The sequence below is a fragment of the Aphelocoma coerulescens genome, chromosome 17 (genome assembly GCF_041296385.1).
Source record: "Aphelocoma coerulescens isolate FSJ_1873_10779 chromosome 17, UR_Acoe_1.0, whole genome shotgun sequence".
Lineage (NCBI taxonomy): Eukaryota > Metazoa > Chordata > Aves > Passeriformes > Corvidae > Aphelocoma > Aphelocoma coerulescens.
Genome location: NC_091030.1, coordinates 1,433,235 through 1,545,752, shown reverse-complemented (window position 1 = coordinate 1,545,752; position 112,518 = coordinate 1,433,235). Strand labels below are relative to the sequence as shown.

General features: G+C 52.4%; 5 protein-coding genes across 10 annotated transcripts; 1 reads left to right on the top strand and 4 right to left on the bottom strand.

Moving 5' to 3' along the window:
* Positions 1 to 289: 289 nt before the first annotated feature.
* TOR4A (torsin family 4 member A) lies at positions 290 to 7,526 on the bottom strand. The gene is made up of 2 exons (XM_069031931.1): positions 7,066 to 7,526; positions 290 to 3,245 (listed from the first exon to the last, which is right to left on the bottom strand). Exon 2 carries the CDS (start codon positions 3,204 to 3,206, stop codon positions 1,506 to 1,508), a length of 1,701 nt encoding a protein of 566 aa, XP_068888032.1. The 5' UTR covers positions 3,207 to 3,245; positions 7,066 to 7,526; the 3' UTR covers positions 290 to 1,505.
* A 6,642-nt stretch (positions 7,527 to 14,168) lies between these two features.
* On the bottom strand, positions 14,169 to 23,589 carry ANAPC2 (anaphase promoting complex subunit 2). Its single transcript, XM_069032119.1, has 13 exons — positions 23,490 to 23,589; positions 22,148 to 22,770; positions 21,402 to 21,534; positions 19,093 to 19,267; positions 18,856 to 18,975; positions 18,290 to 18,407; positions 18,027 to 18,208; positions 17,735 to 17,876; positions 16,925 to 17,000; positions 16,144 to 16,347; positions 15,859 to 15,988; positions 15,360 to 15,595; positions 14,169 to 14,642 (listed from the first exon to the last, which is right to left on the bottom strand). The coding sequence occupies exons 1-13, from the start codon at positions 23,553 to 23,555 to the stop codon at positions 14,430 to 14,432; spliced, it is 2,418 nt and encodes an 805-aa protein (XP_068888220.1). The 5' UTR covers positions 23,556 to 23,589; the 3' UTR covers positions 14,169 to 14,429.
* Positions 23,540 to 27,220, top strand: LOC138119869 (microtubule nucleation factor SSNA1-like). Its single transcript, XM_069032120.1, has 3 exons — positions 23,540 to 23,647; positions 23,845 to 24,044; positions 26,113 to 27,220. Exons 1-3 carry the CDS (start codon positions 23,596 to 23,598, stop codon positions 26,233 to 26,235), a joined length of 375 nt encoding a protein of 124 aa, XP_068888221.1. The 5' UTR covers positions 23,540 to 23,595; the 3' UTR covers positions 26,236 to 27,220.
* Positions 27,221 to 27,314: 94 nt separating this feature from the next.
* TPRN (taperin) lies at positions 27,315 to 45,462 on the bottom strand. 2 transcript variants are annotated; one of them, XM_069032117.1, is made up of 4 exons: positions 43,328 to 45,462; positions 29,943 to 30,123; positions 29,597 to 29,724; positions 27,315 to 28,739 (listed from the first exon to the last, which is right to left on the bottom strand). In XM_069032117.1, exons 1-4 carry the CDS (start codon positions 45,452 to 45,454, stop codon positions 28,677 to 28,679), a joined length of 2,499 nt encoding a protein of 832 aa, XP_068888218.1. In that variant the 5' UTR covers positions 45,455 to 45,462; the 3' UTR covers positions 27,315 to 28,676. The 2 variants fall into 2 exon arrangements, with proteins under 2 accessions (XP_068888218.1, XP_068888219.1); XM_069032118.1 differs by having other exon boundaries at positions 29,597 to 29,721.
* Positions 45,463 to 53,611: 8,149 nt separating this feature from the next.
* Positions 53,612 to 97,500, bottom strand: NSMF (NMDA receptor synaptonuclear signaling and neuronal migration factor). Of its 5 annotated transcripts, XM_069031459.1 has the most exons (15): positions 97,304 to 97,500; positions 88,720 to 88,781; positions 76,697 to 77,173; positions 73,817 to 73,892; positions 71,505 to 71,573; positions 67,602 to 67,654; positions 65,626 to 65,715; positions 63,906 to 64,027; positions 62,958 to 63,041; positions 61,939 to 61,972; positions 61,345 to 61,415; positions 60,245 to 60,324; positions 58,567 to 58,669; positions 58,112 to 58,187; positions 53,612 to 56,326 (listed from the first exon to the last, which is right to left on the bottom strand). In XM_069031459.1, exons 1-15 carry the CDS (start codon positions 97,408 to 97,410, stop codon positions 56,229 to 56,231), a joined length of 1,602 nt encoding a protein of 533 aa, XP_068887560.1. In that variant the 5' UTR covers positions 97,411 to 97,500; the 3' UTR covers positions 53,612 to 56,228. The 5 variants fall into 5 exon arrangements, with proteins under 5 accessions (XP_068887560.1, XP_068887562.1, XP_068887561.1 ...); XM_069031461.1 differs by lacking the exon at positions 65,626 to 65,715; XM_069031460.1 differs by lacking the exon at positions 71,505 to 71,573 and having other exon boundaries at positions 97,304 to 97,499.
* Between the last annotated feature and the right edge of the window lie 15,018 nt (positions 97,501 to 112,518).

Genomic DNA, 112,518 nt, shown 5'->3' with positions numbered 1-112,518 from the left:
CGTCGGTTTTTGAGGACACTTGAATTTAGGAAGTGGCTTAGATGGAGGAGCTGGGCAGCACCCAGCTTCTGGCACTGCTGTGCTGTGGGGGTTGGGATTGGGCTGACCAGGGGCACACCTGGAGCTGCTGCACCCACACTGCATCGAGGTGCTCTGCAAAAAACTCACCACAAAGCTGCAGCCCTGCTCCCAACCTGAGCCACTGGGAAGCAAAGGCATGGCAGTGCAGCCACATGGCTCCAGAAGGGAAATTTGGGAGGAAATCCACATTTCAGTCAAATGAAAGAGATGCACTTTGAATTATTTTTATTGGGGATAGTTGGGGTTTATTCCTCACAACAGCTCTGGAAGCAGGAGTTTGTGACAGTCTTTGAAGACCAACAATTAGAAAGAGGTGAATCAAACCCCCAGTGCCAACATCCACGGGGTTTCTTGTCTGGGAATTCACAGCAAGCTGCAGAAACCTTGTACAAAACCACAACCTGAGAAAACAATGTCATAAATACCTGCTCAGTTTTGCTCAAAACATGGCTGTGTGCTCTTCCCGAGCTGCTCCCAGGCCACATCTCACCTGGGACTCAACGGCAAAGAGCCTCTTCTTGGCCTCTCAGGACTGGGAACAAGCCCAGGATTCCCACTCCATCAGCCCAAACTGTCTTTTCCAGTGAGTATTGCTTAATATCCATCAGTTGCTGCTTTGGGCTTTCTAGATAATGGCTGACCACGGTGACGTGTCCCCAGAGGCAAAAAGCAGAAGAGCTCTGAGGATGAGGTGTCACCACCAGACGTGAAACGATCCAGAGGTTACTTCTGCACCATCTGGCACAGCTGAGCAGTCTCTGAGGCGAGCCCAAACACACCTGCAGGCAGAAATCTCACTGCAGGTGCCAAAGGTGAGCTCAGGGATGAGCTCAGAAGAGCAGCAGCTCAGGAACAGGTCCAGAAAATGTTCTCCAGAGGATGTGGTCACGTAGGAGCTGGGGAAGGCAGTGCTCTGAGTGCCTGCATGTTTGTGAGGGCAGGAGGCACAAATTATCCCAGTGCCAGGTGTCCAGCCCTGCCTCTGCTCTGCTCACACCAGCCAGGACCAAGAACAGCAAAGAGCTGTGAGCCTGGAGGGAGTGAGAACGAGGTGACAGATTCTGCAGGGGCAGGGACCCAGGGACTGCTTCATCCTATTGATATCCTGCAGCTTTTGATGCCACCTCACAACTCCTCAATGACCAGAATCCCAAATGAGAATGTGACGAACAAAGCATCTTGCAATTATTGGGAGGCAGCTCAGGCTTCCTCGCCCTTCCTTTTCCACAGAACATCAGGGAAAAGCAAAGTCTCTGGAGAAGAGAGACCACGTTGCCCAGGCTGCCAGCCCTCTGCCTGGACCAGGGCAGAGCCAGTGCAGGGCTGAGAAAGGACACCTTGGGCACAGCCTGCTGTAACACACTCCTCATGAGCACAGAACTCTGCAAATCCCGAGAGCAGGGCTTGGTCTCTGCGGTAAATCCCTACAGGAGGTTGACTTTGGCCACAACCTGCTTGCAGCCCATCCTGGAGTACTGCTTGTCTCCTGTAGTGTAGTAACTGAGCTGATTTGCCAAATTCTCAATGTGCTTCTGGTCGGGGTAGAGCCCTTCCCTCCTCATCTGCTCCAGGAAGCAGTTTATGACATGAGACTTCTCCAGAAGGACAAAGGGGATGATGTCTGCAGCCTTCCACAGAGGGTGGACACTGATCAGGACTGGCTGGATGATGCTCAGCAGCTCTTCAGCTCCCCGCTGCTGCTGCAGGAGCTCAGTGGATGCATTCTGGATAACAAACTTTGTGATTTCAGCACCTCCCAGGTTGCTTATTAAAATGTAGATGGCATTGAGGAACTCGTTGGTTTGATTGGGTTCAAAGAATCGGCTGAGAGTGTCCAGCAGGACGGGGGACATGAGCTCAACCTCATCCAGAATAAACACTGGGGTCTTCTCCTCTATTTCAGCTCTGGTAACCATGTCAGAAATCTTCTTAGACAGATCTATTTCACAGGTCAGGGGAGCCACCCCGCTGGGGCAGTGGTGCATCACAAAGTACTGGAGCACAAAGTCATTGTCCATGACAGAGCGAAAATGTTTGGCCAGCACCCAGCCAACGTGGCTCTTCCCAACCCCTGTGGGGCCATTCAGAGAGATCACCAGAGGCTTGTTGTGGATGTGGGTAGCCAGATAGTCTTTCAGTAATTCCACAATGCTTTCCACAGCAACCTTCTGCCCAAATACTTCCCGGTGCATGGTTTTCTCCAAACCATCGAGGTCGTACTTTTGGAGGTTATCATCCAGGTTCTCTATGGCATTGAGAATCTGGAAGAAGATAATGGCAATGAGCAAGAGGAGGCAGCGCTTTGCTTTGCTTTTCTCCTCTGCTGGGAGGTATTTTTTTGTTTTATCCGGGTAGAGGACCATCCTGGATTTCCTCCGGCTCTTTTTCCGCCTGCACTTTTTCACGGAGTAATGCTCCACAGACGTGTCGAAGGTGAAGTACTGGGAGCTCTCAAAGCCAGACTGATTAAAGAAGGACATGGAAGGGCTGTATAGGGAAGTTCTGTTCAGGGACAGCTGCCTTTGGAGCAGCCTGGTGTGGACAAACTCCGCAGACTTTTCCCGAGGGAGCTCTAAATGCAGGCGGCTTTTCTTCAGCCCCTGGTAGCGCCGGCGCAGGCGGACGATGGCCCGCAGGGGAGAGGAAATAGATGTTATTTTCTTGGAAGCAGCAGGGATTACAGCATCTGGCACTTCCTCCACGTCACTCTCAGAGCAAGACGCCTCTTCTTTTGTGTCACAGGGCATTTCCCCTTCCCCATCGCTGTCAGTGATGGGAATCTCCTCTTCCCCGTCACTGCCAGTGCCAGGAATTTCCCCTTCCCCGTCACTGCCAGTTCCAGGAATTTCCCCTTCCCCGTCACTGCCAGTTCCAGGAATCGCCCCTTTCCCATCTCTGACAGTGCCCAGCGTCTCTCCTTCCACACTGCCCTCAGTGAAGACAATTCCTGGGTCACAAGGAGCCTCTTCTTCTGTGCTGGTCTCAGCACAGGGCACCTCTCCTGCGTCCTTCTCTGCTCCAGATGTGCCTCCTATGGGATTGCTCTCCACGCAGGGCATCTCCACTCCCAGATCCCTGAGGACGCCTTTTCCATCCACCTCAGAGCAGGGCAACTCTTCCTCCATCTTGTCTGGTTCTTACAGCCCATTCACATCATCTTCTCTCTAAAAAGGAAAGGAGTGATGTAAAATCAATTTTCCTAACATCAGGAATTGATTGATAGCAGTGGAATTAGACAAGTATCCCCCTTTCTAATGGGCAGAAAGCTGCAGCAATCAGCAATGGCAAAGTGGCAGAGACTTTCAGACCTAAACTGACTTTCTGGAAGATGAGCCAGATGTGCAAAACTACAGGTGAAATTCAGTGTAAATTAATGTAAATTGATTTTATAACACAAACCCAACCCTACCCTCAGATGCAGAAGGGAAGGTCAGAGCTGGCTGGGGCCAAAGCCAGAGGCTCTGCTGTGAGCAGGAGGCAGGACAGCAGGACAGACTGACCTGTGGTCTGAACCAGAGCTGCCCAGTCGTCTTTCCCTACACCTGCTAAATTTAAGGAAGACACAAAGCCCCACCTCTGGGCCAGCACATGCACACAGGCACGTACACACCCTGTGGGAACAGTCCCTCATCCACCCACGGACACCTCTGGGGCTGTGGGTGGGCATAACTTGCTGTAGGTTCCATCCTGGCTGTGGTGGCATCTCCTGGGGGAGGATTTTCCTGCCTGTGCCTGGCAGAGAGGCGAGATGAGAGCTGTCCCTGGATGGGAAGGGCTCAGAGGGGCTGCAGAGAACCAGTGTGGCTGTGCCTGAGCCTGCCATGGCTGTGGGGAGAGGAGCAGGGCAGCCCCACAGCACCCCAACCCTGCCCCTCCCAAGTCCTTCCCTGCCCTGTGTGCCCACTCACACCCCGGGACATGTGGGAGGGACACAGGGGCTGCCACATGAGACCCTGGAGCTGCACAGGAGAGCTCAGGGACGTGGTCATCCTGGGATAACCACCTGAACTGACAACCTCAGCTGGCAAACAAGGAAAGGGAGAGGCCAGAGGGATGTGACAGAGGCACAGACCCAGCAGGGAAGCCCCTGGGAGAACGCAGCTCTGCAGGGTCGGATGCAGCCCCATGACCACCTCCACGTGCTGCCCTGACCCTGCCTGGCACAAGGCTGGTGGTGGCAGAAGCTGTGCCACGGTGGGAGGGCGTTTTTCCGACACCTCTGGGCTGCAGCAGTGCTGACACAAGGCACAGTTGCTGCTGTGACACTGCCAGCCCCAGAGCAGGGAGCCGGCACGGGCAGCGTGAGGAAAAGCTGCTTTCATCAGCCGTCCTTAAAAAACCAACACCGGGTCTTGCCAAAAGCACCACGACTCTGGAGAGAACAAGGAGGTCTGGAAGTTTGTTATTAACTCGCTCCAGCTCAGCAGGAAGTCAGCAACCTGCACGAAGTCACACTCTGGACAAGGTTTTACTTCCCCTGCCACCGAGCCCGAGGGCACCCCGGGGGCTGTGCAGAGCCACAGGCACTGGGAAATGCTCCCTCTGCCTCCTCGCTTCACCCCACGCCCTCCCTGGCTCCTCTGAAACGCAAAGCTTCACTCCCACTCCGTGCACGAGTCAATTTCGGGACCGTGTGCGGGCAGCCAGGTGAGGCCAGTCCTCATCGCTGGACCTGCCACTGCTGTGCAGCAATTAACCCCGAGTGCTAATTGCTGACTAATTCCTGACCCTGTGCAGGGTTTGGTGTGCAAAGGCAAAACCAGCCAGACGAGATCTGACAAGGATGCCCTGAGGCCTCCAGGAAGGAGGGCTGGATGCCACCATCACTGGGATGCCACCCAAAGGATGCCACTGGGAGCCCTGGGCTGTCCCACGCCACCCTGGAGTCACACCCTTGCTCCTCTCCATCCTGCATTGCCTTGCTCACATGGTGCTGCAGGTCCCCAAAGGGACAACTGTCCCCAAAGCCACTGGGGAGCAGCCCCTGCAGCCCAGACCAGCATGGACCCCAGGGAGCAGGGACACCACAGAGCTCAGCCAGGGATGAGAAAGCCCTGCAGGCACTGACACACATCCCACAAACCCAGGGGGAAGTTTTCTCAGCCCCAAGCCCTTGCAGGTGAAGAGGGGGTTGGTTAAATGCCAGGGGAGAGGCTATGGAAATTTACAGGAAAAGTTTTAGAGAAGAGAAGGCTCACAGAATCATGGAATAGTTATGGCTGGATGGAACCTTCAAAGACCATCTCGTTCCAAACCCCTGCCACAGGCAGGGACACCTTCCACTAGACCAGGTTCCTCCAAGCCCCATCCATCCTGGCCTGGAATGTTTCCAGGGATGGGGCAGCCACTCTGGGCAACCCCTGCCAGGGCCTCACCACCCTCATTCTAAGAAACTTCCTTATATCTATCTAAAGCCACTCTCTTTTAGTTTAAAACCACCACCCCTTGTCCTGTCATAACAGGACCTGCTACAAATTTTGTCTCTCTTTTTCAACAGGCTCCCTTCAAGGACTGGGAGGCTGCTCCTGGCAGGGAAATGAGACACCCCAAACACTCCCCACGGACGCTGCCAGCCACAGCCAGGAGCTGCTCCAGCTGAAGCATGAAGGGATTTGGCTGCTCACAGCCCAGAGCCAGCTCTCCCACTGCCATGTACACACAGAAAGCCCAAAGGCCCTACAAGACCCATGGGGAATGGTGAGAACTGAGTGCTCACCAGCTGGGAGATGTTCAAGATCCTCTTTCCCAAAAGCCCAGCAGCATATCCACCCCACTGGTGTGAGATGCCCAACCCTCCAGATGAGCCGAGCAAGGCAGGGTGGAAAGACAAAACCCCATCCTGAGCAAGGACTCTGTCCAGTCATGAATACAACAACCTTGTTAATGCCATGACTCAGTCCCTAATACCTGCTGGGATTTACATAGGACTGGAAGCTTCTAAGAGCAGCCCCTGCACACTCAGTGAAGGGTCGGGGCCGGGCAGGAGGCTGTGCCAGCCTGCAAGGATGCAGTCTCGGCAGCTTATTTTAATATTTGGTGAGAACGACAGCAAAGAGAACCCGGGAATTCGGTCTGCAGCATCCCAGTGCTCGTGTAAACACTGCTGATCTCTGTTCTGTGCCAAGCCTGGACACCGCTGGAAAACTTGCACTTGGAAACACGCCTGGGAAGCCTCCAGCTCTCCTGCTGTAGCCCTTGCAGTGTTTGCATTCGTGCTCCCTGCTGCTCCAAAACAACGTTTCCACAACAGAGGAGCCTGTGTGGGCAGCCGGAGGCAGCCTGGGAGAGGGGACCGGGACGGGGACAGCCCCCGGGCAGGCGGCAAAAGCCCCTGGTGGCAGGAAAGGCCAGCAGAGAACCGTGTCCCTGGTTAAAGTAACCCGGCTGAGGAGGCTGCACCCCAACCTCAGCCTCTCTGGATGAGCAAACCTGCTGGGAAAAGGGAACAGCTGGGAAATCCCAAAGATCGATATCCCCCTCCACCCCCAGCTGGAAGCCAAACCCTCCATCGAAAAGGGAGCATTCCCACGGGGAAGGTGGAACGAAGCAGCCCCCTGCAGATAAAGGGCTCAGTGGCTGGGAGGAGAGATCCGGAAAGGCGGCAGGGGCCAGCACGGCCCCGGCATCCCGAACCGCAGCTGCCCGGGGGCCCGGTCCGGGAGCGAGCCGAGCAGCGCGGTTTGACTGCGGGCCGGAGCCCGGCGGGGCAGGCGCCCACGGCCCCCGGACACGGCGCAGGGTGACAGGGGTGACAGCCAGCCCCAAAGCCAAGCCCGAAGGGGAGGACAGCAAGCGGAGGGGAAGAGCCTGAAGCATCCCAAACCATCGGGAGCAGGAGCATCCCTGCAAAACCGAGGCGGCTTTTGGTGGAGAGGAGCGAGTGGGGACTGGCGGGAGGCGGTGGCAGGGATGGAGCTGGAAGTAGCCGAGGGGTGCCCTGGTGAGCCCTGAGGGGTGGGGAGCAGGACGGGGAGGCGATGTTACCCGCGGTGTCCCCTGGGGCCGGTCACCGGCGCTTCCCTCCGCCCGCCGAGCGCAGCCTCCGGCCTCGGACGGGGCCGGCAGCTCCTCTGTCGCCGCTCTCATCCGTATAGAAACCGGCCCCGGAGAGGAAATGGTGAGGAGGAGTGGCCCTGGGCGGCACTTCCTTCTCCCCGTGCCATGGGATGGCCGCTGCCGGCCGGTTCCCTGTCCCCCTGCTGCCCAGAGCCCTCCCCGGCCGCTGCCGTCACGGCCGGGACGGGGCAGCGGGGTGAGCTCATCACCCCGACACCCCCGAGAGCCCCGGCAAAACATCCCCACCCTCCGGGGTGTCATTCATTAGTCATTAGCCCGGAACCCATCACCCTAAAGGTCAAAGAGGTGACGCTGCCGAGAGAGGTTAATTGGGGCTGACGCGGTGCTTGGGTGCTCCCCCTTGCCAGCAGGGGAAACAGGGAGAAAATAGAGGGAATCCGGGGGAAACAGTGAGTCCATGAAAAATAATGAGTCTGGAAAAAAACAGCAACTCCAGAGTAGTTGGTTTGTCTGTCCCTGGGCAGGTCCTGACTGCGGCCGCTCCTGGCTCCTCTGTCCCCAGCCCTCCCGGAGCTCCTCGGCAGCTCTGTCCCTGCAGCACGGGGACACAGGGACACAGGGACACGGGGACAGCCAGGGCCGGGCTGCACGGCGGCCGTGGGACCAGGTTCTGGTGTGGGCACAAAAACTCCCCGGGGGAAAACCACTACACCCGTTCCGAGCAGGAAGCAGTGGGGGCTTTCCACACGCAGCAGTGCAAAAGTTCATCGCGGAGGCTCCTCCTCAGCTGCACTCACCTTTCCATCAGCCCTGATGAACGCCCTGGCACGTCCGACCTCTCACCTGCACTCGCACAACCTGGCCAAGGTTTTTTCCCCCAAAACAAGCCCGTTTGGTAAAGGCAGAGCAGCCCGAAGTGATCTCTTGCTGCTATTTCAAGCTCCTATTTTTTGACAGCCCTCAGCCAGAACCTGCGCCCTGTGAGCCCAGCTGCACTGCACCGAAAATTAGGGGGGGGGAACCCCAAATTTGGGGTGTTTAGGTGCATGCATCACAGTGCAGATCCCACCCCGGCTGTGATGCACACAAATCCCCCCCACTTGAGGGGAGGGGATTTTCTGAGCAAATCTCCACAGCCTGGACCCACAAAGTCTCCCCAGCCCCGTGCCAGGCAGCTGGAAGTGTCTGTGCTGTGGCCAGCGGGATTTGCCTAACAAATCCTTGCAAATGTGTGGAGCTGGCACTCAGCAGCTGGAAACTGCCCTCGGGGTCGGGAAGCCAGGCAGGGCTGACCCAGAGCACAGATCCCATCCAGAGGAGCTTGGCAGGCGTTTTGGCAACAGCCATGAAGAGCGATGCTCTTCTGGCTAATTTGGGTTTTTGAGAAGGAAGAGCTTCCCCCAAGCAGTGTGGTTGGTAACCATTAAAAAAAAAACCAAAACAGTGTCCTCCAAAACTCTGAACGATGCAACATCAGAGAAGCAAGAAGCTGCCACCCCCCTCGAGGGCTCACCAGCCCAGGCAAAAACTGTTTTGCTGTAACTGGGAAGGAGTTTGAGCCATTCCAGCACCCCGTGGGGACAGCTGGGGGTGAGGGGGGGACAGGAAACCTCCAGAACACAGCAGGAAACCCAGGGAGGGTGGAAGATGCACAGCCTGCCCTGGAAATGGGGATTCTAAACCCCTCCCGAGATGGGGACAGAGAGTGCTGCCAGAGCAGAGAGTGACGAGCTCCTGGTGACAGTGGGGACGTGGGACTGACCTGCCTGGGACCCCCAGGGTGCTGGTGGAGCTGGATGGCACATGGGGATGAGGATCTGGAGGGGCAGCTTGGCCACTGCCAGCCATGAGGTGGCCATGCAGGTGACAAGGTGATGCAGGGCTGGGACACTGTCCTGGTGTCGATGCCAACTCCAAAATCACAGGTTCAGTCTGGAGTGGCCACCAAAAAATCCTGGGGAGAAGCTGGGGAGGGCAGGGACATCGATGGCACCAGGAGGTGTCAGTTCCATGCAGGGACAAGGACAGGATGATGGAAAACCTGCTCACGTTCCTGGCCAAAATATCTCCTTGAGCTGCCCCTGGCCCTGGTGTGAGGGCTGAGTCCCCCCCACGGGGCTGTGGGGACCTCCAGCACCCCAAGTTGGAGGGGACAAGCTGCTGTGTGCCCTGGGGAGGGGACACACTGGGGGGGACATGCAGGCATGGAGGTCATTTTGGGGGGGGGTTGTTTTTCATGGGGGGCACTGCCATGGGGTGGGGGCTGCGTGGGGCAGTGCCATGCGGGGGCTGCCTGCAGGTGAGGGGTGTGTGGGCTGTGAGCATGGGGGGCTGTGCCTTGGGGGGCACAGGGGGGGCACATGCAGGGCAGGGCAGTGGGCAGGGCAGTGCATGGGGGGCCATGTGGGAGCAAATTGGGGCCACCAGCCCTGTCCCCCAGGGCCTTGGGGCCACCAGCCCTGTCCCCCGTGTCCCTGCGGGTGCCGAGGCCGGGTCCCCCTGGCTGGGCCCCGCGGGGAGGAAACAGGCACCGGGCCAGGATGGGGACGAGCGGTGCCACAGCCCTTCCTGCAGCCACGGATGCAAATCCTGCACAAACAGCCTCTCCCACACGGAGAGAGGGCAGAGAACATGCCAGGGAGAGGGGGATGGTGAACCTGAGCCAAGATTTTGGTACCAGCCTCTGACCGGTTTGGGCACCCCTGGGTTTGGTACCCACCAGGAGGCATTGCCAGAGCTCAGGTGGCACCAACTTATGTGACAATTTTAGGGTTTTCCTTCAATTTTTTTGCATGTTGCCTCTTTAGCCAGAACATTTCTAGGGCTGAGGAGCAGCAGCTGCATCCCAGACATGGGCAAACTCCCTCTGAGCACCCTGGGAAACCAGAATTAGGTGAATGAACCACCCATGGTCCCTTTGGGGAAGCTGTGGGGTGCTCAGAGCCCAGAATGGGTCCAGTGTTACCCCCAGCAGCTCCAGGGTGGAGTGTACCATACCTGCAGCACTGGCCTTGCCCAGAGAAACTCTGCAAAAACAGAGGAGAACTGGTAAAAAACAAAGTAAAAGCAGCTGAAGAGGTCACAGGCTTGGAGCCAGAGGGAAATGGATGCAGAGATCAGAAATAGGGCCCATGGATGTAAAGGCTGCAGCAGGCAGGGAGCCCTGACACTAAAAGCGAGAGGCCGCAAGTGGAGAAGGGGAAGTGGGGCCGGGGTGGGGACACAGAAACCCCTGAGGAGCCCCATGGGCCCTGACCTTGGAGCCAGCCCCTTCTGCAACCCCAGAAAGGGAAGAGTAAAAGAATATCATAAAATAATCTGATCCGTGGCGGGCAGGTCCCACACAGGGGGTCAGCAGCCCCTGGCAGGGGTGCAGAATCCAGCCCTGCAGGGTCATTCCCAGACCCAAAGATCTTTATTCCAAGTATGGATTTGCCCTTTTGCAGTGTGACCCCCTGGCTCCACGGCCACATCAGCTCTGGACTGGGCTGGTGGGTGGATTTTTTCCTTTTTACATCACTCACCTTGTGTTGATCTGCCCTGAATTGCTGCTGAAGCTCGCTGGAGTCCCCCTGAACCATCAGCTCTCCTGAATCGTAAACCCAGTGTAAATTCCCTGGATGCATTCCTGGGGCCATCAAGCCAGACCCCTTGCTCTTCCTAATCTCACTCTTAGCAAAACTTTCCAGCCTCTGGGAGCAGCTTTAACACATCCTAAATAACCCAAACAGTTTATCCCTGGCTGGGGAATGTCCCCCGCAGGGACACCGCATCCTGCCTGGGTTATCATGACCCTTCCAAACAGTTTATAAATAGACCAAGGTAAATGAGGGGAGTGCTCTGTGTCAGAGGATTTTTCTCTCATTTCTTGTTTTGAAGCCATTCAAGGGGTGCTGGGTCAGGTGATCGCTCCTAAAACCCAAGTTAAATCTGCTGCTTCTTTCTCCTCCAGCTGAGCTCCATCCCCACCTCGCTAAAATGGTAAGAAAGAGGTAAAATCCAAGAAAAAATGGGTTTGGCAGGTTCAGCCCCTCACTTGTAGGGCCAAAGGGAAGGTCATGGCCATGCCACAAGGCACCATCCAGGCCCAGCACCAGGCAGTGGGAGAGGGCAGGGACCAGCACTGCTGCACCTGGGAAGTTGTGGCTCACACTACTTTAGAAAACAGAAGGGGAAAAAAAATGGAAAATTGGGAAATAATATGGAAAATATGGAGTGCAGTGGGTGCCTGCAGCACTCCTCCTGTCACCAACAGTGTCCCACCACCAGCATCCCCCAGTGCCATCGGTATCACCTCATGTCACAAGTGGTGACTGGAGAAAATCCCTGTAACACCTTCCCCAGTGTCCACAGCACGGTTTGTATCATCCACCAAGGACTCTGTGAAACACCTCCAAAGAACTGCAGCCACACCCAAGCACCCAAGGAGCGTCCAAGGCCAGGCTGCACAGGGCTCAGAGCACCCTGGGACAGTGGGAGGTGTCCCTGCCCATGGCAGGGGGTGGAACTGGATAAGCTTTAAGGTCCTTTCCAACCCAAACCATTCTGTGAGTCTATGGTTCTGTGATTTTATGTGCATTTTTGAGCTATAAATATGTTTTTCTTTCTTTCCCCTGGAGTGGGAGTGATTTGCAAAGGCGGCAGCCCTGGGACAGGGGCTGCCTTGGCCAGCAGACACAGCTCCAGCCTGAAGCAACGCTGCTGCACAGCAAATGGCACAGGGAACAGCACAAAGCCTTTTTTTCCCCCAGCTTCCTCTGTTCACTCTGAAAAAAATTACATTTCCAGCTTGTTTCAATTAACTTTTAAGACTCTTCTATTCCATGAAAGCTGAAGCACTCATTAAACCAGAGTTTTTCCTGTTGTAACACTTTGGAACAACCACACCACAGCCCAGCTGGTGGCTCTGGCTCCTCCACTTCGGGACCTCCCGTGGGCAGAGAGGTGACTCCAGGTCCCCTCAGTGGTGGCATTGCTCATCCTCTGGCTCAGGATGGACAAACTCATCACACCCCATGGGTCCAGCCCTTGGGGCAGCATGAGGGAGCTGGGAAAAGTCAGGATGGGAATGATGCTCATCCCGTGCCCTTCCAGGGCACAGCCATGGCTTTGGGAAGGGCTGGAAGTGCCCCTCATCTCAACCCAGAGTCTGGGAATGCTGTTGGGATGGGGCACAGGACACGCCCAGTGCCTCACAGCCCCTGCACTGGGGGTCAGGAAGCACCACAGAGCCATAAATGCACCTGCACAACACGTAAATAAATCAATATTTTTGCATCCATAAGCAAAGCAGACGCAGCCAAGGCCCTGAGTCACCCCGGGTTGTGTTCCTTGTCCCAGCAGTGGCTCTGTGATGACCAAGGACAGCCCTGCTGCCAGCTCTGCTCCGAACTGGAAGCTGCTTTGATCTCCCCACATCAAAAGGAGCCTTTTCCCCACCCTGTCGCGGCCGCAGCACACCCGGACACTCCTTGGGACACTCCGTGGGATGGGGCTGGCAGACACTGACCCCACTGACCTCCACTGCCAGCCCTGGCACATCCTTCCACGTGCTCAGTGTTCTTCCACAAGAAAATAAAATATAATACAAAAGAAAGAAAAAATAGGAAAGAGAGGAGAAAGAAGAGAGAGGAGAGAGAGGAGAGAGAGGAGAGAGAGGAGAGAGAGGAGAGAGAGGAGAGAGGGGAGAGAGGGGAGAGAGGAGAGAGAAAAGAGAGAAAAGAGAGAAAAGAGAGAAAAGAGAGAAAAGAGAGAAAAGAGAGAAAAGAGAGAAAAGAGAGAAAAGAGAGAAAGAAAGGGAAAGGCTCCTCGGGCACTCAGGCACATGTCACATGTCCATCCTCTCTCCCTGCTGCTGCCATTGTGGATTTGCTGCCCTTTGGGTTTTTTGGCTTCACCTGGAGTAATCACAGACTGGGTTTTTTTCAGTTATTACCAGATCCTCTTCAGCACAAGGAACCTTCACACCAGAACACACCAGGTTCCCAGTGCCACACCCCTCCCAGCCTGGAGCAAAGTGCCCCAGGGGGATCAAGAAATTTTGTCTTTACCCACAGAGGAAAACACCAAGGAAGAGAGAACTGCTGCACTCTGCTGCCTGCAGCTGCAGGAAGGATACCACAGAGCCTTGTGGGCTTTAGGTGCTGAAAAACAAGGTTCAGTGTTAAATAGGGGGTGATTTCTATGTTCCACAGCTCTCTCACACACCTGGATGCAAGGTCAGGCTCACAGCTGCTCCCGTGTTTTACCTCTGGCTCTTCAGTATCTCAACTCCAGCTGCCACAGCACTCACAGGCTGGGACTGAAGATTCAGCAGAGGAGGGGAAAGACTCCTTGGGCTGTGGAGACTCATGGTTTGCTTCACAGAAAATAATAGTAATAAACAGATTTTCCCAGCATACTCCTGCTGATGAGCAAAACCCACGTGGAAAGCAGGACTGAGGGAGCCTGAACACCATGGAGTAGAGATGGGATCCAACCCTGAAACTGCTCCATAGCTGGGTGGGGGGCACAGTGTTCAACCAGGAGCTCTGTGATTATCCCACCCAATTTCCTCGAGTGGTGGCACCAACTCTGAAGCTCCCCAGGACGTCCCCAAGGGCAGCCCCGTGGTGCTGGGACACAGACAGGTACCTGTGCCAGGGCAAAGCAATCCCACCAGGGCCTGGACAATCCACTGGATCTTTTCCAGGATTAACCAGCTTGCCCTGAAGGACTACTGCATCTCATCCATCTAAAGCATTTTTCATCCCACAACAAAATTATTCCACACAATTTAAGAGTCCCAAACAAGGGCACCCTGGAGTTGTTCCCTCCCTGTCTGAGACAGCACCAAGCCTTGTTTTTGGGCAGGGTCTCACTCATCACATCCAGCTGCAAGACACTGCTTTAGCCACACACAGAGCCCCAGACAACAGCTGGAGCCAACAGCCCCCTCCCAAAACCTCCTGGGGCTGCACATGGAGACCAAGGCAAGGGGGACGGTGCCCAGCAGACTGGGGAGTTTCCTGCCTGCCCTTCCAGTGTGGGGAGGTGCCAAGAGGAAAGAAAAGAGTTGGCATCATTGGAAAAAGGAGCCTGCTGTTATTTATTAACCAGGGAGGTGGGCCCAGGCACTCAGGTAGGGGAGGGAGGAATGAGGGGAGCAGATCCAGACGTTGTGGGGTGCTGCTGAGCTGCCTCTGTGTGGAAAGCGACACCCGCTTGGGGAAGGGGGCACAGCAAACCCCCAGGGCAGAGAACCCCCCCGCAGGACACTGAGAGCTGGTGGCACTCTGGAGCAGAGCTGAGGCACAGGCAGGGATGCCCAGGGGGGCAGGGACACTGCCAGGTTAGTTGCAGTTCTTGGGCAGGCGATAGACCCCCCCGGAGTAGATGAGCTGCTGGTCCCGGACCTTCTTCTGGAGGAATCCCTGCAGCTCCTGGATATCGATCTCAGTGACCACAGGGCCGGTCATCACAAACATCTTGAGCATGCTGTGAATCCTCTCCAGGGACAGGCTCTCCAGGTTGGTCAGCATGGCCTGGATGTACGTCCAGAACAGCTGCAGAAGGACACAGGCAACAGTGAATCACTGACACTACAGCATAAAGCAAATACCCCTTACCCCAAAAACAAAGCAGGGATGCAGCTGGCAGTAAGTTCTGCTCTCTCAGCCATGAGCATGGGCTCTTTAAACAGGGCAGATCCAAGAACAGTAGCAGAGTGTTGGGACACACAGACAGTGGGATCTGACGTGCAGCACACGCATGACCCTCCGTGGATGAACACCAGTATGGCAAGGCTGTGTTGCACAACACACACACACAACGTGACTCACAGGCAGGAAAGACACTGGAAATGTCCAGGAACCACAACAGAGAGAAGGCAGAGATCCAGCTGTTAGTGCTGGGTAAGCCTTTTGGGCAGCCAGAAGTGCCAAAAAGTGTTGCTCGGGTGCATCCAAACAAGTTATGACTATTTCCAAATATGAAATCATGTCTCAGACTTTTTTTTTCTTTTTTTTAACTGAAAAAAAACCAATTTGGAGATTCCCAAATGGTTCCCTGACTCAGCAGCTGGGCACTTGTCTGCAGGGAAGGCTGTGACCCAGCACTAAGAGATTAACCAAGAGATACCCACTTCAAAACCCAAATGTTTGTGCTGGACTCAGCCACTTGCAGTGGAAAATGTGAATCCGAAGCGCAAAGCGAATCCATCATCTTGATCAGATTCCCCAACCCAAAATACAGGATGTTTGCATCATCGTGGGGACAGGTACCTGCAGCTCCTCCTCCTTCTGGTCAGCCTGTGAGGCCATGGCAGAGTCCCCCTCCTCGTCACTGTCAATCAGAACAACCTTCTCCACCTGGTCCTTCTGCTCCTCCTCAATGACGGTGAAGGTGCCCTCGGGCTCTTCCCGCAGGACTCCCTGCTGCAGCCACAGCGTCATCTTCCTCTTCAGCGATGTCACGGGCACCTTGAGCACTTCACTCAGCTCTGTCAGTGTCCAGGTACCTGCAGAGACCACGGAGATCAGAGAGGAGAGGCCCCAGCACGCCAGGATTTGGTAGGAAGCTGGGGACGGCAGGAGAGGCACTGCCAGGAACAAGCAGATGGGTCAGAGCTGTGGCCCTGCGGGGTGCTGGAGACCCTGTGGAAGATCCAAACCCACACACCAGGTCTTGGTCCTCCTGCCAGAGCTCTCAGAGCCTCCAGCCACCCCAGGAACGTGGCTTTCCCACCCAAGGAAGCACAGACAGGGGTTCCATAGCACTCACTCTTGGTCTGGAAGTGCAGGATGATGGCGGCGTGCACAGGAGACACGGACAGGGACAGCGTGCGGTCAGCCAGCTCCACGTCCAGGCTCACCAGCCCCAGGTGGTACTTCCAGTTCAGGGTCCTCATGGCCTGGAAAAAGGGGGAAGCAGCTGATCTCCCAGCAGGAACCACTGAGTGCTGGGTTATTGCAAACCCCATTGGAAGAGCGTGGGCAGAGCAGCAGCTAAATCCAGGGGACTGGATAAAGCATACAGCTTTCATTAGGAGGGTTAAAGTGGCCTCACCTTTAATTTCTCATACTTCTTGGAATATGCTTCCATGGCTTCCTTGACCTGCTCCGGAAGCTCCAGCTTCTCCTCTTTGAGTGGTGGCCAGAACTCACTGGACAGGATAACAGCCACGAGGCTGAAGGGAGGCCTCTCCTCCTCCGGGAGCTTCTCCTCCTCATCCCGAATGTTGGCGTTGATGCGCCGCGAGTCGGCCATGTCCTGGAACAGGCAGAGCAGGCTGAGGGGGCTCCTTCCCATCAGGGTCACTGCTAACCCTTAGTGAAGAAAAAGCTTAAACAAGGTGAACAGCGTTGTCTGCAAACGATGATGGGGACACTGGAAAGGACAGGATCGTGTGTGGCTACTTGAAAGTCTGCTACATACTCAGAAAAATTTGTGGGATATTAGAGGAAGGGGTTACAGCTCAACCCTGCCTTCACTGGAGGCCCTCCACACCTGTGTTCTTCCTAGAGTGCTCCAAAAGAACCAAACTCCAGAGTCCCAACCCCAGAGGAGCTGGAGTAGCCCAGCTCTTCAACGCCAGGGTACTGCAGGAAGGGCAGGAGGGACAGCAGCACCACAGCAACCATTCCCCAGAGCTGATAATCCAACCCACAGGGCTTAAAAACAGACATGATTTAAATGCACTTCTGCCTGTCACAAATCAGCCCCTCACTGGCATTCTGGGACCCCCACTTTCCTAAAAGACCCTTTTTGGGTCACTCCTCAAGTCCTTCCCCTTCCCCAATGGGCTCAAACACCCAGGATTTGGATTTAAAAAATAAAAGCAAGTTACTTTCAACATGACTTCACAGTAGTGCATCTGAGCTTCCCCAAACCTCAGCTTCAGCAGCTCCACGTTGCGGATTTCCCTGGAAAGAGACACAGCAGGTCAGACACAGGGCCCTCAGATGGACCAGCCTGGCTTGGCCTCCACCCCTCACCACACAGCCAAAAAAAGGGGAGTCCCTGGCACAAGGGTGCTCTTCCTAGGAAGCCTGGCAAGGCACAGTCTGCCCAGGATGGCTCCTGGTATCCAAGTGAGGAACAGCCACCTCCTCTAGGCCAGCAGCTTTTTGAAGACAGAAACCCAGAATGGTTCAGGCTGGAAGGGACCACTGGATCTCATCCAGTCCCACCTCCCTGCTCAAGCAGGGTCCTCTGGAGCAGTCACTCAGAGTTGTGTCCAGATGGGTTTGGAATACATCCAGGGAAGGAGACCCCACAGCCTCTCTGGGCTCCTGTTCCAGTACTCAGTCGCCTCACAGCAGAGAAGTTCTTCCTCATGGTCAAGTGGAACTTTCTGTGTTTCAGAAACACAGATCTTCCCATCCCTTCCATTTGGGGGGGGCATCACAACATGTGGGATGGAGCTAAGAGGGTGTCAGTGCCTCCAGCTTCCTGCATGCTGCCCTATCAGCACAAGCAAAGGGCAGGACTGAGCATGGAATTCTAGAGGCAGACTCAAAGCTGCAAAGTAAACGGCCAAAGGCACTCCTGGCTCCACAAACAGCTGTTGACAGGACTGAGTCCAAAGGTTCTACCCTTCAGACAGCAGACAGGAGAAAACTCAGGTGATTTTGCCACAGAAGCCCTGGGGCCTCACCTCTCAGCACTGTAGTTGAACTGGTGCAGCAGGCGGTCGGCCAGCAGCGTGCGGTACTCATTGATGAACAGGTCCTTGCTGCCGTAGATGCTCACCAGGAGGCTGATGATGTCTGAGGAGCGGCGCTTGGAGCTCGATTTCCCTGGTGGAATCCAGCAGACAACAGTGTGAGAGTAACAGGGACCTGCTCCAGCCCAGCCCAGCTCCAGAGAACCAGCAAATGAGCTACTCAAGGCTGCAGCCCACCAGGGAAACCAGCCGGCTGCCACGACTGCTGGGCTTGGCATCTCACCTGGATCTGCATCAACTGGGTCAGGAACCCAGTCCCCTGGCTCTGAGATGTCATCATCACTCTCCTGGCCATTCTCCAGGGTCACTGGGTCAGCTTTGGAGAGCTCATTTGCCAGGTCACCCGAGCCCTCAGCATCCCCCGTGAGACCGGCCACGATCTGCCGCACCGTGTCCTCCCGAGTCCTGCCAGTGGCAACCAAAACAGAGGAAGTGAAGGAAGGGGAGGGAAAGGGGATGTGTCAGGCTGCCCCCCACACCTCCTACCTCAGGTACTTCCTGATGGGCTCACAGGCAACCTCCAGGATAACCATGGAAGGGTCCAGCTCCCGCAGGGCCTTGATGGCCGAGATATACAGAGTGATGATGTCGGAGGTGTTGACTCCTACAGGAGAGGAGCAGAGGAAGTCAGAGTCCTGCAGCACAGACTGATGGCTTGGATAGAAGGGGTTTGGATGGTCCAAGCCCTCTGTTCTATCTGTGGTGTCAGAGGAGGAGGGCTTGCTGCCCTACTGCCCCAGGCAATGGGGCAGAGCAGATCCGTGTGCCTGAGAAACCAGTTCTGAGCACAAACAGATGCTCAGAGCTGAGCCCTGACAGTGCAAAGAGGCCTTTGCCCACCTGGACCAAAGCTAAACTTTGTGCTCCTGACCATAGTGTAAAAATGAGGCCAAAAGGGGCCGGGATACCATCAGCTGCTGCTGCCATGCCCACTGGAACATGAAGAATGTGTGACAGGCACGGTGACTGGCCTCACTCTTCAAACAGGAAACCAGACCAGCTCCCAGTAGATCCCCACTCATGCCCAGGCTCCTCACAGTGTCAGGACCCACCAGGGTGCAGAAGTCTCATTTCCAGAGCACTTTTCAGGGAGCTGAGCAGCTGCTGCCTCTGGTTAGTCCTTTCCAGGCAGAACTTGAGGTCCTCTACAGCAGGCTTCGACTCTGGGAAATCTGCAAACCAAGCAGTGATCAGGAGCAGTGCCAGGCTCTGAGGGGAGGCAGGGGCAGGCAGTGTGGCACATCAGAGAGATCTCTCATCCACCCAGTGCCAGCCCAAGGGTGAAGCACCTCGGATGATGCTGAAGAGCTCCTCGATGCGCATGCTGGCGTAGATGCGGTAGAAGAACCTCTGGACGTGGCAGCGCCAGCGTTTCAGGGTGCTGCTGGCTTCTGCAGAGGACTGTGCCGAGGGGCCATCCTGCAGGAACACCCTGCTGAGCCACCCAATCACCTTCTCTATCCACTGCACAAGAGAGGGAGACACAGATGTGGTGAACACAGAGCTGGATACACTACCATGTCCCAACCCACTCTAGGCAGCCACCACAGCTGGCAGAAAGGGGCAGCTGGACCAGGACAGCATCACTCCCAGCTGCTCTCCACATGTGCCCCAGCCTGGGTTATAGCTGGGGAAAGCCCAGCTGAAAGAATGGGAACTTTAACTAAAGATACAGGATATGGACTGTGCAGCTGGGTGTGAGAAGATAAGGGGTGACCACGGACTGTGCGCAGGCGCTGGGATCCAAAAAGGACAGGGTTTACTCCAAAACTTGCAGCCTATTCCGTTCTTGCAGAGTTTCATCCCATTCTATACTTGTAGAACTATCCCATTCATAAGAAAATGGGCAAACTGGCCATTACACAATCCTTGGCCCAAGATGTCTGTGGTTCCTGAAATCAGTGAAAAGCAAACAAGGCATCTCAAAGAGTCACAGATACCCAACCCAACTCAGACACTTAAAACCCAAAAACCAGCCTAGTCACTGAATTATAAAATAAAAACCTGAACAGAGAGCATCAGAAGGTTATTTTTTTTTATATTTGAGCTTTAGTGGGAAACGTGTAATTGACAAATTTCAAACGTACTCAATTACAATATCCAGGTGTTTAAAATAAATGCCTTTTCCTCCCCATCAATTAGCAAATATATGCTAGTTCCTGGGACAGTATTTGAGTACCAACATACTATGAGATGTTCTACTACTACTATATTAATATATTTTTGATAGATTCTGACAGCCTAAAACAAAAATTCTAAGTCAAGGTTTGGTTTGCTATGTTTATTTTTAATTATCTACTCAACTGAGGAAACACTGAAGAAATGCACAAGTTTTGCCAGGACAAACCTGAGTACTACAAACACCTGGGCAAAACCATGGAGAAGCTGATAAAGAATTCCCTTAAAGGACAAAAGGACAGGACTATAATTGATGCAAAGCAACACAGTTCTAAGGAATTATTATCAAACCAACCCATTCTTCCCCCTGAGTTTATCTTCCCTGAGTGCTGCTGTTACAGCCTGATTGTGACCTGACACTCCAGGCAGCTGCTGCTGTGTCTACAAAGAGGCTTTGCCCTCAGTACCTGTAATTTTCAGTGAGTTGTTTCTCAGACTTCTCTGTTTTACCTTTAGATTGCCAGGCCTGCACTTTTTTTCCCCCCCTTAAAATTATCTCTTCCTAATTCTGACATGTTCCAATATTCTGTGGCCAAACAAGAGGTGGAAGCAAGGGCAGCATCTGATGAGCAGAATGCAGTTGTGTTTTCTGTGGTGGCCTTAAAATATCCTTAAACAATCTCCAGGTCATCCAAAAGCAGTTCACATGAGGTGCAGTAAAGAAAGTGTTGCACAACAACTAAAAGGAAGTAAACACAAAAAGATTCCTGATATTTGCAGGCAACAAAAACAGCTGGCATGGCAAAGAGTGAGGGATCCAGGGTGTCTGGCTTGCATGGGAACCTGGCTGCAGGCCTGGTTCTCCAGCACAGGCAAAGGCAAGGTCATGGTCAAGGAACACAGAGCTCAGGATTGTGTCCTGGAAGAGCCATGACCTGGAGAATAATTTTATTTTAAAGTCATGGTGGGTAAACAGCTCAACACAAACTTAGTTTAAGTTGCAGCAAAACAACTGAGCAGCTGCAAAGAAAGATTTTCATTCTCTGTGTGGCTATGGGTGAGATTAATACCAGAGTATCCTCTCTCATCCTCGCTTCCTATTTTACAGGGGAATTGAAAAGGGGACTGAAAACAGCCACAGAAATTCTAATTATGGGCTCACCTACACAGAAGGAGGGTCCTCTGCAGGCTGGGTGGCACTTGTGGTTTGTAAACTGGAACCACAGAAATTCCCTCATTACTACAGACATCACAAGGTGAAATGGGACAGTCGTCATGCACAGGTCAGAGCAAACCTTCCCCTCCAGCACCAGCCAAAACGGGGAGTTTTAACCACCTCTCCCACCAGGGGTGGTGAAGTCATAGCCCTGGACCAGGTGTTTCAAGTTGGAATTGCTTTTAGCCCGCACTGCTAAAAACCAACAACAGCTGCACATCTCCCAAGGAGGATGGACTCTCACTGCCCCCAGGCCTGCCTTACCTCCTGGAACTCGTTGAGGAAGGAGTGCTCGTACTCGCCCCGGCAGCGCTGCTCCATCCTCTCCTCGATCATCCTGTGCAAGATGGTGGTGACGGCGTCGGCGCTCACCCTCTCCAGCAAATTCAGCCGGCGGCTGCGGGCACAGGGACACCGTCAGGAGATAGGGAAGCAAAGGCACCAGCAAATCAAGAAAATCTTATACCTGAAGGCACCACCCTCCCTGTACATTCTACAGAGGCAGGCCCAGCTCAGTCCACATGCTCTGACAGCTCACACAGATGCACTACATATGTAACAAACACATGACACTACTGCTATCTCATCTTCCTTGCAGAGATTGTTTATAGCCATCAAAAGCTTTTCCATTTGGAGGAGTCTCATAGAATCATAGAATGGTTTGGGTTGAGAGAGATCTTAAAGATTATCGAGCCCAAACCCCTGCCATGGGCAGGGACACCTCCCACTGGTTTGCTTCTTTGTGGTCAGAGGCCTCAGAGCAAGAGTAGGATAGGGTTATGGTTATTCTCACATCCAGGGAGAGGAACTTTCTGTCTAAAGATCTGCTCTTGTCCAACCACCAGTTGAAAGCAGAAAGCCCGTGTTGAGTTCTCTACCCAGAACCATGACACAGCCTGACCTCACACAACTGCTCCTGTTCTCAGGGATCAGTAAAACCTGCTGCTGCTGCTCCCCATGCAGACCCTCCCTTGTTCCAAGTGACAGCCACCACCCCGTGAGATACCTACAGAATGTCATTGAGCTGCTGGAACTGCTCCATGGCTTCAGGGCACCAGCACTGCTCCCTCTTGCTGCTGCAGCCTGCACAGAGTGGGCCCTCTCCTCCGCCCTCCTCTGGGTCACTCTCCTGCTCGGTCTCACTCATGCTGCTCTCACACTCATTCATTCCATCTTCTCCTTTCTTCCACTGCCGCATGTATATCCTGAACGTGCGGCTATAGAACTGCTGGATCATCTCCTGGAAGGATTTGGTCGTGGAGAAGAAGAGGATAGCTTTGAACATGGTGTACACCTTCTCCTGTAGTGTCTGAGCACCTGTCCCCAGGAGCAGGCCTGCCTTGGTCCACTGCTCCAGGAGCTCCAGGCTGTTCAGGTAGGGCTCCAGGCGGCACTTGAGCAGACTGAACGCATCCAGGAGCAGCGCAGCGCACTGGGGCTCCTCGGCCGTGTTCTCATACTGGCTGATGCAGTTCCAGAACTCGGGGGCTATATTCGCCTGCAGGTCAGTCTGCAGAACCTCGATGAACCACTCCTCCACGATGGAGTGCAAGTCGTAGCACTGCAGCACGTCCAGGGCTGCCCGGAGCTCGGCATCCTGCAGCGGCCCCGCAGCCTCGGGCCTCGGGGCTGCCTGGAAAGCGGAGGGGACGCGAGTTAAGCACTTGACGGAGCACACAGGAACTCGGCTGTCAAACTGCACCGGTGGGATGCTGCTCCTCTACGGCGACCTGCCGGGGTCTCAGCCCACCGCTGGAAGCCCAGCGCACGCCTCCCAGGGCTACACCCGCACACAGCATTGCTGTCCCTGCTGGTGGCCGCTGCAGGACACAGGTGCTGGCGGGAATGCTGCGAGCCACCCTTGGGTGCCTGAAACGCCGGGCTCTGGGGCAAAACCCTTCCTTGGCCAACGCCAGCCCCCTCGGACACACTGAGAGCAGAGCCACAGCACGGCCGGAGAAGCTGTGGCCGTTTGGTCTCGCTCTTGGTTGGGGTGATGAGGAGAGACGCCTGAGGGCTGGAGCTGCGGCCCTTCCCTGACAGCCCCCAGCAGACACCGCCCCCCGCACACCCAGGAGCCCCTTCCCCTCCTCCCCGGCAGCCCCGGCCGTTCCTCCCCCAGCCCCGGCCGTTGCCTCCCGGCCGTTCTTCCCCCAGCTCCGGCCGTTCCTCCCCCAGCCCCGGCAGTTCCCACCCGCCCCGCGGACCCAGCGCCGGAGAGGCCCGGCCGAGGAGGAGCTGAGGCCGGAGCATCCCGGGGGCGGCGGGTCGGGTCGGGTCGGGTCGGGTCGGACCTGCCCCGGGCCCGGCGGAGCGCAGTGACCCGTGAGGGCCCGCGCCGTCCCCTCTCACCAGCCCCAGCGCGGCGGGCGGCACCAGCGCGGTGCTGAGCGTGTGCCAGGCGGCCGAGAGCTCCATTCGGGCCGCAGGAAGGGGCGGAGCGGCGCCAGCCGCGGCGATGAGCGGCACCGAGGCCGCGCTGCGGGGGCACCACGCGGCGCTGCGGGAGGGTGAGCGGGGCCAGAGGGCGAGCGGGGCCGGGAGCGGGGCCGGGCAGGGTGAGCGGGGCCAGAGGGCGAGCGGCGCCGGGCAGGGTGAGCGGGGCCAGAGGGCGAGCGGCGCCGGGAGCGGGGCCGGGCAGGGTGAGCGGGGCCGGGAGCGGGGCCGGGCAGGGTGAGCGGGCCCGTCTGACGGTGCCGCCCCGCAGGGCTGGCGGAGCTCCGCGCCCGACGGGAGGAGCTGAGCGGGCGGATCCGGGCCGAGGAGGCGGAGCGGGACCGGCTGCAGGCGCGGATTGCGGCGCTCTCCCGGCGCTTGTTCGACACCAGCGAGAGCCTTGTGGGGCTCCGGTCCACCCGAGCCCACATCGACCGCACCATCGCCGAGATGGACTCGGCCTCCGGGCAGGTACTGACAGCGAGCAGCGCTGAGGGCGCTCGGTGTGTTCAGCCTGGAGGAAAGGAGGGGGGAGCGCAGTGTGCATCTTCCTCGTGAGGGGAGGAGGAGGGACGGCAGCGATCGCTGCTGTCTGTGATCAGGGACAGGGCCCGTAGGAATCACGGAATCAGAATATCCTGAAGTGGACAAGGACCATCCAGTGCAACCCCTGGCCCTGCACAGACCCCCCAACAGCCCCACCCTGGGCATCCCTGGCAGCGCTGTCCAAACGCTCCTGGAGCTCTGGCAGCCTCGGGGCCGTGCCCATTCCCTGGGGAGCCTGGGCAGTGCCCAGCACCCTCTGGGGGAAGAACCTTTCCCTGATATCCAGTCTAATGGTGTGTCAGGGAAGGTTTAGGATATATATATACATATATGTGAACTCAGGGTCTGTATTTACCTGAAGGTTGGTTGGGAGCCCCTCGATGAACTACCACTTCTCCCTGGGTTGTAGCACTGCAGCCAAAACAACTTCCCAGGCCTGAGATGCAGCGCTGGCACACACACACACTCCATCACGAGAGGGTTGGGTTGGGGTTTGTTTTGGTGCTGCTTGGTCTTGGGCAAAGTTTATTGTCAAAATATATCAAAAATGGCTTTTGGAACAGACCCCTAAAAATGACCATCTCACACCCATAGTTTGGGGGAAAGGAGGAAACCAGAGACGTGACACTGACCCAAAATGGCACTAATTCATGCAGGTAACAACGGTGCTGATAGAGCTGTTGGCCTGCCACTCTTCCTGCCCAACATTAATGTAGTTTCTTTCATCTTTAATGCACTAATGTCATTAAAAGAGTCAAATTGTTGGGGCACAAAGGGGTGGGAAGGAGGCAAACAGCACAAGGGCACAAGGGCTGGCAGTGTCATTTTGGTTCCTAGGACAGCTCTAACCTTTTCACCTTCCCTGTGTGTGTTACTGCCAAGCTCTCCCAAAGTCAGTACTTTCCCCTGACAATCACTTTTCAGATGAGGCTGGAGCTGTTTCCTCGACCTCCTTCAAGACCTGATAGTTTGAAGTGAAGGGGAAAACTCACATAAAAATTTTAAAAGCTTAAAAACTATGTTCTAAGGTACACAAACAAACAGCCCCTTTGAAAGAAACCTTACCTGAGATCCAAGCCACACTCCCAGCCTACAGATGAATTCCTGTTTATTGAAATGAACTGACACTCACAGGAGGTAGAAAGAGGTGGTGAGGAGGAGATGCTGATGTCCTACAGACACAAACCAGTAACAAAGTTCCTTTCCTTGGGATGTACATCCCTAATTTGTGATCACTCCTTGCCTTCTGCCAGCCCCCACAGGATTTCACCTTCCTCCAGCACCTCGTCCTGTGGGGCACTTCCCTCAGCTCCTCTCTGATCACTTGGTGATTTCCACAAACTCACAGGAAGAGATATTATTTTTGGGACTATAACCATCACATTTGGTTACAATTGTCCACTGTGTTAAAATTTTTAACTGGTGAGATGGACAGGCAGCAAGGTCTCCTAAATATGTTGTTGCCTAGAGCATAGTAAGCAGGGATGTTAGATTATGTACACACTGAGCTAAAAATAGGGGAAAATTAATAACAGATTTAGTCTGACATAAGGTCAGTGTAGATTTGAGTTAGTCTTGAAGCCAGAAACCCAAAATGTGCAGTTTTAACAGTGGAAGAGAGCTGAAACTGGGTCAGCTGAGCACAATTTAATAGTGATCTAAAAAACCCAGGCACCGAATCTCCCTTAAAAAAAACCCCACCCAACCAACCAAAAAACACCAAACCAACCAAACCCCCCCCCCCCCATCTGCTTCAGGAAGTTCTCTGCCTCGTGCTCCAAGGCAGATAAATTGCTTAAGGCCTTTCATATTCAGAATATGAACACAAACCAGGGAAATTGTCCCACAGATATTCCCACAGTGAGGATGATACATCACCAGGAATTAGAGGCTGGAGAACCCCTCTTGCTGCAAAGCAGATCAGCTGAATTGGAAGGGAACTCATAAGAGAAACAGTTTATGTAAAAATAAGCTATTTTTATTTCTTTCCCAGATACTGGCCAATTCTCAGACATTGCTAGATGTCCTGAAGGAGGAAATGGGGGATCTTGGTAGAGCCATTGAGCCACAAAGCACTTCATTAGGACAAAGGGTACGTCAACAAAAGCATTGCTAAACTTGTTCTTCAGCCTGGAAAGTCCTGTTGGCCAGGGAGAGCTGCTGTTGTGGTACAAGGATGCCACATTTAATAAAAGCCTTTGTCTTGCAGAAGTAAATTTTCCTTTCAGATGTGCTTTGTTATTAGTCAGAGATCCACTAAAGCTGATCCTTGAGTGCTACAAATCAGGGTAAGCATTTACAAAAAAAAAACCCCTTCATTCTGAGCACAGTGATCCTGAAGCACATCCCAGGAGGTGACTGACCAGCTGATGCTCCTGCCCTCAGGACAGCACTCACCCTGCTCTGCCTGGAGGGAGCTCGAGTACCTGGACAGGGATTAGAGCACAAAGCTGGGAAGTGCAAAGGAGTGCTCAGTGAGGTGTGAATCACAGCTCCAAAGGTGGAGCAGGATCACTGGGGAACGGGCAGAGAGTCAGCAGCACACTCTGCACTCCTACACCCCCAGCGTCCTGCCCACAAGGCTGCAGGCACAGAATTAACTCACAGGAGTACCAAAGCAGTGTTGGAGCTGCAGGACAGTGTTGGCTTTAGCATTCTTCATGGATCCATAGTAGAACTAAGCCAGGACTAGTTGAGACACCTTGTCCCTAACTTGAGTTGACAGCAGCTTTGCTTTCCCACCTGCAGTTTTGCTAGAAACAGAGCTGCCATAAACTGACCTGGGCTTTTCCACAGGGAAAGATGCTCACTGGGACCTTTTCTGCTAGAAAAGCTGTGCTGAAAACTCACCCCTTAAATCTAGCAGTCACCAGCAGTCTCACATTTTCCCTCATTCTACCCCAGTCTCAGCACCTTATCGTGAAGTATTTCATTAATGGGAGAAGCCTTAACACATGGAATTCCACGGTCCTTGTGCCATGTCCCAGGCAGATACATCCTGCTCCTGGCAAGTCACACAGGCAGCAGATCTCAAATTAGCTTGGAATGGTCAAGGAAGTGCCAAGTGTTTCTTTGTGGCCCCCCAGCCAACATCTAACAAACTACTGAGTAGCTCATCTTTTTTCTTTGTTTGTTTTTTTCCATTATTTTTCCAAAAGTATTTAGGCACCCAGGGCAGGAGGGAACAGCTACAAGTAGGTAATGTCCTAACATTTAATCCTGTGTTTTTCAGCAGAACGACCTTCCCCTGCTGCTACAACACGCACCAAACCAAGTGCAAGGTATGCAGAGCATTTTCAGTTCACAGACCAATGTCACTTGAGCAGACATTCAGCATCTGTATGTAATAGACAAACCAAAACCCATCAAATTTAATCAAAGATACCAGCCTGTTTCTTTGGATCACACCCCACACCAGGCTACCATTCACTCCATAAAGCCCAAAGAGGCTGGATCTGTTCCCACCACATCTCTTTTAATCCCAAAGTACAAATCACATTAGCAGCACTGCTCCATCTGTTCCAGAGTGCAATTTTGACCCTGAGTTTACAGTAGTAGAAAACTTGAATGGAAGATTCTAGCAGATTCCTTTGCATAATTGGCTGCATTAAACAATTACAATAGAACTATAAAAATCCTAGAAAAAACAAAAAAAACCCACATTCCTTGTTCAAGTTCTGCAGAAGAAAGGAGTGAAACTGCCCTCCTGTGCTTTGATTAGAGGAGCAGAGTGAGCATGGCTTGAAGGAAGCAACCAAGGGAGATAAATCAGATCTGGAACAAAGCAACAAGAAGAACTGGCAAACTGGAGCACAAGCAGGAATTCCCAGAGACTGGATGCCAGAGTTTGGAAGGACAGACCAGAGCTATGGCCAATGTTTGGGAATCTTCAAGAAGCTCGAGACAGTCTGGACACTTCTCTACTGATTGGTGCAAAAATAACACCTAAAGCTAAAGGCATTCATTGCTCTTCCCATCCCTCCCTCAGGGTGTTCAGTGAATTCCACAAGCACAGAACTGGCACATAAATTCCACGTTTCAGTGACACCAGAGCCAGAAACATGCCAAGGACAAACCATGAACCTTCAGTGGTTTTCCAAACTGACACCCAATGTGTCAAATCACAGCCATGCTGTGAACCCACCTAACTGCCCAGTGCTCCCACTCCAGAGCCATCCTCCACTGGGGAGAAGGGTTACAAAAGCTCTCCAGACCCTGCACAGTGCCTAGACTCAGATAAGCACTGAGAAAAATCACCATCCATCCCGGGATTCCAGATGTCCTTCCCACACTTGCCTAACCAGCAGCTCATCTTGAACAAGGAATATGCAAGGCCACAGGCAGAATAAATCATACGCCTTGAAAGCAGTAATTCGGTCCCAAAATCCAGTGCAAATATTCTCCGAGGATGCCCGAGAGCATCTGCTCCGCCCTTGGCAGCAGGATCCGGGGACAGCCGCGGTGTGGGGCGCTTTCGGTGGCGGTTCCCGTGTGGACACGGCGGCTGCACTGCCCTGTCCTGCCCAGCAGCCGCTGCTGCAGCACCGCGGAGCAGCCTCAGAAATAGAGCGCGGGCTCGCTGCTGAAATCCGAGAGGCCGCCCTTCTCCGCCGGGGTGAGCTGTGGGCAGAGCACAGGAACCCAGAGCACAGTCAGAGCCGGGCCAAAGGAGCACCCTCACCCCTTGGCTGGCGCCTTGGCACCTTGCCCGGGCTAACCGGGTGTGTTTAGTTAGTCCCCCCTCCAAACGTGCCTTGGAGTACCATAAAGTCCTGCAATAGTTTGGGTTGGAAGGGGCCTTAAAACCCATCTTGTTCTATCCCCCTGCCATGGGACACCTTCCACTATCCCAGGTTGCTTGCTCCAAGCCGTGTCCAAGCTGGCCTTGGACACTTCCAGGGATCCAGGGGCAGCCACCCTGTGCCAAGGATTCACCACCATTGCAGGGAACAATTTCCTCCCAATATCTAATCTAAATCTCTTCTCTTTTAGTTTAAAAACATTTCCCTTTGTCCTATTACCTGGCCATGTAAAAAAAAAACAAAACAGACAAAACCCAAAAAAATTAATCTCCCTCTTTTTCATAAGCCCCTAGAAGGGGCTCTGAGCTCTCCCTGGAGCCTTCTCTTCTCCAGGTGAACACCCCCAGCTCTCCCAGCCCGGCCCCAGAGCAGAGGGGCTCCAGCACTCAGAGCATCTCTATGGCCTCCTCTGGACTTGTTCCAACAGATCCACATCTTTCCTGTGCTGAGCACAGAGTGTGCCACCTGCCTTGAGTCTCCTTCACACAGCCAGGGAGGTGCAGGTGTGTTAGTGGCAGTGGGACAGTGTGTTGGTCCCTTTGGGAGCAGTGACACAGCTCCTGGGTAGGAACACAAGCACAGGTGTGCAGGGAAAGGCACATCCCATCCCATCAACTGCCCAGAACAACCCCCACCCCAAAAGGGAGCACAAGACTTGCTTATTTATAGCCTCACCATGACTTGGTTCCCATGGGAATCAGCTTCCTTTGAGAGGGGTCCCTCTGCAGCAGGACCCTCATACTTCTGCTCCTGCCACTCGCTGAACTTCACGGAGTGCTTTGGGGTGTAGCTGGATAAATCTGCTGAAAGGAGAAAGATGAGATAAATATTCCTCACCACCCCAAAAAGAAGTGGGACCAGGATCCCAGCAGGGACAGCCTGGAAACTGCCCATCTGCAGCTCCCTGTTCACCTCCATTAGAGCTTCCCCCCATGTGGAGCCCCTTAAGGGTCTGTAGGAAACATGGACAGTGTCAGACACTACCAGAAACCCCACAGTGCCAACACAGCACCTCACTCACCTGAGTTAGGTGTACTGGGATGCAAAGTGCTGTTTGGGCGTGGAACATAAAAGGTACGAGATTTTTCCTCCTCTGTTTCGGAAACGTGTCCTTCCTCTTCCTCATCCTCTTCTGCCAGGGAGCTCTCTGAGGGGTACTCAAACATCGTCTGCAAACTTGTCTCGTTGAAAGAGATCTTCATCTGGACAACAGCCAAAGAGAATTATCAGAGAGAAGCACAAGAACCTGCTGATCCCCACGCTGGCTCTGGCACAGGCCACTGCACATGCCAGGCTGCCCCTGGTTTGAAGCAGCCACTGCAGATCCCCCCATCCCTCCCCAAGTGCCTGGGTGGATCTCTTGCCACACTGAGGGAAACCCCAAAGGCAGAGCCAAATGGATGGGATGGAGGCAGGAGGCTCCAGGGGTCTGGAGTCCCTCTGGCTTTGTGCCCTCTGCCATCCCCTCTGATGGGTGGGAATCTTGGCTACTGATGCCCAGTAACCAGGAGGAGCTGCCACCACATCTCTCATGGGAGAGACAAGCAGGAAAACATCCACATGTTGGAAACATGACATTGCTAATTCCTGGCAACTCCTCTGTGTGTCCAAGCTCCATAAAACAGAAACATCCATGATCAGGACTCCAGTCTTGGAAGGACATTCTAGCAAAGAGCTATTTAAACTACATAAAACAGGGCTTAAAACCAGAAGTGAGAAGAAGGAAGCAGCTAAAGGAGAGATGGTAACAGCTGGTAGCAGACAGGGAAAATACTGGACAAGGGGGAGACCTTAAAGGTTCTGGTTTGAAATCAATAGTATTGTCACTAATGGCCTTTCCACGGGCACTGGGAGACTGAGAAATGAAAGTGACTCAAACATGACTTCATTAAGGGCAAACCAAAATTTTATGGTCATGAAGAAAACTGGAGAGCAAAAACACTAGAAATTGAATGGTGTTTAAGAGCAACCCTTGCACTAAGAGAAGTTCATCACCTGTGAATAACTGGGGAAGAAAATTTGGGATTGACTATAGGACTGTAATCATTAGGATGCTGCTTAAATAAACCACGAATAAAACAAGGCAGTTCTGCTGGAAACAGGGACTGCCTGGCTCTCTCCTCCCTGTAACACCCAGCAAGGTGGTGGAAGTACCTCCAGATGTGCTGTTCCAAGCTGAAAAGAAAAGCTGAGAGCAGGGTTTGTTCCCCTGCAGCCCTGCCTGCCCTAATCATTATCTACCGTTGTGCTCCAGGGATCTGGTTACACATCACCTCAACTGGTGCAGAGGAGATTCACTGGCAAAAACTTCACACGGCAAAGTGAAGGTGGAGAAAAAGCATAACAGCCCTTTGTAAGTACTCCAGAAAACAACCACCAAGGAGCAGAGAACTGCTGATGCCAGCACACAGCAGACAAACGAGGAGGAGAAGCTTGCCAGGAGTAAGTTCATGCCAGAAGTAGGGAAGTATTTAGCCAACACAGATCAAGGTTCAGGAGCAGCTGTCTAAAAGGGTGTTGTGATCCCTTTACTTCTAAACACAATTAAAATTCAGCTAATAGGGTTATAAACAGAATGGAAAGGACATGGCAGCTTGTGACAGGTGGCAGGAGCCTGATGGTTCTCATCTCTCCAGATGCCGTGTAATGACTGGCCAGGAGCAAGTGCAGCACATTTATCCTCTATTTTCATCATACAGAAAACCCCCCACAGGCTGGGAAGCGGCACCTGGCCCCAAGCACCCCTCCTCACCATGGTGCTGCCCAGGTGCACCCATTCCCTGTCACAGCAGTGGTGGGAGCACCGGAGTGACGCTTTTGGGGGCTGCCAAAGTCAAGTCCAAGTGTCCCCAAGGGCCAGAGCAGCCAGCAGGTCACTGTGCCACCTGTGCTGATCACAGACAGGAGCCCTGGAGGGATCGGAGCAGGACAGGGAGTATTTCACCACTGCTTTTCAGCAAAGCAGTGAGGAGAGCTTAGCTCAAATCTGGGTAACAGAGGGAACAGCTGCAGCTCCTCCACACTGCAAACCCCCAGCTGGAGCTCTGTGCTGCTCTGCCCCAGGGAAGGATGGACCTTGGACACAGGCTGGCTCCCTTCCCCTGCTCCCAGGAGAAGGCAGGATGGAAGCTGCATAGAGGGAACCAGCTGCCTTTCCCCATTCCCTGCCCCAGCCCTGGCCAGAGCCACTCTGAGTCCCCAGATGACACACAGGGAGAAGAGTGATTCTGTTTCAGACAAAAGGGGTTGGAATAAAATGGTCCTGAAGCTTAGAGCATCCCAGTTGCTGCTCCCTGCATTTCCCATCCCTGCTGCTGACCTAGATGCTCCCTGATCCGAGCCAGGCTGTCACTACTCACAATGTGGTGTCTGTCCTGTGGGGATGAGCCACGCTGCCAGGCACCAAGGCCACGAGGGGTGGAGGTGCCCAGGACTCCTGGAAGCTCAGGAGCTATCCCAGAAGCAGAAACTGCACACAGGCCACTTACCAGTGCTGCCAATGGCACTGAAGGGCAAGGAGGACTCGGCTAAACATGGAAAACAAAGGAGACAGGAGAGATATGCCTTGGGGTTTAGTTAAGCTTGGGAGATGGAACTAAATGTTCCTGTTCAGTGCTGTCTGGAGGAAATCTCTAAGAAAAATGACTTTGAGTCCAGTTTGGACCAAAGGTGCATGCAGTGCTAGAGGAGAAAACAGCCTCAGCAGGGAGCAAAACCAAAGAGCAGAATGGAGCAGAAACTGCTTAGAGACACCCACATCCCACACAGAGCCCAGGGGCAACGCCAACAGCCCAAACTCAACAGCTCCCACACCCAATTCAAGCAGGTGGCCATGCTGGAGCCCTTCACACAGGGCAACCAGTCAGCCCCTGGCACCCAGGGCACAGCTGGGGCCAAGTTAGCCTGCAAGGCTCACACAGGCACTTGTGCTCAGGGGCACCACGGCACAAGTTTCCTCAAACCACACTGACCTGCCCCAGGGCAGATCCCACCCCCTGCTCCCAGAGCCTGCAGCAGGCAGAGTCCCACAGCTGCTGAATAAAGCCCCGGGCACACCCAGGCAGAGCAAACACGAGGCACAAGCAGGCACTGGCACAGGAGGGACCTTGGGGCACTCAGTCAGCCCTGCCTGTGGGGAGAGAGCCCCAAGCCCCAAAATCTGCTGTGGCAGCACCTGAGCTCCCTTCTCTGCATATGACGGTTTCAGGGAAGCACAAAGCAGCTCTGCTTGACCCAACAGTACAGGGAGGGAAAGAATTCAGGCAAAACCAGGGGACACATGGGGCAGAGAAATGCTCTGAGCAGCTACAGAGCACAACTAAGTGCTGTGTGTGAGGAACACAGGCAGCTTCAGTCCCAGGAACCAGTGAAAAAGGAAAACCAAGAGCCCAGTCATGGCACAGACAACAGGTTTGCACAGCCAGCAGTGCCTTGCCAGACCACAGAGACTTTTATGGGAACACAAAAGGCAACAGGGGCCATTTCTTTAGAAGAAAAGCATGTCCCAGCAGAGCCAAGCTCCCTGGAGCCCGGCCAGAGGCCTCTGCTCAGCCCTGCTTCCCCTGTTTCTGCCCCAGCAGCAGCTGCCAGTTGTGGCAAGGAAGAATTTTGCACCCTTCAGCTGTGGATGTTTGCAGGGATTTGTCACTCTTTGCTCAGCTGGAGGCTTCACCCACAGCTGTGTCACAAACCCTGCGTCCAACCCAAACCCACACATACATATATATATATATATATATATATATATATATATATATATATATATATATAAATACTCTGCCTAGCAATCAGACACATTGGAAAGAGTAAAGCAGGCTTTTCAGGGAATATCATGCTGTTCAACTGATAGGTTCTTGTTGCCATAGCAAAAATCATTTATTTATTTGCTAGGATTTGAACACTAATGAGTAATAGAATATCCAGGAAAGAGAAGCCAGGGTAAACATTGCCCAACAAAGCATAAATCTGAGCAGTCATGCAGAGCTCACTTAGAAAAGGGAAGTCAACCTTGTTTCAGGCTGTCAGGACTCAGGCTGCATCCAGACCAGCCACCAAAGAGCCCTCACATAAAGAGATTTATTAAAAACAAAAAGAACCAATTTATAGAACCCAACCTACAACGTAAGCAGTGACAGTCAGCAGCCACCTCACCTCCAAAAAGGAGGTGGGAAAGTCTGCAAGGCAGTTCTAATGACAGAGCAAGACCCGATGGCTTCTCACACAGGAGAGACCTCTCTGGAAGTCTCCGGGGGTTAATCTGCATCCTCAGCTTTAGAAGCAATCTCCTTACTTTGGCTTTTCTCCACCCATTATCACATTTGCTGCTTGGCTGATGAGCCAGAGCCAAAGCCAAAGTAGGGTGTTTACACCTTTTAAACTGAAACCTCTTTGGCAATCCAAATCCTCACCTTGTAACAGTCAGGAAAAAAATAATTGTTCTAGGCATTAAAGGAATAAAATCATCCTGTAACTATATTCCAGCAGAGAGAGTCCGAGTCAGCATTTGATCCCCATCACAGCAGTCCAGAACAGGGGGGGCTGAGAAGGACTGAGCCCATCTCCCTTCCCTATGAGTGGTTCCCATCTCCCAAACCCAGGACTCCTGCAGGAGTTGCCATCCCTGCTCTGTCCTTGGAGGAGCAGGATGGGATGGCAAGTGGTGAAGCACAAGCTGGGCTCCATCCCTGCCCTGCTGCCATCCCACAGCACCTCCAGCATGTCCCAACCCACCAAGTGCCTCACCAGATCCAAACAGCTGAGCAGCACCAGGGATCAAGACATGTTCTCTTCAGGTACTAATTCTCCTCTAATCATCCTCTGTCCTCACTAATTCCCAAAAAACAGGGACTGCACTGACTCCCCAGAACATGCTGGGGCTGCCAGGTGCTGCTGGGTGTGATGTAAAGCAGCTTTTCACACCTGGTCCATCACAGGATCACAGAATATCCCGAGCAGGAAGGGACCCACAAGGATCACCAGTCCCTGGCCCTGCCCAGACCCCCCAACAGCCCCACCCTGGGCATCCCTGGCAGCGCTGTCCAAACGCTCCTGGAGCTCTGGCAGCCTCGGGGCCGTGCCCATTCCCTGGGGAGCCTGGGCAGTGCCCAGCACCCTCTGGGGGAAGAGCCTTTCCCTGCTCTCAGCCTGAGCCTGTCCTGGCCCAGCTCCAGCTGCTCCCTGGGTGCTGTCCCTGGTCACCACAGACAAGAGATCAGGTCTGCCCCTCTTCTTCCCCTCACAAGGAAGTTGCCTCCCCTCTCAGCAGCACAGAAGGGTTTGGCTGGTATCTGCAGGAAGGGTGGACAATCCAGCATGAACACAAAGCAAGGGTCAACATCTCTGAGAGATCAAGCACACACAAAACGAGTGTTCTGAAGAACCTTGTGCTCCTGTGCCACCTCACACTGAGGCCCATTTGCTGCTGCACTGGTTGTCTAAAGATTGGGTCAAGGAGATGAAAGCACAAGACATCACACCTGACACCTGAAACTACAGCCAGCTGGGAGTGTCAGCCAGCCTGTGCACACAGAGCATCCCAGGGAGGGCTGCAAGCAGCCCCCGAGCTGGGCAGAAAAGCTGCTCCAGCTCCAAACCCATGGGGTTGGTGGATGGAGGCTCAGACCTGTATAAAGAGAAGGGTCTAACACAGAACAACCTCCCAGCTGCCATGGAGTGAGAGGGAAGCTCTCTGCACGGAAATAACTGTGACTGGAAACAGGGTAGAAGCAGAAATGTTATGGTGCACAAAGATCCCCAAAGATTTACCCTACTCTTCCCATCTGACCAGTCCCACAGAGCAGCAGATTTAGTAAAAGGAAAAGCTGTTCAAAAACTCCAAACCTCTGCAGGGACCTTCAGTTTTCCCACAGCAGCCTGCAGCCAATGATCTAGACAGTTCCCATGAAAAGAAACTTTTTAGATAAAGGATTTTTGGGAAAACGAGCCATTTTCTTGGAGTTAGCAATGAGCTTGACTATGTGTCTATGCTTGTCCTGAAAACATGGTCAGTGTCAGCCCAAATTGTTGAATAACAGACAAAAACTATGTGGGCAGCCGGGGAATAGTACCCTGGGGACTGCAGCAGCACCAGCACATCACCAAGGCATTTGCTATCATTGAGAAGATAAGGAGCTTTTGTTCCTCCAAAGCCTTTCCTTGACACAGAAAGAAAGGGTTTTTCCCTGACAAGTATTCCTAGGAACAGAGGGGACTTGAGGCTTGGTTCCTATATGGGATTAACCCTGTACTGCTATGGCTGATGCATTCTCAGTATGCCCAGAAAACTGCAGATGGCACTTCAGAAATGTACTTTTCTGTCATTCTGTACAAAAAGACGAGTTTTGGGGAACTGAAATTGGCTGTGACACCACAGAATCACTTGGTCATGCTTTTCCAAAAATGTTTCATGAGCGTGACACTGACTTTTGCTCAACCATTAACTGCACCTCAGTGAGTTACTGAGTAGAGCTAAGAGCACTAAAGATTTACAGCAGGAGCACGTCAGGGAAGCCCTGTGTGGCTGGCAAAGGAGACATTTCCTCCAGGATCACATCCCAGCTCCCAAGCCACAAGGCAAAACAAGAAAGTCTCCATTTACAAGGCAACCCACAAAGCCAGCTCTGTGTAATCAATATGCTGAAGCACATGGCAGATAGGAGCAATGCATGGAGATTCGAAATATTAAACTCCTTGTGCAAGACACGGGGAAGGTTCAAATTCCTGATGAGAGGTGACAGGGTAGGGACAGCCCTGAGAGTGCGTGGGGCCAGTGGCTTGGTTAACTCTTCCCTTCACTGTGCTGGACCAGGGGAGATTGCAGTGCCCACACAAGCACAGCTGGAGCCCCAGTGTGCCAGAGCACAGAGCAGCCATTCACCCTGGAAGCCCTTTATTCCTCCTCACATCTGCAGGCAGAGGAGCCAGAGCCTTCCACAGCTTAACAAGCAATTCAAAAATTACTTACTTGGCCACTAAGAGCTGGACAAATCTCCCTACTTGTACGAAACAAACCTCATCTGAATACACAAAGGGAGCAGGATAAATAAGGTACAATTAGTGTCAAGACTTGGTGTTCTCATAAAAACCACACAGAGCTCCCCAAGAGCAGAGGATTTCACAGGCAGCTCTGAGCAGCCCATTTGCAGCTACAAGGTGCAGTGCTGGGAGCTGCCACCTACAAACATTTCTGTGCAACCCAGACTGCCCAGAGCAGCTCAAATACCTGGGTTTGGTGCTGGAATGGGACCCATGGAGCATCATTCCATGGGCAATAGAGAGAGGCTGGGAACAGAATTACTTCCCACCCTGTCGAGGAGCTCATTCCAGACTTCAGGATGAAAAGGCTCCCATGATGTGAACAGTATCACCCACATGACTGAGTTCATGTCTCTCTTGCCCTTTTTCTCTCTTTTAACATGCAAAAAGAACTTTCTTGATGAGAAGCAAGCACAGCAGGTTCACCAGGAGCCTCAGGGATGTGCCCTCAGAGCTGCATTTTCACCAGCTGCAAGCAACACAACTTCCCTATGCACACAAGTGTTTTGTCTGAGATATTTCCTACATTCCTTGCCATGCCCACAAAGCAGCAGCTCCATCCTGCCAAGTTCCCAAGATCATCCGAAGGGCACTTCTCGGAAAACATCAGCACCAAGTTCCTCCAGCCCAGATTTTCCCAGGATGTTTGTGAAGTCACTCTGTGTGATACAGACACTTCATGTGACTCTTCCTACACAGACTGGCAAACAGGGACATCCTCCCAGCCCCACAGACCACTGCAGTCACTGGTTGTAAATAGGCTTTAAATTCACATTTCATTTGGGAGGGGGGTGAGCACAACCCCTGAGGTGAAGGAGATGCTGCTGCAGCAGCTCTTACCCAGATTTCCTTTGCTGCCACCCCACCCAAAACCTAAGTACTTTCATTTTCCTTACTGTTCCCCACACACAACACAGACCAGCAGGGCTCCTCCTGCCCCAGCAACCCCAGTGTCCTTCCTCTGCTCTTCTCAGAACACCATGATCACCTACTGGAAAAACCAGAGTGGGAAGGAAAACCCAAACCCAAGACAAACTGAATCCCTGAGATGGAGGGAAATTATAAACCATGTCCAATCTGGTCCACAGATTAAGGAAACTGATTAAGAAAACGTTAACTGTAATCCTCGTGATTAGAGTTCAGAGCACAAAGTACCTCAAATCTCCTCTCAAGCTCTGGGGCAGGCTGAGCCCTGGGCATGTCCTAACCAGCTTCAAAGCCAGGCTCAGCTCTTATTTGCGTAAGAGTTTCTATTTTAGCCCTTCTGTCCCATTCCCTGCAGTGCTGACAGCAGCAGGCAGGACATGGAGGGAAGAGAACCAGGGGATTTTGGGACCAGCTCAGACTGTCACTGCAGCACAAGAAGAAGCATGGGAGCGGTGAGGCCATGGAGAGCCTCAGTCACAGAAAGTTTCCCACTACAGAGATGAGATAAATCTGACTCCTCTGCTCTGCCAGGGTTTCATACAACAAAGTCCCAGCACTTCAAGGCGCTGGCAGGCAGTGGGGAAACAAAAAAACCAGCCACTGCCCCAGAGACAGCCTCGGGGCCAGCTTGTGAAGTGGTTTAAGAGCTGTAACTGCAGCAAATCCTGATTTCTAGTTTTCAGCCATCAGCATCACAGAAAAAAAATCAGTGGAACTAGCAAAGGGCAGGGAAATGGCCCTGTCTGGGTGAAAGAGCCTGCTGCCATCTGACAGCTAATGGAGATCATCTCCGCAGGGCAGGCACTGCAATTCATCATCCCAGACACTTATTTCCTGAATATGACTTATCACTGCTGACCTCATCTCCTAAAAATGCAATACATCCATGTCAGATACTGCCACGGCCCCTCCTTAAAGGTGGCAGATGAATCTGCCCCAGCAGAGCACAGCCAGAGACAGAAAACAGAACAGGAACACGCAGTTCTCCAAGAGCTAAAGAACACAAATCTCTGCCCTGACCCCTCCAAAACACAGAGATGACATCATCAAAGGAATTTTTGCTGAGATTTTTTCTTCGACCACCAGATTAATTTACTTGTGTTATGGTTAATTTACTTGTGTTATACATTGCAAAAGAAATACTTCAGGCAGCCACCAGTATTTAGACTCCACACTGTGCAGACTTGCTCCAAACAGGTCTGGGCAACAGCTGGAAACGTTGATCCCTGCCAACATCCCAAGCCTACACCTGGTTCTCACAGGAGACCATCTCCAGCAGAACTGAACAGATGGAAAACTACAGAGCAGGAAGTTCAGCAGGTTAGACCAACAAAGCTGCTGCCCATGATGAAAACTGAGGGGTTTTTAGAATAATTTTTTTTAAAGACTTTTAAGTGGGAATTTGGAAGCCACATTCAGGCATTATGCAGCTCAAAAGATTAGGACACAGACTGCGGTAAAGTCCGTGGAAGCTGGAACTTTTTGGAGTTCAGCTGAACATCTCTGAAGACAATTTAGCTTTAGACTCCAACTGTTTGGATCCCACCAGCCTTGTTCCTGTAATCCCTGCTCACACTGGGCTGTGACTCGCCTGCCAGCACACAGCAAACTGCCAGCTGTGACAAGCACAAAACATTAAACCCATCAACAACCTGATGTCTGTAGGTTCTCAGGTCCTGTTATTCACAGGGCTTTGGGTGGCCTGGCCAGAATTCACCTTCCCTGCAGGATCCCCAGGAGGTACCGGACCCTGGAGAGGATGACCACGCCTTGGGATGCACTGCAGGAGTGACACACTGAAGGAGCACGGTCAGGGCACATTCTGCACACACAGGCAGAGCCCAGCCTCCAACGACAGGAGAGCCTAAAGCCAGCTCATGGGGAGCCTGGCTGGCTCTGCAGCGCTCTGTCCTTCCCCAGCTCTCGCTCCAACACGCCAACCACATGTTCTGCAGAAACCCAGATTTCTATCTCGCTGACAACTTTATTGTACGTTATTCTGGCAGGTAACCAAACCACCACTGACTCTTCTCAGCTCAGCCAAGTGAGATTTTATCCTCTGAGATCCCAAAGATCCACATCCTGCAGCAAAGCCTTCCCTTCCTCCTGGCACTGCTATCGGGCTGAAATGCCTTTACTTCTCTGCAAAAACAGAGTACAAAGAGGAGGCTGGAGCAGGGGTCACCAACAGTGTGCTGCATCCTCTGCCCCACTCCCAGTTTAGAATAAAGGTCAGTAGGTCTCCTTCCACCCCTGCAAATGTATCCTGTCCTCTCTGAGAGCTCAGCCAGCTCCTCCAGCAGCTGCCCAGCAGCTCCTGGCACATCCCGTCAGAGCTGCAAAACCATTTCTCAAACCGAGTCCATACATGGGGAGGGAAAAGGGAGGCTGAATTTCTGCATTTGAAGAAAAACACCATTTTCATCTCAGAGAACAGGGGGTCCAACTGCCAGGGCTGACACCCTCCTTTCTAATAACTTCTTAGCCCTGACTGCACAGACTCCCATTGATCCACAGCATGTGCTGACCTGCTGTTTATCTCTCCCAGATTCCTGCTGGACATCACACTTTTCCAAGTCCTTGAAGTTTACTAAACACTACTTTCTTGAGTTTGGAGCATAATTAAAGACCTTTTAAAAACAAAGTTTGGAAAGGAAGATGTATAGCACAATAAGGGCTTGTTCACCCCAAAAGACACAGGCAGCTGCTCACTAAAACCAGCATCAGGTTTTGACACCCCGAAAGAGAAAGGGGATTGGTTTTAACAAACTACTGCAGATCCCAGCTCACAGGAACAGTCTTGTTTCTGCCCAATTCAGGCCAAAATCAAGTTTCTGAAAACCCTGACACAGCTACAAAACAGAACTCTTGTTTTTGGCTGGTTGCCTTGGAGACACAGAGTGATCTCTTGGGAAGGAACCAAGGAATGCTCCTAATACGAGCTACTTCCTTTTCAGGCATCAACACTCAGCCATATTACCCAGAGTAAAAGCCACAAACATCCTCTAGGTCAAGAGTAAACAGAAATCTTTCCATTTGTCCACCATCAGCATCTTCTAGACCCTGGCTACAAAGTCAGACTCTGTGCTTGACTGAGCAGGAAGGGAACTGAAAGAAAAATGGGTGTTTCTCCCACACCACATTTAATTTCACCCAGAAACTTGTGTCTTTCCTTCAGCTGGATCTTATTTTCCAAAGGGTCCCTATTTGTTTCAGCTTCCTGAGTTCTGAAAACGTAACAGGCAGTTTCTCCTTTGCCTTTTAATATCTCTCCTCTCAGAAACCAAATGTTTACACAAGTTCTCATGTAGGACGACCCCCCCCATACAGTTCTTAGGAACAGCTGTGTGTGCACCTTGCAGTATTTAGCACCTCCTATGCACAGCAGGGCAGTTAATGCTGTTAAGCTGATAAGAACAGGAGCAGAGAAGCTCCATGACCTGCCCAATGTCACACAAATCCACCACTGCCAGACAAAACAGTAGTTAACCAATATCATAAGATATTTTAGGCTGGGAAAGGTCCTCTGGAGGTCTCCAGCCCAAACTCCTGCCTTAAACAGGACTGACCTATCAGTTATGCAAAGCTTTCCACAGGCAAGTTTCAGACAGCTCCAAGGCTGGACACACCACAACTTCTCTGGGTTTGACAAACCAAAAAACAATTGAGTCACTGCATTGGACTTGTGCTCATCTCCCTCCCTCCTTTTTGTACTGTTAAGGACACTCTTCACTGTGCTCCATTTAATTGGTTTTACCTGGGGCTTTGTTCTTTGTGCCACAACAGCATCCCTTGCTCAGAAAAATCAGCTCAGCTCCATCAGGAGCAGGGCTTACCCAAGTGTGGCCATCCCACAAGATTCCCTCCACATCCTCTACTCCATCCTAAGAGCACCCACACCTGTAACACGCTGTATTAATACTTTCACCATTCATACCACACACCTGATTCGGTGTAAATTCAATTAACACCCCAAACTGAACCTGAACAGAGCCAAAACAGCTGCATTGAGTGCAAGCCAGCAGATGTTTAAGCAGCAGAACAACTCCAGTCTGACCAAGCATTTCCCTGTAGGAGAACAAAGAAAACTTCAGGAGCACTGAGCAAGAATCAACACTCCTGTTCATTTGCTTGTTCTGGACCTCAAGGTGCTCGTGCTCCAGACCTGCTCCCTGCATTAGTCACCATCAAATTACCACAGGCTGCAGGTGCTTAGGGAGGAATTTGACAGTTAAGCCAGGGAAGCAGCACTCCCCCGCCTCCCTTCAAATGAGATGCACCCTGCTCAAAGGATTTCCTCAAATTATAATGCTCAGCGCCTCAGGCACCCGTCTGCATTCAGTCCCTCAGTTATCTACTTGGATTTGAGTAACGGAAATGTCCAACAACAACTCCCACCATGGAAAAACATGTCACATCACAGCCCTAAAAGTCGGGATCTGCCACCTCAGCATGCTGCTTTCAGAGCCCAGCAACTCACGCCCACTCCCCTTATCGCGTCCAGATGCATTTCACCATGCCCTACAAAGATTAATTCTCAATTTAGGGCTCACAGGATCTAGGCTACTCCCCAAGCAGTGAGAAAATCTGGCATTCGCTCACTCAAAGGCATTTGGAGCAATCAGCATCTCCTGGATCTTCAGAGCTGTAGCTGCACATCCAGAACGGGCAGGTGGTATAATCCTATCAAGGAGAGTTAAGTTCTTGCTGATCTCTTTCTGCCTAATCGAGACCTAATTCTTGAGCCTCTATCAATAGATCACTAATGCGGGGAAGACGCCAGTGCCATGCTGCCCAAGTGACCACAGGCAGCTCGACATGTCCAAGCCCTCAGACACAGAGAACAGAGCGGGAGGGCAAGCCCACAGCTGTTCAAACCACACAGCTCCCCCTCATTTCCTAAATTCCTGAAATACTTTACTTTCCATTATCTTATCTCCAAGAGGGGATGGGGTGGGAGAGGCCCTGCAGTTATCACAGGGCATATCCCACCCTCAGCTGCTTTGTAGGACAGCACCCAGTGCCCCCTCCCCGAGGGCAAATTCCGTTTAATACGCCAAGTCCCATCTCCCAGCTGTGATCCTCAGGTTCCTTTTTAAGTTCCAGGAGACAGTAAAAGCAAACAAGACACTGGGCTTGCAGAGTGTTGCAAACTCTCCTAATACTGGATACCATGAGAAATACTAATCCCTGCCTCCTTCCTCACCACTCTGAAATGTCCTTTGGATCAGTGTGGTGGAGTTCCACCTTCCCCCTCCCGTTTTCCACCAGCCCCAAGGCTTCGCTTCTGAGCCCCTTTTACCCCCTGCTTCAGCCAGCTCTGAGGGCAGACTCTGGCTCCCACAAAGACCAAACACACTGCCCATGTTCCCACCAGTGCCTCATGGAAAGCCAAACCCAAAGCAGCACCGGGCCTGGCTGCTGAGCACAGAGGTGCCCGGTTACCTTCTTGCGGCGCGAGCCTGTCTTGCTCATGCAGGACCTCTCCAGGGACAGGTACCCCCCGATCACTTCGATCTCGTTCACCGTGGGGTAGCGCTTTTTATGGGATATCCCCACTTGGGGCCCATCAGCGTTCTCTACGGCTTTGCCTCTTCCTTTGCTGTCCTCCTCCTCCTCCTCTTCCTCCCGCTGTGGCCTTCCACTGGCATCGGCGAGAGCCTGCAGCCCTGGGGCCACGGGCTTCCTTTTGGGCACAACAGTGAAGGTGCTGCCTCCCCTCTGCTGAGGGGCGGAGTGTGGTCTGTAGAGGGGCACAGAGGAAAACTCCATCTCCAAGTCAGGGCCAGCTCCTCCGGGCTGATCCGCCAAGCTCCCTGTCCTCGCAGCCGGGCCAGCCCTGGGAGAAATCTCCCCACTGTCCGGCTCCACGATATCATCGATGTAAGTCACAGGTACCAATGGATCCAGAGGCGCCGGTGGGGAAGTGATGGGCTCTTCCTGCTCCGGGGCGGAAGCCCTCGGGGGCTCCTTGGGTGCCTTCTCCTCCAAGGGCGGTGGCGGTGGCCCCGGCCTCGCAGTCTGGGCCGGAGGCTGAGCTGGGCTGCCCTCCCGGCGGGGCACGAAGACGAAGGAATTGCGCGAATTCAGGCGCAGCTTGGCCAGAGCCTGTGCCTGCAGGTCGTGGGCTGGGATGGCAGCCAAGTCAGGCTTGGGGGCCGGGTGGATTTCAAAGGAGCCCCCAGCCCGGGGGGCTGAGGCGGAGAGCGGACGAGTGGCGCCGGTGGCACTGGGGGCCGGACTGGCACTGGGCAGGGGTGACACGGCCACTTCGGCCTCCTCCGGCTTTGGCCTCCTGGCGTTGGCTCTGGCATGGGAAGGGCTGGTGGATGGCACTGGTGGCCCCTTGGGCGTTGCGGGGCGGCCGGCAGGGACAGCACCGGGCTCGGAGACGCGGATGCTGGGGATCTGCCCCCGGGGGGTGACCGTGAAGGAGTTGGAGCTGATCTTGTGGACAAAGCAGTTGGCCTGAGGGGCCGCAGCCTTGGGGGCAGCTGGGACTGCCTGGGGGGCTGCAGCCCGGGGGGAAGCCGGGGTGGGGTGGGGGGCCAGGGGCTGTGCGGTGTCAACCCGCGGAGGTGGTGCGGGCTGGGGGGTGACAGCCCGGGGAGGTGCCGTGGGCTGGGGGGTGACAGCCCGGGGGGAAACTGCGGGCGGGGGAGTGACAACCCGTGCGGGGGCCGTGGTCGGCGGGGTGACAGCCCGCGGGGAAGACGGCTGCAGGACTGTGGGCTGGGGGGCCACCGGCACCGCTGGGGGGGTGGCAGCCCGGGGGGGAGCCGGGAGCGGCGGAGGGGTGGCCGGGACCGCCGGCGGAGATGCCGGTCCCGCCTTTGGCGCCGGGGCCCGGGGGAAGCCGGGTCCCTTCTGGAGGGGCGCGGGGGCGCGGGGGGAGCCGGGCCCCGCGGGCGGAGCGGGCGGCGCGGCCCGGGCAGCGCCCGGTCCCACCTGCGGCGGAGCCGCGGCCCCGCCGGTCCCGGTGAGCGCGTCCCCAACGCGGCGACGGCGGCCCCGCGGCCGCTGCCCGAACTTCTCCAGGAGGCGGCTGACGGTGCCCGGCTCGGCCGCCTCGGGCGGCTCCGGCGGCTCGGCCGTCTCGTAGATGACGACCTGGTCGGCGCGGATCTCGGCGAGCGCGGCGCCGCGCCGGGCCAGCAGCTCCCGCAGCGGGTCGGGGCCGGCCGGGTCCCGGCGGCGGGCGGGCGGCGCGTCCCCCGCGGCGAAGCAGGCGGCGGGGTCGGCGCGGGACTCGATGATGAGGATGTTGTCGGCGCGGATGGTGCGGATGCCGGGCACGGCGCTGTACAGCTCCAGCAGCTGCTGCAGCGGCCGCGGCGCGCCGCCGGGCCCGGGCCGCCCCTGCCGCAGCCGGCGCCGCTCGCTCTCCAGCCGCATGAAGGGGTTCTCGCGGAGCGGGCCCAGGCTCTCCGCCACCACCAGCCGCTCCCCGGCCGGGGGCTCGGGCTCGCCGCCCGCCCCGGCCAGCTTGGCCCGCTTGCGCTCCAGGATCTCCCGCTGCCAGGCGGGCGCTGCCCGCGGCCCGGCGCCGAGCGGCGGCTCCGCGCTGCTCATGGCGGCGGCGCTGGGGCTCTGCGGGCCGGGCCCCGCCGCACCGGGGCGGCCCCGAGGCACCGCCCACGGGCCGGGCAGGGCCGCCCCCGCGGGGCCGGGGCGGGGCCGGGGCTGCGCCGGGGTCGCTCCGCTGCCGGCCGGCTCCGGGCCAGGGTCAGCGCTCCGCCCCCGCTGCCCGGGGAAAGGGCTCCGGGGCCGCTGGGCAGCGGCGGGTGTCGGGCACGGTGATGTGAGCTGAGGTGGTGCCGCATCCCCGGGTCGGGGACCGGCCGGGCCCCGCCGCCCGCACCGCCCTCCCCTCACACACAGGAGACCTCCGGCCCGGGACACGAGCCATGGTGACAGACCCAGAATCTCAAAACACACAAAACACCCATATTTGCCCATCCCCCCATCGCGGACTGGTGTGCGTGGTGCCAATTGAGGGCAAAAAACGCCTTTCGGGGTCACCCGTGGGATCCTGGCCACAGTCGCAGGCGGAGCAGGTGCCTGGGCAGGAGCAGCCCTGGCGGGCAGGGAACCAGCCCTGGGCTCTGGAGCAATGTCTGTGCTACCCAGGCCGGCAGAGGAGCGCTTTAGGGAGAGCTCTGATGGACACGAGTGGAGCTTTCCATGGCACATTGCAGCAGAGCGGGAGAATATTTTCCCCACTTTGCTGCCCAGAGAGGTCGTGGAGTCTCCCTCTATGGACACATCCCAAGCCCACCTGGACGCGTTCCTGTGTCACCTGCTCCGGGTGACCCTGTCTTGGCAGGGGGCTGCGCTGGATGATCTCCAGGGGTTCCTTCCAACCCCAGCTATTCTGTGATTCAGTGATTCATTGACAACCACTTGTTGGACACAAAAGTGCCGCCGCGGCGTTATTTCCAGTCAGCGCCTGTTATCAGCCGCCCGCAGGTGCCTTTGGGAAGTGTGTGCAATCAGGAAACCATCGCTCGGCAGCGCAGCACTTCCCACACCTCCCAAATCCTCGCCTGGGAGACGCGAGGGACCCGGCACGCCGTGATATAAAATAACCTTTGGGCAGGGCTCGGAGCGGTGCCGGTGCCGGAGCCGCACCCGGCACGGGCGGCTGCCCCCGCTGCCGAAAGCCCAGGTGCGTTTACGGGAGCAGCTCCGTGCCCTGCTGATAAGGCTCCTACCTTTGCACTCCCGAGCCACAATAGAGCAGTTGCACCCTCTTTAAACGAGACCTGGAAATGATACCACTGAGACAGCTTTTATTGCTGAAGCTGCCCGTGCCCAGCTGCACTGTGTGCCCCGCGGAGCTGCGCTGCTGTGAACCGGCGCTCTGGGGAGGAGGCAGCGCCTTGCCTTTCACCTTAAATAACTCCGGGGTGATGTGAGGTTCACACATGACCTGCCGTACTGCCTCAAGAACAGGTCCATCACGCACCATCCCCCTCCAGCCCTCGCCGGGCCACAGCGGATGCCCGGGGTTGAGGATAAAGAGCGGGGCAAGCGGGCAGAGACATTTCCCCGCCTCTGGTGACTCATGGCTCAGGCACGTCCAGAGCCAACAATGTGCCTTTGTACTCCGAGATCTCAATGGATTTCTCTTTCGTGGTCTTGTCTGGTTGGCTTTTGAGCCTGTGTAAAGCCCGTAAATCCTGAAATAATGAATCCCACACAGTTTTGCTGCACCTGGCGCAAAGAAAACGCCTCCCTTTGTGGGCATTGAACCTGACATCTGCTAGTTTCACTGCATGCCCGCCCGCCTTTAGAACAAAACAATAAATCCAGCCATTATTCATCCCCTCCCCTGCCAGTCAGGATTTGAGAGCCTTCTATCATTTCTGTCAACTGCTCCAGTCCTCGGCTGAGTCAGTGAAACAGTGTCAAGAGCTGGGCATGAGACTTGGCCGGCAAGCAGTGCTCTGGAGCTAATCCCCTGCTCCGCTGTGTTTACACCGGCGGGGAACCCCGGCGGAGTGCCCGGCTGCTGGTGCTAAGAGGCTCCCGGGAATCCCGCTCGGATTTTGGCACAAGAAGGAAAGGAATGCTCGCTTACAAAACCCAGGTGTGATGATGACAGGGGAGGCTGTGATGGCAGAGTGCCACCGCAGAGCACAGACAGAGCCAGGGCACGGCTGATGTGGCTGCAAGCTTCAAGGGGACGTGGCACTGGGGGCTGGATCTGCTGGGACAGCCCCAAGTACAGCCAGGGGACAGGGGACAGGGAGAGGGCAGGGCCCAGCAGGACTCTGTGGTCTTCAACTCAGGTCGCCTGCACAGCTCCCACTCTGGTTCGTGTCCATCACCCACTGTGTGTAACAGAGCACAAAGGGAGAGGGAAGAAGCAATAGGGAAAATAATCCCTTGTAACTGGGCGTCTCCAGCAAATTTGACTTTGTACCCCATGGTGCTGATTTCAAACCAGGACACATGGAATGGTTTCAGGATAAAGGATAAAGAATATCAAGACCATCTTTCTGGCCACCAGGCCCTCCAGGCACCAGTGGTGCCACAAGGCTGTGCAGTGGGTGGTAAGGGATTAAAAGTGATTTCTGTCATCTGTCACACAGCTGAGGTGGATATGGCATGTCCCACCTCACTGTGGTGGTGGCACAGGGAGAATGTCCCCTAATGGGGAGGATGGAGGAATGGAGGCTGAGAGATCCCAGGGCTGAAGAAAAATGGCTCAAATGACAGAGCTGTCCAGCCTGTTTCTCTTTGTGCTGAGGGGCTGCAGTTACCACATTTATCAGGAGATGAACAAGCAGGTGACTGTCAGCATTGGCGATAAGGGGAAAATTGCAGCTGGGAGTTCAAGCCAGGGCTGCTCCCTTTGGCAATTCAGTCGAACAGGCCCGTGGGATAGAAAGTGGTTTATCAGAATCCATTCATTGCCTTCTGCCCTCCTGGGGCCGTGCTGTGTTTTGGAGCCGGTCTGTTTTCCCCAGGGGGCTTACCAGGCCTTTAACCTCCCTTGGATTCCTCCAGGGCTCTGTTTCTGTGTCGAGGAGGGTGCTCAGGGATTAGCCTTCCTCCCAAGAAGAGGCACAATCCCTAAAGCACTGTAAAATCCCTTAGCACCCCATGCTCACTAAGCCACAGATGCTGCTGGAACCTGAATCCCTCTGTGCTATCCCTGTCCTAACCCCATGACTGGATTTATGGCTCTCAGATTGTCCCTTGTTTAAATTATCAGGATTTTTTGCTTTCCTCCCCTTTAACTGCACCTGGGCCTCTTGGCCCTCTGGAGCTCTGCTCCTGTGTGTTCAGCTGCTGCCATTCACAGGTGCCCAGTGCCCGTAGGTCCCTCACCTGCACCACGGGTTCATCACACATCATTTCCCTCACACAGCATCTGCCAAGTGCCATTTCCTGGGTTTATAAATTCAGCCAGAGAACGACAACAAAAAAAACACACAAGAAAAAACCTGCTTTCCCAGAAATGTCTCTTTTTATTAAATCATGTCTTTAGCCCTAGAAACAGTCGTGTACTCGAGGCCTGATTATCCCACACAAAGCAGCAGAGCCCCAGAGAAACCCGAGGCAGCAGAGATGGCAGAGGGCTCCTGAGCCAGGCAGGGTTGGCCGCACGCCTGGACAGCAGCAGCAGCCAGAAACCACAGTGAGAGTGCTGGGGTCACTGTAACCTCCTCCTCGCTTTTCCAAGGAGCCAACCTGCTGCTCCAGGGCCCACCGAGAGCTCGGAGATCACAGTCTTTGTTTTCAAAGCTCTCCATTAACCTCAAGACCATTTTGGCCCCAAACCAGCATGTCCCAGGTTGGGCTCTCTAACCCTAGGGCTCTCTTGGGCCCAGCATTTCCAGCTCCTTATGCCCCTACTGTGCCTTCAGCTTCCTGCTGAGAAGGGAGAGCAAGGAGGGCTCTGAGTGCTGGTCAGTGTGCCCCCAGCACAGATGGCTGCAGCCACGCTGCCCTGCACTCGAGCTGGGTTTGGGAAAGGAGCAGGACACTGTCAGCTCCCTCTGAGCTCCACAGAGAGCAGAGGCAGGATCAGCAGAGTGGTTTATCTTCACAAGGTTTGTCAACTGATCAATTCCACTTCAGTGGTCTGGGGCTCCCCCCATTATTTTGATAACGTTGCTTCTTTTTCTCATTCGGCTGAAAGAAACTTGCTCGGTCATCTCAGAGTTTAGGGGCATTACTGGACATAACCTCTGCCTCCCCACATTTACCAGACACGTTTTCACTGTTTCCTTTTCTGCTTGCTACTCAGGCACTGAGTTTTCTTTTCAGAGAGCTGCTGATGTCCCTTCACTCTGCAGAAGCAAAGGGAGCTGGAAATGAAAACTGGTGCCTGAACTCCGAGGGGAAAAAGATCCCAGAAGGGCGCTGGCTCCAAGCCCTTGAGAGCTCAGGTTGTGTTGTTGCTTTGTATCACAACTGAAGTCACCCCAGTTCCAGGAATAGTGTTATTAAAAACCAACAGGAAACACACAGCAGAAAAGCTACAGCCCATTCAGCACGTTTGGGGACGACTCCAGCCTGGTTCCCTGGGATGGGGAACACCAAACCCGCTCGGTTCCTTTGGCCACCCCCACCTGAACCCCAGCAAAGCCAGGTCTGAGCACAGGGGCACAGCAGGGAGTAGGATTCCTGCTCAGGGGCCTCACTTGGCTGTGTTTATCTGTGAGGCTTTTAGGGCATTTCAAAGGTAAGGGCAAAGATCCCTGTCCTTGAATTCCCGGCTCTGGACCAGCTCCACCTTTCCAGCACCTTGTAGGTGGGTCTGTACTACTACAATGGAGAATTAGCACTAAAAATACAAATGAAAAACCAATTCTCTCATAACCCCCCCACTTTTCACTGAAGCTTTCTGAACCCCCTTGATGTGCATCTGAGCTGGTTCTGAGCCAGAGACCAGAGGACGGTGGCAGTGACCAGTCCCTGGTCCAGTGGCCAGTCCACAGCCTCAGCAGCAGCTGCAGCTCCATTACCCAGGTGAGAAACATTGCCCAGGTACAACCCAACACATCCCTGCACGACCCTGGGAGGGCAGCAGGGCAGGGGCTGTGCCCAAGGAGGGGCCACCCTGGGACACGGGACCAGCACCTGGGGACATGGGACCAACACGTGGCTCCATCGGGGGCTTGGGGGTCTCTCTCTCAGCTCAGCAGTGCAGAGAGGCTCCTCCTGCTAAAGGTTTATGGGCCACTCCTGCTGTGACTATCACCAGGCCACTGGGATGCTGAGATAAGGAAGGGAGATTGGAATGCCCAATGAACTGAGTAATGGTCCCCGTTCTTGGAATATGGGGCAAGAACCTGTGATGGGTCTTATCTGTCCTTATCTCTGTCACTTTTATGGATACTCTAAAAGCAATACAATACTGGGAAAAACTATTAGGTTGCATTAGTTCTTTAATATTTACTAAACATTTATGGAAAGAAGCAATGTAGTTTCTCTTCAGACGGATTCTTTACATTTAATGTCCACAATGTTTATTCCTTTCAGTCTTTACATTTCTCACACCGACTGGCAGTAAATTGGGCTGAAGTTATTTCTGAACCAAAGCTGCTGCTGGCTCCTGGTGCTCCCTGACAGCTCAGGCACTGCCCAGCAAGAGGTTCTCTTACTATAAACTGTGCCGGTGACACAGCAGGAGCACCTGGGAATAACAATGATCCCAACCAGGGTGACGGCCATCAAACCACCCATTTACTCCCCCAGCTCCCAGAGAGGAGATCATTAACAGGCTGACTCGGCCAGTAACAGTTTCCAGTTGACTTTGGCTTGTATTTCCAGAACGAGAATTAAAAAACACTTCCATGGAAGATGCAGAAAGCCAGGGATACGCTGTGGTCAGTGGGACAAAATACAGGATCACAAACAAGTCTTTACAGATGACGTGGAAAATGACATCACCACTCAATATCCCTTGGGAGGACACTGGGATCCTCGGGAAGGGCTGTCCCCAGCTCCAGAGACTGGCACAGCAAAACCCAGAGCACAGAGCAACTCAGCTTTACTTGAGCTGAGCTTTACCTGAGCCCACCTGGCAGTGGGGCCCGGTCCCCCAAGAAGGAGGACACGGCCCAGCACATCCCCAGTGGAGGGTTCTGAGAGCAGGTGCCAACTGGAAGGGCCCTGGAAGCATTTTCTCACTCATACAGTAATTAACGTATCTTATCCTGGACTGACACATTTATAATATCCAAGTGTGACTCCAACTGGCTTGTGAGGGGCTGAATGTTTACACTCAGACCAAGAGAGCAGAGTGAGCCTGTCATTCCACCTCCAGTGGGATTAAGGATGGGATCAGGATTAAGGACCACACTCCCATTCCCAGATCCTGCCAGGCTGGCTGTTTAAAACCAGCATTTTCCATTCTTGCAGCCAACCCCACTTGTGCTGCTGAGGGTGCCGAGCAGCCCTGCCAGCAGAGCCTGGGAACAGGAACTCCCAGGCACAGGTCAGCAAGGCAGGAGCAGCAGGAGCTATTTGTGGGGTGGATCTGTGCCAGGATCCAGAGCACTGCTCATGCAGCCGGACACATCCCTGCCTCACACTGCCCTGCACACAGAGCATCCCCCCCAGCTCGGGACAGAGCACATGGACACACCACCAGAAGCAGGAACCCTGTGCTGAGCTCCAGGCAGCAAATCCAGGCTGAGGAATGAAGAAGAAATTCCTTCCCAGTTTCCTGCACAGAGGCCGAGCCCCTCCATGGGCTCAGGTGGGATCCCACAGCAGAGTCCTCACACAGGCAGGATGAGCTGGCTGGGTGCCTTCTGCAGTCAGAGGTTTTGCTGGAGCTACAAGGATTTTTCTGCTTTTGTTTTTTCAACAGGAAGGGATTATCTGGGAATTCGTGTTTCCCTCCCCAGGCCTGGAGGTCAGCTGCAAGGGGAAGCTGGTGGCTGCAGCACGAGCAGAGGTGCAAAAAGCTTTATGTGTTTCTACCTGTTTCTACATCCCATGGGTAACTTGAATTTTCTTCTTCCCTCTCCTTCCCAGCCAAACAAGAGGAAAAGAGAAAAGCCTCTCTGAAAGCCCCTGTGTAGGAAGAGTGGCACATCCACAGAGCCAATGAACCCCCTGGGCCTCTCCAGCCGAGTGAACATTCCCTGCAGGCACCAGAGAACATCCTCAGGGCCACTCCCAGCACATGAGCCTGGCTGAGGAGCAGGGCTGGGACAGCTGAGGCCCTTTCCTGCCACCCTCCTCTCCCAAAGGTGACACTGCCAGCCCGGGCCATAACACATTTATCACATTTAACAGGTGTGATAACACATTTACCCAGGCAAGGCCTGGAGGTCACTTCCAACACTGCCTTCAGCAAGGGCAGCACAAATCCCCCAGCCGTGGCTGGTGAATAGCCAGGGCTGGCACACGATTCAGCCATCTGGGTTTGAGCTGCTTCTCTTAAGTGAACCAGGCAGCCCCACTCTCCTGGCCCTGCTAAAGGCAATTCAGAGCACACAAGAGCAGCAGCAGCAGCAGCTCCCTGGTGGGACAGGGCAGTGGGGATGGAGCTGCTGCTGCTCAGCCCTCACCCAGCCCAGTCACACGGAACTGCCGGCGGCACAGGAGAGAGCTGGTGTCAGACACACCCCGAGAGCAGGGTGGTGAGAGCTGAAGGAGCAGGCAGGAGTGGAAGGACAGGTTGTCCTTTGTGCCCAGCAGCCACAGCTGCCCCGGGCAGGGCACTGTGGGGAGCCCCAGAACCTCTGGGGGGACGCTGCAGGGGCACAGGGAGCTGAGCCCATGGTTGCTGCCCTGGCATTCCCAGGAGATGCTGCAGGGGCACAGGGAGCTGAGCCCATGGATGCTGCCCTGGCATTCCCAGGAGATGCTGCAGGGGCACAGGGAGCTGAGCCCATGGATGCTGCCCTGGCATTCCCAGGAGATGCTGCAGGGGTACAGGGAGCTGAGCCCATGGATGCTGCCCTGGCATTCCCAGGAGATGCTGCAGGGGTACAGGGGGTGAGGAACACACTGGGCCTCGGAGCTGACCTGGCTGGGACCATGCTGGGCTCATCCTTTACAGGTTGCTCTGACTGAGGAAGTTCCAGTCTCTATTTTTACCTCTAAAGTTTAAACAATTACAATTTTTATTTTCCTCTGCTGACCCCTTCCTTTCCCAGCAGCCGCCTGAAAAACTCCACCAGTGAAAAAGGGGAATAAAAGTGTTTTCCTCTGTCCCCAGTGGTTAATGCCAAGAATGCTGCCACACACAGGACATCAAACATCACAACTCTATTCCAATCCCAGCTCTGAGAGAATTTCATCTCTTTAGGCAAAGGAATGCTACAAAGGAAAAAATATGTTCATGTCATAAACATCACAAGCTATGAGGAATATAGATCTTTGGAGGGAAATGCCTTCATCAGTTGTCATTATCCCATAAACTGCACCAGGAGAACAGTCCATAGTGTCCATTCCAACACACACCTTCCCACAGGAATTACTGTACAATCTACCTTCTACTTTGCACCCCAAGTACTACAAGCAGTCAGTGAGGATATACAATAGTTCTACAGAGAAATCACTCAAGTGGATACATAAATGGGCCCTTTGGGGGTTAAATAAGATTTTCAATAGTTCCACAATGCTACATTCATGCTACCAAGTTCACTGAACTGGGATTTGAGAAAGAGGAAGGAAGAACAGTTTGCCTGTCTCCAGTTAGGAGGTGAAAGGGTCAGAAAGGGGGAGAGTTTTGTGTCAGCATTTTAATTCTCCCACAACCATTTCCTTCTCCAGATAACGTGACTCTGTGCTTCCATTGCACCTCTGGCTCCCACCTCTCACCGCAGAGCTGGTGGAAGCTCCAATGTTAAATAGTAATTGGCATAAATTTGGGGTTCTTTTTTTTTTTTCCATCTGGCTTTTTCTTCCAAAAGCTACAGACTGGTGCCTGTTCTCCCCTTCACTGTAAGTCTGGCAAACCTGACTGAGTCCAGGGATGAGACGTGGCTACCAAAGCTCCCAACCAGGGGGAGGCAACAGCCCACACCTGTCTGTGTGGCTTTCAGTGACTTTAAACCATCTCTCTCCACCTATTCCTCTCCTTACTGTATGTACATTATTTCTTCAAAAATTTTGCTATAAAACTGCTCTAAATGTAAAGGGTTCAGCAGTTCTAGCCAGGGGCCTGCTCCCCAAAATTACAACCACAGGTATGGCACAGGGGAAGGAGGACTCCACAGATCAGAACACCTAGTTCTCTTTGTACGTAGTTAAAAGAAGATTTGTACATGTATTTTCCTTCACAATCAACAAATTTTAGATACCAGGAAACCAGGAAAATAAGGTAATCCTTCCCTGCTACTTCCTTTGTTTGTGAAAGAAATAACTTGTGTCACCTCCCAGAATTGCCAGTGACCTACACAGACTCTAAGTACTATTTGTCCTCTGAAAGGACAGCAGAATGTGAAAAAAGCCCCATTCCCAAAACCAAAACAGCACCCCTTACCTAACCAAACAAAAAATGAATAGATTCCAAAAGGTACCATCAAATACCAAGTACAGACCTGGGCCCTCAGGCTGCTCTGACAGAGCTCGGGGTTTTCTCTGTCCTACACAGGCAGGGGCTGAGCAGCTCAGACCAAGAAGCAGGTCCTGTAGCAGGGGACAGGGGCGGGTTCTGCACAAACAACTGGCAATCAAGTGAACAAAGGGAAGAGTCAAACTCATGCTCCAAGGCCGTGCTGTGTCCCTCCAGAAGCATTTCTGCCAAATGCCTCAGTGCTCCCCACACGGGAAGAGAGCTCCTCTGCCAACACACAGCAAAACACTGGCATGAACAATTAATTACCATGGCTGTTAATTTCTAATTCATTTTTATACCAAAGCGAGCCTGACCGAGGCTTCCCAGCCAGCTCCCGTGTTTCTAACCTAAAGTATTTCAGCAAAACTAAAGTCCCATAGTTTTGCAAGCAGCAAAATAGAAAGTAATGAAGTTGTGGCTAACTGGAGGAGAACTATACATTCGTGAGAGCAGGTACAGGTAGTGCAGCACAGCTACTCTGAAAGGAACGAACCAAACCAATGCAGCAGACATGCAGGGTCTGCTAACTTGTTAAAACCATGTTTGCTGGTGATTAAATATGTCTACAGAAGATATATTACCATTCTGAATATATTTTCAAGCAGACTGAAAATACCTCATCTATTGGTTATGGTGTGTTAGTTTTAACTAATTAAATATCAGGAGGGATTTTACCCCCTCCCTCGCTATAAAAATTGCACTTATTTTCTATTAAACAAAAACAAACAAACAAAAAAAGAAGATTTCAATTCTATATCCCAGTATATATTCACATGGAAACGGGATCATCTTGCTCTAAGCTTGCAGGAGTAGGTGTAGCAGTCCTTGCTCTCCAGGACTCCCAGCACAGAAGGTCCCACCAGGACAACCCCCTGCTCCCTCTGTGCTCTGGTGACTTCTTCACTGTAGTGCACGGGTTAACTGGGTTTGTGGTTTTTTTGTAAGAAAACCTGAGCTTCAAAAGTCTTTAAAAGGACCTGGAATCAAATCTGGCCCATTCTGACCCAAAACAGCTCAGTTCTGCCAGGAACTCCATCCTGTCCTCGTTTCACACAGCTCCTCCTGAGGCCCCACGGCTCGGACTGAGGCCAGCGAGGTGTCACTGGCACCCCCTTCCCTCCAGTCTCTCTTGGCCCAGGAGACTTTTCCTCCCGACACTTCCGAGGGCTCCTCCTTCCCTCCCTTTAGCGCTGCTGCCTCCTGTAGGGCTGTGAAGGGCTCCCTGTGCCAATAAAAAAGTCTCTCTGCAATAAAGCATGACTTCTTGGACACTGGTGATGAGCTTCCTCTCGCAAAGTCTTCTCCAGCTCATAAAATGTCATCGTAATCCAATAGCTTGGAGTGCTGGCGGGTCTTCCAGAGGCGGTAAAGGCGGAAGTCAAAGTAGGTCTCAATCATTTGCTTACCTAGAAGTGAAAGGAGGCAGAGGGGTCACACCCTGGAGCATGAGGGAGAGGTGACAGAACACAGCAGCACAAACGCCCAGCCCAGCTGTGGGCAGGGCACAGGGACCCATCCTCGGCACAAGGCTGACACTGGGCACGCGGAGGGGCCCGTGAGAACCAAACATCTTTTTAGATCTCCTCAGCCATGAACAGTTGCCTGTAATCCCTTGGCAGGGTTTGTCCCCGGGGGCAGGAACTGAGCACAAAGTCTGTCTCCAGACTTCGGCCTCTCTGCTCTGAGTGCTGAGGGGGGCTGGGGGCTGGAGAGGATCAGCCACAGCCTGCATGAGGCACGGGGACTTCAGAGGCTACAAACCAAGAGTTAACTCCTTGTAAAGAAACACTAAAAATAATTAACATTGAAAATCCAAATTAAAAAATACGTATTTTTTTAAAGGACCAGGTCATCTGTACTGCTCCTGTCTGTGCCCCCAGCAGTGAGCTCACAGGACACACCAGTGCCAGCTGTGCCCCCAGCCCCTCTGACCGAAGAGGGTCTCACAGGCAGCCACAGAGCGAAGGCCGTGCTCAGGAACTGCATTTGAAAACACAAGGGCAAACAACCCTGCACTCAGACAGGGCTCAAGGAGGGGATTTTCACTTGTGAGGCCTGATTAAGATTAGTTTTAGATGACTTTGCAAAGGATTACTCTTAGTGCATGCCAGACTGATCAAGGGGAAAAATTCAGACGTATTCTTCAGCCCAGCCTCCTGAAAGCTCAACTGCTTAATGCCTGCACACAGAACCCACTGCCTGGCCTGCTGAGCTGCCCACAAACCCGGAATTTCCTTGCAAGCTGCTCCTGGACACATCAGAGCATGTTTGCTGTGGGATCTGTGTGCAGGCACTGTGTGCAGCCAAACTGATCATGCACAGAGAACTGAACAGCCTGGGCTAGAGGGAGGTGTCCCTGCCCATGGAGAGGTTGGAACTGGGGGATCCTTAAGGTTCTTTCCAGCCCAAACCAGTCTGTGACTCTGTGATTCTGTGAACTCTGCGATTCTGTGAACTCTGCACAGCTCCAATGTGCTCAACTCCTGCACATTCCTGAGGGTGAAGGGAGGTAAGAAAAACCAGCAGTGCTGGGGCCAGTGCTGTGGGCAGCAGAGAAGTGCCCACAGCTGAATCCTGCATGGTTTTACCTGCCAAGGACTCCAGCAAAGGTAAAAGAACACGGGCAAATTCAGAATCTGTTGCTTGTGAAACTGCACTGCAAATTACTGACATTGACCAGAGAACAGGAAAAATACTGTAGCTTCTTGAAATATCTTGAGCTACAGGCAAAAAAAAGGAAAAGGGCCAGCAGACTGAGCTGTAGAATGGCTCTGATGGGCCATATCCCAGTTGTTTGTTGACACAATTGACTTGGTGTCAGTGGTTTGAGCTCTAGAGAAGAGACCCCAGCATAGCTGGCTACAGAAAAGGTTCTGCCCCAAGTGCATTTCCTCACAGACTCCTCATGCCCTAATAATGACGGGTTCTCCTACACTCAGCCTGGAAAGCTGCCTCCTTTGCACTGCCAGGATCCTGGGAGAGGCCTCTGCAGCCTCAGGCACAACAAGCAGGGCATTTGAAATGTGAACACGTGCAGGAACTGCAAGGGGAAAACCAGGGGCAGCAGCTGAACTACTCAAGGTGGTTACAAGAAAAACAAAGACCATGGCAGGACTTAAAGTAGTCAACACCGTTTTTTCAGGAAGATGCCCCCTGAAGGAGGCAGACTGGTTAGCAAGGAAATGAATTACCTTGAGCTGATAGTTCAAGTGGAGACTCAAAGGCAACCCTATAAGGATTCATTAAGTTTTTCAGATTCTGAAATAGCTGAAAGGAAAACAGATCAAAGTTAGCAGCTGAAAACAATGACAACTCCTGAGCACCCAGAACTGCCCATCTTTGTTCAGGAAAACCTTCCACTCCTGTCTCTTAGAACATCTATCTCACCAGTAAATAAATAAACCAAGTGCTTTGAAGGACTCTTCTCCCCAAAGGTTTCAGTTATTTGTCCTGCACTCACTAATCCTTCCTCCCCTGCCCCGTGGGAAAGGCACAATCCAGAGGGTGGTTCTCCCACTCACAGCCCCCGTGGGACAGGACAGCAGCACGTTCCCACCCAGCAGAAGAGGCAGGTTTAGAGCTCCTGACATGACTCTGGCCTCCCTGGGCCCAGCAGACATTCCAGGGGCAACCCACAAGCTCCTACCTTCTCCCCATTGGGGTTTCCAAGAACATAGCAGCCCATGATGTGGATGATATTTGGTTCAGGATTGACTTTACTCATCAGCCGGCTCAACCTCTTCCAGAAGCTGGAAAAAACAGAACACATAATTTGAAAAAATCTCCCTCTCTTCATAGGCATGATTAATGCCAAGGATGTGAGCACACACCACTCAGACAGGGCCCAAGGTTTGTAGCCTGGGCAGGAAACTGCTCAGGAAGAGCCACTGGATCTCAGACAAGGAAGAACAAGGGCAGACCCAGGGCTTGAGGAACAGCTCCAAATCATGTGGTAGAGAAGGAGGAGCAGCCCAGAGCCAAGGGAGCTCCAAGGTGAGGAGAAGGGAGCAAAGTCCCCCAGGAGTGCTTCTGCACAGTTTTACCAAGCATCCCCTCCAGCTTCCTCTCTCCCATCTCTATCAACAACTGCCCTTTCTGAACACGAGGGTTATCAGTGCACTGATTCATTTCCAGGGCATGAAATCAGCAGGGAACAGCTGGAGAGATTGTTCTGAGTGAGACAACACAGCCCAGGCAGCTCCATGTCAGCCCGTGCTTGGTGCTGCTCACAGTCACATCCACTTGACGTGCAGTGACTGTGAGCAGGCACTCGGGGCCTGAGGGATGTGAAACACAACCCCCTCCCCTGGGCAGAGGGTTGGGGCAGACTTTTGGGGGGCTCTAAAGCCCAGAAATTCCTCCATGGGGGTTCCAACCAGACTGCAGCCTCAGCTTTCCACAGCACTGCCTCCCAGGGACACACAGGCTGCATGGATATGTTCCCTTCCAAGCTCCCAAACTTTCAGCTCTGTGTTCACAGCTTTCTGCAGATCCCTGATTTATCAGCTTGGGAGCAGCTATGCCTGGGATGTGTTCAGAATCGTGGATGTGCACACGTGCTGGAGAATTCCACAGCCAGTGTTTGTGCCAGAGCATGAGATTGCAGAGCAGATGTTGATTTTAATACTCAGTTCTCATGCCAACAAAAAGTTGTGTAGGAGCAGGTTGGTGTACATCCTCTCCCCCACAGCCAGGCACTGTTAGCCAAGCAAGTTTGAGCCAGCACAAGTGAGTAGGCAGCAAAACAGGCAAAGCTTTACTCTCTGCAAGGAGCAGCAAAATTGCTCAGCACTCCCAGCTGAAGGGAGTTAGTGAAAGGCATGTTAGTGAAAAGCCTCCTCAGAAACAGGCTGGACTTTGAGCAGGCTTTGCAGAGACAAATTCCATTTCCCCCTGGCCAGAGCCAGCTGTGGGGGGAACACTCTGGATTTCTGCCATAGTCACCAGCTTAGCAATGGTATCACAGCACCAGAGGCTCGAGGTGCACGTTCTGGCTTCTGGTCAGCAAAGCTGTTGTTAGTAGAAGAAATATCTTTTTTTTCTCCTCTCTTGACAGTCTCTATCCACAGAGACACTAAACAGATAGAAGTATAAATGTCCTGGTGACAGGGCTGCAGCATTCCAGGGACAAGCTCAGCTCTGCCACCTTTGCTTTTGCCCCTGAACGAGCTGTGAGCTGCTGTTCAGTGCCTCCTCAGTCTCCTCATCCCCTGACCAAGCCACCCCGGCTCCCTTCACTTCTCCTGCTCTACCATGTGCTGCAAACATTGAGCAAACCAGCAGAAAAATGCCATGCAAGCCCAGAACACAACCCAGCCACTCACAGGATCAGATCTTCCTCCTTCTCCACTTTGGCGAAAGTGGCGACTTTGTTCTTTAACAAGTACAAGTGCCCAGGGCCTCCCTGCAAGAGACAGACAGACAGACAGATGGAAACCCCTCTGCACAGGTCCTGAGGAAACAAACCCCGGATGCGTTTCCTGTCCTGCCCAGCCATTCCCAGAAGTGCCACAAGGGAGCAGGGCAGCCCCGCACTGCGGACAGGCTCAGGGAACATCTGTACACGGGCACCGTGCTGGGGGTTGGATTCTCTGGTTTTTGCAGTTCTGTGCCCACATCACTCTTGAAAGGCACAATAATAGATAAAAAACGCCTTTGTGGGTGGCTGGAGAGTAATAGGGAAGACAAGAAAGTCCCTTGGGGATGCTGGGGGTGGGCAGAGGAGCAGCTGAGCACTGACTTGGGCAGCAGGAGGCATGAACAGATTGACACAGCACCAGGAACATTAAAAGTCACAATCTCCAGGTCAGTGTGCAGCAAAGCTGCTCCTCTGCAGCACTGGGCACACGGAGGGAGTTAAGTCAGGTCACCTCCCTCACTTCTCATGGCACAGCTGCCGGGGAAGCCCACAGCTGACCACCACGAGGAACAGCAAACTGGGGAAGGGAATCCCCAGCAACCCCCAGACCCAGCAGGGCCTGGACTGTCCCAGCCACAGCTCCAGCCTGACCCTTCTGCATCCTCTGGCCTCCAGCTCCCAGCTGAGCCATCTGCCAGGCTGGCCCACCACATGCACCACTGTCACTGTCACACTGAAGCTGGATGGAAGCCGTAACTATGACACTGCAAGTGCTTGTTCCTGTCCTGGAATGCTTTCTAGGTCTGTGCTGACTCTGCTTTGCCTGGGGTTCCTTGAGAGAATCAGCCCAGCTCTCGACTTGGCCTCACTAAATCAGATTTGATTTCCTGCTGTCACAGCTACTTGAGTCTGCTCTGTGTCTGGGAAACAGGAAGTGAAAGCTGTGCCTTGGCAGTGACTTTAATGGAAGCTGACTTTGGAATATTGGTTCCTCTATGTCACTTTCCCCACAGAAAAAGACAAATTTGTAACAAATCACCCAAGTGTTTAACAACTTTCATGTACCTGGCAAAATATCAGCATCTTCCAGATCTTGCAGCCTTTCCGATAAATGTTAAGTTTCTTCTCTATTTCCTCTGTAAAAAAAAACATGTTGGAAAAGATTAACCATGGGAAAAGTTCAGAATTAATTAATTATTTCTTTACACTTTAGTCCTGAGGGCAGGAAGCTGAGGGCAGGGAGCTGAGGGCAGGGGTGCTGGGGGAAGCAGGAAATCCCAGTGTGTCACAGGCCAGAGAAAGGATGGAACAGCACCAGACACCGCTCTGCAGTGATCACAGCCCTGGAGCAGCCCCAGCCCCCCTGGCCCTCTGTCACTGCTCCACTCCCCACCACACGTGCAATGAACAGGCACCTGCTGCCCCTGTCTCAGTTTCCCTGCCACAAAGCAGGAGCTTGGCACAGAAAAGAGGCCACAGAAGTGAAGGCTCATTACAGCAGCACATCCAAGAGCAGCTGACTGACTGTCAGGGGTCACCGGGGTGACAAAAACACCTCTGTGAGTGGCAGCTCAGGCACAGGGCAGCTGAGTGACTGAAATATTGATGGTTACATTTGCAACGGGCGGGAGATAAGAAAAGGAGGTAACACTCACGTACCCAGGATGTCATCAAAGGTGGCGTGTTCATGGTCCTGGAAACCAAGACAGAAGACATCAAAGTTCATTGTCACTACACCAGCTCCCTAATATTCACACAACCCCATTCCCAGGTGAAGGGATGCTCTAAGAGCACAATTACACCAACTTGATGGCTGCTGGTCACAGCAGCAGTAACCCTCACCCTAAACCACATTTCAGCACAGAAGCTGAAGGCAGAACAGTCCATGAAGACCAAATCCACCTGAAGGGCTTGAAGCTGAAGCCTGCAGACTCACCCAAAGCACAGACTGTCCCTCAGATGCAGTCAACATCAGCAATGCCTGTTTCCCTCCTGGCCCATGTTTTGCAGCCAGCCTCTGGCTTTACCCTGTCCCAGCTGGCTGACAAACAGCTGCACTCCCAACACAGCTGCCTCTGGCCCAGCAGGGTCGTAGGAAAAGTGCACAACACTCCAAGGAAGAGATGCAGCAACCCCATCAGCACTGCCTGCTGCACACTGACACTGGCCCGGCTGGGCTCTCAGTCCCACCTTCCCTTGCAAATTAAATGATTAGGAAAAAGAAACCCATGACTCCTCACTGCTGTTTCAGACACCTGCTCAGGCCAGACTCCCAGTGAAAAGCCACAGTCACATTAATGACTGACAGGGATGCCCCACTGCACACGGGGTGATGGGGTTGGTGGTTCACTGCCGAGCTCCGAGGCCCTGCTTATCCCGAGGATGAGCATAAGGAGGAGCCCTAAGCCTGGCAATGCCTGCCCTGCCTTCCCTTGATAATCCTCCCACGCAGCTTGGCTGAGCCCAAGTGTGCCATTTCTACCCCACCCGACTGTTCCACTGAGACATGAGCCCCCACAAAGCTACCCCAGACCCCAAAACTGGGCTCAACACACCCTCAGCCCCTTCCTGACAGCTTTTCCAAAGCACATCAGTTTTTTGGGGTCACCCTAACAGGCACCAGGGAAATAAATAGTCTCTATGTGACTCCTCAGCCACAGCAGAATTGATTTACTTACGTAGAGGATGGGGATGATGGAGGGGTCGTCCCTGCGGATAATTGTTGGGACATACTCTGCTTTGGGCACCTTGGAAGAAATGAGCTGCAAAGGGGAAAAAAGGTGCAACAGCATGAGGAGAAGTCTCATGTAGGAGTCTGGACAGAAGCACAAAGGCCATAAAAGAGTGCCCTGTTGAGCTGCTCTCAGGTGTTACTCGAGGCAGCAGCTAACCCAGTCTATCCACAACCCATTGGAAAGTGTTCCAGCCAGAGCACCCCCAGGCCTGCCAAGTACCCTTGGGTGTCACCACTTCCTTGACCCCCAGGACATGAGCACACAGCTCTGCCCCCCAGCTGCACTGGGCCCAGAACAGTCTGGAAAGGGGAGACTGAGGTGCACAGAGGATGGAGCAGCTTGTGCACCGCCATGGGTGGCTGTATCCCAGTGAGGATCACTCCTGCAAAGCCTCCTCCTGGCTGTAGGGAGCGTTCAGCTTCTGGTGGGACCTGCACAGGGTCCAGCCAAGGGCTGGCACTGCACCAGGCACAGCAAGCACAGGGCTGCAGGCATCAGACAGTGCCTGACGACTCTGGCTGAAGCCTCAGCTGGCTCCAGCAGCACCAGAGCCTGAACTCTGCTGTGATTCCAGGCCCCTCAGTTCCTCACTCTGGGAGCAGAACTGACAGGGGTGATCAGGTCTCTTTTCAGGGTTAACAAGACTCAGGCTGACTTGATTCTGTGCTGGTGTCAGTCCTGCTCTGATTCGGACTACGGACCCCTCCTTCTACTTTTCTTTCAATGCATTATCCCCAGCAACAACAGATCTGAACCCATGTCATGTCTTGGTTCATCTCTGAGTGACCCTCACAGACACCTGAGGCAGTGCCTGTAAAACAGACTGCCCATGAAGATCCTGAACTTAGCAGCACTGAAAGGACAGGCAGAGTCTGAGCTGGAAATGCTCACCATTATTTTTGGTGGAATAAAGTCTTCTCCGTCACATGCCATGGCTTCAAGTTCCTTTTCTGCTTCCCAGTTCAAGTCAAAATCACCATCCAGAGTCCCGCAGGAATCCTGAAGGTCATGGCCTGCCAGAACACAGGGAGCATTACAAGGGCAGAACAGCCTTCCCCACTCCATCCTGCCTTGGCAGCTTCCTCACAAGAGATGCCACGAGACTCGTGCCCTCTTGTCACCCACAGAGTGACAGACACCACTTTGGGGCTGGTGTCTTCAAACAGACAAACACGTAACAAATGAAGAGTGCACAGAGAGCTCACACCGTGTGTCACAGAACTTCATCACTCTCGCAGTCACCAAGCTTGGTTTTCAAATGCTAAGTCACAACAATCACCCTGTCACTCCAGAAATGGGGAAGGAGACAGAACGCAGACAAGACTCTCTACACTTCAGCACTGCCAGGCTGATAAGCAAAAGTCCAAAGACTTCAAAGCTGGTCTCCTTGTAGTAATTACTGCTCTGACTACATCTTTTGAGGGATTATAAAGAAAATCTGCCTTGTTGGTCAGACTGATCCTGGCAGAGAAGTCTTAGAGCGTGCGTGAGGACAGCTGCAACAAACACAGTCATATTGCAACAGTAGACTCGAACTTGCTCTCCAAATTGACCTTACCTGTTGGCCTTCAATGCCTCCTGGGGAAAAAAACATCTGGAAGGAATATAATTGACCATAAAAGGTTAAAAATAGAGATGGTTGCTGGACTGAGGAAGAGAACCGAGGTGCCGCTGTTTGTGCCTTTGGGGATGTCCGAGTGTCGCTGGGCAGTGCCTGGAGCCTGTCTGAACCACGGCTTTTCCATGGCTTTTCCATCCGCCTCCGGGCAGCTGAGGGAGCAGGGAGGAGTCAGACTGCCAAACAACAGGGTCATGTTTTGAACCTGGCCTTTCACACACCTCCCCCTGCAACCTGGGTCTTCTACACCTAGCAGGGCCAGATCTCATGCTTACCTGGTAGATCAGGTCATTTCATTAGTGAAATTCACTTCAACATGGGCAAACTCATATCCACCAAGCTCCTGCCTACAGGCTTGCAATAAAATCTGTGTAAAACAGCCATTCCCTTTATAAGAATACAGTGGGAAGATGCTGGCATTCCTTCCTGTAAATGAACACAACAGCATCTCAGTCCCCTCAAGCAGAACATGGCAGCATTACTGGGGATTCCCAGAGGGATTCCTGGCAGCCCAAATGAAGATCAGATTGCCCCAAGCTATCACCTGTGCAGGAAATCAAAGCTCCATCTCATCAGCTGTGCTCTTGAGCTATTCCAGGCTAGGAAAGAGCTCAGAAGGGGCACCTGCATGGGAAGCCACGTTAGCCCCACTACAGTGAAGGTAGCCTTGGACTGGTGAGCTTCCAGAGAGGTTGTTTTGGTGCCAAGAGGATAAGGGATGATGGGAACAGAGGGCTGTAAGATAGCTGTACCACTGGGTACCCTTTGGCAAAATAACCTGAGGTTGGATGAGTTGTGCTCTACAAATAAATACAGGTACACACAGATGAACAGGTACATACACCTGGAGCGCTACCTGCTCCGATCTCAGGAAACTAAAAAAGGATCACAGACAGGACAGAAGGGCACAGAGGAGTTACTCCAGTGGGACTCCAGTCAACAACTGCTGGAGGGTTTGCCCACAGGAGGAAGCTCAAAGGACTCAGAACTCACTTTCTCGAGAGTCATGGAAGGAATCAGCTTTGATGGGAGTCGGGTCACTCCAGGACCTGCTGAAGCTCCTCTCACGCCGTTCGGCAAATGCTAAAGGATAAAACCAGAGCACGACATTAACAGATCCCAAAGCACCTCTGCTGCTGCCAGCAAACAAATCATCCAGCAGATTGCCACCAAAGCCACACAACACAGACTCCCCTGGGCTGGTCCTTCCACTTGCCAAACGTGAGTCCTTTCCACACAGCAGAGACAAAGTGCCCACTTGTGCACAGGATGGGACGTGGAACACAGAAAAAGGACAACACTTGATGGTCTCTACTTAAATGCACACGGCTCAAACCTCAATTAAACCAAGGCCATTCCAGTGTCCCAGTGTAAGTGCTCGGACTCCAAGGCCTCACAGAAACACACACTGCACAGCTAATGACACCTGCATGGCCAGAAGAAGGCTGTAGCTTTCCAGTCAGTTCTCCCTTCATGTTCTACCGGCATCCCAGTCGGAGTTGGGAGGGGATGTCTCTGGAAAGCCCATGCTTTCTACATTTTATTGCAAAAGAGGAAGTCCTTCAGCCTTTGCTTGTCTGCACTCTTGTGAGCACTACTCATGCCTTTTTTTCCTCCCAAGGAGTGCTGCATTGTTTGCACCAGCATTTCCCAAGCATAATCCAGGGAGCTTGGCTCAGACGGCTGCACCACAGGCAAATTCCTGGGAACTGGCAACCACCATGTCTGACTTGGCAAGCCCATGTGAGAGCCATTATGCTGGGATTAACAGCCACTTATGGGCACTAATACCTATTTCTGGTGGCAGACAGAGTCTGCAGCAGGGAATTGAGTAACAGCAGCACAGGAATTCACTGCGGATCAGCATCACAAGAGCAGCCTGTCCCCTGCTGAAGTGAGTCCAGGGTGGGTGTCTGGGGAGACAAACCACATCTTCAGTTCTTCAGGTGATCCCCATCCTCAGCTTTTAGTTAAACCCAGGCATTTTGCTACTGTGCACAGGAAGAAAGCTTTGAAAACATGACCCAAGAGTTCCTGAGGCAGAGACACGCCTGAGCTTCCCGGAGGTGAGCCCTGTCCATGTCAGGCAGTGCAAATTCAGATGCCAATGAAGACTCTGGAAAGGGCAAAGCTCTTTGCCCATCACTTCCCACAGCACATGAGAAAGGAAAGAATGCAAATTGAACTCAGCAGCGCTTTGCTGTCTGTGGGCACTCTGTAGATGATGCCTGGCAAGGGGGTGGGAAGAACAAGCTGTTTTCTCTTCTGGAGCAATCCTCAGCTCTCAGGAGCACGTTACACCACTTTCACAGCTTTAAGGGAGTTGCCCAACCAAGTTATGGAGGACTGTTGCCTTCTCCAGGGAGAGGGAACAGCCATTTCGCAGGCCTAAGAGAATTTCTTCCCCAGTGAGGCGTAACACTCCCTGATTTCCCCCTTGCTCCAATCTCTTCCCTGATCCTCTTCTTTCTTCCTTCCATCATCCTCTCAGCTCCCACCAGGCAACTTTCCCCCAGGTCCTGCTGTGGAGATGGCGGTGGGACAGGGGAGGAGGGGACAGCCAGGAGTCTGTGTGGCACATGGAGCCACAGCTGGTCACAGCTGCAGAGAGAGGCCAGGCAGCTCTGCTGGACTCCCAGCTCGGGTTCTCCTCACTGGCCTCCACACCAGTGATCACCAAAACCCTCACAGGGGACATGGATGCTGCGGCGTTCCTTCCATGCCTTGCACCAGAGATGTCCCACGGCCATGGCAGAGGGTCCTTGGGAACAGCCTCCAGGCTGCTGCAGGCATCCACGTGTCCTGGACACTTGCAACCACCTGGCCTTCTTGTTTGTAGGATAAAATGGCACCAGCAGGTCAAATCCTCTCTCCAGCCCAAAGCCAGGTCCTCTCAACCCACATCTGCATGTGACAGAATTCCCACAAACCCCAGCTCCTCACAGCCACATTTCCAGGTGCTCACTTACTTTGTGCTTTAACCCTTCGGCTCCCCACCATGCGGAGGTGCTTCCGAAAATTCCTGCAAGAAAGGCCAAACACAATGTTTGAGGAAGGTGACATGAAGCAACACCTGGACCCAGGACTGTGAGAACAGGGAGGAAGAAAATAAAATGGGGATGATGGTGTATTTCCTTCTGGGCTTTCCAAAGCTGGAGACCAGGTCCCCAAGCCGCAGTGATTCAGTGCTGGGGATGGTGATGTTTGTTGAGTGGGGCTGTTCTGAGCTGCCTGGGCTGCTGGTACAGGGCAAGGGGGGTCCCACAGGGCAGCCCCCTGCTCATGGATTCTTTCCCTTTCTATGGTTAAGGTTTACCTGTGCTGTATTTGCTGAGCACACCCACTGCCCGTGCTAGCAGCGCTCCCTCTTTTCAGTAACTGCTCCCCTCTCTCCAGCACGAACGTGGGGTGCCCAGGCTCTGCACACACCATGCTTGTGGCTGTGCTCCTTCCCAAACACAGCAGCTCCTAAACCCTCTCCCCTGCTGTTGGTAACCATGCAGCCCGTGCTGCTCTCCAGGCAGAGCTGGGGGAGACCAAAGCAGGTTCTCCCTCCTTGCACAGCAGAGTTCAGTGATGCTGCCTGTCCCCACGGGCCTGCTCTCCCTGTGTGCTGCCCTGTTCTGGCCTCACAGGCAGGTCCAGAGGGGCTGCAGAGCACACAGCTCTGAGGGAAAGCCCTGGGGAGCAGCTACACCCCAGAGTCAGGGCTGTGTAAAACAATGTCCTGGCCATTCCTGAGAGGCCACGGCAAAGGGACTCTTTGTCCTCCAAGTGTAAGGGACCAGTTGCTTTTTGTTTCTCATCACTCACTAGGCAGGAACAAGACAGGAACAAACAGGACAGCAGAAGAGACAGGGAGAAGCAGCACCAAGAGAAGTGTCACCTCTCCATGAACCCTATTTAGTGACTGTGGCTTCACCCCACAGTGCAGCCCCAGGATGACAGAGAGCCCCTGCACTGGGCACCCTACATGGAGTGGGGGAGCCTTCCTGGATTCCTTGTGCCCCCCAACACACAGGGCAAACACCAGGCAACAGAGACCACAGCTGGTGAAAGGGTAAGTCACAAGCTGTCTGGCTCACACACAGGTTAGTGGGATGAGTAAGGACATGGTACAACCATGCAGATGCTTTAGCAAACTGACTGGACCAGAAGACACTTCCAGCACTGACACGAGGTTGTTCAGAGAAACTCGGATACATCTGCTCCTATGCAGAGATCCACACAAACACAGCCCTCACGGGACAGCACCTAACCCACATCACCTCCTGCACTTCCTCACTTTGGCCTGGGATCCCTTGTTGTCATCAGGCTCCAAATTCAGCAAGAAGGAAAACCAGCAGCTGGGAGCAGCAGCATCATTCCACACCAAATTTCCATCTGCACTTGGGCTATTAATGTTTCCCAAAGATTTATTTTATTTCTACTTGGGTACATGAAGATTCACTGCTCTGGATGAGACAAGTGCCCCTTCAGACACATCACTGGCCTGGCTCTCTGTACAAAGCCTTCTGGGGTGCACCATCACTGACAACTGGGTCTGTCTTACAGTGCATTAGATTAAAATCCAAATAAATACAGTCTTTTAAGGGAACCAGGGCTGTTCTTTACACAAAAAGGTCTCAGACGTGTTACATGGAAATCTTTCTGGTCTGTTGTGAGCCTGAGATCATATCAGACACTGAGAACTTGTCAACTGGCAAGGCCACTGTCACATCCTTTGGGCTTTTGGTATTTTGGAGTAAAATCCACTTTTCTCTTAAATGCTCTGCTGTCCTCTCCACAGGGGAGTTTCTTCAGACCCTGGGGGCAGATGGGTAAAGCAGCCTTTGCCATGGAAAAAGGTTGCTCCCAGCTGCTTTCCCATGAGAGTCCTAAGTACCATCTCCTAAACACTGCTGAGAGCAGCTCCAAGAAAATTCCAGCTGTTCAAGGTTAACCACTGCACTAAATACTCAGAGAATGGGACAAAGGCCTTTTGCTCCATCTCTTTTCTTCTAGAAAAAAAACAGCACTTTGGAAAGGAGGTGCAAGTCTGGGACTGCCCCTTAATGTGGGCATGCTGTGAACATCTAGATCCTTCTGGGGGCTTCTTGCAGCTGTCTGGCTCCTCAGGCTCCTCTGTACCTGCATATCAGCGTGACAGGACTGGCCCTGGGGAAGCTGCAACCAGCTCTGTGAGCACTGGGGCTCCCCAAACCTGCTTGGTTCCTGCAACTGCACCCAGGAACCCTGTGGCATTTGATCTCTTGCAAGATCCCTTCACTTATCATGACACAACTGGAATCCCTCAAGCTTCAGCAATGAAATCTCCTTATCACTCCCTTTTCTGAACAGCTCTCCTCCAGTGTGCCTCAGGGTCTGCATGACCCCATGGCACCTCCAGAGTATCCCTCCAGGGTATCCATCCCAGCCAGAGGGGCTCCAAGACATGGCAGTCCCACTCCACACCCTGCAGCTCTGCCTGCAGTGGGTCACCACACTCTGCCCAGAAGTCTTTTCTCTACTCAAACTCCTGGCAGCACCTCCCACATTCTCCTCCCTGGCTGCTCCTGCAGTGGGCAAAGCTCTGGGCATCCCTCAGTCCATAGGCAGCATTCCTGTGGCCACACCCCACAATCCAACCTCCCTGGACACCAGGACTCAGCACTGAAGGGGCTGTGTGAGAACAACTGAACCCTGAACAGCCACAAAGGGCTGCACAACAAACACCCAAGCCCACAGGGGGGTTCTCCTCACTCCCTGGAGGAGAGAGCTGGGCTCAGCCAGCAATCCCTGCAGCCAGAGCCCCAGCACTGCTGTCCCAGCTCCTCTCTGGGACACGACAGACACAGACAGGCTCCCACTGGGCAGCCCTGCCAAGGGCTCTACCAAGATACACAACTGCTCCTGCACTCACAGCCCACAGGAACAACCCACTTTCTAACCAAGACTTGCCTCTGCCTAACAAATTCTGAGAAATCTTTTTAAAGATACACTGTCTATTTGTTTAGAGTGTCTTTAGTTTGGATTTTTACTTATCTTTGTTACTGATGAAAAAACACTCACCACCCTGCAGTTGCAAAAAAAAAAAAATTGCCTGGCAATTTCTCAGTTAAGAAAACCTGATGGTTTTCTCCCACTTGGTTTTGAACAGTGCTGAAGTGATCATGGCAGTTTTTTACCAATGACACACATGCTGTGTTATCCTTTTTACTAGGCTGCCACGAGCCTTGGCACATTTCAAAAACCAAACCAAAGTTCTGATTCCTACTGTGAGTGATGTGCCATAGGAAGCCTGCAGAAGGAAACCAGGTCCTTCTGTAATACCTGGACAAGGAATCAGTCCCCATCCACTTTTATTTCCCTTCTATTATTGAAAAAAAAAGATTAAAAAGTAGACTTCTGGTCACTAGAGATGTCAATTTTGCCTAGGTCTCAGATTTTTGAGGTGCATTTGTAGATGCAGCAACAGCACACACAACAGTATTCGTCTAACCTCACACAAATTCCTGCCTGTGGCAGGGGAGTTGGAACTAGATCATATTTTAGGTTTCTTCCAATCCAAGCCATTCTGTGATGATATGAAATTCCAAGTTGGAATGGGGAAATTGCATCTTTAATTTTTAAAGTGTGTATTTTTCTGCCTGAGACACAGATCGTGTGTATTGTATCTGCAAGGTTAAAAGCAACTTGACAGTGTTCTTTAAGAAGATGGAGGTCAGCTATCCTGAGCATCATTCACCTCCACAGCTCCAGCAGAGCCACTGCCAGTGTCCCCAGGAGAGCACAGAGACAGGGACAGCCACGGTCAACGGCACCAGGGTTCAGTACTGACCCCAAGGGCCCATGCAACACCAGCCACAGCTACGGGAGGGAAGGGGCCCTACCTCTGGATAAGAGCTGCAGAATCATTCTCTCGTTTCCGTCTCTTCCTCTCTGCGTAGCCCCTGAACGCCCTGGGAAACCATTTCAAGCCATTAACCAAGTCCACAGCGTGGAAGTGGAGAGGACAAGGGACACACAGAGGGAAGCTCTCAGCAACAGAGGTTGTGCTGCCCTGGGGCCGGGCAGCACCGCGTGTGGGCCAGGGCTGGGCAGGGCACTCAAACCACAGCTCCTCGCTCCCTTGGGCTGCTCCTCAAACATCAGAACATGGCCCAAAGGAGCAACCACCATCCCTGCTCTGGAGAATGGACCTGGGAGCTGCAGGCACAGCCCCTCCATCACCAGGATCGAGAGGGACAAAGTGTGCCAGCAACTGAGGGCTGCACTCGGAGGATGAGGATGGTTTGGTGGGATCCGTGTAGGCCTTCCAGGTATAGCCACCTAACCTCCTGCCAGCTGACAGACAGCCCTAGCACAGGGAAAGCACGAGTGAGTATGATGGACTGGAGAGGAAAGTTTATCCAGGACACCAACAGACAAGGAAATAAAAAAACTAAGATTATACTTACGAGATGCTAGAGATTCCAGGAGACGCAGGGAAAAAGAGAGAGAAGAGGAATTCATTAGTGCTTAGCCCCAGCCAGTGTTCTGAGGGAATTCTCACTCCAGAAGGAATATCTCTTGTTAGGTGGAAGGAAATTGCATTTTAAATTAAACATTTTCAGTGGTGAGACTCCTCCTTGACTGAGCTCAATCCTCCCTGGGGCAGGGCTGACACGTGGCTTGGATGCAAACTGAGCTCCCCGTAGACCCAGAGGATGTGCAGATGTACAAGAGCTGTGTGTGGCCTGCCAGGCTGCACCACCACGAGCTCCTGGAGCAGGGAAGCTGCTCCCACCATGACAAACTCTGCTGAAGCTGGCTCATGCTGCCTGCTCCATGAAGGGAGTGAGCGCAGTGGGTTGAAAACGCTGGAGCAGAGGCCAGGGGCACCTGGGGAATCATCCCAGCACCTTGGGGAGGTGCCCTGAACTTCTGGAGGTGTTTCTGTGTCACTTCCAGAGGCAGCACAGAAGCTCCAGAAATGTTAACCAAGGCATTTGTTCTCCTCAAGGGCTCCCTCAGGGCACCATTTCCCAAACCAACCCCACGCTGGCCTTCAAGCCCTGTAAGCTCTGCCACAGGGACCATCTGCGACAAATCTGCCCAGGAAATATGAATTCAGACAGCAAAGGCAGTGTCCAAATGTGATTTTGCACATGGTTTGTGGGTCAGATCAGAACTGTGAAATGCCATTGACTGTTATCAGCCAATATTTTTTAAATGTTTTTTTCTGGGGGGTGCAGCTACCCCCCTCCTCAGCTCCAGATCCAGCCCTCCCTGCACCAATCCTTCCAGGTCTGATCCAGTCTGGGTTATCCCAAGAGAAATAATCAGCCTCTTTTCAGGGTTTGGGGAGGGAAGAGTGCAAGGGAAAGAAGAAATGTCAGAGAAGAAAGAGTACAAAAAGGACACCAGATTAGACAAGAAGAAAACAGAGAGAGCCAGAGGGCTGAGGGTGTCCCAGACATTGGAAGAAGCACACAGGAAAAAGGGACAAGGCTGGAGAAGAGCTTTGGAAAGCAGAACACTGTCTCATTTTCCTCACTGCTTGCCCTGGTTTTCCAGTCAGGTAGGAAATACTTGAAACCAGGAAGGCAGCACTCCCTTGGCAAGCCAGGTACAACTGGGAAACGAGGCTCCCATTACTCTCTTCAGCCCTTTGAGCGCTGCCTCCTCCCAAAACACAGCACCCAGGGACCTGCATGGAGTGTGGAGGGAAAGGCTCCTCCTAACTCACATCCCTCCATACTTTGCAGGGATTTTACTGACACTTTCAAACATGCAGAGCTGCAGGGCTACACCTTATCCCAGAGGAAGGCACCTCTCTGGGGTGAGGGATGCAGGGCAAACCTGGAATAACCTTCCCTTGGGAAGTGGGCACAGCAGAAGCAGCTGGTGCAGGGTCTCAGCTGGTGATCCCACAGGACCCTCACTCTGCAGAGGCAGCCAGGCCACAGTGTCACAGACAAAACCAGGGAAGCAGAGGAGAGCTGGGTAGCCCAAGCAGTTAAAGAAGGTGAAACCAAACAAATGAGAGCAGTAGGAAAAAACTAGTAAGTGAGAAAGAAAATCAACAACAAACAAGTTCCTCTCTTTCTTTCTCATCTCTGAACAGTGATGCCAAACACACAACTCCTGCTCCAGGCTCTCAGCTTTGAGCAGGTCATGGGCTCAGATACAGAACAAAAGCCACAGCAGTGGTTTCACTTACGCTTGCATAGTTGTAGTAGCAGTGTGAAAGCTGAAGAGGTTCTCTTTTGGGAACCAGGTTCGTATGGGGACATCATCTGCAAGAGAGAGGGAGCAAAGCCTGAGCACCCAGTAGGCACAGACATCCTTCAGACAGCCAGATTTCCTTCCCAAGCTCTTTCTCTCAGGACTTTCCTTCAGCATCCTGCCTTGACTGAACAGGAGATCAGGAGTCTCATCCTCCTCATATAAATGCACACTGCCACCGAGTGTTCTGTAAATTCCTGCTAAGCCAGTCTATCAGGCTACTAAGTGAAGAATAAAAGCTCTATCTTAAGCATGGGAGATTAGAATAATCCAGGAATTACACAAGTGACATTTGAACTAGGAAAAAAAAACAGGGAAAAGAAACATTTTTCATTAAAAGCGTTTTCCAGTCTCTGCCTTTTCCTTTATACCATTGATTTAAACTGTCCCATTCCTCCAGTTCCTTCTGATACAGCCTAGTAGAAGATGAAAAGTGTTTACCTTCCACTCAGAACAGTAAGCCTGAAATATCCTCTCTTTTTCTGCCATGGAAGTTTCAACAAACCCCTCAGACACCTGCTCCTGCTGACTTGGCCTTCAGGAGTTCCTCTGGTTTGGAAGTCAAACCACCCATCAGCTCCAACAACCTGCAGGTAACTGAGCTGATTTAGTCACCTCTGTTTGTAAACTGCCCTGCCCATCACCTTCACTGAATGACCACTAAGACAAAAAGGAAAGTAAGTCACCAATTATGTGTGTGGTGACCAGGAGGAGGAACCTGCCCAAGCTGAGGCTGCAGTCAGGCAGGCAGGGAATCAGAGGGGTGTTGAAATCCACTGGCACAACACCTGTGAGATCTCAGTGGGCTGGATTCCTGGGGTTTGGGGCTACCTGATTTTTCATCTTGCTTCAAACCCAGTTTGTGGCTCCCTTGCCTAATGCCTTGCTCCATGTTGCTGATTGTGTCTTGCTTCAGTCATTCAAGTCTTCAGATCTGACAATATTTAATATTCTGGCATTGTCAAGGTATTTTTTACCTCACTTTCACTTGGCCCAAGCCCAGTCAAGCTCCACATGCCCTCTGCAGGCATAATTACTACAGACCAGCTATCTTACCAAATGTTTTGTACAGATCATCACATCCTACAGATTATTCCCTGAAAGTACAGGAAGTGCTGCAATTGCTGATGCAAAAAATGCTAACTGCAGCTGGGGAGCCTTCCTTTGAAGTGCAGCTTCCAAGAAATCTATAGAAAGCTGTACCAGACACTCCTTCTCAGCTCACAGTTTACGTCAAGTCCTGTTTAAAGGCACTCCAAGGCAATATATGTATGTTAAATGAAACTGCATTTCAGTATGCTAAAGACTTCTGATGCAGTCCCAAAGTCTGCTCTCCTCCAAAACACAGAGACAGAAGCAAAGCAGAACAACCCAGGCTGTAAATGAATTACTTGTTTGAAGCCTCCAACCCACAGAAGTGGTGAAGGAGAAGTTGTACAAATTCCTTTTTAGCCAACAATTCCGTACAGGCTTCTCAAGGACTACTCATCTCAAAGCACTGACAATCTCTCAATGTGTTTTACAGCTTTTAAGCCACTAGCTTTGGTTCAAAGCAGAGCTTATGAACAACAGCTAATATCCTTAGGAGGTTTTGCATGCACCATTGCTGGGAGCTTTCTCTCCTTTTCTCATAGATTGGAGTTACCTTAGGAAATATATCCCTGCCCTCCACACAGCACTCAAAGGAGAATAAAGGATTTGGGACCCTTCAGAAGGTAGAACATCAGCAGAGGAGCTCATAGGTGGGGACTGGGCAGCACAGCTCAGCTCCAGAGCTCATTTGCTGAATTAAAATTCAGATTATGGGTATGGCTGTTGCTGCCAGGCAGAGCAACTTGTTCTCCTTTCTTGTCACCATCAACTGTGAGGAAACTGTGGAGGAGCCATGGGTTTGCTAGGACTGGAGGGACACCACCACCACATCCAGCATCTCCAGCCACTTCCCACTGCACCCAAATCCCAGCACCTCTGTCCAGGAGTGGCTGTGTCTGTATCAGATGCTGGGAGCAGCCCAGGAGATGACAGCTTGTACTTCCCTGGAACGGTGTCAGGCATGATAAACTCGGCATCAAAATCCATACTCAGGGATGCCAGAGGGGCCTGGCTGCTGTAAGTGTTGGTTTGCAGCAGCAACTTGTCATGTAAATGCAAACAGAAGCAGCACTGTCAGGTGAACCCCTGGGGAAATCAGCCTCTCCTGCCTCCACTCCTCTCTGCTCCCTTTTCCCTGCTAGCCAGGCAGGAAGGACATGCCAGGGAATTCTTCTTGCAAGCCCTGTTCCCTGAGAACATTGAGCAGGGAAGAAAGGGGGGAATAAAGTCCAACACTGTGTTATTTGCTAGTATCTATGGGAAGCCCATGAGGTGGCACTACATGAGTGGCTTCCAGCGCTGCAAACAAGCATTTTGGGAACACACCAAAGTACAGAACACCATAACCTGAGCTGAGGCTCCCACAGAGCAGTTCACAAAGATTTCCACTGCCCAGCAAGAGGCAGAGAGAGGATCCTGCTCTGAGCTGCCTCTGGGATGAGCATGGATGTAGGGCTTTGACAGAATCCTTCCTCTCTTGCTCTTCCTCCACAGAAAAGGAGCTCACTGAGCTGCATGAAGGTGTCATGAAAACCACCCAGAGCAGCCACTGATAACCAGGAGCTTGGATGAGCTGGCCTCCAACTGAGCTCAGCTTATTTCAAACTCCTCCTCTGACAAACCCTTTCCAGAAACACTGGTCCATGTACCAGAAGAGCCCAGAATCAAAACCATGCTGGGATGAGACGGATGTCACCTTTGGTGTCACCCAGCACTCACTTACCAGACACTCGATCGACACTGTACATCCTCTCCAGCCTTTTCCTGTGCCACCCAGCCTCGCCAGGTGGGTGCTGCTCCAGCTCAATGGACTGCTGGGAAGGGGCAGCCAGCCTGGTGCAGTTGGGGCACTCCTTGGAGCCCTGGCGGCCGCCTGGCCAGGCCTTGCAGTGCCGGCCGCCATGCGAGCCGCCGGCGCCGTGCGCGTGGTGCCCGTGGTGACACTCCTCGTGGGCAGCCCCCTTCATCACCACCAGTTCCATGCTGTCATTCTCGTGCTCCGACAGCATCGGCCTCTCGCCAGAGATGGTGTAGACTCGTGGCTTCGGGCCCTCGCTCGGCATCTTCTCCGCCTGCTCCTCGGTGAAGCTCCTCTCGAATTTGCCGTCCGAGATGACCGAGAGCCTGCGCTTGTTCTGGGCCGCCTGCTGCATCTCAGGGGAGTCCTCCTGCCCCATGTAGGAGTCTGCCAGCAGGTGATCTGAAATGAAAGGCACATTTTCCTTAAAGCAAAGCCCCACAGACACTGGAAAATTCAAGAGGCTCTTTGCTACTGCTGTGTAAGGGAGACAGATACAGGAGGTTCCTGCAGGAAGCGTTTCAGATGAGCCTGTGCTCACTGCCACCTTCTAAACCTCCAGAGCAGGCACTGAAATGAGAGCTATTTCTCACAGAGGCCCAATATTTTAAGCACGTGGGGCCACCAAACAAGGCTAGAAGCAAAAGCAGGTCTCACTGCACGGCCTGAAAATGCTGCCATGCAAGACAGCCCTGGTTCAGCTGCAGCCCTGCTCAGCCACACAAGGGCTACGTAGCCGGTCACAGTCTGCAGGACAAGGACCAGCACCAACTCCTCCAAGTGCCAAACTCTGAGTGTTTGGCACATTAAGTCCTTTCAGAACACTGGCAAAGGGGCAAACCAAGAAGGTTTGGGGTTGTTTTTTTTTTCCTCCTGATTTTCTGCCAGGTGGTTTGACATGAAAGAAATGCAGCAAGGTTTCAGCTGACAGCTGCAGCACAGCACCCCGCTGCCGGCACGCCCCGGTCTCACAGATGGCCACAGCACGGCCCGTGGGAGCTGTCCTGAAGGAAAACACAGCCACTGCCTTTGTAGGGTAGGAAGATCGAAAGGAGAGAGGCCCATGAGTGCAACTATCTTTGGAGCCCACACACTGGATGAAGTGCCAGGAAATCTCAGCATTTCCATGGCAATTCCATGCATGAACCCAACAGCAGCTCCCACCCACCTGCTAATCCTTTTTCAAGTGGCTGTTAATTACCTCTTACACTTCCCTTCAGATGGGAAGCAGCTTGGGGACTGGCAAAAAGGCTCAGCAGGGAATGCGTTATTTATGTGATTACTACCCAAAAAATGAAATCATTAGTGTCCAGCACAGACAGAAGCACCTAAAACAGAGGCAGAAAGCAAACCCAAGCCTTTACTTCAGTAGATATTTAAGGAACATAATTTCTTTAGCTACCGAGTCATGACCTGGAAGAATTAGTCCACAATTTGAAGGCTTGGCTACCTTGTAACTGGCCATGAAGTGAAGGAGGAAGAGGAGACCTACCTCTGGACAAGAGTGGTGGTGTATGTGAGTAACATGGACCTTTCACTGCTGCCTATGAAGTGCTCCAGTGCCCCTCTGAGAGGAACCCTCCCAAGCTGAGGCCATACACTGTCAGCTTTTGAATCTGAAATCCATCCTGGAATATGCTCACATTGCCCAGGGCCTCTCTCCTTGCTCAGTTTGCAACCAGAACCAAGCTGGTACCAGTACAGGGTGTCACCCTTGCCTCATTTTTCTGCTTGAGATACAACTTCCTCCAGCACTACTAGGAAATAAATCCATCTCTGGCCACTCTTCTCAAGGAGTGACTGTCAGGGCTGTTCAGGCTGACACAAGTCAGGTTTCCTTTCATTTGTCTCCTCACAGTCTCAGGATACTGGAGCTGGCAGTTCTGTGACTCCTGGAGCTGGCCAGGAGGAGACACTGTAGGAGTCCTGAAGAAAGAGCTGTGCCTTTTGAATCTGCAGCTGATGCTCTGTCCAGGCTTCACACAAAGTCAAAAATCCATGCCCAGGTGTAGTGAGGGGTAGTGCCCCAGGTAATGTGAAAGGCTGGCAGGGCTCTACTTGCCCCATGGTCAGCGTGGACATCTGCACCTGCTCCAGAAGGGGCCTGATGGACAACAAAGACCATTCCAGTGGAAGAAGGTGCTCCACGAGCTGTCACCCAAAAGCCTGTACCCACCTGCAGGGCACAGCGTCACAGAGCCAACAGTGCAGAGAACAGTCACAGGCTCCAAAGTCTCTCCAAGCACGTGTCACCCCTCAAGAGGCAGCAGGTCCCCTGCATCTGCTCTCTGCAGCTCAGATCCTCCCCAGCTCCAGGATTAACTGTGCTCTAGAGTAGGCATGTCTTGGGAAAACACCACCAAACGACTCCTTGAGATTTGCCAAGAACTGTGCTCGCTAATAGTGCCAAGCAAACCATTTTTAAAATTAAAAACAAAGGCCAGCTCTAAGTACTCGTCTCAGCTTGTCAAATTTACTAATCTGTGTGGGCACAGTGACGCTACAGATTTCTTAAGACACCACAAAATCGTGGCTGACAGCTGCCCCTGTTCCTCCTGAAACTGATACTTGTATGGAAGATGCACAGCCTCCTCAGAGGGAACACACAGGAGTGTCACCTTCACTCACACACTGACAGCCCCGGAATTCAGAGATCCAGGAATTCCTGAGCTTGGGGATCTGTGGCTAAATGGAAAAATGAAGTCCCCAAAGCACAATATGCCTGAAAATGCTCATGATCACAAGAGCAAAGAGATCAATTCCAGTCTCTGTTTTATAAGCACTGAGGTCTGTTCAGCTCCATAAAATTTACAGACATGTAAGTGGGCCATGACTGGTTTCAAGTAAGAGTCAATCTTTTACTGAAATCCTGGCAGGACTGACCAGATATATGTGACATAAACTACCTCCCTGATCTAGCATAAAAAATGTGAGGATAATTCTTTCTTCCTAACTTACTTGTCCCCTCCTCGAGGTGTTTTCACTTGTACTTATGTAGGAGTTTTCATGATCTACACTACAAAGGGCTGCCAGCACACCAATGTGCTTTCTTTTTGTAAAACAATTGGATAATTCTTCATTTTCATTCAATTTAGCACCTTCAGTAATTACACATTGGAGAAGCAACTTCATATGCAAGGGAGTATGAAGCTTTATTCAAGAGTAGTCGTTAAGAAAGAATTTATCTGCAGAAAAAAAGAGTGTGGAAGGAAAAGAGATTCAAACATCCATCATAATGAATTATTGGCCTCTAAAACAGAATCCACACCACTTCAGGAACCTGTGCATTCACATACAGGAGGCCACACACACCAGCAGCCCCAGGATGTGACCAGTGACCCTTGTCTGTGTTTGCATCGAACAGGATCCAGGTGCCAAAGCACTGCACCTGTTGCCACGATGGCATTTGAGGTTAATAGTTTGCTTCTGCTAGGAAAGAAGTGAGGCTGGTTCAGGAATCAATGCTGAATTAGAGCTGAGCCCACAGGGATGTTGGGTGAGGAGAACCAAGGGACACTAACTCAGCAATGACTGGAGCTGCCTTCTGGAGTCAGCTGCAGCAGGCTGCTGTTAACACCCTCGCCTCTTACTGCTGCTCCCTTCTTTTCATTTTCACATCGCTGTTGCCATCTCTCCCACTCCCAGCTGCTCCATCAGCCTGCCATGGTAGCCCTGGCCAGCGTGACTGGGCAGCCTGGCACAGCTCCCTCCTCTCCAGCTGCTCCAACACAGCTGACCTGGGAACGACTCTGCTCCCCCACCTGCCTCCAGCAGCAACACCTTTGTCTCACACAGCTGCAAAGCTACTTAGGACCAGATAAATCAGGTTCCTCAGGTTCTTTTCATCTTGATTCCTGCTCTACATGGATTGGTTGTACACGAGGGACTGAGCAGCAAGACAAAGGGAAGAAGACCAGTGTGCCTGATTTGTAGATCATGTGTCCATTGGTACCAGAAACATCCAGATGGCATTTCCATCACTTCCCTGTCTACCTAGGCCAAGTCCAGCAGGGCTTGACATCCACTCCTGAAGGCCAAACCACTTCTCACTCCCCTTGTTAGTACTTGAACACGCATCTTTTTGTCTTTTTGGCTTCACTTGCTCCTGTCTGACACTTCTTTCTTCACCTTCCACGCAGCACTGCCCAACACAGGGCACATGCATGACCAAAGACTGACAGCAGTGATCATCTGTGCTGGGCAACTGGCGGTGTCTTGGGAAAAAAAGAATCCACACTCTCAGTCCATGTAGTTCCTGATAATTAGGCATTTATTAGTATTAGATACTTACAATACATCCTTTCTCATTCAGTAACTCCAGCCTGAGCACTCACTCTGACTTAGGGAACTGAGAAAGGACTTGCACATTTTTCCTTTCACTGCCACCACGTTTCTCCAGAGCAGGGAACGTGCTGGGATCAGCCCCAGCTGCCTGATGCCCATCCACAGCTGTGGAGCCAAACTCCTATCTGCTGCAGACTGCCTTGTGACCCTGGGATGAGGAGTTTATAAATCAAGGCAGAATACAGCCACAAGGCATAGATAGAAGCTCCAAATTTATTCCTGTATTTAGCAGCTAAACTGATGATTAAAGCACCTTAGATTTAAAGCCTCTGCTCCAGCATCAGAGGCAGAGTGGCAAAGGGGAATCCAGACAAACCCTATTAAAAGAACATCTGTCATCTCAGCAAAAAAAAATTCAGAGAGACAGTTCTCTCTTCCCTGTTCCTCCTCAGCTGGAGTTCTCTGGGCCTGATGTTTATGACAATTAAATTCCAACTTTAAATGAAAGAACTGCTGTAGTCACTGAAGATGAATGGAAAGTTTTGGGGTGTACAGCACATGGAAGTAGGAATGAAGTTAATGATGTTTTTACCTTGCACCAGGAGGAATCCAGGTGATTCCCTCAGTGAGGAGAGCAGAGAGGTGCTCTGGCCAGAGCAGAGGGCACTGCAAAACCCTTAATAACCATTCAAACAGCACAGCTGAGCAGTTTCTCTTGCAATCCCAACTCCAAGACCTCCCACATGTCTGTCACTGCCCCTCAGGTGTGCTGGCAGGTCCTGGTCCCCTCTGCTGCCTCTCAGAGACCATGCAGAGCTTCCCCTCATGCCAGCTCTGTTCTCCCAACATTGTGACCCTTGGCACAGGACGGGCAGCCCACCCTGCTGGGCCCAGGGCTGAAATGTGATCAAGAAATAGTCATGGGAAAAAACGGGAATTTTGTTCAAGTTATTGAAGCATGAGGCAGAGATATAAAGATGAGAGATACAACAATAAAAAAAGGTCACAGTGGCATTTCAGCCATGCAGTAGCTTCAGAGCCAAGTGAGTAGATGGAATCACAGAATAGCTGGGGTTGGAAGGGATCTCTGGAGATCATCCAGTCCAACCCCCTGCCAAGGCAGGGTCACCTTGAACAGGTGACACAGGAACACGTCCAGGTGGGTTTGGAACGTCTCCAGAGAGGGAGGCTCCACAGTCTCCCTGGGCACCTATCCCAGGGCTCTTTTTACCTTCCTCATGCTGAGGTGGAACTTCTTGTGGTTTAGTTTGTGGCCATTGTTCCTCGTCCTGTCACTGGCACCACTGAACAGAGTCTGGCAGCATCCTCTGACACCCCCAGGAGATATTTATGTGCATTAACCAGATCCCCTCTGAGTCTTCTCTGCTCCACACTAACCTGACCCAGCTCCTGCAGTCTCCCCTCACATGAGAGATGCTCCAGACCCCTCATCATCTTTGTAGCCTCCACTGGAGCCTCTCCAGCAGCTCCTTGTCTTTCTTGAGCTGTGCACAAGGACATGCACAGTGTTCACTATGGATTCCCTGAGGTCTAACCAAGCCAGCCCCACCATGTGCACCCTGACCCCGCTGCTCCCGAGGAGGGAACGTCACAAACTTCCCTGCAAAGCCACAGGGAACAGGCAAAGGCTGCTTCTGGAAGGGAGCTGCTCTGAGAAACCAGAAGGTCACTTAACTATGACAAAATGGTTCCAATTAGTCTTCTCTGCTCTAACAGGCTTTGAAAACAAACAAACTCGAGACAGCAGTGACCTGGCATCTCGTAGGTGAGCAACCTTTTAGTCTGGCCTGTAACATTAATGTGAATAGATGAAATTGCTACTGTGAGACAGGACCCAAAGGAGCAAGTGGCAGCTCCATCACCGGCCTCGGCATCTCCATGGTAACACCGTGACCTACGTCTTTGTTCCCTTTATAAGCCATCCACATATTCCCTAGCAAGTTCCAGGATCCACCCACACCATGCTTGCACTGGCTGATGCTGGAAGCAGCCTGAAGCCCTCAGAGATGAGATTTCACATCCCTGCTCTGTCCTGAGCTCAGGCCACCTACAACTCCCTCCAGAGCAAGGGCTCTTCCTGAAAAGGCCACGTCTGCCTCATCAACACAGGGATACACCGAGAGCAGGGCCAGGTGCACTGCTGGGTCTGTCCTGGGGACAGGACAAATATCCTCTAGAAAAAAGGCCACCCTGGTGCTTACCCTGAGCCAGGCTCTGCTGGCAGCTCCATAGTCTGAATGTCCCCCTCAGAGCACTGAACAGCTGCAGCTTTACTTGCTGGTGGCACATAAAGCTCAGCTCGCAGGTCACTCAGCCTGAAGCACCTGTGAAGCCTCACCTGGGGTTTCTCCAGCCCTGTGCCAGTTTCTGGCAGCATCAGGAAGCTCCTCTGTACGTGGCTGATCCAGTGGTGGCTCCACACCCAGCACAGGCCCAAACATGGTTTTGCTCCTGCCACCCCTCCCCACTGCCACTTGGCTTGGGGAAGCTCACAAGGGCCCTCTTCTCCTTACACACTCACACTGATGACTGAGACATCATGCAAGAAACAAAGGAAAGACACAAAGATTACTTTTTTCGAGCTTAAAAAGAAGCATTTTCCAGTTTCAGGTAACTGCCCCCTTTGGTTTGTCCTGATGCCAACCAGTAGCCATGCTGGTTTAGCAGGAGTCACGGAGAATTTGGCTTAATGCCTGCTAGGCAGCTCCTGCCCAAGGCCCAGCACCTCTACAGCACCAAGGACACCTTGTATTTGATCTCTCCCTCTCTCTTGCTTCCCACACAGCTTGCCCAGAGCAGCCAGTCACAGCAGGCAGCCTGGTGCTGCATCCCACAGCCCCACACTCCAGCAGCAGCAGCTGCCCTCCCAATAACCCCTCCAAGCAAAACAGATCAGAAGAGTAACAGGAAAAAAACCCCCACAGCTCCCTCCCAATCCTTGTGTCTGAATGCCAGCTCACTGGGACAGATCCCTGCTTCCCCAGAAAGCAGGGAATTTCTCAAAGGCTCTGCTTGCTGTCCTTTTCAGTGTCACTGCCCCATGCCCTGGTACCTCTTCCTCTCACAGTCCCAGAACATGAAGATAAAATCCAATGCATTATCTCAGTGTGGGGCCTCTGACACCCAGGCTGGAGAATGTCCAAAATTCCATGAGCTCTGTGAAACTCTGAATGATTATTTCTTCCATGCTTTATTCTCTGCAGCCTTTTTACACTTCCCTTTCACAACATTTTAATCCCTTTCTGCATCTTTCTTCTAAGTCTGTCCCAAGGGACACCCACTTCTACATTAAAAGGTACCAGAAAGCTACAAAAGTCAGCAAAGACTCTGGCCACAGCCTTGGAGGCAGAATGAATGCTGAACATGGCAGAGTGCTCTTCGTAGGAACCTTCCCAGACCTTCAGCCTGCATGAATAAGCCAGCAATTAATAGAGGCAGGAAGAGAGCAGGAGATGCATCACCACCCTGGCACCAGCTCCCTCAACACATCCATATCCTGTCACCTGCAGCACAGTCCAACCCTCCCTTTCTTTCTGATTCCTCAAAATATCTTAAAGATCAGGGGAAAAAAATCTGAGTGATCCCAAAGGGACAATTCCTCCATCCTCTGCATTCATAGCCCATCAGCAGGCAAGTGCCCTGTTCCAAAAGGGAAACAAAGGGGAAAAAACTCTATATTGTCATCATCTCTGACATAACCTCTGAGAAAGAGGGGAGGTAAGTGCACCTCCCCAGTCACCTGGAAAAAAACTCTTCTAGAATAAGGCACTGAAGAGTTGCATAGGAATAGTCACACAACATTTCTGAGCCACAAAGTTCTTGGATCTCGCGTCAGGAAGAATCAGAAGTTGTAACCACCAACAAATGCTCCCCTTCATCTTTTCTCCCTCCAGGTAAACCCTGCAGCACCTGCAAGCCTCTCTACCTCGTGCAGCTGTGCAACTCCACAGCCACTGCCCCAGCAGAGCAAGCAGAGCATGAACACAATGTGCTTTTACTGAAAACAGGAGGCAAACACAGCCCTGCACATAACTCAGCCCTCGTTCCAATGCTTGAACGAGGCAGCTGGCCTGTCCTGCTGATCTACAATCCCTCTGCAGCTCTTCATTACCACTCCCCAATTTCTCCAAGACATTCTGCCACACACAAGCTCTCCAGAGGAGCCACCACAAATAGAAGTTACGACTGAAGAAGCAGCTCTTTGATCGGCTGTGGAATGTGAAATTATGAGGGATGCAAAAGCCATTGCATCTTTTCCTTTCCTTGGAATCAAGGGACTAAGAAGATAAAAAAAGGCAAAGCAAAATGGACAATCCCCAGAGAACAAAGTGCAGCAGAAGTGGAGCTACTTGGGGCAGTGTCTGCACACGTGGCATTTCCCTCCATGTCTCCATGGGTCTCCTGGGGCTGCCTGGGGTGTCAGAGTTTCACCTCTCTGCCGAGGATAAAGCAGCAAAGAACTGACATCCCAGACTCACACCTGCCTCATTTTCTGCATGAGGATTGCCCTATGCAGGGAGAGAGAAGGGTTCTGCCTCTTGGGTCCAGAAAAGGAGGATCCTGCCCTTCCCTCCTCTATTTATGCCTTCATTGTCCCACTGATGGCTCTACCACCTTCCTGCTCCTCAAAACCCACAACTCTTTTCCCTCACTGCATTCATCAGTGGCTTTAAACCTTTCTTAAACCATTTTTTTCTAGACTGAATCAAGGCCTGCCTCCTTCCAGTCATATTTAGGTCAGAGCCTTCATCCTGATGCCATGAAGATTTTTTTGCCTTTTCTTTTATACCCCTGTTATACCTTTTTACAACTTCTGTTTTCTCAGTGCTTTGTACCTACATTCTTGGACTTGTTTGTCAAGCTGAGAGACTCAACATTTTAGAAGCTTCATAGCCAGGGATCAGTGTGCCCCAGGCCCCAAGGTCCTCTCCAGAACACATTCTGTAAACTCAGATAGAACCATCCAGGGGAAGGCTCTTTGGGGAGAGGGGCTCACTTGAGCCTCTCATTGGGGAATCTTTGATAGAGATGCTAATTAGTAAAACCTATAATGTTATACCAGATCTTTTGGGCATATTCAGCAGGGTGCATTTCGATGCACATGACCTGGACGTGTGCACCTAAGGATCCTTAAAATAAATACCAAGGTAAAATCCCTTTTCCCCTTCTAACTGTGTATGACTCTTGATTTTAAGACCAGGAAAAGGCATCAATCCCAGCTCAGTCTGCTGGCAGTGCAGGGAGCACCTGGGTGCACAGCTGGGGTTATGACAGCACAAACAGGCCTGTCCCACCTGGTACAACACTCAGGGAGAAAGCTCAGAGTTGACAGACACACACAGGCACTGAGGACTCAATTCTTTGGAGCAGTGAGCTTTCAGGACCTAAGCCACCAACCCATTCAAGTGGGAATTCAACCACAGGACGCAGGTGGGCTCCTCCCTGCTCACATTGCCTCTGCCTGCTCTCTGAGGAGCTGGAGCAGATTCACCTCTGCATCTGTGCTATGTCTTCAACTTGTGTAGCAGAGGCCCTTCCTTTGCTTCCCTGGAGCCACTGGGTGACACTCACCCTGTCCTTCCACCCTGCCCAGCCAAAGGTGAAGCCTCCACAGCTTGCACAAGTGATCCTGAGATGGAATTTCTGCAGGGAGGAAGACGTGACTTCCCTGTGATCGGGCTGCTGGGATGAACTAAAAGGAGCCAAATTTTCTACTCGCAGCGTTTTTTATTGGATAGCAACCTTCCTACTGGGGTTATTTATAAAGAAGTGTTACAGACTGTGTTAAGTTATACATTGCAGAATTTCAAAAGATGACTTAAAAATGACGATTCTTTTTTTTTTTTTTCCTCCTCTCTTCCTCAGAATTTAGAGTAATTTCTAGGGAATTTTATTTTTTTCCAAGTGAATACTTAAGGATCCCATAAGTATCGTGGTATTTCCAAGTGTCTCTCACTGCTTGATTCTTGCCTGTGGCAACTAAATTCACTTGGATTCAAAAACGATCTCAAGGCTGATACACCAAGGGGCAGTGGGTGAAAAGGCTTCCCTGGAGAGCTTATGGATGTCACAAGCACAGAGAGGGCTGAAATGCTGCTCTGGGGAGCCTGGCTGTGGCACATGATCCAGGAGTCACTGGATCAGCTCCATTTCCATGCCCTCCTTACCTACAGTCAGAGAGCAACCAGGAGCACCCCAAGGAGGAGTTAAACAGCAGCTTTTTAAGGGCACATCAGAGAGGCTCCCACTCCTTGGATCTGACCAGGGCTCCCCAGGCCTCAGGCACCTGAATGGATCTGAAATTTCCTCTTATCTCCATCAGAGATTCTCTGCCTGGCCCCAACATGACCCCACAGGTACTACAAGGGCCCTACAAAGCGAGCAGGAGCCAACACTTCTCCCTGTTGGAAACTGGGGTGAGGAGGATGAAAAAAGGACTGGCAAAGAGTCCAGGTGACAGGAGCAGCTGCAGAAATGGCCTCGATGGAAGGAACAAACAAAAGGTTTTGCCATTCTGGGAAGCTCCTGCCAGCCTGCCTCTGCACAGCCTGTCCAGCCCTCCCTTCCTGCTGCCCCACAGACACCTCAGCTCAGCTGCACCAAACCCCAGCCTTTCTCTACCTTCCCTTCCTACCTCCACATGCTGTTCTTAGGCCAAATATTGTATGTAAAGTGTCCCTGGGGTTCTTCATGAAAAGAATCCAAGAAAACTGCAGTACATTATCTTAGAGCCTTTCCATTCACAACACCAGCACAATTCAGCCAAGGACAACTTGAAGGTCATTAGAACAGATCCAAGGAAAAAGGCAAGGACTCAGCTGGCTGCCAAAGACTGTGTGACTGCTCTTACAGCAAGAGGCATCTCCTGCACAGGCTTAAAACACACACAGCTTACCTAAAATGATAACATTACATTCTATTTAACAACTTTATCCCCTACACAACAGCACAGAACAATTTGTTATTTGTTCACACAGTATTTTCTGTGGATTTCACAGGATTTTCTCTATGTTTTGTAATCAATGTATCATCTGCAAAATATTTTCTTTCATCACAGAGAAGACACAGCCCTGTTAGAAGTCAGGTGAGTTTATCTTGTGGTCTCCTGCCCATCAAGTAGAACTCTTGATAAGCTGATGGGGACAATATCTACATGTAAAACACTGACACATTAGCCAGCACATGTGGTGCCCTCATCTAGGCAAATCTCAGTTTACCCCGTTGAAGCAAACACTGGGAATAAACCCAGATGTTACCTCTGCCAGCAAGGATTCACAGCAGTGAACAGAATATAACTCACCTGTTTTCTATACCCCAGTGACAGCAAGACCCAGGAGTGCCAAACCAGTGCAGAAGCCTTGTGCAGGGCTGTCACTTCACAGATGAAACTTCTCCTAGGGACATCAGCTGCAGGGGTGAATTTATGACAGGGCATTTGTCCACTAACTGAACTCATCCCCACAGCCCACCCAAGCCTTGGGCCACCAAACTGCCTTTTCTCCTCGAGGGCGGCTCCTCCTGCCTCTCTGCTGCTGAGATCTCACTCTGTTTATGACAGACAAATAAATGCACTTTCATTTCAAGGCTATCAACCACAGGAGCAGGCACACATGGACATAACCAAGGCACATCAGTTCCCTTACCTGAGCCGTTTCTGCCTTCAGGATGGTTTTGTGAAAGGTATTCTCCAAAAGCCCTCGCCGCTCTGTGTCCCAGCACCACGAGGCAGCCAAGGAGAGAAAGAGAGAGATGGGTGATGCTTAAAGGCCAAGGAAAGAAGGAACAGTTCAATACCAATGCACTGCTGTGCTCCTGCAGCTGCCACTCCCTCAGCCTCAGGTGACACCCATGTAAATGCACTGCCAGAGCCGTGAGGCTTCCTCCTTACACACCAGGATTCCAGTGGTTCCGGTGGAACCTCAGTGTTCCCCTGGCCAAAGGGGGAAACAGAGCTGGACTACAAGTCCAGGACTACTTCAGGCTTTAGCTTCTCCATTAGAAAAAATGAAAAATAAAGACCAGGAAGGAGGCACCTCCACCCCAGAGCCAACCACCACTCCAGGCTCCTACAGGTCCTGAATGCTCCCACCTGGGAGCCATCACAGCTCAGATGTGGATGCTAATGCCCATTTTACCTACCTGAACCCTAAGTTCTCAAGCCCCAGCTATGTCAGTATTTGGATTACTGGACAAGCTTATTTGAGAGACTCCCACAACCTCCCACAAAAGCAGCTCCTGCTTCTCTGATGGATTCTGGTCCTGTGGATGACCGAGATTTTACTGGAATATATTAAGAATCAAGCAAGCAGGGTGGGCTCAACCCTTATCACACATCCAGGCCTACGTAAGAGAGCAAACCTATGAATATTCCAACCAGGGAAGAGCATTCTGCTTGCAACCCACACGAAGGAAAGGAATCCTTGGTCGAGGCACGCATCCCTGGCATACAGTAACCTCCAGACTCCAACTGCCAGGGCATTTGTGATGTCCTGGTGCTGTGATTGCTCTCCTGTACCCAACAGACCTGTGACTCAAGAGAGCCAATACTAGAGCCAGCTCTTCTCCAGCCATCCATTTCCCCAAGTTTGTAGAACAATCTCTCCCAAGGTCTGCAGCATCCCAATCGGGCTGAGTTGCCACTGGGCAGCCCAGGGTGGATATTTGCAAAGAGGGAGGTGAAAGAGCCACCCATCTCCTTGGCAAGCCAAGACAAACCAACAAACCCAGAGCTGAGCACCCTCAGCCCTCAAGCATGTCAGCATCTCCTGGGGAAGGACAAGATTTGCTGCAACAGGGAAGACTCTCCATACTGAGGCATCACATCCCCCATCCTCCTCCCTCAGAGGTGCTCAGCCTCAGAACATCCTCTCCAGTTCAACCTGCTGCAAAAGGCTCATAACGGCCATTAAATGTGTAAGTGGAAAATGGCTTTGACCTCCAAAACCACTTTCTGCTTTGCATATCCCAGCTTGTGTAGTCAGGATCTTCCCCACTGCTTTTATGTACCACCTCCCAGAGGAGAAAAGGTTAACAAGGCTCCAATGCACTTCCCAGAGTGACTCGGGCTGGAAGGAGTGGGAAGTCCATTTGTCATCCACAGCCAGCAACACAAGATCAATATGAACGATGAAGAAAGAGTAATTTAATCTCCCCGGGACTAAATTTCAGCACAGTCAAATGCAAAATGCTCTGGAGCAGCACAGCTGGAGCTGTGCAAGAAGAAAGGTTTAAGCTTCTGCATCTTTGCAGACTAACAGACAGTGCTGAGGTTTTCCCTGTTCCCAGATTCTTACGTTTCCAGTCCCAGGCTGTACCTTTAGACACTGGCTTGAGGTGGCAGCTGCCCAAACTGTCCTCCTGAGAGCTTAACAGCCCCTGAGATGGTCACACAGAGGCTGTCACATGGGGAGCTCTACAATCAGCTCACAATCCCCACTGTGAAGAGCAAAGGGGTGACCATCGTGGTTCACCCACCCAGGAGGACAAACACCTTGTGGATGTTCCTGGCACCCTCAACCTTTCTGTCCAGGTAAAAAGCAGGACTTGATCCTGGAGCAACACACAAATGCTAAGTTGGGAACTGCAGTGTGGCTACTTCAGGCAAGTGGTTGAGTCACCATCCCTGGAAGTGTGGATGTGGCACCTGGGGACATGGTTTAGTGGTGGATGTGGCAGGGTTTGGTTTGCAGTTGGACTCACTGACCTTGGAGGTCTTTTCTGACCTAAACAATTCTATGATTTTAACATCAGGCTACTCAGCTGCAAGAGAATTCCTGAGCTGCTCCTGCACTCCATCCCAGAGGTGGTTAAAGCTCAGCCAAAGGCACGGCTTATCTCACACGCCACCAGCAACAGCACAGCTTTGGTAAGATAGCTGAGCATGAGATTCCAAGATCTCTTCCACCAAAACTACTGGGACTCCAAGGCTTCCCATGGAAATGTCTGTCCTTGCGAGGCATCACCAACACCATTCACAAACAGGGCACACACACTTACACCCTTGGGAAAGATTTTGAAGCTTCTCTTTTGCATCAGAAGTCATTCCATGTAGAAAAAATAACAGTGAACAAGTTCTCAGGTAAATTATCAGTGAGAGAACATGGTGATTTACACAAAAAATGCTGAAATATGATGATAGTCTGTAACCAGTTCAAAAGCTCCACGAGCTCCAAATTCATCTGTCATTCTCTCCATTCATCTCTTCACCAGTACCTGAAGCTGTTTTGTCTGTCTGAAAATCTGAACCAATGCTTTACCTTCAGCTTGCAAACCACAGGCTCAAAAAACCAGTACAAAGCACTTCCTAAGATCCAAACTGAAAACTGGCTAAGACAGTGCCAGAGAAGCACTGCTGCCCTCCAGCCCACCTTACTCCACGGTGAAAACAGTGTCACTCAGAATAAGAGCCCAAGCTGGAAAGTGCTGCAGTGTCTCTAACCTCATTCTTGTTTCCCCTAGCAGAGGAGGGAGGAGGGTACAATCCCAAGTGCCAGAGCTCCCAGAGAACAGGCCATACCCAGAGCTCTCATGCAGGTCAGCAGCACAGACAAGGAGCAGGGAGCTGCCCAAAAGCACTGCTCCCTGCCCAGGCTGAACCTGCAGTTCTGTCCCGGCCGTTCTACCCCACGGCTCTCAGACCCTTCAGGCCAACCCAAGAGCAAACAAATGTGGGCACGTGGGCACAGCTCCCCAGCCACGGTGAACACGGCAACACTGCCTGCACAGCACAGTGTGCAATGGGGGGTTTCCAGCCAATTACACTGCAAACTTCACACTAATTATTCTGCCTATTATCTCAGTGGTTCCCTTCTACATTCCCACTTTCCGAGTGCCATCGGCTTCTCCTTGGCTGTGCCTCAGCAGATCTCCCGCAGGTGTCTGCACGTGCCCTTTGCCAAGGGGACTCTGATGGCCACACTTGCTCCTTATGGCTACACTTGCTCCTTATGGCTAGTTCCCCCTTGCCAAGCCTATTTTGTTCCCTCCCTGCTCTCACTGTACTCACAGTCACCCCCAGTTCACCAGCACTTGCTCGGATCATTAACGTGCCATTTCCCTGCTCCCCTTGGCTACCCGTTGGCTTGATCAAAATAAAGTCAGAGCAAAATTCAAACAGATGGTAGCTGTTCTATTCATCCCATTCTTTTCTCTCTCTTTTATCTATTACCACAAGTCACACAATCAGACTTTTCTCTCAGCTCAGCTTTGCCTCCACTATTGCTGCCAATGGAGTTCAAGTCCCCTCACGCCATTGGACCGCCCTGGACAGAAACCCCTTCAACTGGGCTCTGAGCAGAGATACCTTGGGATAATTTTAACTGGCAAGAGATGAAAAAAGAAAACTTGTTTCACATAAATGAGATGAAGTACAAGGTGCCTTACAGCTCCACGGGCCGGTGAGCTACAACCCTGAGTGTGTGACACTGCAAAAGCTGCATACAAATGAGCAGGTAGCACTGAGAGGTGATCAGCTGATAACAGGACAAGTTTAGCCCTGACTCATCTGGAGAGAGGTTTTCATTTTAGTGGCAGACCAGACCTGCATGTCACACAGTCAGCACAGCTTGATTTAACAAAAAGGACATCAAGCAGGGACCAGGGCTCTAGCACGCTGTGCTGCTCAGTCTAAGCAGCACAGACAAGCCTCAGAAAACACCAGCATTTCCTCCAGCATTCCATCAGAACGGCTCCAGGGAGGGAAGGAGGGATGGGGCAGCACAACGCAGGCAGCAAAGGCAGCTGCCCTTCTGGGGGCATTTTCCAGTACTCACTGTGCCTCAGATGTCAGAACTGGACTCGGGTCTGGAAGAGAACTGTGAAGAAGCACAGACAGTCTAGACAGAGATTTGCTCGAAGGAGCAAAGCCGCCAAATAACAAAGATCTCAATTACAGTGTAATAAGCACAGAATGGCCTTCATGTCTCTGAAATAATCACATCAACAGGATAAAAGGGGCCTTGATGCACACAAGCAGCTACGAGGAATTGATGCACATAAATTTATCCACCAAGCGGACACTTACAGAGTGAAGAAATGCGGATTGAAACACTCAGAGATACAGGAAAGACCTCAGATAACTCCACTTAGAGCACAGCAGCAAGCTAAGCAAAACCTGGACTATTCAGGAGCATTACATGGAAAAATAAAGAACACCCACCACCTTCTCGTGCTCCTTCAGAAGTAATGCCCAGAGGAGTTGCAGCAGGAATCTGTTGTGACAGCATCTGACAGTGCTACATCTCAGGCACACAGGAGAGAAGAGACCTGCATCATCAGGACCTACGTCCTCCTACAGCAGCAATCCTGTTCTTGTCACCAAGCAGAGAAGGGAACACCTCCAGCACATCCACAGTTAACAGCTCAGTCATTAAAGACTGTTGACACCTACGATATTTAAGCCTAATAGTAACAATACCCTGACAAAGATTAGTTTTCTAAAATATGTATGTAGAGAAATGGTAGCTGGAAAATTTTAATTTTAAAAAATTCTGACTCTCAGTAAAGGGAGATTGGATATCAGCAATGGATCTCAGAGACCCCACAGTCTTGGAGCAATTTATGATCACGAAGTTTGGACAGGAGGAGAGAGGAAGTGCAGGAAGAAGTTAAAAAAAAAAGGGCAATCAAAGACACAGTTCATACCACTCAATAGAAAATTCACAAGCAGGAAAGAAGAATTTAGACTCCATGAAGAGCCCCAAGCTAAGCCAAAAATCACTCAAGCAGCAAGAAACCTGGGATAAGGTACGTGTTCACTTACCTCTGCACTTTATCAGTAAAAAATTTACCCTTTCACAACAACTAATGCCGTGTTCAAAGCCACTCTTCATCCCTCTCTAGGCAGGAGAGAGGGAGTGAGACCAAATTCTTATCTCCCTGTGGCTATCTTGGACGAGATGCCAAGGTCAGGAAATTGGGCAAGACGAACCACAGCCTCAACTCAAATATTTCCTGCGTTAACAACAGCAAGAAGAGATGGTTCTGGAACACCCAGCAAAAGCCTCATGTCTGTTTGCTCTCACCGTCACGCTCTCCCAAAGAACAGCTGTAGGCCAGCACAATACAAAGCAGAGCTGCAGGAAAACATCTGCGTTATTGCCACATTTGGGGTGCCAGGGTTTTCCTGTAGGTGTCAAGGCAGCAAGGGCAACGAAAGCCCATTTCTGAAGGGCTTTGGTTCATCTGCAACCTCGGAAAAGTTCTAAGGAAGCCAAGGAGCACAGGTCAGACACCCACAGCCAGGGCCTGGAGAGGCGCTGTCAGCGGAGGGGCAGCACCAAGGTCACCGCTCAAGGACAACTGCGTCAGCCCTGCCTTCAGCACTGGGGCCCAGGAGCTGCAGGGCAATAAAAGCACAGGCAGGGAGGGAACAATCCCTCCTGACAGGGAGATCTTGCATCTAAGCCCTTTAGAAGTGATCAGCACAGCAGCACCAAGCACAGCCCCTTCCCGAGCATGCAGGGCGCTGTAACTCCCCCAGGAGAAGACAACCACAGAGACCAAAGTCAGCAGCATCGTGGGTGCTCTCCACAGTGTTGGCACAGGGCAATTGTGTCGAGAGTTTGTAAGGAGCTATTTAAAAGACCTAGCACACAACAAGCTGCATGGAGCTTAATTAATGCTCCTGGGACAGGAGACTCCCCTGAGTCGCTCTGCAGAGATTTTAATTTAAGAATCTAGGGAGCCTGCACCTCCTGTTTGGATCCCATTACTCACGCCAGTAAACAAGCCCTGCTCCTTGCTCAGTGAGACAGTCAAGTGTGCACACACACTCCAGCCACACGTAAGAAATACACACCGTGGCCACTTGGACTTGCAGCAGAACTCCAGGAGATGATTTTTCTCTCTAAAGAGAAGTCATGAGAAATATGAACAGGGCAGAGCCCAAGAAGATGCAGAGAAGCAGTCCCAGGGCATCTCCTCCTGCAGCACAAGAACAGGATCCCCCAGCTACCTACACCCAGAGGGCACATGATCATTGCAGCAGTACTACCCACACAGCTGACCCAAGTGCCCAGCCCTTGTGGGGTGGACAGAACAGTCTCTCTGTAGCCTTATCCAGCATCCTGCAGAGTCCTTGCTGTAGATAAGGACACGGGGGATACATGGAGGAGCATCCAGGGCAGAGCAGAGAGGAGCTGTGCGTGATGTGCCCCAGGAAACCTTTCAGCAGGTGGGTCATTGCCACTGTAGGAATTCTAAGCATGACAGAGCGCATGGGAGCAGGGCTGAGCCGTGCCTGGAGCGGCAGGATGGAGGCACATGGACAGCACCTGTCACCACCAGCACCTTCTCCGTGAAAAGAGGCTCTGCAGGGAGCCCCTCGGCAAGTTTGCTGCCCTCCTCAAATGATTTTTGGATCCGTAATTTCTAGCACGGGCATCAACAGGGAGACACATAAAAGCACCTGTCCTGTGCCATGGTCTACATGAGCAGACACTCCTCAAGGGCGTTATGTCCCCCAGTCCAAATCCACTCGTAACTTTTCTGGTCAAACCACCTTAATTCACACTATCCAGAGACACCTCAGAGCTCCCACAAACCTGTACCTGCAGCTTGTCAGTAGTTACAGCAGGTATGGAGCAAACCAGAACCCCTGAGGCACCTCCTGGACTCCACACAGTTGATACAACCCAAGCAGCATCTGCCCACCCTGGTGTAGGCTAACAAGTCATTACGTTCAAAACACATTAGTCGCTCCCAAACACCCACACTAGCATTTGAAATCCTACCAACTACTGAGTGTGTTGTTTGTGTGACTGCCTAATCCCACTCCCAGAACCCCATCACAGCACTTATGGTGCTTTACGTGTCATCTCTGTATATGCACCTGGCTGACATCACCACAAAGGATCCCACTTCCAAATCTCTGAATGCTGTGGGAAGCATTAATGTTTTCGTTACTGGTTATGGACAGGGTGCAACAAAACATGGGGAAAAGTTGCCGGCTCTGCCTGGAGAGCTGTCCCTGGAGATACTCCAGAATTTGAAGGATGGATTTCTTTACAACTCAAACAGATGGCAAGATACAGACACCTTTGCATCTCTTCACTTCAAGCCGTAAGACCTCTCTTTCCTCCCAGCACAGTAGAGATGCTGTAATGCCGAGTTACAGAGAGATGTGACTGAGATCTCTCAGCAACACGGATTGAGCCCTACACACAACTCCAGGTTATTCTAATGCAATTTGGTCTAACAACACGAAGGTGTTATATAATGCAGCTGAAAAGTTCATTTCTCCCAATTTTTCCCCAGCAGCAAAGAGCCAGTCTAGCTGTAGCAGAGACAGTGAGAGACCTATCCCCTGGCACAGCTGTGCTGAAAGAACAGCTAAAAAGCTGCGCCAATGCCCCCAAATAGTCTCTGGATGACTGCTGTGACACTTGCACTGCAGCGTGGGAGAAGGGTCCTTTCATCTGGGAAAGGGCGCTAAAGCAAAGCTCATCTGTGACAGCTTTTTAAACCTAAGTACAATTAAGCAGCAAATATATTTTCTCCGATCTCCCATGTTTGATACTGAAAAGCACTGGGACCAGGCAGTGAGTGAAATGCTACACTGTAGGACAAGCAATATAAAACCAGAACCCAACAATACAGAACCCAAATCTGGGTTAACTGGTCCAGCTTGGGACGCTGCTGGAGAGGGCAGACGTGGTGGGTGCAGGTTTTCACAGAGCGGTTTTGCCACTCAAAGGAGCGAGACCCCTTGAAGGAGGCTGCCGACTTTGCCCTCGGACACGCACCCGGCATTTCAGCCGAGGAGAAACCACCGGGCAAACTGACCGCGCTTCCGAATTCCCGAAGATCAGAAAGATCCATCCCTGACAAATCCACTTCTGACACACTCCTTGCCAACCCAGCAAATAAACCCCTGCGGGTGCTGTGGCCGGGCCGGCGGCGGGGACGCCTCTGGAGACGAGTCACCTCTCCAGAGGCTGAGGGTCCGCAGGGTGGCACGGCCGCCCGCTGCCACCAGCGAGTGTGCGGCTGGTTTGGGGGGATCGGGGCAGCCAGCGAGAGAGACCCACCGGCAGGTGCCATTCCCCAGCCCCGGGATGGCCCTGGGGGACAAACCCCGGGTCGTGCCCGCACCGGTGCCTGGGCTCGTCCCGAGGGTCTCGGGGCTCCCCCCAGCCCGGCACGGTCCCCGAGGCGGCCGGGGGCGAGCAGGGTCCCGGCACCGCGGGGCCCCCCCGAGGCACCGCCCGCCGCGCCCCCGGCACCCACCTCACTTTGGCCGCCACGGACGACATGGCCTCGTTCCTGAGCGTCTTCCTTTTGGACACGGCTGTGCCCATATTCGCGCGGGGGGTCGCGGCCGGGGGAGCGCTCATCGCCGGGCCCCGCGGCTGCCCATGCCGGGGCGCGCCGCCGCCCCTCGCCGCCGCGCAGCCTCAGCGCCCCGCCATGCCGGCCCCCGGCCCGCGGCCCCGGCCCGCGCTGCGCTCCGCCGCGGCCGCTGCCGCCCCATTGACTGCGGCAGGAGGGAGGGAGGGAGGGAAGGAGGGACGAACCCGCCCCACCGCCCAGGAAGCGCCGCTATATTTGGCCAGCGGCACCTCCTCCGCCCGCCTGACATCATGGCCGGGGAGGGGGCGCCGGCCCCGCCTCAGGGGCCGCGCGGGGCGGTGGGACCCCCGCCGTGGGCCGTGTGTGGCTGCAGCGGGAGGAGGGACGGGCGAGGAGACACCGCAGGGGGCTGCAGCTCCTCCTGAGGGGCAGCTCCCGTCTCTGCTCTCTGTGACCAGGGACAGGACCCGAGGGAACGGCTGTGTTAGGGAGGGTCAGGCAGGGAAAGGTTCTTCCCCCAGAGGGTGCTGGGCACTGCCCAGGCTCCCCAGGGAATGGGCACGGCCCCGAGGCTGCCAGAGCTCCAGGAGCGTTTGGGCAGCGCTGCCAGGGATGCCCAGGGTGGGGCTGTTGGGCGGATCTGTGCAGGACCGGGAGCTGGGCTTGGTGATCCTTGTGGGACCCTTCCAGCTCGGGATACTCGGTGGTTCCACGATTCTGTCTGAGGTGAACATCCAGCCATCAGCCGTCAGACACGGCTGCAAGGGGAGCCCCAAGGGTCGCTCCCTCCAGGCTCCTGTCAGGAAACAGACGTGGAACCTGCAAAAAAATCAGTCATTTTGACATAAAACTGCAGCCTGCCTTTGACAGATCGGGTGAAAGGTTTCGCACACGGTTTATTTTCCACAGCTGGGAGCTCTGGTGGCAGCAGGGCAGTGTATGAGTGCAGCCGTGTCCCTCTGCTCATGGGGTGGACGCGGTCATGAAGGTCGGGCTGTCGGGTTTTGGACACAACAGCTCTGAAGGATTGACACAAGCACTGCTGGCCTTGTCCCCTGAGCAGGTCCCTGCTCCCCACCATTGTCCCAGAGCAGGCAACACAGCCACTCCCAGATTGACTGGGGGCAGCAGAGCCATGAGGCGGAGATGGGTGCTCAGAAACCTCCTCGTGCCCAGTGTCACCTGCCAGAGCAAACACCTGCCTCGAGGTCATCAAGTGCTTGAAAACAAACCCAACACAAGGAGCTGATCAACCAGTCAGCCCAGCCTCAGAGGATTTTCAATTCACACAGTCACAGAACTGCTTGGGTTGGAAGGACCCTTTATAGATCACTTACTCCACCCCCTACCATGGGCAGGGACACCTTCCACTATCCCAGGTTGCTCCCAGCCCCGTCCAGCCTGGCCTTGGACACTTCCCGGGATGGGGCAGCCACAGCTTCTCTGGGCACCCTGTGCCAGGGCCTTTCCTCCTATTGCACAGTCTAAATCTATTCCTTTGCCTCTTATCCTGGCCCTGATAAAAAGTCTCCCACCATCTTCCTTATAAGCCTCCTTTATATTTTGAAAGGCTGCCAGAAGGTCTCCCCAGAGCCTTCTCCTCCAGATCTGAACAATCCCAACTCCTCCAGCCTTTCTTCACAGCAGAGGGGTTCCAGCCCCCAGATCAATTTAATGGGTGTAGGTTTTCATCCCTAGGAGGGTTTGGAAAATGCATTTCCTTGGGAAAGTATTTTATAAATCTACTTTCAGGACACTTGAGTGAGTGGGGCAGCAAGTTCTTACATATTATTCATAATACATACAGAAAAAGCACTTGGATTGTCCCCCTGACTCCGCAGGTGAGTGCATGAATCCCAGGAATTCAGAGCCACTCATTCAACAATATTGGACAGAGGGGTAGAAGTTTTAAAGATAATTAAAGTTCCTGCAAGCTTTGTGAAAAGAGGCAGCTGAAGGAGGGATTGACACAGCTTGTTTCCTCTGTACCTGAGGAAGAGCTGTAGCATAAGCTCATGTTTCACTGTCCTTCAGAGAACCTGCATGAAAAGAAGGGGAAAAGCTTCAGTCCTCTCTCTCCATAGACTCCAAAGTAAAATCTGCAAGAAAATATAAGAGGGTTTGAACAAATTAGGTCTGTTTGGTCTATTAATCTACCCATTGAAAAATAATTTCTGTAGAGAGAGGGGAAAAAAATGAAGAAGGTACCCAACTCCCCTGGTTTGTGTGGACACATACAAATACCTCACCAAGCAGAGTTTTATCATAATCTGAGGAATTCACTATGAATAACAAATTTTCAGAACTGTATCTTTGCTGAGACCCAAGCTGTGCCATGTGAGCACAATAAAGACATGGAAATACTTAAAACAATAAGGTCAGCCTGTGCTTCCCAATGCCTTTTTCCCTGTATGTAAACTAGATGGGGAAATGTTCTCTATTTCTATGTTTAAATATTTTGCCAGTTGAAGCAAATGCTATTCCTTAAAAATACAACTCACCCTCCAAACTAACAGGCAGGTCTGCTCTATCCCTGGCACAATTCCCACCAGTTCTACCTGGAAACACCCCAACGTTGCTCACAGTGACATTTTTCATGTACAAAACAAAACCCAACCTCAATACATTGGATTTTTGCCCCCAGAAAACAACTCCCATTAAACTTCAACTCATGACTATCCTCCCACCCTGGTTTTTGTCACACAGTCATGTCACCCAAGAGTTCCTACAACAGAGGAGGAGAGAGAATCCATCTGTTTTGAAGGAGCAACAGAAAAAAACCCACCTGTAGAGAGCTGGAGCCATGCAAGCAGTTACAGTCTCCATGAAGCTGTGCCCAGTGCTACCAATTCCCAGAACTAAAGAGCATCCAGATGGATGCCTCCATCTTCATCCCATGCTCAGACTGCTCTTCCTTGTGCCTCTTGGAGCTCCCTCGAACTCTCCCTTGCCCATTCCCCAGAAAGGTCTCCCTCTCTGAGGCTGGGGAGGGTCCAGCCCAGAGCAGAGCTCACTTTGAAGGCTGCTCAGGGCTTGGCCTGATGGGTTTTGAACACCTCCAAGGATGGAGACACAAACAATGCTCTGCTCCATGTCCCAGGGCTGCACCACTCTCACAGGGAAAGACTTCCATAGATCCACTGGGAATTTCCCATGTTGATCTGTGTGCCCTGGAGAAGCACCCAGCTCCATCACTCCACAGCACCCCTGGAGCCATCACCCATCTCCCTGCAGGTTCCTCTCTTGCTCTTTGCTTCTTCCCTGCCTTCGGGTTTATCCCAGGCATTTAGGGGTCCGGGTTACTCTGGAAGAGGAGGCAGCCAGGGGGCTCATTGCAGTTGGAGAGATGCCTTTGCTTCGTGCTAGGAAAAAAGTCAGGCGAGCCAGGCAGACAGTTCCCATGGCTTCTCCATGGCAACAGGGCCTCCCAGACATGCACACAGGCAAACGGGCCGAGGGGGCCCCTCCAGCTGAGCCCCAAACCTCCACTCGTGGGGCTCTCATGGGATCTCACCCCAAAACAGCTTCCAAAATAATCACAGCTGGCCCTCCTTCCACCGGGGAAGGTGCACTGCCATGAAGCCCAAGCCAGGCAAAATCCATCCCAATCAGTGATGGGTTTTGTCCAGAGAAATGCATCACACTTGAAAATCTGGTGTCTCTGCATCCTGTCAAACCAAACAGCACCTCTCTGTCCAGTGCAAAACCCAGAACTTCAAACCTGATTAGGCTATTAGGTCCAATTAGGTCTAGGTCTTAGATCAGATTCTGATACTCAGACTTTAAGGAACCCGTCTTTTTATGTTTAGAAAAGCCATTTTTGTCTAAACGAGCGAAAACTATGGATCCTGGTAATTTAAATGCAAAAAAGGAGAAATAAGGCAAGACAAAACCAGTCACAGCAGCAACCTGCAAAAGGGAGAGGCAAACAATAATAAATACTTCTTCAAGCACGTCAAGCTGGAGAGTCAGAAGTTGGCTGTGGTGCAAGAGAAGCATTCGTAGGAGATAAGGTCAGAACAGAAAAACAATGAATATTTTGCATCTGTAGTCAGTGAGGAAAAGCTTGGAGATGTTCCTGTGCCAAAAGTCATCTTTATATGGACGTGGCATTGGATTTGGCTCGTGTTCAAGTGTCAGCAGAAGAAGTTGAGGAATAAATAGCCAAACTAGAGAGTGCAAATGCACCGGGCTGAGATGGTTCACCTAAGTGCTCAGTGAGAGCTCAGAGGCGAAACAGTTTAATTACTTAATTGTAGCATGTAATCACTGTGTGTAACAGCCTGAGAGCTTCAAGGTGACAAATGCAAAGGGTTTGGGGTTCAGACAGACCCTGAAGTCTGAGGTTCCCTCCTGGGCAAAGTGAAATTGTCACTAAGAATCCCATTAGTGCAGAGTTGGATACATTTGAAATACTGGGAAGAAAAGAAAGTTGATTTTCCTGGAAAAAAGGAATGCTTTAGAGGGGTCGATAAGCATGTGGTATAGTCTGCCTGGATTTCCAAAAGGTCTGTCACATGAGTTTCTTACAGGAATGTGGCTACCATGGGATTAAAAGAAAAGCTTTGAAATAGATAAATACCTGGTTAAAGGATTCTGAAAGAGCAGCTCTCAATAGGCAGGATCCTGAATGGAGGGAGGACTGGAAAGGAGCCCCACAGGGACCTGGGCAGGGCTCTGCTCACTTCAGCATATTCAGAAATAATCTTGAAAATTAATTGGGAAAAAAAAAAGGAGTGACAAAGCTTGCTGCTGATGTTAAGGCATTCAGGGTCATAAATACATGAGACACTGAAGATTTATCCAAGGACATCATGATAGTGAATAACTAAGCAATAGGTTCAGGACATCCAGAGGAGATAATTACAAAGATAAAGATACAGGAGAAAAACAATCCCAACTCCTCGAGCACTGGGCCCTGCACTGATACTTATCCTCAGAAAGAGCCTCTTTTTCCTCCAAGTTCAGCTGAATATCATCCTGCCCACCCCAGCTGCATTTGTGCCTCATGCTGGCCCCTGGCTTTGGTGGGAATATAAACCTGGGAGAAGGGAAGGGACTCAGCAGCGTGTAAGCATAAAACCAGGATAAAGCGGGGTGTTTAATGGCCCATGTGAGATGACTGCAGTTCCTGTGGTCCAAATTGAGACCAGGATTGTTTGTGGTCCCTGCAGAGAAGACAGAGTCACTCAGGTCCTGGGAAGGCAGAGTACCAGGGTCAGCAGTGCCAAGGGAGGTGTGTGTCCTCTCCCCAGGGACATTTCCCAGTGCTGCACATCACCACAGCTTAAGCTGAGGCGCAGGTGCTTCCCCAGGAACATGATGTGCTCCGAGCCCAGAAGTGGCACAGACAGGACAAGGCAGGGATGTTTTTAGCCCCCTGCCCTCTGCTCCCATTTCTCTGCACAAAACAACTGGCCTGAGTGTGTTGGTGCTGAAAGGGCAAAGCACAAGACTGAAAAGAGAAGACAAACTGATGTGCCCACTGTCCTAAACACTGTGCCCCAGTTAAACTCTTCTGACAAGCCACAGCAGCCCTGAGAGCTGGTGATAAACCCTCAACACTGAGGCAGATGGAGGAGCTGACGGGTTTATTCACACAGCACTGCTTGGAAGGAGCTTGACGACAGTGGTTATGGCCAAGTGCCTGGGAAGCTCAAGGTCTCCTGAGTGCCAGAAGGTCACTCAAGTATCATCTCTCCACCTTCCTGCTTGGCCAGTTTAGTCCCTTCAAGATGTTGCTGTTAAATTCATCAAGTACAAACTTCACTCTAATGAGGCCCTGTAAGAAAATAACTTTCCCAACACTGGTGTAATTAAAATTAGGCCATATATCACTGAAGCAACATCAATAGCTAACAAGTTGGAGTTTGCCAAGAATTATGGTTTTGCTTTGAGTGGATTCATTTGTAAGCTGTTCTTACATGGCCAAACATTTGGCATCAGCAAAGCTTGTTCAAACCCAGGCCTAAAGGTAGTTCCGATCCCTGTGTGAACAGTTCCAAACCAGCTGGGATGCAGGGTACTCAGCCCCCATGCTGGCCAGCTGACCCCCAGCTATTTTTAGTAAAAGACCTAATCAGTAATTGCCAGGGCTGGGTACAGCCTTTCAGCCCTGCTTTCCGCTACGTGACAAGTCCCAGCCCCGATGTGCTGCTGAGGGCAGCACTGCTGGGAGGGGAACCCACTCCCTCGAGACCCTGACCACCGGGCTGTGCTCAAAGATTAAGCCCTCTCCTCCATCCTCCTCAGCCACTACATTTTCCCAAGTCTTCTAATTCTGCCAGCATTATGAAGAGGTCAGATGCTGTTTTATATTATCTGTCTGCTCCTGCACAAGGCAGCAAGGTCCTGGCAGAGCAAGGCAGAGCAGCCCTCCCGAACTGGAGGTTTGGAAGGGAGGCTCTGTGCTCAGCTGTGGGTGGAGGATAGGGAAAAGCAGAGCTTTTTATCCCAAATTTGGAAAAAAACATTGAAAAAGGTCTTGGGGGGTTACCTCCCACGCATAGTCCTAGTCTGGGGGGATTTGAGGGATGGGAGCAGCAGCCTGTCTCTGGCAGAGCCTGGCTTGGGGGGCACAGTGCACTCCTGCTGGCCACGAGAGCCTTTCCCAGGCACAGACACCTGTGTATCCCTCAAATCCCAGCCCCAGAGCTGCATCCATAGCCTCCCCTGACCTCCCGGGCTGGATCAGCAAGCACTCAGAGCACAAGCAGTTCCAAACTCGGTCAGTAGCAGCAGCCTGGCTTCCCACTGGGAGACTCCCAGGGTAGCGCTGGGTCTGCCTGGCTCTGCAACCTGAGCAGACTTCACGTGTTGTTTGGAAAGGTGGGAAAGTGATGAGGCTGTGGGGTTGCCATCTTTTTGCAGGGCAGGAGCCTCAGCAGCTTTCTCTGAGCAGGCATTAGAGATGGGGAGGACAGGCTTCAGCTTGGCACCGCTGCGCAGCAGCGTCTGGCTGGGCGCTGCCTCTCCCTGCTCCCTGCAGTGCAGCACCAGCACTGGCACGGCACGACCCCAGTGGGAGGCATCACACTACTTAAAGAAAATTATGTTGCTGGCCTTTTCATTATGTTGCCCGGCAAATGTTCCCATGAAATATAGGCCTAATTATCTACCCACATTCAGATTACTCTAAGATGCAATTTCCTTGTCCTCTGTGGAGTTTGCTCTCCTTCTGTGGATCTCATGATTGAAATACACTCAATTAGTTATTACTCTGCTGGCTGAAGCCTTGAGCTGCCTCCCTGACAAGGCTGCTCCACCCGGGTCTCGCTGGCCTTACAACAGCCAGGTGGCACCGGGTCACAGGCAAGCCACAAAGATGTCTGAGTGCTCAGCCATGCCTCGTATTTATTAGATTTGTATCTCAAATGGAAGCCTTGTCAGGACTGAGGGCTTGGAACATGAAGTATCAGCATCGGAGAATCACTGAGGTTGGAAAAGGCCTCTCAGATCATCAAGTCCAACCATTCCCCCAGCACTGCCAAGGCCACCACCAAACCATGTCTCCAGGTGCCACATCTACCCGTCTTTAAAATCCCTCCAGGGGTGGTGGCTACTGAACAAAGAAAAGACACAGCCTCAGCGCAGGTGATTGCCGTGGTCGGTGTCCATCCCTTGGGTGGATCTTTTCAAAAGCATGATCCTAAATCCCTGCGAGGGAACTCACTCTGCCCTGGAGAGGAAGATTCTGGGTGAGACACCACGTTTCTGGGTCAGGAGAGCTGACAGGAGAGTGAGCCTTTCGAGAGCAGCATAATATTATATACCTCTTTCTTCCTTAAAATGGTACAGCAGGTGGAGAGAAACAAAAGCCAGGAGCAGCAGCTGTAGGAAGGAGTATTTGAGCAGGATGGCAATGTCATTTCATTCCTAATGGCTACATCAAATTGACATAAGCCAGTCCCTCAGAATAAACGGCAATAAATAATAAAACCAATTGATATAATGAAGGAAACAACGACATGGATATGCCATATAGGGAAAAGATTCCTTAAATCCTCCAAAGAACTTTGGAAGCCCTGGTGTGAAGGCTCTCTGGAGGTCCTTGCTGGAAGTCTGGCACAGCAACTTCTTTTGGCCATACTGAGGCACTTGCTGGATGTTGATCCCTCCCAGGGTGATCTGTTTCCACACTTGACCACCCTCCCGGTGAAGAGAACTAATTTCATACCTACCAGAGACATGTTTTTCTCCCAGGGATCCCAGGGACTGCTCAGCACCTGTGGAGGTGCAGGATTTGGCCCTTACGATGGAAGTTCCTCAAGGTTGGGATTCCAGAAACAGCTCCAGGAACAGATCGGGTGGTAATTGATTGCTCAATGATTCAGTGATTACTCAGTTTTTGCTCCATCCACATCTCAGTATTTCATTGTTTGGCAAAATATCAGCCTGACTTTGTCCTGACATTGGCACCACGCAGCACAAGAAGAGCTGAAGTTTGAAGCGACTGCGTCATATCTAAGATGGCAGAAAAAATATTGTGATTATGGGAAAGTTTGTGTGACTGTGTCCCTGGAAACACCTCGCTCCCAAAACTCTCCTCCAACCCTACCCCCCACCGTGTCCAACCCTTGCTGTATCTAAAAGTGTAGAAATGAAACCACTGAAATGAAACACCTGCCGGCAGAAGGGCTCAGATTATCTGTATCAGTGGGCAAGGGGACTACAGCAAATGTTATGTCTGGACTTCTGTAAGACCTTTGAGACAGTCCCCCACAATATCCTTCTCTCTTAATTGGAGAGATATGGACTTGACAGATGGACTGCTCAGTGCATGAGGAATTGGTTGGATGGTCACATCCAGAGGGTAGTGGTCAAGGGCTCAATGTCCAGATGGAGATCAGTGGCAAGTGGTATCCCTCAGGGGTCTGTATGGAGTCAGTGCTGTCAAATATCTTCATCAGTGACACAGACATCGGATCGAGGGTGCTTCCAGCAGATGACACCAAGCAGCTGTGGGGTCAACCACCAAGTGGTGTGGTTGATACACCTGAAGAAAGCTGGAAGAGCTTCTGAGGGCACACCCAAAGCACTGGAAGTGCAGTTCCCACTCTCCATGGAGCCCAGAGCAGGGCAGGAGCAGCTCCCTCTGACCTGGTGCTTCTGCCTGCCATGAGGCTGAACAAGGGAGCAGCAGCCGGGCACATGGGGACCGATCCTGCACAGAGCAAGGAGCAGGGAGAGAGCAGGGAGAAACATGTGGGGAAGATGACTCAGAAAGCGCAGCTGGAGGATGAGGAGGGATGCACACGCATTCAGGGCCATCAGCAGCTCCTGGCCATGGTGAGGGTGTAGCAAAATAGGGGCCATCTGCTTCAGCTGGAGCATCACACAAAGGCACAAGCAGTAAAGAGCCTTTTAGCTCAGATCCTGTTGGCATGGAGAACAAATCCCACAATTGCTACTAAAATAGCCCAAGGCACAGGAGAGGAGTGGCCACAGTGTGCATTCAAGTTCTGCTGTCCCTGCTCCTGTCCCACTTCCAAGCTGTCCTGTGGAGAGGAAGAAGAGCAGCCCTGAAAGGTTCGTAGTGATTCAAAGCAGTGCTGAGTGGGATTTGGCAGCGGGCTTGGGATGGGCAGCAGCTCAATCCATCACTGTTCTGCAGGAAAGGACCTGGATGCTGCTGCAAATCTTCAGCAGAACCAGAGTCAAAAGTGCTGTGGTTGTGCAGAACAGGTGAACGTCGTGGCGTGAGAAATAACACAGTAACAGAGCCGCTGTGTGTGGGCTGTGCAGGGCTGTGACAACCCCAGCCTGGGATGCTTCAGGAGGGATTTGGACTGGTTGGAGAGGGCTCAAGGGGAGCACCAGGAGGGGTCAGATGGTGCAAGAGTGCAACCTGTGAGCAAAGGCTGAAAATGGGACCGATTCACCCCAGGAAATTAAAGCAACACACTCTGGTTATGTACAAGGCTGAAGGCAGGACAGGGCAAAGAGCAGTGGGTGGGGAAATTCAGGTTCCACCTGGAGAAAAACTGTAAGGATTGTGAAGCAGTGGAACAGACTCCCAGGGAGAGCAGTGCAGATGTGACCAGCTGGAGCAGAACCTCCCTTGGGCACCAGCTCAGATGGGATGGGCTCAGCACGGCTGCTCCTGCCTGGGACATGCCACAGAGTCACCTAACACCCCATAGCCTGATAGGGTTTGCTGGGCTCTTCATCACTTATGGAACCAGCATCCTCACAAACCTCGTGGAAATGGTGACAATCCTGAGAATTCAAGGGAAAAAACCTTTTGCAGAGTGGGAAATTAGCAGTTCTTTGAGTTGAGCTTGAGACAGAGCAGAAAAGCTGATATTGCAGAGTCAAGAAAATGTAACTCTGGCTGAAAGCCCATCCCAAAAACAGCCAATGGAAGAAAAATGATGCTAAATATGAAAAGGAAGACAGGAATACTGATCAATATGCAGCAACCACCATAACAGGCTATGGAGCAGAGGTGTTGATAGGGGAGGGTAAACAGAGGAAAATCCATGTCTGGCAAAGCCACAGTGAGTAAAGAGTTCTTCACTAAATGCATTAGAAACAAACATGAATGATGTTATAGACTCATTTCATAGACTTAGAGAAGCATAAAAGGATTTTGGTCAGGAGCAACCTCAGGTGTCTCCAGTCCAGCATCTGATGTCAAAGTGACACTGCCTTGCTCAGGGATCGCCCAGGTGAATTTTGAAGCCCTCCAAGCATGGAGAGGCCCCAGCACTCCTTGATGAGGAGATTTGCCAGTGTGAAGGCCCCCAGTGGGTCCTTTCTGCGTATGGAAAGGATGGGAATGTCAGACATGAGGATGATGAAATTGTCTGTGGTCTAATAAGAACCCAGAGCATCTCGGGTGCCATCTGCAAGGTTTCTGAACCAGCAGCTCTGTGTGAGCTGCACCTGAGGGCCCTGGAGCAGTGCACTGAGCTGAGCTGAGCCGCCTCCTCCCACTGCTGGGAGAAGCCAGGTTTGGCAGGATGCTAGCGGGGGGCTCGGCTGCCCTGGTTAACAGCTGCTCAGTCCAGCACGACACATCCAGATTGAAAAATGGAGAGGACACAGAGGATTCAATTAATATAGAATTCAGGGAATAAAAATACACCCATCAGCGGGGTGTAATGGAAAGTGTCTTGTCAAATGAGCCTCAGTTCATCCTTTGAGAAAATTGCAAGTTTGTAGATAAAGGTTACCATGCAGCCATTATTTGCTTAGCTTTTGGCAACGTGTTTGACTTAATATCCTATGACACCCTAATTACAAATTTAGCGCTATACAATCCCAATAAAGCCCACATTAACTGGATGGAGAGCTGCAAACCCAGCTCCAAAACAAGGACTCGTCAGTGAACAGAGATGATTTAGAGGGATTCTGCCAGAGTCAGTCCCAGCCTGACACTAATCAATGTTTTCATCATTGATTGAGAAATGAGCACAAAACACAGCTGATAAATTATACAGCTGCTGGGAGCAGAAGGACTGGCAGTGAATAATTATGACAGAGAAGTTCTACAGAGCGACTGGGATCTTTTCTGTGCACAACCCATTTTCACTTGGCAGTGTTAAAATAGGGCAGCTTTCAAACAGGAATGGAGGAAAGGTTTCATCCAAAAGAGTTGGGAGGAAACATTTCATCCAAAAAAAGGATGGGAGGAAAGCTTTCATCAGAAAAAGATGGGATGCAAAGAAGCTAGATATCATCAGGGGAAAGGAGTCAGACAAGGCCCCAGAGAGGAGATGGACAAAGTCCCCAAGCAGACACCCCATGGAGTGCAAGTCATGGGGACAGGCTCCAGCTTGAACCTACTGTCACCTCCACCTCAGAGCAGCACAGGAACCCATCCGTGCTTGTCCCTGCAGCACCACTTGTCCTCATCCTCTTGGTGCCCTCCACAAGCATGACACTAAAAGAAAACCACTCACTTTCCCAAAAGAATTGCTTTGCTGAGCTCTTGCATCAGGCTGGGGTTACATTCCTCTCCTCGACATCATTTTCTGCCAGTAATTGTGAGCATGGAATGAAGGGAAGCTGAGGGGGTTTTCTGAGGGGCAGATGAGGAGGCTGGAAATGAGACATCTCAGGCTCGCAGGAGGGTCTGTGCGAGGAGCAGGGGCCCAGGTGACTTCCAATGATTTATACCCCACCAGCAGAGAGACACTTTCTCCTGTGGATTCTGCACCTGCAGCCCAGAGGGGCTTTTCCATCACCTGCTCCTCACCCAGCCTGGCCCCAGCAGCCCAAGGGCCCTGGTGACCCTCTGATGGCCGCAGCCCGGCCCGGCGAGGCCGTGGCCCTTCGCAGCTGCCGGGGAAGCGCTCGGCTCCGCCGGTATTTTTAGCTCTGCCCACGACATCGCTCGAGTTCACGGCGTGACCTACTTTGGGAAGGCAGAGCTCTCGCCCCGCTGGGTCCCCACGTGCTGGGAGGATGCTGCCGGCCCCAGGAACAGCCCCCCCAGGGCACCCTGTCCCCAGCACGTGGTGCTTGGCTCCCTGTGCATCTCCGCAGAACCCAGGGGCAGATTTTGGGGAGGGGGAGGAGGGTCCTGTGGGAGCCAGGGCTGTCTGCAGCAGGGACATGTGCAGGGCTCCCAGATGGGTGCTGCTGCTCTGCAGGGACTCAACAGCCTTTTTGTTGGGCTCTGCATTTCCACGTTTCCCTTGCCTCGGATAAAATCAGCAGCTCCCAGATTGGCACAGACGCAGCCTGGATTTGGGTGCCCAAGGGAGTTATCCTCAACAGCTCAGTTTCCCAGTGGGCCAAACTGTGTAGCCAGCCCAGGTGGCCCTTAAGGAGCCCCCAGCTTGGCTCTGGTGAACATAAAATCACAGACTGGGTTAGGAGGGACCTTAAAGCATCTCGCTGCCCTGGGCAGCGACACCTCCCATTAGACCAGGTTGCTCCAAGCTCTGTCCAGCCTGGCCTTGGACACTTCCAGGGATGTGGAGTGGAGCTGCTGGGATGTGTGGTCCATGCCCAGGCTCTGGTGTCCACCCTGCCCATGGCTCCATTCCCAGTGTCACTGGGCAGCCGATGAATCTGTCCTGACCTTCTCTCTTGGGCACTCTATAAACCTCTTTCCTGACACTGAGAGTGCATGGCAAGGTTCACTTCTTGCACAAGAGCTCCACAAAGGGACACACTCACCCCAACAACCCCTGCAAAGTTCAGCTCTCCCCTCTGCTTTCAGGACCAAAATCTCCTTCAGCACCAGGTCTGTGTCCCAGCACGAGTCTCGAAGGTGGCTGTGGCTGCCCTGGGTTGTTCAGCCCCGTGTCAGCACTCGTGGCTGCAGCCCAGGCACTGATCCACGAGGCTGGCACAACCTCCTCCTTGGCAGCTCTTTCCTGCCTCATTACCCCCAAAATCCCAGGGGTCCATTGCTTTGCTGGCCCTGCTCTAGAAGCTTTTCTGAACTTTGCTGCGTTAAAAGCTTTCTATTTCCAGCAAGGATGCAAGTGGAGGAGAGAGATTTTACAGCCACCAGGTGACAGTGCCGGGGCTGAGCCATGGGCGAGAAGGGGAGAGAAGTCACCCACCAGCCACTTCCAGCTAATCCAGCACCTAAGTGGGGAGAGGAACAGCAGCAACAACCTGGTCACACACTGGGAGAACAGGCCCACACCAGTGGGAGAGGGGAAAGCACCAAGACAGGACTGAGAACAATGACACCAAGGACAACAGAGCCGACACACGTGTCCTTCCCTGGCTCATCCAACCACGCAAGAGCCAACACCCCGCACAGGCTGGGCAAATTCTCATTCCAAATGCAGAAACAGCCCTTCTGGCAGTGGCAGTGATCAGCTGAAACCTTCCCCCAGAGCCCGTGCCTTGAGGCAGCCATTAGTCACTGCGAGGAGGAGGGTTTGGCAGCTCAGCCCACCCAGAGCCGGACACTGCCGGATGGAGCGAACACCTCGTGCTGGATGCGAACGCAGCTGCAGGCACAGCCAGTGCCACAGAGCACATCACTGGGCCTCCCTGGGTCCAGAGGGCTGCAGAGCAGCTGGGCAGGCAATGCCAAGGGCAAACAGGGCATTTGGGGTCACCTGTGACACCCAGAGTTGCCTATACAGCAGCAATGTGCTCAAGCACGGGCACAGCTCGGAGCTCGCCCCAGGTCAGGGCTGCTCGAGCTGCACCAGCCCTAACTCAGCACATTCCCCTGGGGTTGTGCATCACATCTAATGTGCCTTATCCAAGGAAAAAATCTGTCATTTATGGTACATTTAAAATTAATGCACATTTGGTGTTCCTGCTGATCCCAAATTATCCCCGCACGCGTGCTGCAGCGGGGAGCTGTGCTCGGCCCCGCCAGGACTGCGGCGCCTGCAGCGCTGCTGAGCCTCCCTCCCCAGCAGCCACACTGCCAGGGACAAATTCCCAAAAATACGGATTTCCAGCAGCACTTCCACCACTTGTGCCTCACCAGTACCAACTCCTGCCTGGTGCCAGGGGGGTCTGTGCCATCCAGGAGGGCACAAAGGACACAAATGTCACACCTTATGGATAAACCTTTCCAGAGCTGGGGGCCCAGCTGCTTCCTGATGGGAACCTCATTCCTGTCCATAACCCCTGAGTGCACGAGGCTTAATTAAAAGCTGTCTCTGCTGATGCTGGTGGCAGTGGTGACCCTGGCTCTGCCACGTGCAAATGCCACGTCTGAGCTACATGACACTCAGGCCACAGGTGCCTTCCCAGCATTTGGAATGCTGCTCCTGCTGCCTGCAAGGAACCTCCAGGAACCATCCTGGCACACACATAGGTGTGTTTATGGTATTATATGTATTTATGGTATGTTTATATTTATATGTATTTATGGTATATTCTCTCCTAAAACCCAAATTAAGGCCACTGGGGAAAAGAGGGTCACACCCTCCATGACCTGAGGAGGGGACAGGGACAAAGAGCACAAACACAAACCCCACCAGTGGCAGCAGAACCAGCCATCAGCCGGGAAGGGATATTTATGGGAGTCAGTGCTTTGGTGCCAGCAAAACATCCCAAAATCCTGTTCATCAAACAAATGACACCAGTGCCAATGCCTCCTGCCCTAGGACACCATGGTGAAACCTGGCACCCCATGGTCATATTTTGGTAGGGCTCTCAGGATAGAGGCAGTGGCAGGTGCCAGTTCTGCCACGTGGAGCCCTGGAGGGAGAGAAAAA

Coding starts and splice junctions, on each gene's coding strand:
- LOC138119869 (XM_069032120.1), top strand. CDS start 23,596: ATGAGCGGCACCGAGGCCGCGCTGCGGGGGCACCACGCGGCGCTGCGG. Junction 23,648..23,844: donor CCACGCGGCGCTGCGGGAGG/GTGAGCGGGGCC, acceptor GCCGCCCCGCAG/GGCTGGCGGAGCTCCGCGCC. Junction 24,045..26,112: donor TGGACTCGGCCTCCGGGCAG/GTACTGACAGCG, acceptor TTTCTTTCCCAG/ATACTGGCCAATTCTCAGAC.
- NSMF (XM_069031459.1), bottom strand. CDS start 97,410: ATGAGCGCTCCCCCGGCCGCGACCCCCCGCGCGAATATGGGCACAGCC. Junction 61,416..61,938: donor CACCTTTGATGACATCCTGG/GTACGTGAGTGT, acceptor TTTTTTTTACAG/AGGAAATAGAGAAGAAACTT. Junction 58,188..58,566: donor GAAACCCCAATGGGGAGAAG/GTAGGAGCTTGT, acceptor TTTTCCTTTCAG/CTATTTCAGAATCTGAAAAA.
- TPRN (XM_069032117.1), bottom strand. CDS start 45,454: ATGAGCAGCGCGGAGCCGCCGCTCGGCGCCGGGCCGCGGGCAGCGCCC. Junction 30,124..43,327: donor CAGGCTCGCGCCGCAAGAAG/GTAACCGGGCAC, acceptor GCTGTTGTCCAG/ATGAAGATCTCTTTCAACGA. Junction 28,740..29,596: donor CCCATGGGAACCAAGTCATG/GTGAGGCTATAA, acceptor CTCTGCCCACAG/CTCACCCCGGCGGAGAAGGG.
- TOR4A (XM_069031931.1), bottom strand. CDS start 3,206: ATGGAGGAAGAGTTGCCCTGCTCTGAGGTGGATGGAAAAGGCGTCCTC.
- ANAPC2 (XM_069032119.1), bottom strand. CDS start 23,555: ATGGAGCTCTCGGCCGCCTGGCACACGCTCAGCACCGCGCTGGTGCCG. Junction 17,001..17,734: donor TTCAACTACAGTGCTGAGAG/GTGAGGCCCCAG, acceptor GTCTCTTTCCAG/GGAAATCCGCAACGTGGAGC. Junction 16,348..16,924: donor ACTGTGAAGTCATGTTGAAA/GTAACTTGCTTT, acceptor TGCCTGTTCCAG/GACATGGCCGACTCGCGGCG.